Source organism: Phacochoerus africanus, chromosome 6, assembly GCF_016906955.1.
Source record: "Phacochoerus africanus isolate WHEZ1 chromosome 6, ROS_Pafr_v1, whole genome shotgun sequence".
Lineage (NCBI taxonomy): Eukaryota > Metazoa > Chordata > Mammalia > Artiodactyla > Suidae > Phacochoerus > Phacochoerus africanus.
The window spans coordinates 62,952,233-63,096,411 of NC_062549.1; the positions used below are offsets into that span (position 1 = coordinate 62,952,233).

The window sequence follows — 144,179 nt, forward strand, 5'->3', positions numbered from 1 at the left end:
TCCAAAAGAAAGTTAGCTACTTCAAATGGAATGAATACCAGCAAAACATAAATTGTCTATATCCAAGGTGTGTATTAGAAAGTTGCAAGAAGGAGTTTCCCTGTGCAGGTTAAGGATTCAACATAGTGTCTGTGAGAATGCAGTGTCCATCCCTGACCCTTGCTCAGTGGGTTAAGGATCCGATGTTGCTGCAAGCTGTGATGTAGACACAGCTGCAGCTCTAATTCAACCCCTAGCCTCAGGTGCAGGCATAAAAAAAAAAAAAAAGTAGCAAGAGGAGTTCCCTCTGTGGTGCAGTGGGTTACAAATCTGACTGCCAAGGAAGCGAACCCGACCTGTACAGTGGGTTAAAGGATCTGGTGTTGTTGCAGCTGGGGCGTAGTTTGTAGCTGCAGTTTGGATTCAATCCCTGGCCTGGGAACTTCCACATGCCTTGGGTGTGGCCATGAAAAAGAAAAAAAGGAAAAAAGTAGCAAGAAGTGGGTCTTTCCAACCTCTCCACAGTATCACCTGTCAATTTATAAGCTCTGGGGGACACAGAAAGCTGAGCGAATGGTTTCCCATGGTGAGAATATTTGGTTGTAAGCAAAGGAAAAAAAAAGTACCCTGGGTTTCTACAAGTGAGGAAAAGAGGAAGGGATGAAAAGAAGAGAAATAACATCACTGTGAAGTAAAAATTTGAAAAATATTTGATTTCTAGCCACTATCATTGCTTTATGGAAAACATAAAAACAAATATCCACTGTCTCCAATTTTGCAAGATTTTCCAGCTTCTGTGTTCTGAGGAAGAAGACGAAAGGCTTGGTAAGAAAAGTGCAAAAACTGAATTTGGAGGCGATCCTTAACCCACTGAGCCAGAACAGGGATGGAACCTACATCCTCACCAGACAACGTTAGGTCCTTAAACTGCTGGACCACAATGGGAACTCCTCAACTGATTTTTCTGTGGACAGAGTGTCAATAACTTCCCTTCATGATTAAGTCATTTTGAACTAAGTTCAAAATGCGGTTGCAACCTACACTGTACCTGTGGCAACACTGGATCCTTTCACCACTGTGCCTGGCTAGGGATCAAACCTGTGTCCTGGTGTTGCAGAGATGCCACCTATGTCATTGCACCACAGCAGAACTCTCCAAGATCCTTACCAAAAAGTTTGAACCCCAATTTAATCAAGCCATTAGATCCAACTTAGCAGCTTATAGGAAATATAAGGAATAGAAAATCTGGTTAAACAGCATCATGAAGAAGCCCAGTAGAGAAATCCAGAATGTGAAACCTTTTGCAGTATACCAACCCATCTTTTCAATAAGTCAGTGGTGTCGGGAAAACATAACCTGTGTGTGTTGATGGGAGAGAAACTTGAAGATTATAGGAGACTGATGATACTAAGCAAAAAATGCAACATGTGGACTTTATTTATTTATTTATTTATTTTTAGGACTGCACCTGTGGCATATAGAGGTTCCCAGGCTAGGAGCTGAATTGGAGCTGTAGCCTCAGGCCTACGCCAGAGCCACAGCAGCGCAGGATCTGAGCCCCACCTGCAACCTACACCACAGCTCACAGCAACACCGGATCCTTAACCCACTGAGTGAGGCCAGGGATACAACCGCGTCTTCATGGATACTAGTCGGGTTTACTAACCACTGAGCCACGACAGGAACTCCTTGTGGACTTTATTTGGATCCTGATGAAAACAAACCAAGTATATACAAACATTGGAGGCATGGTTGGGGGAAATCAAAATATTCAGTGATATTAAAGAATTACTTTGGAGTTTCCATCATGGCGCAGTGGTTACCGAATCTGACTAGGAACCATGAGGTTGTGGGTTCGATCCCTGGCCTTGTTCAGTGGGTTAAGGATCCAGGGTTGCTGTGAGCTGTGGTGTAGGTTGTAGATTCAGCTCGGATCCCGAGATGCTGTGGCTGTGGTGTAGGCCTGTGGCGATGGCTCCGATTCAACCCCTAGCCTGGGAACCTCCATATGCCACAGGAGCGGCCCAAGAAAAGGTAAAAAGACAAAAAAAAAGGAATTATTTTAAAATTTTCTTAGTATGATACTAGCATAATTGTTATGTGAAAAATACAATTTTTAGAAAGGTATGCTGGGAGTTCCCGTCATGGCACAGCAGAAACAAACTAGGAACGATGAGGTTGTGGGTTCGATCCCTGGCCTCGCTCAGTGGGTCAAGGATCCAGCATTGCCATGAGCTGTGGTGTAGGTGGCAGATGCAGCTCAGATGCTGTGTTGCTGTGGCTGTGGCATAGGCCAGCCACTGTATCTCTGATTTGGCTCCTAACCTGGGAAACTCTGTAAGCCATGGGTGCAGCTCTAAAAAGCAAAAAAAAAAAAAAAAAAAAAAGTATGCTGAACTATTTAGGGATAAAATAGTTTTAAAAATATTTCACCTTGTTTTGCTTTTCTTTTTTTTTCTTTTACGGACACATTTGTGGCATATGGAAATTCCCAGGCTAGGGGTCAAATCAGAGCTGCAGCTGTGGCTTATGCCACACCTACGGCCACATCAGATTGGAGCCACATCTATGACTTGCGATCCTTAACCCACTGAGCCAGAACAGGGATGGAACCTACATCCTCACCAGACAACGTTAGGTCCTTAAACTGCTGGACCACAATGGGAACTCCTCAACTGATTTTTCTGTGGACAGAGTGTCAATAACTTCCCTTCATGATTAAGTCATTTTGAACTAAGTTTTCTTAACAGTTATGTTTGTCTTTTTTTGTCTCTTTTTAGGGCTGCACCTGTGGCATATGGAGGTTCCCAGCCGAGGGGTCTAATCGGAGCTGTTGCCGCTGGCCTACGCCAGAGCCACAGCAAGCCAGATCCAAACCGTGTCTGTGACCTACACCACAGCTCATGGCAATGCTGGATCCTTAACCCACTGAGCGAGGCCAGGGATCGAACCCACAACCTCATGGTTCCTAGTTGGATTCGTTTCTGCTGCACCATGACAGGAACTCCATCTTAACAGTTACGATTGAAGGCTGGTGAGAGTTACCTGATGGAGAGAGGAAAACAGATGATTAAGGAGGGAGGGGGGAGAATTTCTAGTAACGTCCCCGAGAAGCAAGAAGAGCTGTGCTCTAGTCTGGGGCTGGTGACTCAGAGGGATCCAAGGACCATGCCAGCCTACTAGGTGTTTGTTACTAGAATTCCTGTTGCGGCTCAGTGGGTTATGAGCTCGACTAGTATCCATGAGGATGGGGGTTTGATCCCTGGCCTTGCTCAGTGGGTTAAGGATGTTGCTGTGAGCTGTGAGTTGTGGAGCAGGTTGCAGATATGGCTCAGATCTCATGTTGCTGTGGCTGTGATGGAGGCTGGCAGCGGCAGCTCCAATTCAACCCCTAGCCTGGGAACTTCCAAAAAAAGGTGTTACTGATGCTTAGCAAGATAAGTACAGAGATTGAGAGTACACATTTTGAAATGTTTATAACAATTTGACAGAGTAATTTAATGCCGATTGAAACTAATAACTGAAAAATTGGGGTTATAAAAAAACATGAGTTTTCTGTTACTTATAACAGAAAGCTTCATAATTGACATAATCTTCATTATTTTACCACCACTGATAGGGGGCTTTTTAGCCTGAGTCCTCGGATACACTTCAGAAGGTCTATGAACCCCTTGCAGTTAGTTGTATGCCCAGTGGAGCTGTGCAAAACACAAACATATTCATACGTATATCATATACATGACATCACATCTGACATTAGCTTTCATCAGATGCTTGTGGAGTCCATGACCCACAAAATGTTGAAGAACACTTGCCCCAGAGTTGCCTTAGAGGAGTCTACCCCACTCTGCTTATAGTTGCCTGTGTGGACACGTCCATTTCTAGATTTCTGAATTTTAAACTCCTCAAAGCCAGTTCCTAACTCCACATCTTTGTGGGGCCCCAGCACTGGTAGTCATTAAAGCCCAAACGTCTTTGGTGGTTCCCTCATGGCGCTGCCAAAAGGGAGCTTTTAGAATGAACACTGCAAGGAAACCGGGCTTCCCCCAAGGCAGACAGGCTCCCTCACACCCAGGGCAGGGAGGGGGCTCCGGGAGGGGGCAGCTTCCTAAAGCCTCAGGCACCAGGCACTGGCTTCTTTGCCCATCACTTGGTACGCAATCCTTTTTGTTTTAGCTGTTCACCGCATGATTAGCTGTTTAAACAAATTCCAGAAAGCACATCAATTATTACTAATGAATTCCAAATCAAATCATCCAGAACTACAAAGGGCCGCCAGATGTTTCAAGCAAGGAGAAAAGAAGGGGTGGGAGCTGGGAGGTGGGGTGGAGAGAGGGAAAATTCTTTCCCACCACTCTATTAACTTGGGTCTGAAAGCTATAATTTATCAGGCACCTGACACGGAGAGGCATCACACACGTTTAAAAATATTGGACAACACAAAGACTTGTAATATATATATTTTTGAAGATAATCCTTTAAATATATATATTTGAAAATATTTATATAAATATTTTAAATACTTTTTGGATAACACAAAGTTTTGTAAAATATATATATATACATATATTTGAAGATAATTGTTCAAATATACATATATATGTTTGAAGGTAATCCTAACATCGATGTTCATTGTGGCACTATATGCAATAGCCAAGACCTGGAAACAACCTAGATGTCCATCGACAGAGGAGTGGATCAAGAAGATGTGGGAGTTCCCACTGTGACTCAGTGGTTAACAAATCTGACTAGGAACCATGAGGTTGTGGATTTGATCCCCGGCCTTGCTCAGTGGGTTAAGGATCCAGCATTGCCATGAGCTGTGGTGTAGGTCGCAGATGCGGCTTGGATTTGGTGTTGCTGTGGCTCTGGCGAAGGCCGGCGGCTACAGCTCCGATTAGATCCCTAGTCTGAGAACGTCCATATGCCGTGGGTGCAGCCCTAGAAAATACAAAAAAAAAAAAAAAACTGGTACATACACACAATGGAATATTACTCAGCATTAAAAGGAAAGAAATAACGGCATTTGCAGCAACATGGATGGACCTAGAAATTATCATGCTAAGTGAAGTCAGTCAGACAATGAGACACCAACATCAAATGCTTTCACTGACATGGGGAATCTAAAAAAAGGACGCAATGAACATCTTTGCAAAATAGATCCCGACTCAACAGACTTTGAAAAACTTATAGTTTCAAATGAGACAGGCTAGGGTATGGGGGGATGCACTGAAGGTTTCAAATGGAAATGCTGTAAAGTTTGGTTGTGATGATTGCTATACATCTATAAGTGTAATAAAATTCATTAAGTAATTTAAAAAATAAAATAAGTTTGTAAAAGTTAAAAAAAAAAAAGAAAAAGTAAAGGCTTTGGGAATGGAGCCATCAGCCTCCCTCTAGCTATATAAGAAAGACAGTTAAGTGAAAATTTACCTAAGTGTTGCCATAATTTAATCTCTACTTATTCTGTATCTTGTCATTATAAAGCTGAATTTCCTTTTTTTTTTTTTTTTTTTTGCTATTTCTTGGGCCGCTCCCTCGGCATATGGAGGTTCCCAGGCTAGGGGTCTCATCGGAGCTGTGGCCGCCAGCCTACGCCAGAGCCACAGCAACGCAGGATCTGAGCCGCGTCTGCAACCTACACCACAGCTCACGGCAATGCCGGATCGTTAACCCACTGAGCAAGGGCAGGGACCGAACCCGAAACCTCATGGTTCCTAGTCGGATTCGTTAACCACTGCACCACGACGGGAACTCCATAAAGCTGAATTTCTAAGTCTTGTAACAAAAAGGGGCAAAAACCTTTCCCATAAAATATTGAAAGTTTACAGCACAATAATATTTCCAGTAGCTATTGACTTGTAATTTTGACACTCTAAATGTTTGCTATAGGAAAGTAAAAAATATATATATGTATATATATGTGTGTGTATATATGCTTAATGTTGAAATATTTTAAGTGTGAAGAATAAAAAAATGTTTAATAAAAAATAAATAAATAAAAATATTGGATACACAAGGGCTTGTAATATATATATAATATATATATTTGAAGAGAATTCTTCAAATAAATATTTATATTTACATAAATATTTAAAAATATTTTTGGATGACACAAGGTTTTGTAAAATATATATATATTTGAAGATAATTCTTTAAATATACATATATATATTTGAAGATAATCCTAACATTAATTTCATTGTGGAATATTACTTTATATTGATATCATATCCAGAAAAAACTTTTATATATATAATTTTATCCTTACAGTGTCTAAGTGAGGAAGCAAGAGCTCTGACTAGTGCTTATTTTTTCCAGATGAGTAAATTAAGGCCAAGTGAAATCCAGGTTTGGGGATTTTGTTTGGTAGTAGGACTATGATTAGAAACCGGCTGTTGTGAGATTATTGCTGCTCGCTTCCATTTCCAAACAACCAGTGAGCTAATAGACATACAATCTTTTCAAGGCATAATAAAGTCACTAGGGCCCATCTGAAAGGCACGCAGTGGGTTTTAAGGTATGTATCTGGATGAGAACTAACCTGGGCTAGGAGATACCTCTGCCGGAATGAGGCTCAGGTTCAAAGTCAGAAACTGCGATGGCCATGGGCAGTTGAAAATCCCCATGATGTGGCGGGGGGGAGCAGACAGGGAGCAGAGGATTTGAGGCACCAGAATGCATTCAGCAAAGACATGGGAAGGTTCTTTCATCACGTCTCCAGGGTCTGCTCATCAACAGTAAAGAGCCAAAGAACTGGTCCCTCTGTGAGCAGCTTTATTTCCCCTGGAAGCTGGTTAACAGGCTGACTTAAACCTTCTCACTAGAGTCTTTGGGTCTCAAACGAAACCCCTTCAAATGGCTGCAATCAGTGTTGTGCAAGATATGTACGATGTATGAGTTGGTTTATGGATTTGGGAGTGAGAAGAGAATCCTGCCTTGGAGGCCAGGAAGGGACGGGGGAAAAAACGGGGTTCAACATTTTCATCTCTTGGGTGAGGGAACTGGGACGCAGAGCAGATTAGTGGTTCTCCAAAGGCATACACTTTCTTCCTAGACCTAGAGGTGATGGTATGTTCATGAATTGTTTTCTTCTGTTTATTCTCATTTTTTATGTTCATTTAAAATTTTTCTGTATCTCCAGTGGGTTTTTGTTTTGTTTTGTTTTTAGGGCAGCACCCATGGCATAGGTAAGTTCTCAGGCTAGGAGTTGAATCAGAGCTGCAGCTGCCAGCCTACGCCACAGCCACAGTAGCACCAGATCTGAGCTGAGTCTACAACTTACACCACAGCTCACGGCAACACTGGATCCTTAACCCACTGAGTGAGGCCAGGGATGGAACCCGCATCCTCATGGATACTAGAATGGTTCCTTACTGCTGAGCCACAACAGGAGCTCCCACCAGTGGGTTTTACATATTGAAAACTTATGATCTCAAATGTTGGAATGAATAAGAATTCAGTTCCTGCTGTGGTGGGGTGGGTTAAGAACCCCACTGCAGAGGCTCAGGTCACTGTGGAGGTGCAGGTTTGATCCCAGCCTGGTACAGTGGGTTAAAGGATCCTGTTTAGGTTGCAGCTGCAGCTCGGATTCAGTCCCTGGCCCTGGAACTTCCATTTCCCATGACTGCAGCCATTAAAAAAAAAGAAAAAATTGTGTTGGTTTTTGTTTTTCCTATTACTAATTGTTTGAATAACCATATTTTCTTTAAAGGTAGATCTTTCTTCCTTCCTTTCTTTTGTTCCTTCTTTTCTTTCCTTTTCTTTTTTCCTTCCTTCCTTTCCTTCCTTCTCTCAAAAAAAAAAAAAAAAAGAAAAAGAAAAAGAAAAAGAAAAACACAAGACAAATATCTCGAAAAGGGCCCAAAGTTATAGCCTCATGGAGAGAAATGTCCCAGTGGTACTGTTGCTTTTGCTGTGTGAGGCCTGCTGGATAAGGCTGGGGTTTTGTTTGCAAATGCATCTCATGCTGCATTCCATCTCGACAATACATTTGATTTATAAACTCTAAAAAAAAAGACATACTTCAGAGAAAGATGTGGGCTTGGTCAGGGTGAAAGCAATGGAATAAACCACCTCTTGAAATCACTAACATTCCAAAATCATTTTCTAGAGGGACCGTCAAGCCAAGAAATACAAAAACCATTTTCTTGAATTTGCACTGTACGTATCAATGCAAAGAAAAGAAAAGCCCTGTTTACTGTCTCAAGGACATGTATGTCTGTTTTTTAACTCCAGGATCAACTTTCTATCTATACATTTCTTTCAGATATAAGGTGACTGTATGGTTAGAACAACATCTGCCTTTTTTCTCTCCTTCTCCCTCTCCTCCTCTTGAGTGGATTTTAACTTTTCCTCTAAAATGATGGAGTTCCACGTTGCAGACATGGCTGGTATCTGGCATTGCTGTGGCTCTGACGTAGGCCGGTGGCTACGGCTCTGATTCATCCCTTAGCCTGGGAACCTCCATATGCCAAGGGTATGGTCCTAAAAAGACAAAAAGACATAACAAAATAAAATTATAATAATAAACATGGACATTAAAATTTTTAAGTTTTTAAGATAAATATCATGTGATATCACTTATATGTGGAAACCCAAAAAAAAGGATAAAAATCAATTTATTCACAAAACAGAAATAGATGCACAGACATAGAAAACAAACTTATGATCAGCAAAGGGGAAAGTGGGCAGGGGGAGGGATAAATTAGATCCAGGGTGAACAGATACACCCTACTGTGTTTAAAATAGATAACCAACGAGGACCTACTGTATCGCACAGGAACTATACACAGTATTTTGTAATAGCCTATGAGGGAAAATAATAAAGAATGTGTACGTATGTAGCTGAATCACTGTACAGTACACCTGAAACTAACACAACATTGCAGATTGACTACACATTAATAAAAACTTTTAAGGTAAAAAAAATTAAGTTTTGAATGTGTAGGTCATTATTTTGAATTTTAAGAATTAAAAAAGAAGCGAATCAAAAGGCAGAGAAAACTGAATCTCTCCATCAAGTTCCCTTCTGACAAATACCATGACTCTAATCTCTATTGGGGCCAATCACCAAGTCCCATGCTTGAAGTAATCAAAATCTAATGTTTCCACAGAGCAATGGCTTTGAAGAACTGTGCCAACCCTTTTGAGAAACAAGAGTGCTGAGTCAAAGCATCAACCAGGTTTCCTGAATCATCCACCAGGTCTCCAAACCTTGTGTTGGAGGCCTTCTTCCCAATAGAGTAGTCACTCAACAAACATTGCCTGGGTGTCACCATGTGCCAGGGGCTAGATTTGAAAAATAAGAAGACATAGTCCCTGACTTATAGGAGATTGCAGTTCCAGAGAGGAGAAAGAAAAATGGACAACATAGATTAATGTTGTAACATGCCTTGAAAAGAAGAAATAATAATAACAACAGGTTACTTTTCTTGTTTGTTTGTTTTGCTTTTAAGGGCCATACCCACCGCATATGGAAATTCCCAGGCTCGGGGTTGAATGGAAGCTACAGCTGCTGGCCTACGCCACAGCCACAGCAATGCTGGATTATTAACCCACTGATCGAGGCCAGGGAATGAACCCGCATCCTCCTGGATACTAATCAGCTACATTTCCCCTGAGTCACAACGGGAACGCCCAATGACAGGTAACATCTATGAAACATTTGTTGAGGATGTGGCTTTGGGCTGACAAGGTACAGCCCAAGCTGCTGAGAGAGCATAGAAAAGGGACAGACATTAGGAAGATAGAGCTCTTTGTTACATATGAAAACAAATGTATGCCATCTGCCATCCCGCAAAAAAAGGAGTTCCCTGGTGGCTCAGTGGGTTAAGGATCTGGCGTTGTCACTTCTGTGGCAAGGGTTCAATCCTTGGCCCAGGAACTTCTGGATGCCCAGGGCACAGCCAAAAATTTTTTAAATTAAAAAAAATAAACTTTTAAAAAGAGTCCTATGTCATCACATGGTACAGGAGAAAAAGCCAAAGTCAGACTCATCTAAGGCCACTGTGCTTTCATTACCTCATTAAACATAAAATGATAGATATTTCTGAGCCCCACTCAGTTTAACTCGCCCTCAGGCCATCAAAGAAGTGAGGGTCTAGAAAAGACAAAAATGGTGGTTCAACATAACTGATGAGGGTTTAATGCCTCCCCTTTTTTTTCTTCCACAGCAAAATGTTCCAAATCAAAATGGCTCTGGCATCACAGTGGATGTTGAAACTGTGTCAACGAAAATCAGGGCTTTAGAAGCTATAGAACTGGATTCTAAATCCTGGCTAAGCTTCCTGAAGGACTGGCTGTGTGACCCTGGAGATATTTTCTTTTCTTTTCTCTTCTTTTCTTTTCTCTTCTCTTTTCTCTTCTCTTCTCTTCTCTTCTCTTCTCTTCTCTTCTCTTCTCTTCTCTTCTCTTCTCTTCTCTTCTTTTCTTTTCTAGGGCCACACCCAAGGCATATGGAGCTTCCCAGGCTAGGGGTCCAATTGGAGCTGTAGCCACCAGCCTACACCACAGCCACAGCAACGTGGGATCACGAGCCGTGCCTGCGACCTACACCACAGCTCACAGCAATGCCGGATCCTTAACCCACTGAGCAAGGCCAGGGATCCAACCTGCGACCTCATGGTCCCTAGTAGGATTCGTTAACCACTGAGCCACGACGGAAACTCCCTGGAGACGTTTTCTGAGTCTTGGTATACCCCTTAGTGAAGGTGAACTGGGAACCCCCATCTGGCAGGGCCGCCTGCCGTGGGGGTTAGAGGAGAGATGAGTACAGTCCATGATACTGAAAACTGGTAGCTATTATTGTCATTGTTCAGTCACTCTTTGGCCTCCAGACGACGGCCCAACACCCTGACATCTGGGACCCAGATTCAGATTCTTGAATTCACTCCAAGTGAGGGCGCACGCCTGCGTACGTGTGTCCTGGGCATGGACTGCAAGAAAAGGGAAAGAACCAACCTGTTAACCCCAGAATTTCTCAACTTGGCACTACGGCATTTTAGACTGGATGACCCGGTGCTGTGGGGGCTGACCTGCGCCTTGGAGGGTGGATAACAGAATATCCACTAGCCTCCAGTAGCATTGCCACCCCCCACCCCACGCCGCCCCCCAACACCACAGCAAGGACAACCAAAAATATTCCCAGACGTTGCCAAAACATCCCCTGGGAGCGGCAAAGTCATTCCGGGGTGGAGAACCCTGTTCTGCACATGGGTCTTTTACTGCTCTTATTGCCAACCAAATAAATCACAGAGACAAGGATGATACTTAGCCTGTGTGGCTGCTGCATTGACGGTTTCCAACATCTGATGCAAAACAAAAACCTGCTTCAAAGGACAGACCTTGTCAAGGTTATCTGCAGGCTTTCACTCACACTCTTAGCAGCGCAAGGTTCCGGGGTTTTGAGGCCAAATGCTGCTTCTGGAACAATCTCACTCTCCAGGCTTCCTGGTCCCCTCCACCCCCAACCCCGGGAACACCTCTCTTTCCTGCTCATGAAGCCTCGCCCTTCTCTGCGTTTGCGCATGAGGTTGTGGCGCTCTCATCTGGCTCCTTTTCTCATTTTTTCCCAGCCAGACACACTCTTGACCTCTCCCTTGTTCCTCAGGACGTCCCTGTTCTCACCCCCACCTCGAGAAAGAGCCTCCCACATCCTTCCTGCCTGATCACCCCTGTCTCTTCCTTACAGATCCTTTTCCAAACCCTTCTCCACAGGGACCAGCTTTCCTAATCCTCTGTCTAGCAATCTCTTCCCTCCAGCAACTTTCCCATGGATCCTATCTATCCAAGCCTTGATGAAACAGATTCTGAAAGCATCATTTGACAGCTTGCCTAGTGGAATGATCAGCAATTTCATTAAATGCCAGGATACTTGCTCTTTGCCATTTTTCCTGAGAGTCGTTTGCCCAGTAGCTATGAATTTCATTGTCATCTCTAATATTTATCTTCTTCGAATAGCCACTTGTTCTAGGTCTACTGATATTTCAAACATGAATGTCTATACATTAGATGGCTGGCTGCTTAAAAAGTCCATTTAATATCAGACATGAACCACAGACTCAAACTTGGGTCTTGGGGCACTTTGCTCTCAAACCAGTTCTTTGCCACTTTTGCTCTGTTTGCTTCAAATCATTTTTTTCCCCCAAACTCCTCTCTTTTTCCTGGCATTTAGTTCTCCAGTTTATGGAAGTTTCCTATAGACCTCAATGCTTGCTACAAACTTACAAGTAATTTTTTTTTTTTTGTCTTTTTAGGGCCACACCGGGGGCATATGGAGGTTCCCAGGCCAGGGGTCCAATCGGAGCTACAGCCAATGGCCTATGCCACAGCCACAGCAACGCGGGATCTGAGCCCCGTCTGTGGCTGACACCACAGCTCACGGCAATGCTGGATTCTTAACTCATTGAGCAAGGCCAGGGATCGAACCTGAGTCCTCATGGATACTAGTCAGTCCCATTAACCACTGAGCCATGAAGGGAACTCCCGACCTGTGAGTAATTTTTAATGAGGGGGGAAAAAACTTAAAAGAAAGGGATAGGGAGGAAATAAAGGATGTAAGTGGGTGGGAAAATGAAGGCTTTGGGGGAAGAGGGCATATCTTATGACTCACTCATATTAAAACACATTAATGATTTTAGGCTTATTAATGCATTTCATTGAGCCAATACCATCTTCAAAGACTACTTTGCATACTTTTGGGAAGATGTGTGGGTACATCCTGTGCTCATTGAAATGGAAGGTTTATTTTCTTTTCTGTTGTATCTCCATCAACCTGAGAAAACTTTGCAGAAACACTTTCTTTGAAATGCAAAAAATCCAAAACCAAGCTGGTAGTAATGCTGCTCCATGATGGAGCAGTGCTGTAAGGACATGGCCCCTCTTGCTGTGAACTGGCTGTCATCGTCTTGATAGGCTGGACTGAAATGGGTGACCTGGCAGGTGGGTGTGTCCTAGTCCCTAGCTGGTCGTGCATAGGTCATGCAACAGCTTGCTTGGTGGGAGAGGGAAAGGTTACTGGCTTTTCCTTTGATGAATTCTCCAGCATGTTCATAAGGTACGAGTTATAATAAGACACCCCGGGGGCTCCAATCCGGAAGGGTAAGTAGTGGGGGAAATTTGAAGCATTAGGATTGGGCATTTCTGAAAGTGGAACTTTCCATTCATTCGCCCACGCAGTTCATCACGCCCATGGGTACAGCCAGCCCGATTGGAATAAAACCGATTTCAGAATAATTGTTAGTTAATCCAATGCCCCATTTGACTGCCAACACAGAACCTAAGAAAGCTCAGTGAAATCTATGGTTTTCAACCATATAAAGCCTTCTTTGTCCAGGGGCCCCATCACATTTTCCACTATGTCCCATCTTCAAAGCATGTGTCACTTCAGCTCAGCTGTCCTTGTCTACAGTGTTAACTTCCAATTTCCTATCACCCATCTTTGGTTATTGTCCAGATTTTATCACCCTACTAACGCCCAAATACTCCAGTGGTGACTAAATGTTCTTTTCTTCATTATTATTTGTCCAGCTCGAGGAAACCAAATTGCACTGAGTCTGTCTGGCTTTGATGCCAGTTGGCTGGCTCCTTTCCAGGTGTTAATTATTGAAGAATTTGTCTTACTATTTGATAGTAATTACTCTGTGTGGGCTTCATGGAAAAAATCATCCGGAGATGGAATGTGACATTGGAAACAAGTCCAAATCCTGAATATTCTTCCCACCAGGCCAGGGTATGCTGAGCTTTTTAACCCTGGGAGAAATAATGCAGTGCTCTAAGACCTCTGTTCACCTAAAGAAAAATGGGAAAAGCAAAAAGAGGAAGATCAGGGAGAGTGGATGGATGTGGGGAACACAGGAAGGCAATGACTCTTGGAGCATCACAGAAGCCATAAATGGTCAATTTTTGAGTACTTGCTATTAGGAAGCATCTTGGTTAAAACCATGAAATTTGGGAATCAGAGCAATGTGGGCTTTTATTCTAAACCCCTAGGTCCCTAGTCTCCTTGTTTGTAAAATGAGGATAAAATTGGCTACAGCATATCTTTAGTATGAGGAACATTTCAGCTAATGTATGCACATTCTCATCACACACAGTAATCAATACCTGATGCCTGTTACCGTAATTATTGTAGTAGCTGCTGTTTGTGTAGCCCCTTACCTCTTCTCCTCCTCTTTATGAATAACTTTATAGCGAAGGAGTCTCACTGAAGTACTTAAAATGAGCTCCTTATTGAATTTTGAGCTATTAATACTCAGCTGAGCAAGTGTTCTTTTTTTCTTTTTTATATTTTTAATCAAATTTATTTATTTTTGTCTTTTTAGGGCCACACCCATGGCATATGGAGGTTCCCAGGCTAGGAGCTGAATCAGAGCTGTAGCCACTGGCCTACACATCACAGCCACGGCAGTGCCAGATCCGTGTCTGTGATCTACACCACAGCTCACAGCAATGCCAGATCCTTAACCCACTGAGTGAGGCCAGGGATCGAACCTGTGTCCTCATGGATGCTAGCCAGGTTCATTTCCACTGAGCCATGATGGCAACTCCCCAAATTTATTTTTTATTAGGGTATGGTTGATTTACAGTGTTGAGTCAATTTCTGCTATACAGCATAGTGACCTAGTCATACATATATATGCATTCTTTTTCTCATACTGTCTTCCATGGTCTATCCCAAGAGACTGAATATAGTCCCCTGTGCCGTACAGTAAGGTCTCATTGCTTATCCATTCTAATTATAACAGTTTGCATCTACCAACCCCAAACTCCCCATCCATCCCACTTCCTCCCCACCCCCTTGACAACCAGGAGTCTATTCTCTTTGCCTGTGAGTCTCTTTTTGTTTTGTAGATAGGTTCATTTATCAGCAAGTATTCTCTTTTTTTATTTTGTTTTTTGTTTGTTTGTTTTCGTCTTTTTGTCTTTTTAGGGCCGCACCTGCAGCACATGGAGGTTCCCAGGCCAGGGGTCGAATAGGAGCTGTAGCCGCCGGCCTACGCCACAGCTCATGGTAATGCCGGATCCTTGACCCCCTGATCGAGGCCAGGGATTGAACCCGCAACCTCGTGGTTCCTAGTCAGATTTGTTTCCACTGTGCCACGACGTGAACTCTTGTAAGCAAGTATTCTTAAAACAAATGTTTTGTTTACTGTGGTTTTTTTGGTTGGTTTTGCACTAGACTCAGGCTGAGTTTTAAGATGCTGGCTGGAAAAGAGGAAAGGGAGTGAACTGACCCTCAGAAAGTCACTGTGGAGTTCCCATCCTGGCTCAGGGGAAACAAATCTGACTAGTATCCATGAGGATGAAGTTTTGATCCCTGGCCTTGCTCATTGGGTTAAGGATCCATTGCTGCCAACAAGCTGCCATGTAGGTTGCAGGCATGACTGGGATCTGGTGTTGCTGGTATAGCATAGGCTGGCAACTGCAGCTTCGATTCAACCCCTAGCCTGGGAACTTCCATATGCCACATGTGCTGCCCTGGAAAAGAAAAGAAAAAGAAAGTCACTGTGGAGCCAGGAAAGCACACAGGAGTTAGGTGCCAGGGAAGGTGCCATGGGGCCCGAACACGAGCTAAGAGGATGGAGAAGTAGGAGGGATGCAGGGGCCTGAGAGATTACCCAGGCAGGGGTCTTCCAGGGGGAACACAGAGATGGAGAAACTCTGTTTTCCACCTGTGTGTATCTTCCTGTGTGTCCTTTACCAGTCACATAGAACACTTCATTTCTGACACTTCAATTCTGACACTTTGGCCACTAAATGTGTGGAAGATTTTCCCCACAACAACAAGCAAGTCTCCGAGACACCAGCCGGGTGTCCTATAATTTAACTCAGTTCTGACGCTATTCAGAGATAGCATCAGATTCCACAGGGTAAAGGCTTCATCCTACTAGACTGTTCCCCTGTCTCCCACCCCCGCCCACACAGGCACAAGCACACACACACATACACTTCGTTTTTATCTTTTTTGTCTTTTTGCCTTTTCTAGGGCCACTCTCGCAGCATATGGAGGTTCCCAGCTAGGGGTCGAATCAGAGCTGTAGCCGCAGGCCTACACTACAGCCACAGCAACACGGGATCCGAGCCATGTCTGCGACCTACACCACAGCTCACGGCAAAGCTGGATCCTTACAATGGGCAAGGCCAGGGATTGAACCCGCAACCTCATGGTTCCTAGTTGGATTCGTTAACCACTGAGCCATGACGGGAACTCCACACATATATACTTCAGATGCCAGTCACTAGCCCAGGTTGTCATCTGTGCTTCTGACCAACCAGCTGTAGATTGGAGGTTCCAACCTCTCCCTCCCTGGGTTTGATTGATTTGCTAGGGCAACTCACAGAACCTAGAAAAAGAGTTTACTTGTGTTTACAGGCATGTTACAAAAGGATATGATAGGAGTTCCTGTCGTGCCTCAGCAGAAACGAATATGACTAGCATCCATGAGGACGCAAGTTCGATCCCTGACCTCGCTCAGTGGGTTAAGGTTCCAGCATTGCCATGAGCTGCGGTGTAGGTCACAGATCCTGCATTGCTATGGCTGTGGTATAGGCCGGCAATTACAGCTCCGATTAGACCCCTAGCCTGGGAACCTCCTCATGCCACAGGTGTGGCCCTAAAAAGACCAAAAAAAAAAAAAAATGCCATGACAAAGGATACAGATGAACATCTGGATAGAAGACATGATAGGACGAGGTATATGGGAAGGAGCATGGAGCATCCATCCCCTGCATGGGTACCACTCTTCTGGCACCAAAACATGTTTACCTTCCCAGAAATTCTCTGAATCCCATACTTTGGGGATTTTCTAGAGACTTCATCATATAGGCATGAACAGTCATTAACTTCATTTTCAGTCCTTCTCCCTTCTCAAGAGAATGGGGAGCAGGGCTGAAAATTCCAAACTTCTAATCATGGCTGGGCCTTTTCAGTGACTAGCCCCATCCAGGAGCCCACCCAGAGTCACCTCATCAGAACAAAAGACACTTCTATCATCCAGGAGATGACAAGGCTTTCAGGAGTTCTATCCAGGAACTGGGAGCAGAGATTGATACACATTTTCCATTACTTCCACATACACATTACACTGGGATACACAGAGTCTTTCCAAGGGTATACAGCTCACAGATAGCTTTAAGAGAATTAAATTCAACCATCAACATCCACATATATCCTTTTTTTTTTTTTTCTTTTTACGGCCACACTTGCTGCTTATGGACGTGCCCAGACTAGGAGTTGAATTGGAGCTGCAACTGCAACCTGTGCCACAGTCATAGCAATGCTGGATCTGAGCCCCATCTGTGAATTACGCTGCAGCTTGCAGCCACGCCGGATCCTTAACCCACTGAATGAGGCCAGGGATCGAACCTGCATCCTTACAGGGACAACACTGGGTTCTTAACCTGCTGAGCCACAACGGGAACTCTGCATACATGCTTAATGTGTCTTTGGCCAGCAAGGTGCCTGTCGGCTAAAAATTGCTCATTTTCCACCTCTGCTTTTCTAATTGTCCTTCTTCCATTTTACAGATGAAGAGTATCATCCTTCTCTAATCTAGCTGTGCTGCATTGTCCTGAGTCGGACACACCTCTAGAATACCTAACAAAGGACCATTCGACAGATCGTAATGGTGATGGTTTGTAGAAAGTGAGTGATTCTTATGATCAAGGAATGTTGCCACTCAGATGGTTTCCAGATACTTTTGACAAAATTCAAAGATGATCTTTTTGAGTTGTAAGCTGATCATTAAAAATAATTTTTGATTACAGAATACTCTAATAGAGTCCAAAGCATTGAGGGATTTTGCTGTAACAAATATCTTCTGTTTTCATATACTTATTTATATGAACTTTTCCCCCGTGTGCATATAAAAAAAAGGAATAATATGTATACCAACCCAATCTCATTATAGGAGTAAGTGTATTTATGCACGGCTACACAAATGAATTTTTTAAAATCCCAGCTAACTCATTAAGTGATATATTTCAGGCGGCCTTAACTTACAGGCAACCCACTGTGGTTCTCCTTAGCCCTTTCCCACAGCTCAGATGAATTAATTAAAGGACAAGTCCTGTGTTTTCTGTGGAAAGATATTTTATGGTGACTTACTGAATAGTCAGAACTTGGTTAATTACAAACATGAATTAGTTTAATTTTTTAAATCCAATTGTTGCCTTTAAAAATACTCTGTCAAGGAGTTCCCGTTGTGGCTCAGTGGTAACAAATCTGACTAGTATCCATGAGGACATAGGTTCGATCCCTGGCCTTGCTCTGTGGGTTGAGGATCCAGTGTTTCTGTGAGCTGTGGTGTAGGTCACAGATGGGGCCAGTATTGTGGTTATGGCTGTGGACAGTAGCTACAGCTCTGATTTTTGACCCCCTAGTCTGGGAACTTCCATATGTCAAGGGTTCAGCCCCAAAAAAGCAAAAACCAAAAAACCAAAAAACTCTGTCAAGAGTTTCCTTATGATGCAGCAGGTTAAGGATCTGGCACTGTCACTGCAGTGGCTTGGGTGGCTGCCGTAGGGGGGGTTCGATCCCTGGTTCAGGAACATCCAAATGCCAAGGACGCAGCCAAAAATAAACAAGCAAAAACCACCCCAAACTCTGTCAAATCCCCTAGCCCACAGCTTTTAGGTCACTTTCAGCTTTTAAAAAGATGGATCCACTTTAATCTAAAGCTTTAAGCTTCATATCTAAATTGGCATTGATCTGTATTATTTCATTGGAAGTTTCTCTCTCCCATTAAATAGTTCAATAAGACAGACACCTGTCACTGTTCCCCCCACTCTCAGGTGAGACCATGGGTGCTCTGATGTGCAGGTTTTCAAAATATTTATGCCCTGACCCACCCAAAGAATGTTATAAACTTGGGGTAAGCCTCCTGCTTAAAAAAATTAACATCTAAATTTTTTTTTGTCAGTGATGCAATTTGATGCAATAGATACAATCTCTATTGTAATATAAATATTGGGACTTAAACTACTATCTTAAATATATTCATTGAACTATAAATACCATAATTCTTTATAACCACTGTCATCTATTAGTAAAACATGGAAAAACTCTCCTGCAAGTGTGAGAAAGTTTGCAATGTTCCTTTTCTTTCTTGAACTTGCATTTCTATCCCATTTATCCCATAGAATTTTATCATACGATATTGTTATGCTTGAAAGTTTTAAAAACACCCTGTCATAATGTTTCACAATAAAAATATGCATGTACAATTATGTGCCTAGGTTTCCTATGCTCTAAAACTCTTCAGTGTTAAAAATTTATTCTGGGGTAAGTTATCAAATATTATTAGGATTGATCAAATGACATATATGTATTAAAATGTTTAATCAATAATTTTATCAAACATGAAAAATACAATTCTATTGGAAATTTAAAAAAATTTTTTTCTCCTACTCTCCCACCCTTATGATACCCTCTCCACTGGTAACCACTGGTTTATCCCCTATATCTGTGACATTTTTTGACATTTACTACTTTGTTTTATTTTTTTTCTACATACGTGATATACGGTATTTGCATTTCTCTGTCTGACTTATTTCACTTAGCATAATGCCCTCCAAGTCTGTCCTTGTTGCTGCAAATGGCAAAATTTCATTCTTTTTTATGGCTGAGTAGTATTCCATTGTCTATATGTACCACATCTTCTTTATCCATTCATCTGTTGATGGACACTTAGGTTGCTTCCACATCTTAGCCATTGTAAGTAATGCTGCTGTGAACATTGGGGTGCATGTAACTTTTCAAATTAGTGTTTTTGTTTTCATCAAATATATACCTGGGCGTAGAATTGCTGGGTCGTATGGTAGCTCTATTTTTAGTTTTTTGAGAACCCTCCATAATGTTTTCCACAGTGGCTGTACCAATTTCCATTCCCACCAACAATGTATCAGAGTTCTCTTTACGCCACATCCCCACCAACCTTTGTTATTTGAGTTCCTGTTGATGGTAGCCATACTGACTGGTGTGAGGTGCTATTTCACTGAGGTTTTGATTTAAATTTCCCTGCTGATTAGCGATGTTGAGCATCTTTTCATGAGCCAGTTGGCCATCTGCGTTTCCTCTTTGGAAAAATGTAACATATACAATTTTATGGGAAATACTTTTTTTTGGGGGGGGGCTACACCTGCAGCATATGGAAGTTTCCAGTCTACCAATCCAATTGGAGCTGCAGCTGCTAGTCTACACCACAGCCACAGCAACACAGGATCACAGCCATGTCTGCAACCTACACCACAGCTCATGGCAGTGCTGGATCCCCAGCCCATTGAGTGAGGCCAGGAATAGAACCAGTGTCCTCATGGATATTAGATTTGTTTCCACTGAGCCATGACGGGAATGCCCCTAGAAATACATTTTATTTTATTTTTTTAATTACTCAATGAGTTTTATTACATTTATAGTCGTACAATTATCATCACAACCCGATGGAAATACATTTTAAAAAGCCCCCAACTTCTTTCCAGCATCATCCTGACCATGGATGACCTGCAGAGAACCCAGTAAGTTCCAGAAAGGAGCTTCTTTCTCTTTGAGAACGGGGCTGAGTGGTGATGGGCTTGGAAATACTGTGCCTCAGACTTTTCCTGGGGGCTTCCTACTTCTACTGGTCACTTCTTTTAATTTCTCTTTCCCATCTTTGTGAACTGGAGATAATACAATACATGCCTTAATTCCTGCTCTGGGTTGTGGAAAGTTTCACCTCTGATCATGCAGAAATACTTTGTATACATTACAAACAAAATACAATTGTTAATTACCATTATTAGCAAAGGAGGGACATACCCATCGCTGAAATGTTGGCCTCTGGGGCCTGCAATTTAAATTGCAGGGTTTCAGAGTTCCCGTCGTGTGTCAGTGGTTAATGAATCTGACTAGGAACCATGAGCTTTCAGGTTTGATCCCTGCCCTTGCTCAGTGGGTTAACGATCCGGCGTTGCTGTGAGCTGTGGTGTAGGTTGCAGACACGGCTTGGATTCCGAGTTGCTGTGGCTCTGGGGTAGGCCAGCAGCTACAGCTCCGATTCGACCCCTAGCCTGGGAACCTCCATATGCCACAAGAGCGGCCCAAGAAATGGCAAAAAGACAAAAAATAAATAAATAAATAAAAAGAAATAAATTGCAGAGTTTCTTTGGGGGGTGGGGTGGGGAATCGTTTGGCTGTGCCCATGGCACTTGGATGTTTCTGGGCCGAAGCAACCCAAGCCACAGCAGTGAAAATGCTAGATCCCTAAACTGCTGAGCCACCAGGGAACCTCTAAATTTCAGTTTTTTGTTTTTGTTTTAAAAAGTTTTTTTCTTTTTAGGGCCACACCTGGGGCATATGGAATTTCCCAGGCTAGGGATCAAATTGGAGCTGCAGCTGCCAGCCTACACCACAGCCGCAGCAATGCTGGATGGTTAACCCACTGAGCGAGGCCAGGAATCGAACCCGCATCCTCTTGGATATTAGTTGGGTTCTTAGCCCACTGAATCACAATGGGAACGCCTCTAAATTGCAGTTTTGATCATTATAACGCTCATTTAATCTTGACCTGTCTGATATCGATGTAGGCTTATCCATATCAAGATATTAAAATAAATGTATTTTTCTAAAGATCCTTGAAGTAGTCTTAAAAATAAAATTAAAAAGGATTCATGTAGGAGTTCCTGCCATGGCACAGCAGAAACAAATCTGACTAGGAACCATGAGTTCACAGGTTCGATCCCTGGCCTTGCTCAGTGGGTTAAGGATCTGGTGTTGCCATGAGCTGTGGTGTAGGTCACAGACTCGGCTTGGATCTGGTGTGGCTGTGGTGTAGGCCAGCAGGTGTAGCACCGATTAGACTCCTGGCCTGGGAACCTCCATATGCCACTGGTGTGGCCCTAAAAAGCCAAAAAAAAAAAAAAAGAGGGGGAAAAAAAGGATTCCTGTAAGCTGAAATGACTCAATATTCATGCTAGTGAGAAATTAGCCCTGGGTTGGCCCCCAGCGAGGGCCTAGGACTCAGCAAGGCCAACCACCCACTCGTCAACCAGGAATGAACCGTGAGTCACAGACTCACACCCTATATGCACACAGCCAAGAAGCTTCTGGTTTTAAGGACCTTTCATCCCAGGCTCTTGGATGAGAGGTGAAGGGGGAGATCTAAAGGGTAAAACAGACACAGGGACATAAGCAAGTGAGAAGAAAAAAGGGAAAGAAAAGTACAGAAATGCAGCATGTTTGAACTTTCGCATCTTGAGTCCATCAGTCAAATCCCCAGAGAACCTACAAAGTGCGCGGGGTGGGTCTGTGGTCCAGGGCGGGGGCCAGGCGAGGAGGTGGAGGTGGGGGGGGGGGCAGCTCTCCACTGACAGAGCCTCCTTCGCAGCCCCGCTTTGAAGTTGACCTGCACCATCCTTTCATCGGGTTCTCAATATTGCTGTGGCTATAATTGGGACTTGAAACAGGAACAAAGTGTTTTTACTATTGAGTAAATCCTCTGTTCGAAGAGCAGCTTCTCCCCAGGCAGAGGGTTCCTCTCTGCTCTTCTTGGCGGTACATTTTGCCTCCACGCCTCTCACGCACGCGCGCACGCACTCCCTGTTTGAGAAACCACCCCTCTGTAAAGCAAGTCGAGACCAGGACTGAGCATGGGGTCTAAACAATCACAATACATTTTCTGAAGTGTGTCTTCCTCTTTCCTCCCTCCCTTCCTTTCTTCCTTTCTTTTTAGAAAAAAAAAAAAAAAAGATTTTTCAGGAGTTCCCATCGTGGTGCAGTGGAAACGAATCTGTCTAGGAACCATAAGGTTGCAGGTTCGATCCCTGGTCTCGTTTAGTGGGTTAAGGATCCAGTGTTGTCGTGAGCTGTGGTGTAGGTCACAAACTCAGCTCGGATCTGGTGTTGCTGTAGCTGTGGTGTTGGCGGGTGGCTACAGCTCCCATTAGACCCCTAGCCTGGGAACCTCCATACGCTGTGGGTATGGCCCTAAAAAAGACAAAAAAAATAATTTTTTTCACTCTTTTGTTTTCTTTCCATATTAATACAATACTATTGCAAATGTAATGCTTCTTATAAACCATTGGGAAAAATACAAATAATGAAACAAACACACACAAAAAAATCAAGACAAAGCTACAGACTGCCTCATCCCCAAATAATCTCAATTAACATGCTGGTGGAAATTCTTCCAGACAATCCATCTACCTGTCCCTCACCCACTTGTGTGTGTGTTTGGATGTGTGTATTCACATATTAAGGAATACTCTACCAGAAATTTTTTTTTTTTCTTTTTAGGGCCACGTATGGGGCATATGGAAGTTCCCAGGCTAGGGGTCAAATAAAAGCTACAGCTGCCAGCCTGAGCTACAGCTGCTGGCCTAGGCCACAGCCACAACGACTTGGGATCCAAGCCAAGTCTACGACCTACACCACAGCTCATGGCAACACCAGATCACTGACCCACTGAGCAAGGCCAGGGATCAAACCTGCAACCTCATGGATATTAGTTGGATTCGTTTCCCCTGAGCCACGACAGGAATTCCCTAGAAATAAAGTTTCTTGAGGTTGATGACTCTCATTCCTCTCAGTATGACCATTTTTTTTTTCTCCCTTTAGCCACCCCAAAGCATATAGAATTCCTGGGCCAGGGATCAGATCTGAGCTTGCAGTTGTGACATATACTGCAGCCATGGCAACAATGGATCCTTTAGCCTATGGCACCAGGCCAGGGATTGAACCTTCGTCCTGGTGCTGCAGAAATTCCACTGATCTCGTTGCACCATATCAGGAACTCCATCAATTCGACCATTTTTGAACAGAAACTTCCACTTGTCTTCCTCACTAGTGGTACCTTTAGCTTTATCTGCTAGGAGCTAACTCTTGGACCACATAATATAACATGCCTTTCAGGTCAGAGTTCTCAGGAGGTCAGCACCAAAATTTTTGTTCATCAGGGTGGGTGATGTGGGGTTAAAACTTAGAGGGTCTGAGGAAGTGCTGAAATTAGAGCTTCCTGAGCAGCCTTGTCTGATCTCAACCACATGGTGCAATTGAAAAATGTGTAGGAAGGGGAGTTCCTGTTGCGGCGCAGTGGAAACAAACCCAACTAGGAACCATGAGGTTTCGGGTTCGATCCCAGGCCTTGCTCAGCAGGTTAAGCATCCAGTGTTGGTGTGAGCTGTGGCGTAGGTTGCAGACAGTGCTCGGATCTGGCGTTTCTGTGGCTCTGGTATAGGCTGGTGCCTACAGCTCCAATTAGACCCCTAGCCTGGGAACCTCTATATGCCTCCGGTGCGGCCCTAAAAAGACAAAAGGACAAAAAAAAAAAAGTGTGAAGGAAGGGAGTCCCCAGCTTGTCCATCATAAAACACCTCCTCCCCAGACCTCTCTGGTCCCTACACTTCCCAAGAACCCATCATTCTTTATGCCACAGGAATCCTGGGATGATTCTTAAATAGAAATGTGCCTGCTGGACTTAGTGTTGTAATTCAGTAGTAACAAATCCAACAAATATCCATGAGGATGTGGGTTTGATCCCTGGCCTTGCTCAGTGGGTTAAAGATCCAGCATTGCCGTGAGCTGTGCTGTAGGTTGCAGATGAGGCTCAGATCCTGTGTTGCTGTGGCTGTGGTGTAGGCCGGCAGCTGCAGCTCCGATTTGACCCCTAGCCTGGGAACCTCCGTATGCCGTGGGTAAGACCCTGAAAAGCTTAAAAAAAAAAAAAAGTGTCTGCTTATAGATCTGTTTAGATATTCCACCAAACCCTTATCAGACTTTTCATAACATCAGTTTCAGGGGAGAGGAAAGTCCTGACCAAGGTCTGGGTTGGGGTGGAGGAAATGAGGAAGATCAGAGAGTTAAGGGAAGGGAAAGTTAGGAAAGAATTCTGAGCCTAGGGACGTCCTCCAACATGATGGATGTTCCAATAGCAAGGATAGCTGCACATGCTCGTACACACACACACACACACACAAAGGAGGAAGGATAAAGATCCAGCATTATTAGAAGTTATCGGGATATGAATTGTGGCTCAGTGGGTTAAGAACCTAACTAGTATCCTTGAGGACATGGGTTCGATCCCTGGCCTCACTCAGTGGGCTAAGGATCCAGCACAGTGCGAGTTGCAGCACAGCTCCAAGATGCTCTGTTTCTGTGGCTGTGGTGGAGGCTGGAGGCTGCAGCTCTGATTCAGCTGCTAACCTGGGACCTTCCATATGCTGCAGGTGCAGCCTTAAAAAGACAAAACATAAAACAAAAGAACTGAGTGTCTGGGAACCTGAATTCTGGCTTGGATTTTGTATAAACTTGTCAGTCCTATGATTTCTATGACTTTAGATTTCTCACTGTAAAAGTATGTGGTTGGTTAAGAGAATCTTTCACTCTCTCAGCTTTAACATTTTGATATTTCTTCCATCGGCGCCACAATTTGGGGGACAGAAAGCCACTCTAGGGTCAGGAGAGGACCTGGTTGAAGCCACATAGGTCATGAGTACTATCACCCCACATTAACTGGGGAGAAGTAACCGTGGGAAGTTGGTGGTAGTAGAAGATTCTGTGTGCAAGATTCTGACCAAATCTTGGCATCAAAGACAACAAACAGGAGTTCCCTGGTGCCTCAGTGGGTTAAGGATCTGACATCATCACTGCAGCAGCTTGGGTCACTGCTGTGGCACGGGTTCGGTCCCCTGACCTAGGAATTTCCTCCTGCTGCAGACACAGTCCTCCCGCCAAAAGGCAACAAACAAACAAAACAAACATATTCCTTCTGGCTTTTGAAGACATCAAATAATGCAAATGAAAATCAGGATTCCAAGACTGTTTTCATGAAAGAATGATTCTAAAGCCTGCTTCCAAGTGTACCCAGGCTTTAGCTCAGAGATTATATGGCAAAAGCTGAAATAATTTAGTCCCAAACAAGCTGAAGGATTGAGACAAGCGGAAATGATGTGAAACGAACTACCAGGAGAAAATTAAAAGTTTCGAAGGATGACTGGACCTATTGCAGCTCATAATAGTCATCTGCAGGGTAGACGAAATAGTGTGTCCACAATTCATTGGTTGGATGATTTTAATGACTCTTGTAAGTTGATGAAGAGGCTTGACTTGCAATGTTTTAAGCAAGTTCAGAAATACTTCATTCATTTCCACTGGTCAGTGTGTGTGTCCCTGAGGTCAAAGATGGCATCCATCACTTTAACAAATTCCAACTAATCCACAGCAGTAGATGGAGGCCAATGGTTGGATGGAAGGGGCTCAAAGACTCTTTCATCCCATATCCCACTCGCATCTTCCATCTACTTTTGAGTTTGCCCCTGATGTGCTGGAATGCCCTCCTCTTCTGCAAGCCGAACTCTCTCTCATCATTCAAACTATTAAGAAAATTTACCTTCACCAAGAATACTGTTCTGTCCAAGACGAATGGGGGCTGATGGCCTCTGATTCTTCATGCTCATTAATCACTCCAACTTCTGCGCTGCCACATCATCACATAAATAACTCTACTATAAGATTTTGGAGTTCCCATTGTGACGCAAGGGAAATAAATCTGACTAGTATCCATGAGGATGCGGGTTCGATCCCTGGCCTCGCTCAGTGGGTTAAGGATCTGGCCTTGCTGTGAGCTGTGGTGTAGGTCGAAGACGTGGTTGAGATCCCCGTGTTGCTGTGGCTCTGGTGTAGGCCAGCAGCAGTAGCTCCAATTTGACCCCTAGCCTGGGAATATCCATATGCCACAGGTGCAACCAAAAAAAGCAAAAAGAAAAAAAAAAGAAAAGAAAGAAAAAGACTTCAAGTATTGTTATATCCATCTGCTCCTCTAAATATTATGTTTCTTTATAGCAGACACCATGACTTAATTATGTTTGCATTTCACCCATCACAGTGGCCAACACACAAATACTTCGAGAACAAGAACTGTTTCGATGGTGAGGGCAGTGGGTGGGGAGATTAACCACCTCGCAGGGACTTTTATTCCAATATAGTTTATAATGGTTAAAATACTACACATTCGGCAGTGAAAATATAGCAGAATATGATACGGTTTGAATATGAGTGATTCAAACAGAAAAATGCTGTGTAGGAATTATTTTGAACGATGCTGCTTAAGGAAAAGAGAACAAGCTGGTTGAAATAAAGAAGGGTGAGGAAGTAAGAAGATTCAGAAGAGAGATCCTGAGTGATTTTGGGGGGCTGCTTGCATCTCCACTCAGCTCAGGTTGCAAAGTGTGTGAACTTCTTTTTCCCAGGCATGCTCATTCTTACCTGTTTCCATCATATAAGATAATTTGCAGGCTGACAGGTTCGGTGAGAGGAGGTGCAGAAGAAAGAATGAGAACAGGAGTTCCCTCTGTGGCACAGTGGGTTAAGAATCTGACTGCAGCGGCTCAGGTCTGTGCAGAAGTGAGTTCAATCCCTGGCCTGGCACAGTACATTAAAGGATCTGGTGTTGCCACAGCTGTGGCACAGATCACAGCTGCAGCTTGGATTCAATCCCTGGCCTAGGAACTTCCATATACTGCAGGTGTGGCCATAAAATAATAAAAAAGAATGAGAATAAAAGAATGTCTGGAGGGATCTGAGCAAGTTGGGAGGAAAGAGAAGGGGAGTCACTACAGGTTTAATTGTGTCCCCCCAGTCCCACGCCATTCATGTGCTCAAGTCCTAATCCCCTGAATCTCAGCATGTCCCCTTATTTGGAAATAAGGTCACTGCAGATATAATTAGTTAAGATGAGGTCATAAGGTGGGCCTGGATCCAATGTGACTGTGTCCTCATAAAAAGCAGAAATTTGAACACAAAGGAGTTCTCGTCATGGTGCCGTGGAAACGAATCCAACTAGGAACCATGAGGTTGTGGGTTCGATCCCTGGCCTCACTCAGTGGGTTAAGAATCGGGCGTTACCGTGAGCTGTGATATAGGTCATAGACAAGGCTTGGATCCCGAGTTGTTGTGGCTGTGGTGTAGGCTGGCAGCTGTAGCTCTGATTCGACCCCTAGCCTGGGAACCTCCATATGCCTAGATGTGGCCCTAAAAAAAAAAAAAAAAAAAAAGGAAAGAAGAAATGTGCACACAGAGAGTGGCATACAGGAAGAACACCAGGTGACCGTGAAGACGACCCTCTACAAGCCAAGGAGGGAGGCCTGGAGCGGCTCTTTCCCTCGCAGCCCTCGGAAGGACCCCACCCACTGACGGTTTGACGTCTGACTTTTGGCTTCCAGAACTGGGAGACAATAAACACCCGTTGTTCAAGCCACCCAGTTTGTGGTACATTGCTACGGCCGCCCTGGCAAATTAATCTAGGAATGAAAGAGAACGTGTGGATACATGTCTAAGAATGGTTACTTAAGAGGAAGTGAACTGAACTGTGAACTCTGAAATGCAAGGGCAGGAGAAGGAAGGCTGGGAAAAGCCAGATCTGATGAAGAAACGAACATTGAATCCGTTCCCAGGGAAAGCCAGCAGATGGCGCTATTGAGCGAAACAGCCAGCATGGGCGGGACGAGAAACCTGGTGGGTCTTTTCCAATTTGTCAGAGGTTTGCAAGTGGAGTGGCCAGGACACAGTAATTGCTGATCATGCAGACTCCTGCCAAGGGGGTGGCCAGCAGCCTCTGTGATTCTTGGAAGGCTGTGACCAGGGACTTGTGGGAAATATTTCTGGGAGTTATAATCTAGATGGGTGTTCAGGGTGATATGTGGGCATGGAATTCAAAGCCTCTGCTACATCTGACTAAAATGCGGACTCTAGGAGGCTTTGTGACTGTAGCTGTGTCATCCTCTTTGTATAGCATCTTATACAAAGTTAGAAAGTTGTTACTGATTGTGCTAATAATTTTATCCTTTTGCGCTTACTAAATAAAGACATAAGAATTTTTTTAAATTACATTTTTAAGTCAATAGTATGTACATCTACTTGTGTTAACATCTGTTTAAAACTCTGAGGCATGTTCTTGTTTAATTCTTGGAGTATTAGTAACTAACATGTTAAATAAAAATTATCCATGAGGATGCGGGTCAGGGGTCTGGTATTGCTATGAGCTGTGGTGTAGGCTAGGATCCCACATTACTCTGGCTGTGGTGTAGGCAGGCAGCTGCAGCTCCAACTGGACCCCTAGCCTGGGAACTTCCATATGCCACAGCTGTGGCCCTGAAAAGACCAAAAAAAAAGAGTAATAACAGATAAGTTCTTACAAATCTTTTTCACGCAAGAGCCCTGTTGTCAAGATAGATCTGAAATCCAGTTTTTCTGACCCTGAATTCAATATTCTCTGTTATTAATTAAATGTTTGAGAATCTTAGAAACTATTGGAACTACAAATCAAAACTACAATGACATATCAATTCACACCTGTCAGAATGGCTATTATAAGAGTTCCTGTCGTGGCGCAGCAGAAATGAATCTGACTAGGAACCATGAGGTTGCAGGTTCAATCCCTTGCCTTGCTCAGTGGATTAAGAGCTGTGGTGTAGGTCGCAGATGCAGCTCAGATCCTGCGTTGCTGTGGCTGTGGCATGAGCTGGCAGCTGTAGCTCCGATTAGACTCCTAGCCTGGGAACCTCCATATGCTGTGGGTGTGGCCCTAAAAAGACAAAAAAAAAAAAAAAGAATGGCTATTATCAAAAAGACAAGCAATAGCGAGTGTAAGTGAGAATGAGGAGAAAAGGGATCAATTGTGGACTCTTGGTGGGAATATAAATTGGTTCATCCACCATGGAAAATAGTATAGAGATTTCTCAAGAAATTAAAAATACAACTACCATGTGATCCAGCAATTCCACTTCTGGGTATTTATCCAAAGAAAGGAAACACTAACTTGAAAAGATATCTGCACTCCCTCCCGTGTTTATAGCAGCACTATTTACAACAGCCAAGATGTGGAAGCCACCTAAGTGTCCATCAATGGATGAATGGATAAAGAAGATGTGGTACAGGGAGTCCCCGTCATGGTGCAGCAGAAACGAATCTGACCAGGAACCATGAGGTTTTGGGTTGAATCCCTGACCTCATTCAGTGGGTTTAGGATCTGGTGTTGCCATGAGCTGTGGTATAGGTCACAGATTCGGCTTGGATCCTGTGTGGCTGTGGCGTAGGCCAGCAGCTATAGCTCCGATTGGACCCCTAGCCTGGGAACCTCCATATGCTGAAGATGCGGCCCTAAAAAGCAAAAAAAAAAAAAAAAAAAGAAGTGGTACATATATACAATGGAATACTACTCAGTCATGAAAAAAGAAAAATCCTGCCATTTGTGGTGACAAGGATGGACCTTGAGAGCATTATGCTAAGTGAAATAAGTAAGACAAAAAAAGACAAATACTGTATAATCTCACTCACATGTAGAATCTTTAAACACACACATACACACAACTGAGCTCATTGCTAGAGATGATGGTTGCCAGGCTGGGAAGTGGGTGAAAATGGGTAAAGGTGGTCAAAAAGTACAAACTTCCAGTTAGAAATAAATAGGTAACATAAAGAAGGGGTGGGATGGACAACATGGTGACTATACTTAATACTATATTGTATACTTGAAAGTTGATAAAGGAGTAAATCTTAAAAATTCTCCTCTTGGGAGTTCCCGTCGTGGCTCAGTGGTTAACGAATCTGACTAGGATCCATGAGGTTGTGGGTTCAATCCCTGCCCTTGCTCAGTGGGTTAACGATCCGGTGTTGCCGTGAGCTGTGGTGTAGGTTGCAGACGCGGCTCGGATCCCGCGTTGCTGTGGCTCTGGCGTAGGCCGGTGGCTACAGCTCCGATTCAACCCCTAGCCTGGGAACCTCCATATGCCGCAGGAGCGGCCCAAGAAATAGCAACAACAACAACAACAACAACAATAACAACAACAAAAAAAATTCTCCTCTCAAGAAAAAAAATTTTTTAACTAAAAAAAATTTAAGGAGGAGTTCTCATTGTGGTTCAGTGGTTAACGAATCTGACCAGGAACCTTGAGGTTACGGGTTTGATCCCTGGCCTTGCTCAGTGGGTTAAGGATCTGGCATTGCCGTGAGCTGTGGTGTAGGTTGCAGACGTGGCTCGGATATAGCATTGCTGTGGCTCTGGTGAAGGCCGGTGGCTACAGCTCCGATTAGACCCCTAGCTTGGGAACCTCCATATGCCGAGGGAGCAGCCCAAGAAATGGCAAAAAAACAAAACAAAACAAAAAATTAAGTAACTGATAATAGAAAATGATACCACAGGCTTCAATGTCTTTGATTTTGGTTTGCCTATTAGTTTTTTATTTCATTTTTTGTTTGTTTTTGCAATACCTTGCAGCACGTGGAAGTCCTGGGGCCAGGTATCAAACCCATGTCACAGCAGTGACCCAAGCCATTGCAGTGACAGCATTGGATCCTGAACTTGCTGTGGCCACAGAAAACTCCTCTTTGATTTTTTAATGGTCTAACTATGTGCCATTGTCAAGATATTTATCATAAAAAGCCTATGAGGAGTTCCCGTCATGGCGCAGTGGTTAACGAATCCGACTAGGAACCATGAGGTTGCGGGTTCGATCCCTGGCCTTGCTCAGTGGGTTAACGATCTGGCGTTGCCGTGAGCTGTGGTGTAGGTTGCAGACGTGGCGCGGATCCCGCGTTGCTGTGGCTCTGGTGTAGGCCGGTGGCTACAGCTCCGATTGGACCCCTAGCCTGGGAACCTCCATATGCCTCGGGAGCGGCCCAAGAAATAGCAAAAAGACAAAAAAAAAAAAAAAGCCTATGAAATTTTAATATAAAATCCAGTTCTCTGAGTAGGAAAAAAAAAAGGTTGACTCTTGAAATTGCACAGAACTGATTTGGGCAAATTTTTTAACGCCATCAAACTTCCATTTTCTTAACTGTCAAAAATAAGTAGGAATACTTGCCTCATAAGCTTCCATAAAATAAGGTACTTTAAGTAGGTAATATACTTCATGGTACTAAATAGACCTTTAAAATGGTAGCTCCATTATTCTCTATCAATAAGAAAGCATCTGGAGGCTTAGCGTGTGAATAATGTGTTTTCTCAGAGTTTCTGTTTTGTCATAGCGGAAACAAAGCTGACTAGTATCCATGAAGATGCGGGTTCGATCCCTGGCCTCACTCAGTGGGTCAGGGATCCGGCGTTGTGGTGATCTGTGATGTAGGTCAAAGACGAGACTCGGATCCGAGTTGCTGTGGCTGTGGCTGTGGTGGCAGCTGCAGCTCCAATTCAACCCCTAGCCTGGGAACCTCCATATGTCACGGGTGTGGACCTAAAAAGCAAAAAAAGAAAAAAGAAAAAAAAGGAACATGTTTTCTCTTAAGCAAATGTCCAGGATCAAGGTCAAAGTCATAACAGGCAGTGTGGACTGCCTCACACCCACGCAGGGCCGCTGGACACGCCAGCAAGCACGCTGGTTCCCCGCTTGCCTCCTAGAGCTGAGCGGAGCGAGAACATTCCTCACCCTTGAAGGGGCACATTTCTCTGTGGCTTGTGGGGCTGGCACATCCCGGGCCGCATGCCCTTTGCTGATTTAGTGGGAGTTTTGCATGTAGGAAGAAAGAACAATCTGCTGTCAGGATCCCTGCTGTGGATCAAAGAAGTTATTTTTGCCATAAAAGGAGTAAATTACATGACTTCTTTAATGTCATCCAGATGATTTTCTCCTTTTCATTTTGTAAGCTTTGCTTATAATTCCACAGTATTTCCTAGCAGCTCGGGCTCAGCTTGGCACATGCCACGGCTTCAACCATCCTCAACAATGATTGCAGGGGCAGGAGTTTTCTGGCTGTGCCTTTTTAATATCGGAATTCCTTTTTTTTTTTTTTTTTTTGGCTTTTTAGGGCCATATGGAGGTTCCCAGGCTAGAGATTGAATCAGAGCTGTAGCTGCCGGCCTATGCCACAGCCACAGCAACGCCAGGTCCGAACCATGTCTGCAACCTACACCACAGCTCACGGTAACGCCCGATCCTTAACCCACTGAGTGAGGCCAGGGATCGAACCTGCATCCTAATGGATACAAGTCAGATTCATTTCTGCTGGGCCACAACGGGAACTCCCAGAATTCCATTTTCTATGAACCCCTTCCATGAGGATGAAGGCTCTGTAGTTTACAAAGTGTTTTAAGTATATTAGTTCTGAGACTTTAGAGCTGGTGTGTTGACTAGGGCTCAGCCAGGCATCTGTAAAAGCCCAGGTAGGAAATATTTTTGGCTTTGCAGGACCTACAGTTTCTCTTTTCGGCAACTACTCAACTCAGTCCTTGAGAGTGAGAAAAGCCACAGAGGAGTTCCCTTTGTGGCTTAGCGAGTCACGAACCCAGCTAGTATCCATGAGGATGCAGATTCCATACCTGGCCTCCCTCGGTGGGTTAAGGATTAGATGTTGCCGTGAGCTGTGGTGCAGGTCGCAGACTCAGCTCAGATCCTGAGTTGCTGTGGGTGTGGTGTAGGCCGGCAGCTGTAGCTCTGATTCAACCCCTAGCCTGGAAACTTTCATATGCCACCGGTGCAGCCCTAAAGCGAAAAAGAAAAAAGGAAGAAAGGAAGGATGAAGCCATAGACAACATGTTACCAAATGCGTACAGCTCTGTTCCAATAAAATTCTGCTCACAAACACTGAATTGTGAGAGTCAATTAATTTTCACGACACACAAAAAAACTCTAAAAAGCTTTTTCCTTTAGTTCACAAGCTGTACAAAAATAGGCATAATTTGTCTGTCTCTGAACTAGACAATTCAAGTCATTGAAACAGTTTTGAATCTGCCGAAGATCCTAGAGAGCTTTTTAAAATTTTTTTGGCCATGCCTTTGGCATGCAGAAGTTCCAAGGCCAGGGATCAAACCTGCACCACAGCAGTGACCTGAGCCACAGCAGTAACACCACCAGATCCTTAACTTGCTGTGCCACCAGGGAACTACTTATAGAACTTAAAAGCTCTTCATTTTATAGAGGGATTCTAGAGCTCAAAGAAATTAAATACTTTCCTCAAAGTCATATGATAGAGAGTTATGGGATGTAATTTCCATCTCCTGATTCTCTTTTTTTTTTTTTTTTTTGGTCTTTTTAGGGCCACACCTGTAGCACATTGAAGTTCCCAGGCTAGGGGTTGAATCAGATCTGCAGCTGCCGGCGTACAGATCTGATTCGTAAATGGTTCTTTACCATTGAGCCACAACGGGAACTCAAGAATTGTATTGCTTATAATTAAAACATGCCTTTTATGTTAAAGTCCAGAGCAAGTATAAGAATTATCTTTAATTACCCACTTGTTCTTACAGATGAGGAACTAAACTAGACATTACTTAATCCTTTCCTTCTTTATCTTCATTTAGCAGATCAGGAAACTGAGGCTTGAAGGGTTTGCAATAATTTATTCCATGTTATGTAGCTAGTCAATGATAGCGCCACAGTTTAAATTTACTTTTCTCTTTAAAACCTGAACCCTTCACTTTTCATGTCCCCTTTGTTGAATGCTTTTTGTTTGTTTGTTTGTTTGTTTGTTTCTTTGTCTTTCTGTCTTTTCTAGGGCCACACCCACGGCACATGGAGGTTCCCAGGCTAGGGGTCTAATCGGAGCTGTAGCCACCGGCCTACCCACAGCCACAGCAACTTGGGATCCTTAACCCACTGAGTGAGGCCCAGGATTGAACCTTCGTCCTCATGGATACTAGTCAGGTTCATTAACCTCTGAGCCATGACAGGAACTCCAGCAGCGTAAGCCTTTTTTTTTTCTTTTTTTTTTTTTAAATTGTCTTTTGCCATTTCTTGGGCCACTCTCTCGACATATGGCTAGGGGTCTAATCAGAGCTGTAGCCACCCACCTACGCCAGAGCCACAGCAACGCAGGATCTGAGCCCCGTCTGCAACCTACACCACAGCTCACGGCAACACTGGATCCTTAACCCACTGAGCAAGGCCAGGGATTGAACCCACATCCTCATGGGTCCTAGTCAGATTCGTTAACCACTGCACCACGACAGGAACTCCCAGTATAAGTCTTGATAATGGTGTCCTTAACGGCTTGCTCTAAGGTGGCGAGGGAGGAATTGCTCAAGGTCCGTGGAGCACACCAAAGTTTAACAAGCATCTTGAGAGGTTCCCACTCAAGTGGTGCAGTGGGTTAATGATATGGTTTGTCTCTGTGAAGGTGCCAGTTCAATCCCCAACCTGCGGGTTAGGGATCCAGCATTGCTTCAGCTGTGGCATAGGTCACAGCTCCAGCTTGGATTCGATCCCTAGCCCAGGAATTGCCATATGCTTCAGGTGTTGCTGAACAAGAAAAAAAAAAATGTAAGTTTTATAAATAACTAAATTCATGTAAGGAAAATACTCCAGAAAATAATAAAGAAACATATAATAAAGAAAATGATATATGACATGTTTTATCTCAGAAGAAACTTTAATTATACAAAAAGATACAGATTGACCACTGATTTAATAATTGTGAGACCTTCCCATCATGGCTCAGCGGTAACAAATCTGACTAGGAACCATGAGGTATCGGTTCGATCTCTGGCCTTGCTCAGTGGGTTAAGGATCCAGTGTTGCTGTGAGCTGTGGTATAGGTCACAAATGTGGCTCAGATCCCAAGTTGCTGTGGCTGCAGTGTAGACCAGCAGCTAGAGCTCTAATTCGACCCCTAGACTCGAACCTCCAAATGCTGTAGGTTCGGCCCTAAAAAAAAAAGAGAGCCCCCCCAAAAAGTTAAGTGATGAAAATGTTCATTCTTTCAATTTTTCCCTCCTTACCAAGATGCACATTTTCACATATTTTAACATCTCTGAAACTGAGAGCCATCCTTGCAATGAATCTTTGCTTATGTTTCCCCCAGATTCACGGGTTGAAAGCTAAGGCCCAAGGTCATGGTATTAGGAAGCAGGACCTGTGGGAGGGGCTTAGGTTATGAGCCCTTGTGAAGATCAGTGCTCTCATGAAGGAAACCCCACAAGGATCCTAGACTTTTTGCCACATGAGGTTAGAGCTACAAGACACTGCCATTAAACCAGAAAGCAGGCCCTCACCATACGCTGATCTGCCAGCAACTCGATCATGTAATCCTGAACGTGTGAGGGATAAATTTCTGTTGTTTATAAGCCACCCAGGTGATGTATTTTGTTATAACAGCCCAAACAGACTAAGACAATACTGCAGTCCATGTATAAGCAGGCACCATACTTTAACTGACAGTGTTTTGTCTTATGTAGTCTCTCTTAGTATTACATAAAATAATGGTGAATCTTAATTAAAGGTGTCTGTTTCCAACAAAATACAATGTCATCAATATCCATGCAGGATTCCGCCTCTTACAAATGTCCAAAAACCTGCCTAAGAATCAATGATTCTATTTGAATTTTCTTTCTTTCTTTTTTCTTTTTTTTTTTTGGTATTTTTTTGTCTTTTTAGGGCACCCGCAGCATATGGAGGTTCCCAGGCTAGGGGTCTAATCGGAGCAAAAGCTGCTGGCCTATGCCACAGCCATACAACGCTAGATCAGAGCCACGTCTGCAACCTACACCACAGCTCACAGCAATGCCGGATCCTTAACCCACTGAGCAAGGCCAGGGATCGAACTGATACCTCATGGTTCCTAGTCCATGATTCGTTTCCTCTGCGCCATGACCGGGAACTCCTATTTGAATTTTCTGTATAGAGTCTAAACAAAAGAAACAAAGAACCAAATGACATATGGACAAAGCTAACTAAACAGAAACAGAGTCGAAGATACAGAGAACAAACAGGTGGTTGCCAGAGGGGAGGGGGCTTCGGGGAAGAGATGAATAGGGGAGGGAGATAAGGAAGTGCAAACTTTCAGTTACTGAATAAATGAGTCATGGGGATGAAATGTGCAGTGTGGGGAATATAGTCAATCGTTAGGTAACGTCTTTGTATGGTGACAGATGGCAACTACTTATGACGGTGAAGATGTGGAAATGTGTAGAAATACCAGATTATTATGTTATAGATCAAGAGTTTAGTGTTGTAGAGCAATTATACTCCAAAAACAAAGACGCTCATAGAAAAAGAGATCAGGGGAGTTCCCATTGCCCCTCAGCGAGGTAAGGACCTGACGTTTTCTCTGTGAGGATGCAGTTTCAATCCCTGGCCTCACTCAGTGGATTAAGGATCTGGTGTTGCCACAAACTGCAGCATAGGACACAGTTGCAGCTCTGATCTGGTGTTGCTGTGGCTGTAGGGTAGGTGTGCAGCTGCAGCTCCAATTTGACCCCTAGACAGGGAACTTCCATAGCCACGGGTACCACCATTAAAAAAAAAGAAAGAAAGAAGGAAAAAAAAAGAGAAAGAGATAAGCAATGAGATTTTGCTGTATAGACCAGGGAACTATATCTGAACACTTGTGATGGAACATGATGGAACACGATGAAGGATAATATGAAAAAAAGAATATATATATGATGATATGATGGCCAGGTCACTTTGCTATACAGCAGAAATTGGTAGAAGATTATAAATCAAATATAATAAAATTTTTTTAAAAAAAGAATTGGCATTTCCCATTTGGCTCAGCATTTAATGAACTCGACTATTATCCATGAAGACACAGGTTTGATCTCTGACCTTGCTCAGTGGGTTAAGGATCTGGGCGTCACTGTGGCTGTGGTGTAGGCCAGCAGCTACAGCTCTGATTCCACCCCTAGCTTGGGAACCTTCACATGCCATGAGTGTGGTCCTAAAAAGAGAGGGGGGGGGGAAAGAATTGAATCAAGACAAAAAAAAGAAAAGAAAAAGAGATCAGACTTGTGGCTATCAGAGGCAGGGATGGGGGGAGAGGAAAATGGATGAAGGCAGTCAAAAAATATAAACTTCCAGTTATACAATAATAAGTGCTAGGGTTGCAATCTACAACCTGATAGAGATAATTCACACTGTTGTACATTACATATGAAAGTTGCTAAGAGAGGAGTTCCCGTCGTGGCGCAGTGGTTAACGAATCCGACTAGGAACCATGAGGTTGCGGGTTCGGTCCCTGCCCTTGCTCAGTGGGTTAACGATCCGGCGTTGCTGTGAGCTGTGGTGTAGATTGCAGACGCGGCTCGGATCCTGCGTTGCTGTGGCTCTGGCGTAGGCCGGTGGCTGCAGCTCCAATTCAACCCCTAGCCTGGGAATCTCCATGTGCCCCGGGAGCGGCCCAAAGAAATAGCAAAAAAAAAAAAAAAAGACCAAAAAAAAAAAAAGAAAGTTGCTAAGAGAATGAATCTTCAGAGTCCTTATCACAAGGAAAAGAAATTTTTTTTTCTATTTTTTATTGTTGGCTGCACCCTGGCATTGAGAAGTTCTCCGGCCAGGGCTCAAACCCGTGCCACAGCAGTGACCCACGATGCTGTAGTGACAACAGCAGATCTTTAGCCCACTGCACCACAAGGGAACTCCCTTATCTATCTAATGTTACATCTATAGGAGATGATGGATATTCATGAAACTTCTTGTGACAATCAGTTCATGATGTATGTAAGTCAAATCATTACGCTGTACACCTTAAACTCATACAGTGTTCATTACATCTCAATAAAACCAGGAGGAAGAAAAAAAAGGAATCAACTCTTCTATTTGTCAACCTCAAGAGATTGCCTCGATAGCCCTCAAGCACCTTGGATGCCGTTAACAACTCCCTATCCATCTCACTTGCAGCCAGACCTTTTTGGAAATTATTTATAGTCTCATTTCCACATCCACTAGTTACGGTATTTAGTAGAGCACTTCATCTTCCTTGTTCTTACTTTCCATTGCCCTCTCACCACCACCACCAAGCTTTAAGTAATGGGAGGAACTCTGCAATGTTTTTGGAAAGAATAATTTTAGTTCCAGCCTGGTTTTGTCACTAATTAGCTGCATGTCTCATCTGTCATCTGCCGAATGAGGATGCCAACATTTTCCTCACAGTTATGCAAGGTCAAATGAGATCATATATGTGGACGTCCTTTAAAATGATTGCTTTCTGGAACCTGGTGAACAGAAAAGGCCTCTTTTCCTCCTTTTTAATTTTACCAATCTTGGGCAGCTTCCAAAAACAACACATCAGAAGAAAGGGTATTTTCTAAGGTGCATTGGATTACTTCCTATATTCTCCATACCACCACTAGGATGATTTCTGTTCTCCAAAGAGCTACATGGAAAACAAAGTGACTGATTGTTACATTTGACTGCATCCGGTTTCCAGTAAGAATGTGAACTCCCTTGCTTTAAATGTCAGTGTCCCCTTGACTTTGCCTTCTGGGGAGAACTGCTTACTTTGCAAGAGCCTGTTAGAGAAAAGTTATCTTGATGTTTTCAAGACAGTGCAAGCTTTAACTTGAAATTGTAAGTTTCTTTCAACATCACTTACCACAGACAAGCTCCTTTTTATGTTGGGTGATAAGGAGCAATCATGTATATCTGGCCTCAGTATCCACAGGTCCCACATTGGACCAGCAACCAGTGGTTGCTTGAATCCACGGATGCCTGGGGCAGGGTTGGGGACTGTACCATGTCTTTTTATATAAGGCTCTTGAACACCTGTGGATTCTTATATATGTGGAGGAGAAGAGAGGAAAAGGGGGTCCTCCCCAGTATTGAGGGGGTTTTTCCTTAACTTTGTGCTTTCAGCTACTTTGTCCGTCTTTAAAACTGAGTTTGTCTTTTACTTGGCTTTAGGGTTAAATTATAAAGTGGGAGTGGGGTGGGCATGAAGACACTACCTAAAATGTATTTAGTGTCCACCTTGTGCTCAATTTACACACATTCTCCTCATCTCTATAGACAACTCACAGCATTCCGAAAAAAATTCAGTCTTGTATATTTGAAATAAGAACCCCGAAGCCATTTTTCTAAGATCATAGAATCAGAACTGGACCCAAACCCCCTGAGCACAGACCCCCAACTTTTTGATTTGAGGTTTTAGTTTTGTCTGGGTAGAGAAAAAAACGAGCAAATATTTGGCATCATATCTTTAATTCTCTTTAACTGGAGGTTGTCTTCTTCTACTTTTTGTATCCGAAGATGATCTTGTCGGTGGTTCATTTTCCTTTACATCTTCCTGGAACAAGTCCAGATTCTTATGACCTTACAAAACAAGTCTGTCGCTAAAGGCATTCCATAAAGCAGACAGCCTTAGGGAATGTGGGGATAAATTACTTGAATGACTTAATACAAAGCAGCTAATAAAACCTACAACACAGGTAAAGGCAGAGGGTATAATTTGCTGACAAAGTTATTTAGTACCAACTACAGAGAACTGAAAATATAAAAAATAAAATAAAATATATGTTATTTAATTAAATTGCAAAAAGTAAGAGAGATTCACCTAAAGAAGAAAACAAAAATATTCCCAAACCTGAGATTTACAAGTATAAATAATCACAAAGAGAGGATTTCTTTTTGATTTTAGAGTACGTTTTCCTTAGATGGTGAAAAAAGATTGCATCGTGTCTGCATTTGTCAAACTCCATTTGTGTTTACATTTCATAAGATAACAATTCTTATAATGTATTCAATCTTTTTCATTTCACTTTGTTGCTTATTATTTCTGTTTGATTATTTTATTGTTTTACTACTTTCACAGCAAAGTTTTTTTTTTTTTGTTACTTTTCTCTCTAAAGAGTAAAGGGAATTCCTCTTTGAGAAGTCTTTATATGAGAAAGGAAAAGACTAGCTCTGAAATTAATTATATTGCTCAAATTCACAGATGCAGATAACTTTACATTCCCAGTTTCTCACAAAAGCCATTAACAGTTTAAATTATTATTATTATTTTTTTTTTTTTTGGTCTTTTGTCTTTTTAGGGCAACACCTGAGACATATGGAGTTTCCCAGGCTAGGGGTCTAATTGGAGCTACAGTTGCCAGCCTACACCACAGTCACAGCCACACCAGATCCTAGCTGCGTTTGCGACCTACACCACAGCTGAGGGCAATGCCAGATCCTCAACCCACTGAGTGATGCCAGGGATCCAACCTGCAACCTCATGGTTCCTAGTCGGATTTGTTTCCGCTGCACCACAACGGGGAACTCCAATAGCTTAAATTATTTAAGAACATAAGATGAAACTTTCAGAATAATTTTTTTTTTTAGGGCCACACCCATGGCACATGGAGGTTCCCAGGCTAGGAGTCTAATCGAGCTGCAGCTGCCGGCCTACACCACAGCCACAGCAATGCCAGATCCCAGCCGCTCTGTGACCTACACCACAGCTCACTGCAGCGCAGGATCCTCAACCCACTGAGCGCGGCCAGCGATCAAACCCACAACCTCATGGTTCCTAGTCGGATTCATTTCCACTGCGCCATGAGGGGAATGCCCAGAATAATTTTTGATTAACAAAAAGAGTGCAGGAAATATATTTGGAGAGAAAAGTGAAAGAGAGTGTCTGGAAAATTGAGCAGGCACTTGATTAAAGCCGAAGTTATTTCTAAAATATCATCAAACAGATATTTTAAAATTCAAACCCACAGAATTTCTTTGGGGAAATCTGCTTTAACAGAAAGCATTTATTTTTATTTCTACAATCTACTATTTTGTCTTTTTGGGGCCGCAACCCTCGGCATACAGAGGTTCCCAGGCTAGGGGTCAAATGGGAGCTGTAGCTGCCGGCCTCCGCCACAGCCACAGTAACACCAGATCCGAGCCATGGCTGCAACTTACACCACAGCTTACACAGTGACGGATCCCTGACCCACTGAGGGAGGTCAAGGGATCGAACCCGAGTCCTCATGGATACTAGTCGGGTTCTTTAACCGCTGAGCCACGAAGGGAACTCCAAAAACTTTTATATTCAATTCCCGCTTCAGTGATGCAAAGGGGCATTTTCCTGGGGCAGGAAAATCCCTTTATAAAGTGCTGCAGAAAAAAAAAAAAAGGATGCTCCCTTGGTCTTATCTCTCCATTTTGCGGCCCAGGAGGACCAGTGTCCCAAGAAAAGCAAAGCGTGGGCTTCCTGGGCGAAGTCAGGGTGACCCGCGCAAGGTGCGGCTGGGCCCGGCTTGTGCAAATGGGCTCCGGGACCTGGAGTCAAAATGCCCACTGGCTAACATGTCCGGGGACGTCGGGAAGCAGGATTTGGAACCAGGAGATGTGGCCACCCTGGGGAGGCTGTTGCGGAGCCCGGCCGCTCACGGGGCAGCTGGGATTCCAGAGCACCTGCTTTCCCTCGGCCTCCGAGCGGTTCCCGCGGCCGGAGGAGGGGACGCCGCCACAAGGGGGCCAGTGGCCCCGGCGTCGATCGCGGGCGCCTGGGGCGGAGGCGCCCTCCCCATCCCGGCCGGGCACTGGCGGCACCCGTTCGGCTCCGGACGGGCGCGCCGCCAGGGCTGGGGAGGGGCGGTGGGGAGGGCGGGGGCCGGCGCGGGGCAGGGCCAGGCCGGGCCGCTCCGGGGCGGGCGCTCGGCAAGGAGCACAGCACTTGCCCCGAAGGTGTGCGAAGCGCCGGCCATGAGGACTCTGTGGATGGCGCTGTGCGCGCTGGCGCGGCTCTGGCCCGGGGCTCTGGGCGGCTGTGCTGACGCGGGGCGCTGCTGCCCCGGCCGGGACCCCGCCTGCTTCGCCAGCGGCTGGAGGCTGGACAGGGTCTATGGGACCTGTTTCTGCGACCAAGCCTGCCGCCTCACCGGAGACTGCTGCTTCGACTACGCCAGGGCGTGCCCAGGTGGGTGGCGAGGGGCGGAGGGTGGGGAGCCGGCCGTTCTCCAGCCTGGAGCCAAAGGGCAGAGGGTCCCACACCAGACTGAAGCCCAGAGCCAAGCGTCCGCGGCCCCTCTATCCCGGCCCACCCCAGGCCCTTCCAACGAGGGCCACCTTACTCCCTCCATCCTTGGGCCCTCCTGTCCCCTCTAGGTGCACCCAAGGCCCTCATCCTGGGTCCTCAACCCCCCTTCATCCAGGGATCTCCCAGTCTTCTCCATCTAGATATGGCTCCAAAGCACCCCTTCCCACCAGAGCCTGGGAGGAAGAGATGGAGCCCGGCGTTCTGGAAGGGCACTGTCTACTTCTGCTGGATGAAACCCTCCGCTTGGGCGCTCCCACTTGGTAGGGCCACCTCTCATCACCTGCCCAGAGAGAAAGCACTGACAGGTGCCAGGGGCACACCCCCGGGCCAGATGCCACCTCATTCAGCCTGTTAACCCTCAAAGATCCTAGAGCTCTAGTGTCGTCGTCGTAGGCACGAGGAGGGGGCATGGATGTGCCCGGCTGGAGTCCACGTCTTTGCAAGGAGGGTTCTCACATGAGGGTCGAATATGATAGAGTTCCCGCCCCCCCCTCCCCCGAGGGAGGGCGCGCGGGAAGGCGCCGGAGTTGAGGGGGGGGTCATAATGGGTAATGGGGGCCTGAGGTAAGGTGACACGCAGCCGTGCGGGCACGCACAGCATCTTGCTCACAGGCAGATGCGCGGGGATATTTGAGGGTTAACAGGATGATCGTAAGCATTGATGAGGGGGCATATGGCAACGCCTGGGGGTGGCCCTGTCACCGGTCAGTGGCTTTCTCTTTGGGCCTTGTGGCTGCGGGATGGTAAAGCAGGAAAGGTAGGGAGAAAAGACTACCACAGCACATTTTCGGGATAGAAATGAAGGGAGAAAAAAAGAAAATGAAGAAGAGGATGTAGGGTGAAGTAAGGAGGTAGCTGGGGGAATTTCGGTCCTCCGCCCGCAATTACTTTAGTCACAGGTTGTTGATCCGCATGATCTAGACCGTTAAGTGAGATCACTTAGCAGGGGCTGCAGTAGCATGGGGTAAGGGGGGGTAGGGGGGGGTACGAAGGAAAGCGGGCGGGGGGGTGGGACAGGGGAAGGGGGCAAGAGGGAGGGCAAGTGAAGTACTGGGTAGTGCAGGACCGTTCCTTTCATTCCTTCCATCTTTCCTTTCCTTTCCTCTTCTTCTCTCTATCTCTCCTTCCTTCCTTCCTTCCTTCATCCCCCTCCCTCCCCCTCCTTTCTTCTTCTGTCCTTTCTTTCTTTCTTCTTTCTTTCTTCTTTCTTTCTTTCTTTCTTTCTTTCTTTCTTTCTTTCTTTCTTCTTTCTTTCTTTCTTTTTTTGCTTTTTTGGGCCAAACCCAACCGCATATGGAAGTTCCCAGGTGAGGGGTGCAGCTGCCAACCTACACCACAGCCACAGCAATGCAAGATCCAAGCTGCATCCACGACCTACACCATGGCAACGCCAGATCCCCAACCCACTGAATGAGGCCAGGGATCAAACCTGCATCCTCATGGATACTAGTCAGATTTGTTTCTGCTGAGCCACAACAGGAACTCCTGGGGTCAGTCTTTTTCATCTTTAAATTTCCCAGGGTATCACAGCCCTTGGGTCACACTCCATAAATGCTGATTTCTTTAAATTAAAAGGTAAAGGAAGAAATGGTGAGAATAGTCCTAAAGAACAAGGCCAGCCTTGGAAATAAAAGTAGTCCTGCTCCCTAATCATCACATCACCTCAAAGTTACCCATACATTAGGGTTTGACCTCAAGGATCCCCATGTTGTAGGATCCTCAGCATCCTCCTGGAAGAGTGACCTGCAGGGTTGTGTCGTTACCGGGGAAACCAGATGGCTGCTAGAAAGAGCAGCACCGATTAGGCCTCTTTTCTGCCCAGAGAGGTCACCAGCCCCAGGCAGGACAGTCACCCAAGCCTGCTGCTGAAAGAACAGAGTTGAAATACATTAAGATGCTTTAATCATGATTGAAAGCTAATGATTAACCTGTGAATATTGATCTTTTGGATAAGCTCCTTTCCCTCTTCTGCTCCAAGGCCAGAGTGCTTCACTACTAAAGTAAGGTGAAGAGTCAGTGGCTTAGGAAATGCAGCCCTCTTGGGCCAGATGTCCTCCACCTCCTCCTTGCAGCATCCGCCCCCCTCCAAACTGCCTGCCTCAGTTACCTGGATCACTCAAGCATAACCTTTCCACTGTGGCAGCCTCTCCCACTAACCTTTTCTCTGGAGGGATCTGCTACATTTTAAAAGCAAATACAGGAGTTCCCGCTGTGGCTCAGCAGTAACAAAACCCGACTAGTATACATGAAGGATCCCTGGCCCCATCAGTGGGTTAAGGATCCAGCATCACCATGAGCTGTGGTGTAGGTTGCAGACACGGCTCAGATCTGAATTTGCCGTGGCTGTGTGTAGCCAACAGCGGCAGCTCCCATTTGATCCCTGGCCTGGGAAATTCCATATGCCGCACCCTAAAAAAAAAAAGTAAATACAGAATCCCTGCCATTCAGATAATGGGTCCTGGTCTGTGGTAAGCACAGTGACACAAAAATGATAAAGACACAATCCCTGGCCTGTGGAAGTTCATAGTCAGGGAAATACACACACAAAACCCATTTGCAACATGCTCAGTGCCAGAGAGGGAAAACTCAGAAGACTAGAGGAATTCACAGAAGACTTCCCAAAGGAAGTAATAGGCAGGACTAATCTTGCCTTGAGAGGGGAGTTCCTGTGTGGCTGTGGTGTGGTTAACGAATCCAACTGGGAACCATGAGGTTGTGGGTTTGATCCCTGGCCTTGCTCAGGGGGTTAAGGATCTGGCATTGCTGTGAGTTGTGGTGTAGGTCGAAGATGTGGCTTGGGTCCCAAGTTGCTGTGGCTGTGGTGTAGGCCAACGGCTACAGCTCCGATTAGACCCTAGCCTGGGAACCTCCATATGCTGCGGGTGCAGCCCTAGAAGAGACAAAAAAAAAAAAGAAGCCTCGAGAAGGAGAGGGGAATTCTAGGAGGAAAGCATCCCAGGGCTGTTGAGCATTACTGTGTGTCAGGTTCCGTGCCAGCGCTGGGCTAGGCTCCATGTCTTACCTGGTGAACAGGGAAGACAGTGACACAGCTAGACAGGTGAGTGTCAGGAGGAGGAAAACTGGCTTTTTTGTGAGCCCTGTCAGTGCTCTGAGGGTTTGCAGAATCCTCCCAGTCTCTATTTAGTCAAAAATAAATCCCTTATTTTCAGTCCAAGAAGTAGATACATTAAACAGGGAGTTCCTGGTGGCTCAGCGGGTTAAGGATCCAGCATTGTCATTGCCGTGGCTCTGGTTACTTGGGGCGTGGGTTCTATCCCTGGCCTGGGCACTGCTGCCTGCCACAGGAGTGACCCCCCCAAAAAACAAAGACACAGAAAACAAAGAGCCTAGCATTTCAGAATGGGGATTTATTAGGGAAATGGTAGCAGAAGAGAGAAGACCTTACCATCTCCAAGAGAAGCCGGAAAGAAATCCAGGAACTTTGTATCTAGGAAGGGCCGTGAGCAGTGGACAAAGTAACCCCAAGCCAGAAAAGGAAATGGTGTCTGATAGGATTGTTAAAGGAACATGTTCAGAAGCCTTAAATGCCCTTCCACAGGGACTTAACAGAGGCCCTCGCAGGGCCTCGGCAGAAGTAGGCTGAGGATGGGAAGGGCTCTTTGCTGGTGGATTCTCTGCGCCTGGAGTTTGGGGGGAGGCAGCAAGAAAAGAGAGACAATTGGAAGCCGGCCACTTGGCGAGCCTGAGCCTGCTTGTGCCTCAGAGCTCAGGGCCAGAGGTGGAGACATGGCCAAGCTGAGATGCAATTCCTCAGCCCTGGACAACTGTGCTGACTGGGAGGTTGGGGGGAAGGTGAGGTGGGCCTGCATTATTGTTTTCCAGCTGCAAGAGCTGGGGCTCTCAGAGGGTTCTCCCATCACCGAGGTAACATGGGCAGGCAGCAGAGTGAGATCTGAACCCATGGCTGCCTGATTTCGGGCTGCCATCAGCCCCAACTGTTTGTGCCAATTCATAGATTTCTTCCTGGATAAATCAAGGTACCACAGCACAGAGCCCCCTGTTACTCTTTGTACCTAGAACCATTCTGCCTCCTAGCATCTCGATTCCTTCTGACCCCATGTAATGTTCCCTGTTGATGCTGCTGCAAGACTTTTTGACTGAAATTACATTAAATGTGAATGAAAAACATAACTGTTGGAGTTCCTGTGGTGGCTCAGAGGTAACAAACCTGACTAGTATCCATAAGGATGGGGGTTCGATCCCTGGCCTCACTCAGAGGGTTGAGGATCCAGTGTTGCTGTGAGCTGTGGTGTAGGTTGCAAACGTGGCTCAGATCTGGCGTGGCTGTGGCTGTGGCGTAGGCTGGCAGCTGCAGTTCTGATTTGACCTCTAGGCTGAGAATTTCCATATGGTTCGGGTGCGGCCTAAAAAGATAAAAAAAAAACAGAAAAATGTAACCACGTCAGTGGAGCTAAGCAAGCCTTTCATCTAACCCTTCTGATTTTTCATCTTGATAAATGCATTATTTTGGGTGTGGCTAAGAGATGAAGTACTGGAATTTTTCTTTTCTAAATAGAAAGTAGAAAGTTATTTTTTTTTTTAACTTGGTAAAAATTAAAATAAGATGAATCTAAAGAATTATGGAGTTCCCTTCATGGTTCAGTGGTTAACGAACCCAACTAGAATCCACAAGGTTGTGGGTTCGATCCCTGGCCTCACTCAGTGGGCTAAGGATCCAGAATTGTCATGAGCTCTGGTGTGGGTCGCAGACTTGGCTTGGATCCCACATTGCTGGGCTATGTCTGTGGCCAGCAGCTGTAGCTCTGATTTGACCCCTAGCCTGGGACCTGCCTGCTGCAGATGCAGCCCTAAAAAGCCAAAAAAAAAAAAAAGAGAGAGAGAGGAGAATTACTAAACTACCCCCCCAAAATCAGTTCTGAAATTAATCATCTCAGAAGATCTCAATATGATTATGACATGGGTTTCGATACCAGTGATGCATCTTCACAACCATCCAAGCTCCTAAAAGATGAAAGAAAAATTTTCCATTGGCTGAGCCTGATCAAGGATGGGGAGAGACTGAGGATCGGGCTGATCCAAGTTAACCTGATCTGAAAGAACTTCCTGGAAAAGGCTTGCCTATCTGGCTCATAACACCCAGTCTAACTCATCAGCTGTGTTCTTGGAGTCTGCATTCTAAGACTATAGAAGCAGGAGTTCCTGTTGTGGCTCAGTAGTACAAACCTGATGAGGGTGTGGGTTCAATCCCCGGCCTCTCTCAGTGAGTTAAGGATCTGGTGTTGCCATGGCTATGGTGTAGGTTGGTGGCTATAGCTCTGATGGGAGCCCAAGCCTGGGAACCTCCATATGCTGCAGGTGCAGCCCAAATGGAGCAGAACAAAATTGAGTAGCCAGGCTGGGTCAGTCTCTTCTTGATTGTGGGGAATCTAGGAAACCAACTGCTCAAAATCTGCTGACAGCCTATCTGGAGAAAGAAGGGGCACCATGCTGGAAAATATGGGCTCCAACCCCCGCTCCCCACCAAAAGGATGTCACAGTCTATGATGATTTAGAAAGTTGAGGCTTCAGTGGAGCCACAGTGGCCCGAGAGACAGTGTGTGGCTTCCCCTGCCTTTGTCTCTGCAGAAATAATGATCAGGGCCTGGCGCCAGTATTTGACATGATTTGGCCGCAGCGCTGGGTGTGCGGGTCCCAGAGGGTAAGGTCATCCGCGTTTACCAGCATTTTCTCAGTGTTAGGCTTTCCTCTCACAGGCAACTCTCAGCTCTAAACTGACTCAGGTCTCACAACCCACCAAGATAAGTCTTCGTCATATTCTCATTTATGGACCAAACTAACCAGAGCACAGAAAAGTTAAGCAATCTGTCCAAAGTCACACAGCTAGTAGGTGATTGAAGCAAGATTTGAACCAGGAACTTGAGGTCCAGAGTCCACAGGTTTCAACATTATGTTTTTTTACCGCCTCAGAGAAATAAGGCTTTATGAGAGGCTGTGGACTCTTGCAGGGAGAGTTCCAGATAAATACTGGTAGAGTGAGCACACCTTCTTTCTCCACCCCTCAAGGGCATAAAAAATGCATCTCATTCCTCTTTGCAATTCTCTAAGAGCTAATGCAGTGCTGCTTGTAAGCCTTTGCCAAAAAAAGTGACCAGTAGCTCTACCTGGGAGATGTTACCTGTGGCTTCAGAGGACATCTAGGGCATAGTCACACACCCTTTTCATTTTTATTTTTTGTCTTTTTAGGGCCACATCCATGGCATATGGAGGTCCCCAGGCTAAGGGTGGAATTGGAGCTGCAGATGACAGCCTACACCACAGCCACAGCAACGCCAGATCTGAACAAAGCCAGATCCTTAACCTACTGAGCGAGGCCAGGGATCAAACCCATGTCCTCATGGATACTAGTCAGGTTTTTTACCACTGAACCACCATGGGAATTCCTTGTTTGACTTTTAGATAAGTTGTGATGAGATTCCTTGGAAAGGGATATATATACACGAGGAGAGGGAGAAAGGCAGAGGACATACATTTAAAATTGTGTCAACCTGAAGTGTGTGTGTGTGTGTGTGTGTGTGTGTGTTGTGTGTGTGTGTGTGTGTGTGTAAAGGGACTTTTATTTTTCCTCCACAGATTTTCGAGAAAGAGAAGCTATGCATAAATGGTACTTCTGTGGATGAAGTGCAAAAGAATATTTCCTTAGGACGATTAGGACTAGAACTGATTAGAATTTAACTGTGTGAGGGAAGAAAGTACTTGATTGTGGGTGGCCTTCAACTTTGAGATGGCAAGGAGCCAGGCAGGCAGGGCCAGATTACAAAGAGGAAGGCTTGAGTGTCTGTAATTAACCGAGAAGAGACCCTACATGAAGATAAACAAGACCTTACATTAAGAAGAAATATTCCAGGAGTTCCCACTGCAGCAAGCAGGTTAAGGATCCAGCCTTGTCTCTAAGACAGTGTGAATTCCATCCCCAGCCTGGCGCCAGGGGTTAAGGATCCAGTGTTGCCACTACTGTGGCTTGGATTTGATCCCTGGCCCAGGAACGCCCATATGCTGTGGGTACAGCCAGAAAAAAACAAAAGAAGAAGAAGAAATAATCTAGACTATATGAAACAAAGGAGTCTGGCTTTCAGCTCAGTTTGTTGCCATTTGTGTGTGTGTGTGTGTGTGTGTGTGCGCATTTGGCATCATCAAAAAAATTGGAATAATTTTTTTTGTCTTTTCTAGGGCCACTTCCCATGGCATATGGAGGTTCCCAGGCTAGGGGTTGAGTCGGAGCCATAGCCACCGGCCTACACCAGAGCCACAGCAACACAGGATCCGAGCCGCGTCTGCAACCTATACAACAGCTCACGGCAACACCCGATCCAACCCATTGAGCAAGGCCAGGGATCGAACCCGCAACCTCATGGTTCCTAGTCGGATTCGTTAGCCACTGAGCCACAACGGGAACTCTGAGAAAATTCTTTTTTAGTTACCCTTTGGTACCTAAAGCCTGAGAACAGTGTTGGTTGCCACAACTGGCCAGGCTGTGACTGGGCCTGGGGAAAGTCCAGTGTAATTCGGGGAGGGGAGGCATTCCTAGAAACCTGGGTCCCAAAGCTAGAGGGGAGGAGGTCCACTGAAGTGGTCAGTCCATGAGTGGCACAGATAAGGTAAACACAGATTTTTTTTTTTCACCATAGTCTGAAATTCTCAAGTGAGGGAAATTAACTCAATAAAAAGAAATACCACTTCATGCCACAGACAATAAAATTAAAGGAGCTTGTTACTTTTAAGAGGTGGTGCTAGCAGGAGATATAAGTGGACTAAGAAGGACTTGGTGGCCTGTGGATCTGCCTGACCTTAAGCCACAGAAAGCAAGACTCCTTCAGTGGATGCCCTCTGGGGCCACCATTGCCAGAAGAGCCCAGACAGCTCTGGCCCCTGTTGGGAATCTCTTATCCATCTGGCTCTGGGAGTTTCTGACTCTGCTCCTGTCCATCTACCAGCTTTCCTTCCCAGCCTGCAGTCTTTGTCAGCGTGTTGGCTTTTTACTTAAGATGGGAGCAAAGCAGAGTCTATTTACATGTAGAAGTGAAATTAGGAAGGAGGAGGAACTTGCCCAATGCCATTTCATTCATTCATTCATTCAACAGACATTTATTGAACATCTGCCATGCACCAAGTGCCAGGCATGAAATAAAAAACTCAACAATAGGGAGTTCCCACTGTGGCTCAGTGATAATAAACACAACTAGCAGCCATAAGGATACGGGTTTGTCCCTGGCCTCACGCAATGGGTTAAGGAACCCGTGCTTCTGTGAGCTGTGGTGTAAGCCAGCAGGTGCAGCTCTGATTTGACCCCTAGCCTGGGAACTTCCATATGCTGCAGTGCAGCCCCAAAAAGCAAAACAAAACAACCCCCCCCCAAATTCAACAATAAACAAAAAAAGTAAATATGTAATTTGAATTGCAGAGATGCTATAAGGGAAGGAACACTGAGTTCTGAGAGGAAATAATTTCGTGGGGTATTTTATGTGTGTGTGTGACTAGTTAAATAACTGGGCAGGAAAGGACGCCCTGAAAACCAAATAATTTAGCTGAGTCCTCAAGGTTGAGTGGAACCCAGCCAGGCCTCGTGTGGGAGGTGCATTCCTGGCAGTGAGAACACACTTCGTCCCCAAATGTGAAAAAGGTTAACGTGTTGGGGAAGGTGAAGAGGGCAGTGTGGCCGGAGCTTGGGGGGGGCAAGGCTGGGGGCAGTTGGGGCGGGGGCGGGGGCGGAGGCGAGGCCACAGTCAGGGAACCCAGGGCTTGGCGAGCCAGGCAGGGAGTCGGATTCTCTTCCAAATTCAATGGCAAGTCTTGAAAGGAGTTTTTAAAGCCATTAAAAAAAAAAAAGTATTAGTGGGACATCTTCTAAGGTAATTGCACTTGGATACGACTGGATGATACCCTTGTGAGGACAGGTGAAAATGTGTCTCACTCTTGCTGGGTGCTCATTCGTTACTGAACAACATACCTTGCTTTTCTGCCCTTGGCCATCCTTCTCATGGCCTTGGTAGGGACATCTGATAAGTAGAAATTTCCTGAGGGAGGGGCGCTGGCCGGTGCATCTGAAAGGGCTTGGTGATTCCCAGCGCTCCAGATCTAGCCATTGCCTCACTGCCCAATGAGCCAGGAGCCAGGGGCACCCACTGGACAGAAAGTAAAAGCTTAGGCGCCGCCTCCCACCTCTGTTCTCTTCTAAGTCTGCTTCTCTGCCTCTGTCCCCCATTCTCTTATTCTGCTTCCTGGGACCACCTCCCAAATGAATTGCTTGCATTCAGATCCATGTCTCAGGGTCTGCTTCTGGGGAACTCAACTTGAATGTCCCAATGTTCAACACAGAGGAGAAAAAGAGGAAGTTCCTGTTGTAGCTCAGCAGGTTAAGAACCCGACTAGGGAGTTCCCGTCGTGGTGCAGCAGAAATGAATCCGACTAGGAAGAATGAGGTTGCAGTTAGATCCCTGGCCTTGCTCAGTGGGTTAAGGACCCAGTGTTACTGTGGCTGTGGCGTAGGCTGGCAGCTGTAGCACCAATTTGACCCCTAGCCTTTGAACCTCCATATGCCACAGGTGTGACCTGGGAAAAGAAAGGACGGAAGAAAGAAAGAAAGAGAGGAAGGATGGAAGAGGGAGGAAGGGAAGGAGGAAGGAAAAAGGAAAAGAAGAAAGAAAAGAGCTTGCTGACCTTCCAGGCACCCATTAAATCGGGGCTTCTTTTGCCTAAAAGGGGTGGGCTGATGTCACCAAATCCAAACTATTAAGACCCAGGGACAATCTTGGAGTCTGGAGATTATTCTGCACCAGGTAACAGTCTGTTGGGCCCCAGTGACAACTAGTGAAATGTGAAGGATGAGATTAGAAGGAAGAATATTTTGCTGTGCAGTATACAGGTAAGCTTTTGGGGCGGGGGGGGGGGCGCACCCAGGGCATATGGAGGTTCCCAGGCTAGGGGTCAAATTCTACCTGCAGCTGCCAGCCTACGACACAGCCACAGCAATGCCAGATGATTAATCCACTGAACGAGGCCAGGGATCGAACCTGAATCCTCAGGACAGGTTGGGTTCTTAACCTGCTGAGCCACAACAGGAACTCCGTGAATTAGGTAAGCTTTAGTGAGTGGGTAGAGGACAAGGTACCAGTGGAATAGTTCAAAAGGAAATTTGTGTCATACAGCTGAGATGCATGGCCGATAATAAATCTGTCGCAAGTTTCCGTACTTCTCCCAAACTCTGTGGCCAAAGATCACTTGCCATCTATGACAAACTGCGATCCAGATAAGCAGAAGTTCACAAGTTAATCAAGAATAGAATATTTTGTGCAGAATAGGAAAAAATATCCCAGACTCATCTTCCAACTCAAAATATTTTGGGGAGCATCTTTCGACTGGTGAAACTCTGTGTGAACTCTTTTCAGTTTGTCTGACAATGAAGACCCCACTATGATCTTGTTCAGGGCCCCAGAACTTTCTGATTCTCTTTCTGAGGCTGTCAAAGCCATAGACTGCAAAGACAGGACATAGCATTTTGCCAAGGACAAACCTTAACCCATGGGAACAACTGATTTAATGATTCCCTGATTTGAGGACTTTACCTATGGATCAAACCCAACAAAAGAAATAAACATTGGACGTGAGACACAAATGTTGCCAAAAGACTGGGAAACCAAACTCATCCCCTTATGTCATCTTTTACCATATAGATAGGGTGTAACCCAAAGCCCTATTACTAAGTTTTGAGTTAAAGCCATTGTATTTCATAGTGATGTCCAAATGTTAATCTTTGAGGAGTTCCCATCGTGGCGCAATGGTTAACGAATCCGACTAGGAACCATGAGGTTGTGGGTTCCATCCCTGGCCTTGCTCAGTGGGTTAAGGATCCGGCGTTGCCGTGAGCTGTGGTGTGGGTTGCAGACACGGCTCGGATCCCACGTTGCTGTGGCTCTGGCGTAGGCCGGTGGCTACAGCTCCGATTGGACCCCTAGCCTGGGAATCTCCATATGCCGCGGGAGCGGCCCTAGAAAAGGCAAAAAGACAAAAAATAAATTAAAAAAATAAAACAAATGTTAATCTTTGAAACAAGTGTATCATTTTAGGTGTTTTATTAAGTATAGTTCAAGTGCAACATACTGGGATTGCACTAGCTATCCATGGAGGGATAAATGGATTTGTGGGGGAAGAGAGTTATTAAAAAAATTAAGAACAGAAGGTATCTCAACCAGCTCCTAACATGGGCAGTCTCTTTACATGCCTCTGGTTCTATGGGCCAATTCATCATGGGACTGCGAAAATAAAAAGGGAAGGTCAGCAAGAGATGACGAGCAGGAAGTGGCCTGTTATTGATTTTCCAAAGGATGTGGGCATGGTAGTTATTAGAAATGAAATCTCATGTGTCTCATTCTGCTTCCTTAGATACTTGACGTGTTTAAAGTTTTTAGATAACTAATAAAAGCATGTTTTAAAACAGTTGGAAAATATTGAATTATGGACTAAGATTTATGTTTTATGTGACTCTTTTCATTCCAGGCGTAGGTACCTGCTGCCAAATGATATGGCTTCCAAACACCATGAACCCTAAACTGGAGCATGCTGAGAGGCAACATGAGTTTTCAAACTGTCCAAAGTCCAATCAGTTTTCAAAAAAGTTCCTGTGTTTCCTTGGTGAAGACTCTGTAAACCTGAAAGAATGAGGGTGATACGGAAAAGCAGGTCACATTTTGTGGGAAAGAGTTTTGACATCTAGTTCAGGGTACATCTTCTGTCTTTTTTTTTTTTTCCTTTTTTTTCTTTTTAGGGCCACACCTGCAGCATATGGAAGTTCCCAGGCTAGGTGTCCAATTGGAGCTGCAGCTCCTGGCTTACACCACAGCCACAGCGATGTGGGATCCTTAACTGACTGAATGAGGCCATTGATAGAACCACATCCTCATGGGTACTAGTCGTATTCCTAACCCACTGAGCCACAGTGGGAACTCTTCCCTGTTCTTTTCTTATACCCAATTGCAACTCCTCAAGTAATTCAATTTAAAAATTCATTACAGTCCTTTTAAAAGACTCACTCAGACTTTAAACGGGAAAGTTAAATGTGTGACCACGTTGATTTTAAAGTCATGACCAGAGAATTAACTTGAGAACCAAATTCTTGCCCTGACTCTGGCCCTTCATGCCTGACCATGAGTATTCTTAACATCTGTGGGCACTGGTTTCTGGTTTCTAAACTTCACCTCTTATAGTTGTTGAGTCTGAGCCATGGAGGATGAGCATAGAGCACCCAGGAGACGACCGCTGAAGAGGGGTTCCCTTGGTGTAGCCCTAAGCTATGTCTTACAGAGACACATTTCCTGATAAGAACTGACCCAGTAAGTGATGGAATTTTTGGTGGGAGATATATATTTTCTCTTTTAGACTTTTTTCCCCCTCTGTTTTCCACAATGAATACATATTCCCGTCATGACAAAAATGTTCTGGGCAGGCGTTCCCATTGTGGTCTAGCTGTAAAGACCCAGCTATTATCCATGAGGATGCAGATCCCATCCCTGGTCTTACTCAGAAAGTTAAGGATGCTGCATTGCCAGGAGCTGTGGTGTAGGTTACAGACTCGGCTGGAATCCCCGAGTTGCTGTGTGGCTGTGGCTGTGGCTGTGGTATAGGCTGGCAGCTACAGCTCCTACTGGACCCCTAACCCAGGAACTTCCATATGCTACAGGTGCGGCCCTAAAAATATTTATCATTATTATTTTTATTTTATTTTATTTTATTTTTTGCTTTTCAGGGCCGCATCAGTGACATATGGAGGTTCCCAGGCTAGGGGTCCAATTGGAGCAATGGCTGCCAGCCTCTGCCACGGCCACAGCAACGACAGATCGGAGCCACATCTGTGACCTACACCACAGCTCACGGGCAATGCCGGATCCTTATCCCACTGAGCGAGGCCAGGGATCGAACCCACAACCTCATGGTTCCTAGTCGGTTTCTGCTGCACAGCCATAAAAATTAAAAAACAAAAAAGTTCTGGGCAGAGGAGGATAAATTTAGGATCAAAGGAAAATAAGAGCAAAGATCCGATCTCAGCCCAGGGAGTAGGAGGAAGCAAACCCTAAAGCCATCAGTCTCTTTCCTTCGGGTGTGTCCTGGCTCACATCCACTTTCAGGACCCTGGAACATCCGCTTGCTTCTAAGAGATAACCATCAGGGCTGGTGGCGTCAGTGTCAACTTTGTGTGTTTCTCCCCATCCGGGGCCGGGTCCAAGCACAGTTACTCAGGATGAACTTCACCTTGTGCGTTGGTGGGAGCAGCCTGGCAGGCGCTAGGTTTGCTCAGGTGTGCGCCCGGTGGTGCTGTTTTGCAGCTCGCCCGTGCATCGTTGGGGAGTGGAGCCCCTGGAGCGGATGTGCGGACCAGTGCAAGCCGACGGCGCGGGTGCGGAGGCGCGCGGTGCGCCAGGAGCCCCAGAACGGCGGTGCGCCCTGCCCGGCCTTGGAGGAGAGAGCCGGCTGCCTGGAGTATGCGACAGCCCAGGGCCAGGACTGCGGGCACGCCTTTGGTATGGCGTTTCCTTGATTGCTGCCCCGGGGGCCCTTGGGGTGACTTACCATCCCCTCTACCCATATAAGGCCAGGTGCTGAGCAGGAAAAGTTCCACGCGGAGTGGAATGGGCTAGTCTGCTCAGAGGAGGTGGGAAGCTGAGAAAATCCTTGATAAAGGAATTATTTGGCAGCTGCATAAAGTCTCCCAATACCCCCTCCCACTCCTTTTGTTATAAAACCAGAAGAAGGGGTGTTCCCGCTGTGGCGCAAGGGCATTGGCGTCTTGGGAGCGCTGGTACACAGGCTCGATCCTGGCTTAGCACAGTAGGTTAAGGATCCGGTGTTGCCGCAGCTGTGGCTTGGATCTGATCCCTGTCCAGGGAACTCCGTATGTGGCCGTGTGGCCAAAAAATAAAACCCAATTGAGGCCCCTTCCCGCGGTGCCTGCGCTCAGTGGAAAGGATGAGCACTGTGGTTTTCAGTAAACTCAGCAAGCGGACCACAAAGGTCTTTAGGCAGGATGAGGCTATTTCACACGGGATGTGTCCAGAAGACTGTTTTTGTTTGTTTGTTTGTTTGTTTGCTTTTTCGGGCTGTACTCAAGGCATATGGATTTTCCCAGCAACGCAGGATCCCAGCCGCGGCTGCGACCAATACCACAGCTCAAGGCAATGCCAGATCCTTAACCCACTGAGCAAGGCCAGGGATTGAACCTGCAACCTCATGGTTCCTAGTTGGATTCGTTTCTGCTGTACCACATTGGTAACTCCCTTTACCACCATTCCTGTTTTAATCACCATCGCTCTCATACATGTGAAAACAGTAGAAAACTTAGAAATTCCTAAAGGATGATAAAATGACTTTTTTTTGGGGGGGGGGGGCGGTGCCTGAGACATATGGAAGTTCCCAGGACAGGGCTTGAATGCCCTGCGGCAGCAATGACCCAAGCTGCTGCAGTGTCAACTCAGGATCCTTTACCTGACAGGCCACAAGAGCTTGAACTCCATGGAGCCATAGGAAACTCACCAAGAAATAAGCGAAAAAGCCACAACCTGCGTGTTGACCACAATGGAATCCCACAGAGTAAAACACTGACTGCCCAGGGTAGCAAAGATCATATATTTTTCATGGGAACCTGGAAAATTCCACGTCAGCATGACCCTCGCCAAGCCATTTTATTCCTTTTCTCATTCCACCCACAGATATTGGGCGTCTACTTGATGCTGGACACTGGGCAGGGTGCCAGAGTGACAGTGGGGGAAAACGTTGACGTGGAACCGGCTGTCCAGTAGATTGCGGTCTAGTGGGAGGGGGAGATGATAAGTAGATCATCTTGGAAAGTGGGTCCCAGAAAATCACAGCTGCATTTGGGTGCAGCAGGTGCTGAACAAGGGAGAGGCGTGCAGAGCTGTGTGTGTTCTAAACAGAGTCCCCTTGACCTTGGCGGAGGCTGGGAGCGGCAGAGACGGGTAGGACAGGACTTCCCTAGGATGTGGAGGTGAGGCTTTCCAGGCAGAGAAACCAGCATGGTGAGCCAGGTTGGGGAGGGGGGCGTTGAGGGATTTGGGGGCTAATCTAGGAAAAAGCACATGACCAGGACAGGCAGTAATACACTTCTACCTTGTAGGGTGGTACTTGGACAGGGTTGCATGAGAGGATGTCCAGAGGCTGGGATGTGGCCACCACCACCACCCAGACAGGGAAGAGAGGAATCTACCAGGGGCCGTGTGTCTAGGTGATGTCAGCTCAGCAGCATGGCCTGGAACCTGTGGGTCAGAGAGCTGTGAAGGGCAGGTGCCACGTGGCTTGGGGTGTTGTAAGCCCAAGGCTTTACCTTATCAACGGAGGCCAGATGCTGGGTGTCATTTCACAGGGTGTGCAAAGCAGGAGGGGCCCAAATGGCTAAAAATCCACATATGTGGCTATTTTTTAAAACAATTGGGGAGTTCCCGTTGTGGCTCAGCAGGACCTGACCTAGTGTCTATGAAGATACAAGTTTGACCCCTGGCCTCGCTCAGTGGGTTAAGGATCTTGGGGTTGCCAAAGCTGCAGCTCCTATTTGACCCTAGCCCAAGAACTTCCATGTGCCGCAGGCAACGGTCCTACAAAGAAAACCAAATGTGAAAACAATTGGAGGTATAAAATTTTGAATTTGGTGCCAGCAGGTTTGGGAGCTAAGAGGTCTCAGCCAGCTGTGAGGAAATAAAAACTCAGGAGACATCTTTAGCTTCTTTATGTAACTCATGGAGCCACAAGGCCCATTTGCTAAGTGGAAGGAAGGTCAGTGTGTGGGAAGCAGAGAAGGGGGCCTCTGGGCTGACACCCACCTTGACGCAGGGCCTGGGAAGTCCCTGTCAGGATTCTGGTCTTTAAGAGCCACTGGGGTGTTTTCTTCAGGAGCCAGTGTGATCAGATAAGTGATTTTTTTTTTCTTGTCTTTTTGTCATTTCTTGGGCTGCTCTTGCGGCATATGGAGGTTCTTCCCAGGCTAGGGGTCTAATCGGAGCTGTAGCCACCAGTCTACACCAGAGCCACAGCAACAACGCAGGATCCCAGCTGCATCTGCAACCTACACCACAGCTCATGGCAATGCCGGATCCTTAACCCACTGAGCGAGGCCAGAGATCAAACCCACAATCTCATCGTTCCTAATCGAATTCGCTAACCAAAGAGCCACGACGGGAACTCCCAGATCTGTGATTTGAAACGACCTGTGACCTCTCCGGTAGTGGAGGTAGTGGAATGGGCAGTAGTGGGGGCTGAGGCAGAGGATTTAAGCTCCTGGGGAAATAGTTCAGGGCTCACAGAAAAGGTCATAGAACAAGATCACGTTCAGCTCCGGCACTCTGCAGAAACACTACACAAAGGCTCAGAGAGGAAGCTTCTGTGGGACATTATTGATTTAGGGGATGACACTCAAGGTCTAGAGCAGACCTGTCAGAAAAAGCAAGTGTGTGACTCAGGGCTCCGCTGCTACAATCTACTCCTTCAGCACATCCCACTCTGCAGGGCCTCACCTGCTTGCCAGACCCCTTTGAAGCCCTGGGACGATGGAGGTCACAGGAAAGGGGACAGGAGGGCCAGTGAAGAGGATGCAGTAGAATATGATGGATCAAGGACACCAGAGAGCATTAGCCCCACACCTGCCACCACCCCACCCCCCACAGTCTCTTCTCTGCCTGGAGATGTCCCCTCCTCTGTCCCTGACAGGGAAGGCTCACAGCCCTGCTTTCCTCTAAATGTCCTTGAGCTCCCCAGGTACCCCTCTCACCTGCCCTCCCATCAGACTCCACTAAGGATATTCTGTGGGTCCCCAGAAGGTGTTAGCAACTTTGCTAGGAGACCAACAAGAGAGATCTGATGTAGGTTATTTCCCCACTTTATTTGATTAAATAACCCTTTTTATCCAGGGGGCATCACTAATCATTTTTCTGTGGCTATACTTAGTTTTGTTTTTTTTTCTGGGTTTTTTGTTTGTTTGTTTGTTTTTTTCTGCCCGTGCCCTCAGCATTTGGAAGTTCCAGGGCAAAGGACCTATGCCACAGCAGCAACCTGAGCCATAGCAGTGACAATGCTGGATCATTAACCCACTGAGCCACCAGGGAACTCCCATGCATACACTTTGGAGAGAGATGGACGACTAGGGGTAAACAAAAGAAAGGAATGACAGTGATGTGAAAATGCATATCTTTCCACTTATTTATATTTTCTTTTCTTTTCTTTTTTTTCTTTTTTCTTAGTTCCCAGGCTAGGAGGGGTCCAATCGGAGCTGTAGCTACAAGCCATCACCATAGCCACAGCAACGCCAGATCCTTAACCCACTGAGCAAGGCCAGGGATTGAACCTGCATCCTTATGGACACCACTCAGGTTTGCAACGTGCTGAGCCACAACAGGAACTCCTATTAATATTATATTTCAAAATTGAAGTGACAGAGTCTAGTAACTAAGTAGAAATACAAAGGCTATGCAAGGCCAGGGAATGAAACATGTTTAATGAAGCACTCTTTTTTTCTTTTATGGCTGCACTCGAGATATATAGAAGTTCCCAGGCCAGGGACTGGTTCTGAGCCTTAGCTGTGACCAGGCACAGCTGTAGCAACACCAGATCCTTTAACCGGGGCCAGGATCTCTGCACCTCCGCAGCAACCTGAGCCACTGTAGTTGGATTCTTTTTAAATTTTTTTTTTAATATTTATTTATTTATCTATTGCTTTTTTAGGGCCGCACTCGTGGCATATGTAGATTCCCAGGCTAGGGGCCCAATCGGAACTGTAGCTGCCAGCCTAAGCCAGAGCCACTGCAATGCAAGATTCGAGCCGCATCTGCGAACTACACCGCAGCTCAAGGCAACACCAGATCCTTAACCCACTGAGTGACGCCAGGGATTGAACCAGCATCATTATGGTTCCGATGCACCACAATGGGAACTCCTTGCAGGAGGATTCTTAACCCAATCCAATGCACCATCGTGGGAACTCCCTGAGGCACTCTTTTTTTTTTTTCCTGTCTTTTCTAGGGCTTCTCCCGTGGCATACGGAGGTTCCCAGGCTCCACCGGCCTATGCCACAGCCACAGCAACACAGGATCCAAGCCTCTTCTGCGACCTACACCACAGCTCACGGCAATGCCACGTCCTTAATCCACTGAGAAAGGCCAGGGATTGAACCCACAACCTCATGGCTCCTAGTGGGATTCGTTAACCACTGCGCCACAACAGGAACTCCCCTGAAGCACTCTTAGTAATGATCAAGTAGCCATTGCATTCTTCCTGTTTCGTTACTGTATATCACAGCCATATTTATCATCATAAGAACAATCCAAAACCCCATATCATGTCTTTGTTGCCCGTACTGACAATGGTTTATATGCACTTTTCTCCAGAGAAGAGATCACTGTGCAGTATTGTGAACTGCATGCTTCCAGACTGATGGTGTTGGTCCCATTTTCATCCCATCCTCTTCTATACACAATATCTTCAGACCAGTGGTTCTAAGCCTGCTTTCGAGGCCCCCTGTCGTGTCAGAGGGCTTTATGAAATTCTCAAAGCAAATTTAATTTACTTTCATGTTCAAAGTAAGTATGTGCGGTGCCACGCTTTCAGAAGTGGAAGTTGTTGTAAAAATGAACAATGGTGGGTTAAAGGTAGATGCCAGAAAAGTTGGCAAATAGCCCATTAACAAAGAATCTATTACATTGAATATTGTTGCCAGGAGTCTTTGTCCTGGGGCTCCAGTTACGTGCCTCCATACATAAGCAGAAGTGGGACTGGAGGCAAAAATAATCTAAATTACTAACTGCTCTAGAGTAATGAAAAATTAAATTTGTGGGGGATGTTAAAAAATGGTGCTGGTTCAGAGGCCTCCAGGCTATCTGGCTTCCAGCTTATTTACTTTAGATTCAAGCCAAAGGGAAGGGCGCCCCCTCAATAGAAGATGCCATCAAACCCCGCTGGAGCTGGAGGGGCCAGGACAAGCAGGAGACCAGGTGTAGGGTTACAGGCTTGCTTCTGTGATGGGTCATAACCACAGAGGCTTGACACTGAGCATGGGTAGTCGGTCTTAAAAAACGGAAGCTACTGTCTGTATTGGAGCCCCTGCTAGGTCATTCACTATTTTTTTTTTTTCTTTTTTAGGGCCACACCTGCGGCATATGGAAGTTCCCAGGTGGAACTGGAGCTGCCAGCGTATGCCACAGCCACAGCCACACCAGATCCCAGCTGCATCTGGGACCTACACCTCAGCTCACAGCCACGCCAGATCCTTAACCCACTGAGTGAGGCCAGGAATCAAACCCACGTCCTCATGGATACTAGTCGGGTTCTTAACTTGCTAAGCCAAAATGGAAACTCTTTTTTTTTTCTTTTTCCTCCAGTCATTCACCATTTATTTTCCCTTCATTCAGACCTCATCAGGACACTTCTTTACAAAGCATTGGTGATGATCTTTAACCTATGATGTCAAAGCACTTTGTAAATTGAGCAGGGTGCCACCCTGCTTGGGCTTTAATCTGTGCCCACTGGGAGCCCTCCCCCACCTCTGGGACCACCCCTCCCCGCATAGCCTGGGGGGACTCAGAGTGTAAGGGCTAGATTTTCCAACAGAAAGGGAAAGTAAAGCCAAATTTTATTTATTTATTTATTTATCGGGCCACACCTGCCGCATATGGAGGTTCCCAGGCTAGGGTCAAATCAGAGCTGCATCTGCTGGCCTACGCCACAGCCACAGCCACGCAGGATCCAAGCCTCATCTGCAATCTCCAGGGCTTCTCATAGCAATGCCAGATGCTTAACCCACTGAGAGAGGCCAGGGATTGAACCTACATCCTCATGGATACTAGTCTGCTTCTTATCCCACTGAGCCACAATGGAAATTCCTAAAGCTGAATTTAGTAATTTATGGGTCACATGCTATAATATTGAAATTTTAAATAGTATGAAGTTCCCTGGTTGCCTAGCAATTAAGGACCTGGCATTGTCATTGCTGTGGCTCAGGTTACTGCCATGGCGTGGGTTCGATCCCTGGCCCAGGAATTTCTGTATGCCACAGGAATGGCCAAAAAAAAAAAAAAGTGAAATTTTCTGTGTATTATAATAGAGGCAGCCTGTCTGGCACTGCCACATTTAAATAGGAGCCTTGAACACATTCTTAACCTCTCTGGGCCACAATTTCCTCATCTCTGAAATGGGGAAATAATAGGTTCTCTCTCAGAAGCTGGTTGCAAGAATTAAATGAATTAACACATGAAAAATGCTTAGTGCCATGCCTGGAAACTTAGAAATATATCTCTGTTAACTTTATTTGTATTATCTTAGAACTTTTTCTTAGGATTTTTTTTTTGGGGGGGTGGGGAGGGGGGTGGGGGGATCTTTTTATGGCTGTGCCCATGGCATATGGAGGTTCCCAGGCTAGGGTTGAATTGGAGCTGTGGTCGCTGGCCTACACCACAGCCACAGCAACTTGGAATCCAAACCGTGTCTGTGACCTACACCACAGCTCATGGCAACGCCGGATCCTTTAACCCACTGAGGGAGGCCAGGGATTGAATCCAGGTTCTCATGGATACTAGTCAGATTCGTTTCTGCTGAGCCACGATGGGAACTCCTTTCTTAGGAATTTATGTCAGAAACTGTAGTAATGCACTTGGTCCTCCACTTCCTAGCCAACCCACCCCCTAGCTCTACATTAAGTGCACTGTCTTTGAACTTTTGTAATAAGATAGGTAGCACAAATTAGAAGCTCAGATAAATGTTTTGAACTAAAGAAACACATCCTGAAAATGTTACAGTTTGACTGGTGTCTTGCTTCATGGGTTTAGCAATACGTGCATTCTTCCCTCAGTGAATAAACCCATAAATGCATTAGAAGAACAGAAACAAAAACAATACCCGAGACCAAGAAAACCCTTTCAATGTTTTGTGTTCCTGGTAATTAGGTCTAAGAGAAACAGAGAAGGATCCTAACATACATGCATTCACTTGTCCTTTTTGATTCCAAGCGTGGATTTGGGAAGTTTAAAAGCTACAATTATCACATTTAGAAAGAATACCATGTCCTCTTTGGAAAACAAACATGTTAGTCTAGCAAGAAAGAGCCCCTTGGCTGGTACTCTAGCGGTTACGCTAGATGTGGCTAACATTCAGACAGCACTAGAGGTGCCCGGCCACATGGGACAAGAACCGTGCTCGCAACTCTCAGGACCAAGTGGTTACCAGAGGCTGGGGCACTCATATTCCTATGTAATACATCACTGACGCCGCATTTCAGAAAATCTAAAGAAGAATTAGGGCTGCCATCTTGTGGCGAGAAGGAGCTCAGCACCGTGAAGAGGCAGGCTTGAAGCCTCTGTTTTGCTGCTGGTACCCTCCCGCCAATTTGCTCTGGTTGAGGCTGACCATAGACCCACCGCAGCTGGTACCTCCTCTTCCTGGGACGGTCCAGTTTCTGGAACAAAAGGTAGGAAGGAGGGTTGAGCCATCTTAGCTGCGAGGCTTAGTAAAAGAACAGAAAACCCTAGAGAAGCAGGACTTTTGGGTGGCAGTTTCACGACTTCATTCATTCATTCTTCGCACCCATATTTACTGAGCGTGTAAATGTGTGAGGGCTACTGTGATGCAAGAGGCAAAACCCTATCTTCCTTGAACTGACAGCAGGGTGAAATCCAGAGGTTATCTCCACGTGCAACCCAGAGCAAGAGATGTCCTCAGACTTAGAGATGAAATAGGAAGGAGACAAACAAAATACAAGAGCAGAGGTGAGAGGAAAGAATTCCTGGCTGTTTTCTTTCCTCCCACCAGAGGTGGGTAAGTTGCGGGGGGAGGGGAAGGGAGCGGAGAAAACCTTTAGGACTTTCCCTTCCCGAGGTTGGCCAGGGCTGTTTGGTCACATCCTGGGCTATGTGGTTGCTGGCAAAGCTTCCTCGCTGTGATTATCAGAAGACCTGGGAGGGTTCACCCTTTTCTCTTTGCTGCTTCTGTTTTTGTTTTTTTTTTTTTTCCTTTTTCATTCCCTCTCTCTGGTTGTCTTCCCCCTCCCCTTCAACCCCCTTTCTCTCTCTTTTGTCTTCTTCCTCTTGCCTTTCTTCCTTCTCTCTCTTGTTTTACTTTATTTTCCCCGTCTTTCTCTTTTTGTCTCTGTTTCTCCTCTTTTCATAAAAAAAAAAAAAAAAAAAAAAAAGTCCAGAGCTCCCCTTGTGGCTCAGCAGGTTGCGAACTTGATGTCTCTTTGAGGATGTGGGTTCAATCACTGGCTTCGCTCAGTGGGTTAAGCATCTGGTGTTGCCACAAGCTGGGGCGTAGTTCACGGATGCGGCTCGGATCTGGTGTTGCTGTGGCTGTGGTGTAGGCTGGCATCTGTCACTCTGCTTGGACCTCCAGGCAGGGAATTTCCATATGACGAGGGTGCGGCCTTAAAAAGAGAAAAGCGGGGGTGGGGGGAGAAAAAAAAATCCTTTCCCTTTTGCTGTTAAGTCACTTTTTCCCTCGGTTCCTCTCTCCCCACCTATCTTTCTATTATTCCCTCTGGGCTGTGCTTCCTGGCCCCTTCCTTCCTTTACACGCAGAGTTCCCACTGCAGAGGAGTGTGAATATCAATAGCCTGCCAATGCCCTCCCCACCCAACTGCCCTGCTCAAAGCTTTACAGAATTGGGTTCTCAGGATTCTGACTTAACCTCCTTTGATGCCTCGATGGTGTCCCACAGACCTCTGGACTTGGGGATGGAGGGCCTTAAACCAGTTTGCATTTGGGAAACGTTGCCTGGGTGCTTCTAGCTGCATGTGTTCAACGCCGTTCTTCTTCTTCCAGTCCCTGCCTTTATAACCACCTCTGCGTTCAACAAGGAGCGAACCAGACGAGCGGCCTCCCCACGGTGGTCTGCAGACACAGAGGATGCCGGGTAATGTGGTGCTTTTTGTACTTAGGTCTTTCCAGACAAATGGTTAAGTCCGCCCACACAGGTTACTTAGCAAGATGGGTTTTCTTCGTTATTTGTTCATGAACTTCAGGTAAAACATGACTTGTGGAGTTCCCGTCATGGCTCAGTGGTTAACGAATCCGACTACGAACCATGAAGTTGTGGGTTCAATCCCTGGCCTTGCTCAGTGGGTTAAGGATCCGGCATTGCTGTGAGCTGTGGTGTAGGTCACAGACGTGGCTCCGATCCCAAATTGCTGTGGCTGTGGTGTAGGCCGTTGACTACAGCTCCTATTAGATCCCTAGCCTGGGAACCTCCATATGCAGTGGATGTGGCCTTAGAAAAGGCAAAAAGACAAAAACAAAACAAAACATGACTTGTTATCACAGAGCTGGGAAAGTACTAGTCCCTTGCCTGTTCCTATGGGGCTTAAGAAATTTCTTTGTCTCTGAGGTCTAAGCTCTAAGAAGAAACTTATAATGAGATGACAATGAGATGATATTATTTTGTCAGTCCCTTTAATCACATGCTCAACTCATGGTCTTGATGGGACCGTGGACTCCAGCATCACCTCTGTTTGGTGAATTGAAAGTGGCCCCCAACTGAGTTCTGAGGATTTCGATCAAGACTTAATGGCTCAGACTGGGAGGAACCTCCATGCTCCATAGAAATTCACTCTTCTGCTATCAGATACCAGATGGCTTCCTGTTCAAATCCCCACACGGCACCTCCTGCACCTCGGTTTTATCTTCTTGAAAATGAGAATAATAATTCCTACCACATGGAATTGTTGCAAGAATTTAATGAGAAAATAGTCTTTTTTTTTTTTTTTGGTCTTTTTAGGGCTGCACCCACAGCATTTGGAAATTCCCAGGCTAGGGGTCGAATGGGAGCTACAGCTGCTGGCCACAGCCACAGCCACAGCAATGTGGGATCCAAGCCACACCTGCAACCTACACCACAGCTCATAGCAATGCTGGATCCTTAACCCACTGAGCAAGGCCAGGGATTGAATCCGTGTCCTCAAGGATACTATTCAGATTCATTACTGCTAAGCCGTGACGGGAATTCCAAGAAAATATTCTTTAAAAAATGTCTGGGTTAAGCTGTCTGAAGTTGACTGAAGCCACATCCCAGAATTTCCTACCTTAATGCCTTAAGGTACCTAATAAGTGATACCTGCCATCCTTAAAGATCTTACTTAATAAGTGATACAAGTCGTCATTAAAGATTTTCTTTGGAACAGACTCTCCAAATACTTTCCATCTAACCTATTACAACTCATAGCTCTATGGATAACTAGCCCATTTTAGCATAGTTAGAACCAAAAATGCCACCTTCAGGGGTTTGACTATGTTTCATTGCTCTGAAGAATTATATAAATCTAAACTATTCGCCGGGAGTTCCTTTTGTGGCTCAGCTGGTTACGAACCTGACTAGTATCCATGAGGACTCAGGTTTGATCCCTGGCCTTGCTCAGTGGGTTAAGGATCCAATGTTGCTGCAAGCTTCAGTGTAGATTGTAGAAGTGGTTCAGATCTGGCATTGCTGTGACTGTGGCATAGGTTGGCAGCTGCAGCTCCAATTTGACCCCTAGCCTGGGAACGTCCATATGCTGGGGGTGTGGCCTTAAAGAGACAAAAAAAAAAAATCATCAATGTCTGGCTGTGCCCCCAGGGGCTTGAGTCTGGTCACATAATAGAGTGTTTAGTTTTCACAGTTCAGTGTAAGGTGACACTAGCCTGTTACAGGAAAACTTCTCATTTTCCCATGTCCTTCTACCTGTAATGCCCAGTATAACTCTGATGCTTGACTTCAAGGCAAAACTCATCTCCTGACCCCAGATCACACAGGTGAGCTCGGTGGGGGGTATAGGAGAGGCCCTGGGAATGTTCGTGGGGCAGAAAAACACAGGTGCTCACCTGGGTGCCAAGGACTAGTTCTCCTGGGGCTCATATGTCCTCTGGGTCAAGGAAGTTTTGGTTCAATTTCTATAATTCATCACTGAGGGCAATTTTCCTATTTAAATATGCTTCCCCACCCAACCCCCGCTCTGGCTGCAGCATGTCGCACTCGATGTGGGATCTCAGTTCCCAGACTGGAGTTGAACTGGGCCTCTGGGGTGAAAGTGCCAAATCCCAACCTCTATACAGACCACCAGGGAACTCCCTGATATGTGCTTTTAGATATTCATCGGTGGTCAGACTGGACAAGCTACAAGACAAATTTCTGCCAATTCATGCTGACCAGAAAATTTAATCATGGATTGGAAAACAGCAAAAAGAGAGTTGCCGTTGTGATTCAGCAGTCATGAGCCCGAGCAGTATCCATGAGGATGCGAGTTCAATCCCTGGCCTCGCTACGTGAGTTAAGGATGTGGCGTTGGTGTGAGCTGTGGTGCAGGTCGCAGACTCAGCTTGGATCCTGCATTGCTGTAGCTGTGGTGTAGGCTGGCAGCTGCACTCCGATTTGACCCCTAGCCTGAGAATCCTGCACGCTGCGGGTGCAGCCCTAAAAAGACAAAAAAAGAAAGGTAGAAGGAAAGAAGGAAGGAAAGAATGAGTCAGACATCAGAGTTCCGTGAATGAGAAATTTGACAAAGGCATTTTGTGACCTGCGAAGACACACTGCCCTACCTTGTCCAGGTTGTGAAATGCCCTTGGGGATCCCAGGCTTCCTCAGACTGGCTACAGCATTGAGCCCCGTCTAATCAGAGCATGTGAAACTGCTCCTGTTTTTGCTCTAGATACTGTATGGAGTTCAAGACAGAGTCCTTGACGCATCACTGCGCCCTGGAAAACCGCCCCCTGACACGGTGGATGCAGTACCTCCGAGAGGGCTACACGGTGTGTGTGGGCTGTCAGCCTCCAGCCATGAACGCTGTGAGCCTCCGTTGCTCTGGAGACGGCCTGGACTCTGACGGGTAAGGGAGGGAAACTGGCTGGAGGATTTTTTTTCTCTCTCTCTCACTCTCTTTTTTTGTCTTTATAGGGCTGCACCTGCAGCATGTGGAAGTTTCCAGGCTAGGGGTGTACTGGAGCTGCAGCTGCCAGCCTACACCACAGCCACAGCAATGCCAGATCCAAACCGTATCTGCAACCTACGTTGCAGTTTGTGACAACACCATATACTTAACCCACTGATCGAGGCCAGGGATCAAACCTGTGTCCTCTCGGGCACTATATCGGGTTCTTAACCCGCTGAGCCCCAATGGGAACTCCCTGGAAGGTTTCTCTTGGTCTCATTCAAGGAGATCCGGCCCCTCCCTGTCTGAACGGTGGACAGTACATAGCAGAACAAGCCTTGCCCCCAGAGACCCAAAAGGTGAGGAGAGCCTTCCACCTGGCAGGTCCAAACCCAGAGTCCAGTTCACACTTTGGGACTCTGTCCCAGAGAGGAGTGGCTGAATTTGGATATTGGGGTTCAGACCAAGCCCCCAAGCAACCACCAAAGACTGGCACAAAAGCAGCCATAGACACTGTGTGAACAGTCGAGCTTGTCTTTGTTGTAATAGTATTGTAATGGACACTCAAATTTGAATTTCTGTAATTTTCATTTATCGCAAAATATTTTTCTTTTGATTTACTTTCAGCTCTTTACCTATAGTTTTTTGTTTGTTTTTATGGCCGTACCCACAGCATATGGAAGGTCCCAGGTCAGGGACTGAATCTGAGCTGCACCTTCGGCAATAGCATGCTGGATCCTTTAACCCACTGCACCAGGGTGGGGATTGAACCCACGCCTCTGCAGCAACTAGAGCTGCTGCAGTCAGATTTTTAACCCACTGCACCAGAGTGGGTTAACTTAATTCTTTAAAAACATAAAAATCATTCTTTTTATTGCTGTTATTTTTTTATTGAGGTATAGTTGATTTACAATATTATATTAATTTCAGGTGTACTCTATCGTTATTAGAAAATATTAGCTATATTCCCTGTGCTGTATAATATATCCTTGTAGCTTATTTTATTTTAATTATTATTATTATTATTATTTTTTGCCTTTTTAGGGCCATACCCAGGACATATGTAAGTTCCCAGGCTGGGGGTCGAATGGGAGCTGCAACTACAGGCTTATGCCACTGCCACAGCAATGCCAGATCCAAGCCGCGTGTGTGACCTACCCCACAGCTCACAGCAATGCTGGATCCTTAACCCACTCAGCGAGGCCAGGGATCGAACCTTCGTCCTCATGGATACTCATTGGGTTCATTACGGCTGAGCCACAACGGGAACTCCCATAGCTTATTTATTTTATATGTGTAGTTGGTACCTCTTAGTCCCCGACCCTTATCTTGCCTCCCTGGCCCCCACTGTCCCTCTCCCCACTGATAACCACTAGTCTGTTCTCTATTTCTGTATGTCTGTTTCTTTTTTGTTATAATCACTTGCTTGTTTTACTTATTTTTTTTTTTTTTGGTTCCACATGTAAGTGATAATATACACAGTATTTGTCTTTCTCTGTCTGACTTATTTCACTAAACATAATACCCTCCAGGTCTATCCATGTTGCTGCAAATGACAGAATTTCATTTTTTTTTTAATGGCTGAGTATTCCATGGTGTGTGTATGTATGTATGTGTATATATGTATATATACCACATCTTCTTTATTCATCTGTTGATAGAAACTTAGGTTGCTTTCATATCTTGGCCATTGTAAATAATGCTTCTATGAGCACTGAGGTGCATGTATTGTTTTGAATTACTGTTTCCATTTTCTTTGGCTATCTACCCAGGAGTGGAATTGCCCAGTCATATGTAAAGGGTTTTGTTTGTTTTTTTGTTTGTTTGTTTTTGCTTTTTAGGGCCACACCTTCTGCATATGGGAAGTTCCCAGGCTAGGGGTCGAACCAGAGCTGCAGCCACCAGCCTATGCCACAGCCACAACAAGAACGGATTCGAGCCCATGTCTGCGACCTACCCCACAGCTCACAGCAACGCTGGATCTTTAATCCACTGAGAGAGGCCAGGGATCAAACCCACACCCTCATGGATACTAGTGGGGTTTGTTAACCACTTAGCCACGAAGGGAACTCCCAAAATTATTCTTAACTCACAGACTGCACAAAGGAGTGGGCTGGAACTGGCCCGTGGGTCACAGTTTGCTGAACCCTTGCCAAGATGACTCATACCACAGCAAAAATTCAGAACCACTGCTTCATGGAATGATCATAAAATCATGACTTGAGATGGTAGCGGTGGGCCCAGCTTTGCAGGATCATAAACTCTTCTGATGTTCTGAGCACCCAGTTTTCCGTGTGGGGGACGGGGTAGGTTTCTCTCACACAACACCAAGCAATTCATAGGCCCCTGGCCGGGGATCCAACGATTCAACTCAGTTATGACACTGTCCACCTAGAGACAGCATCAGAGCTCTTACAGGTAAGAGGTCAGGCCTACAAATGCCAATCTCGAGCCAAGGCTGTTTTCCTGTGCTTCCGACCAACTGGCTATAAGCTGGAGGTTGCCAGGACCTCCTCCTCAGGTTGGATTAATTTGCAAGCGCAGCTCACAGAACTCAGAGACACACTTACTTCCTAGATCACCAGTTTATGGTAAGCGGATCGAACGCAGGAAGAGCCAGAGCGAAGAGAAGCAGAGGGCAAGGCGTGTGGGATGGGCGGCCTTCTCCCCACATCTCCACGTGCTCACCAACCTAGAAGCTCTCTGAACCCTGTCCCTGGGGCTTTTATGGAGATCTCATTATATCGGCATCATTGGCTAAATCATTGGCCACTGGCCACTGAGTCAACCTCTAGCCCTTCTCCCCTCCCTGGAGGTTGGGGGTGGGGTGGGGCTGAAAGTTCCTACCCTCTAATCACCTGGTTAGTTCTCCTGATAACCAGCTCCCAACTTTAGGTGCTTCCAAAAGAATCACCTCATTCACATAACAAAACCACCTTCATCACTCTCAACATTTAGGAAATTCCAAGGGCTTTGGGAGCTGTGAGCCAGGACCTTCGGACAGAGACCCACCATACATGAGAAATATATTTTGGTCATTGGAATGGCAAAAATATATTTCTTTCTTTCTTTTTTTTTCTTTTTTTTTTGGCTTTTTGCCTTTTCTAGTGCCGCTCCCACAGCATATGGAGGTTCTCAGGCTGGGGATCGAATTGGAGCTGCATCCAACGGTCTACGCCAGAGCCACGGCAATGCAGGATCTGAGCCCTGTCTGCAACCTACACCACAGCTCATGGCAATGCCAGATCCTTAACCCACTGACCAAGGCCAGGGATTGAACCTGCAACCTCATGGTTCCTAGTCAGATTTGTTAACCACTGCGCCATGACAGGAACTCCAAAAATATATTTCTTGAAAGTCATAGTTTCACATGAAGCTACAGAAATCTGTAGGTTGTCCCAAAGAATTGACTCTTGAAAATATTTTACCACCTTAAAAACCCATCCCAGGGAGTTCTCCAGTGGCTCAGCAGGTTAAGGATCCAGCATTGTCACCCCTGTGGCTGTGGTTACTGCTGTGGCATGAATTCAGTCCCTGGCCTGGGGAACTTCTGAATGCCCGAGCATGGCCAAACAAACCAGCCAACCAACCCACTGCAGTCTTGTACTTATCTATTATCTGTCAGTTAAATCAGATAACACTACTCATCTCTAAAACCAGGTTAGACTTCATAATGGACAATGGATTGTGGTTTTAAGAATGTCGGATGGGGAGTTCCTGTCGTGGCACAGTGGTTAACGAATCTGACTAGGATCCATGAGGTTGTGGGTTCAATCCCTGGCCTCGCTCAGTGGGTTAAGAATCCGGCCTTACCATGAGCTGTGGTGTAGGTTGCAGATGTGGCTTAGATCTGGGGATGCTGTGACTGTGGTGCAGGCCAGCAGCTGTAGCTCTGATTAGACCCCTGGCCTGGGAACCTCCATATGCCCCGGGTGTGGCCCTAGAAAAAGACCAAAAAAAAAGAGAATGTCAGATGGGACTGATAAAATGCAGATTAGAAAGAAAACTATGGGCCTTTCCAGTTAATCATTAGTCCCATCGTATATTTTAATATTTAATAACTTGAATTTATGTTTATTAGTCGCTTGTGCCTCTGTATCGAGTACATCATACGAACAGTAAATGGGTAAAGAATTCTAATGAAATAGAAACCTAATATTTAGACCTAATACTTTCCCGAATACCTCATCCATATTTTGACTGTAAATGAATATTATAATTTAATTTGTACTCATAAAGCACCTTCGATCCTGGCTGAGGTTCCAGTGACTTTAAAAATAATCATTTTAATAATCTGGCTCTCATTTCTTTTCACTGCTCCCATTTTTCACCATAGAATCCAAGAGTTGGACAGGAATACAGAAGATCATTTGGTTCAGGCTCCTTTATTTTTTACGTCAATATTATTTATTTATTCATTTATTTGTATTAAAGTATAGTTGATTTACAATGTTGTGCCTGAGGTCTTACTGTACAGCACAGGGAACTATAGCCAGCCTCTTGGGATAGACCAGGATGGAAGATAGCACAAGAAAAAAAATGTGTGGAATTCCCATCGTGGCTCAGTGGAAGTGAATCTGACTTGTATCCATGAGGACGCCTTGCTCAGTGGGTTGAGGATCCGGCATTGCTGTGGCTGTTGTGGAGGCCAGCGGCTACAATTCTGATTTGACCCCTAGCTTGGGAACCTCCATATGCCGCTAGTGCAGCCCTAAAAAGCAAAAAAGAAAAAAAAGAATATGTGTGTGCGTGTGTATATATATATGTGTGTGTGTGTGTGTTTATGTGACTGGGTTACTATGCTGTACAGACTCCTCTAATTTAAAAATACACAGGAGGAGTTCCCGTCGTGGCGCAGTGGTTAACGAATCCGACTAGGAACCATGAGGTTTCGGGTTTGGTCCCTGCCCTTGCTTAGTGGGTTAACGATCCGGCGTTGCCGTGAGCTGTAGTGTAGGTTGCAGACGCGGCTCGGATCTCGAGTTGCTGTGGGTCTGGCGTAGGCCGGCGGCTACAGCTCCGATTCGACCCCTAGCCTGGGAACCTCCATATGCCACAGAAGCGGCCCAAAGAAATAGCAAAAAAATAAAAATAAAAATACACAGGAGTTTTCATTGTGGCTCAGGGGGTTAAGAACCCCACACTGTGTCTGTGCAGTGTCCACGAGGATGCGGGTTTGATCCAGACCTCGCTCAGTGGGTTAAGGATCCAGTATTGCCACAAGCTGCAGTGTAAGTTGTAGATGTGGCTTGGATCTGGCATGGCTGTGGCTGTGGCGGAGGCCGGCATCTGCAGCTCTGATTCGACCCCTGGCCTGGGAACTTCCATATGCCACGGGTGCAGCCTTAAAATAAATGATAATTTAAATATACACAAAACAGGAAGCTTTTTTTTTTTTTTAACACTTCGTATACTTAGAGCAAGTGAGAGACACAAACACAGTAACATGAAACTACAATCTCAACAGGGTGTAGTCAAACAGGGACTAATTAGTAGCTTGTTTTGATAGAACCTAAAGAAGGGACATTTAGTTTGTGATCTTTTTTTCTTTTTTTTTTTAATTTAAAATTGTAATGCTTTTTTTGTTGTTGTTGTTGTTGTTGTTGTTGTTGTCTTTTTAGGGCTATACCTGAGGCATATGGAAGTTCTCGAGCTAGGGGTCGAATCAGAGCTATAGCTGCTGGCCTACACCACAGCCACAGCAGTGTAGGAGCTGAGCTTCGTCTTCAACCTACACCATGTGGTAGCCTGCCGCAACTCTAGATCCCTAACCCACTGAGCAGAGCCAGGGACTGAATCCATATCCTCACGCATACTAGTCAGGTTTGTTACCACTGAGCCACAACAGAACTCCTCAATTTGTAATGCACTTTAAAACTCCAGGTGTGATGATTCTTTTAAAAGCGACAATATGGAGTTCCCATCGTGGCACAGTGGTTAACGAATCCGACTAGGAACCATGAGGTTGCGGGTTCTGATCCCTGGCCTTGCTCAGTGGGTTAAGGATCCAGTTTGCCGTGAGCTGTGGTGTGCGTCACAGACGTGGCTCGGATTCTGCGTTGCTGTGGCTCTGGCGTAGGCCAGCAGCTGTAGCTCAGATTAAATCCCTAGCCTGGGAACCTCCATATGCCGAGGGAACAGCCCTAAAAAAGGCAAAAAAAAAACCCCAACAATAACAGGAGTTCCCGTCATGGCGCATCGGAAACGAACCCGACTAGGAACCATGAGGTTGAGGGTTCTATCCCTGGCCTTGCTTAGCGGGTTAAGGATCCAGTGTTGCCATGAGCTGTGGTGTAGTTCTCAGATGTGGCTTGGATCTGGCATTGCTGTGGCTGTGATGTAGGCCAGCAGCTACATCTCCCATTCAACTCCTGGCCTGGGAACCTCCATGTGCCGCTGGTGTGGCCCTAAAAAGACAAAAAAAGAAAAGAGAGAGAGAGAGGGAAAGAGAGAGAAAAGAAAGAAAGAGAGAGAGAGAGAAAGAAAGAAAGAAAAGAAAGAAAGAAAGAAAGAAAGACAGACAGACAGACAGACAGACAGACAGACAGACAACAAGAACACCAAATCTTGATTTAGGACTCTAAATTAGAATGATCTTTGGTTTGCTTTAGCATAACTCACATCTTCAAAATCTCGTTTCAGAAACCAGACTCTCCACTGGCAGGCAATTGGCAACCCTCGGTGTCAGGGAACTTGGAAAAAAGTGCGGCGAGTGGAACAGTGCTCCTGTCCAGCTGTTCACAGCTTTATTTTTATATAGATTATAAGTATTTCAAAATGTGTTTGTAAACATGCTAAAGAGTAGCAAGTCATGTCCAACACTGCATAATCCTTTCAAAACTCTGGCCAAATTCCCTGAATATATGTCATTGCCACACTCTGAAGTAGAGAAAGGACACTTAGAGGCCAGTTCTCAAGAAACCTCGTGCCTTCCTTTCTATTTTTACTAAGTTGAGGACCCACACCAAAAGTCTTCTCTGGTTTTATGTCCTTGGATTTGTCACCTAGTCTTCTCATTCGACAGGTGGCCCAGACACAGAGTACATCTGTCTGAGCTAAAATTACTACATTTTAGTGGTCTATGTGCTGGTAAATTGTTACTTTAAGGGTGTCCACACTTTGCATCTCGCATACTTTCTTTCTATTCCATAATCTCCTCAAAATTTCTTGCTTTAAAAAACGTCTACAGATATAGGTACATTCGTCTTCATTCGTTTCCCATTTATTATTCCCTAAATTCTGAAATAATAACTTCGAGCAAATTGTCGCAAGTAGTTTTCAACAGGATAAGCTGTCTGAGCTTTAGTAAGAATTTTGTGATGCGAAACCAACAGCTCTGCTAAAAATGTTTTTTACGAAATAGAAGAAATTTTCTTTGGTCCATTGAAAAGAATCAATCCAATGTTCATTGTAGGTCAGTACAAGTTCCTTTCTTTTTTTTTTTTCCTTTTTTCGGCTGCCCCTGAAACATGTGGAAATTTCCGGGCCAGGGATCAAATCCAAGCCAGAGCTTTGACCTATGCCACAGTTGCAGCAACGCTGGATCCTTAACCCACTGTGCCACAGCGGGAACTCCACAAGTTCCTTTAAATGTTATAATTTCCATGAAGTGAAATTTTGGCACCAGTGAATGAAATCGCTTAATTATCAGCATTCTACTATCATAAGTGTCTAAAATTGTTTCCAAGGCGTAAAGCCTGAAGTTGACTAAAATAATCTTGGGGTCCAACCCCAAGTTTAATTGAAGTAAGTGTACTACGTTTTATTTCCCATAGCACACGTTTTCTTTTGTTTGGAGTAGAAGGCAGAGGTGTAGATTATCTAAAGCGTAGATTTTTTATGAGTGTTAGGATTCCTGCCGACGACCCACCACATACACACACAGAGAAGTATTAGTCTCTTTACTTTATAATTGGAATATCAATGAATGAGAAACAAGTGCCTTATTGAAGGATCTGGGCTGACAGTTGGAGCCAAATCTTAGCTTCTCATCCAGGATTTAGCTTCAACACAGGGCCTGACGATGCCAAAGATTCTGCTGTAAAAGTGAAGCCCCTTTCAGTTCTGAGACAAATTTTAAATTCAGGATATTTTTCTGGAGAACTGAGTCTTGAGATTTAAACTACAAGCGAACCTTAGAGATATTTGGGTTTGGTTCCAAACCACCGCAACAAAGCAAGTCACGAGAAAGTTTTGGTTTCCCGGTGCATATAAAAGTTATGTTTATACTATTCTGAAGTCTATTAAGTGTGCAATAGCATTATGTCTAAACAAATGTACATACTTTGTTTTATTTTATTTTTTCTTTTTAGGGCGGCACCTGTGGCATATGGAAGCTCCCAGGCTAGGGGTCTAATCGGAGCTGTAGCCTCTGGCCTACACCAGAGCCACAGCAACACGAGATCTGAGCCTCGTCTTCGACCTACACCACAGCTCATGGCAACACCTGATTCTTAACCCATTGAGCGAGGCCAGGGATCGAACCTGTATCCTCATGGATACTAGTCAAGTTCTTAACCTGCTGAGGCGCAATGGTAACTCCCCATACCTTAATTTTAAAACACTTTATTGTTGAAAAATGCTGAACATCCTCTGAGCCTTTAATGAGTAGTAACATCAGAGATCACTGCTCCCAGATCACCTTAACAAGTATAATAATAATAATGAAAAAGTTTGAAATATTGTGAGAATTACCAACATGTGACACAGAGATACAAAATGAGCAAATGCTTCAAAACTTCCATTTGTACAAAATGCAATATCTGCAAAGCACAATAAAATGAGGTATGCCTATATATGAAACTCTCTTGGTTTCACTTGTATAAAATATTATTTACCAGCACATGTATTTCTTGGTACTTATAAGTATATAATGACAATAGTGAAGCTTAATAGGGATGAGAAAGTCCCCAATATTTAACACTGAGTGTAGCAATATTTCTGACTATGTATTTATTTAACTGTCAGAATTGTTTTGTGATAAATTCTTCAGAAATTAATAATTAAAAATTGTGTCTCAACAGGGCTGGGAACTTCAACTGTAAGTTCAGTATTAACATTTCAAGACCATTTCTAACATGTAAAACTTTTGGGCCTCCCCGGGTAATTTTCAATGTTACTTAAAATTTTATACCAGTAAATAAACTTTCTGTCCACATTTTTTAAAGTTCTTTTTTTTTTTTTCTTTGCTTTTTAAGGTGCATCCACGGCATATGGAGGTTCCCAGGCTAGGGGTCCAATCGGAGCTACAGCTGCCAGCCTACACCACAGCCACAGCCACAAAGGACCCAAGCCGTGTCTGCTACCTACACCACAGCTTATGGCAATGCCGGATCCTTAACCCACTGAACGAGGCCAGGGGTCGAACCTGCGTCCTCAAGGATGCTAGTCAGATTTGTTCACCACTGAGCCATGACGGGAACTCCTAAAAGTTCTTTGACTGGAAGATATCCAGATTTTCCGGACTGGCCAGAGAATAAACAAAATGTCATCAAAACCAAAACCAAATGCTTTAGAAGTGACAATCATAGGTATAATGACTAACAGCAATAAAACTCTGATGTATTATGGTTATGGTTTCAATATGTGTTAGAACATTTAGCATATTTGAGCTATATAAAATCAGTTTTTCAAAGTACATATGTAGCTTTTAGTCTTTGGCCATTAATTACTTTCATATTGAAGCATATTTTTGTTATTTCTATTCTTGTGGAGAATTTCATTGGCTAGAAGGCATAACTATGAAATACTGGTCTTAAGCAGCTTGTTATTTATTCTAGCAAAACCCCAGGAAATGGTACAGAACTGAAACATGTCATCCAAGTGATTAATGAAGGACTCCAAGTTTTTATTTCCAAAGATAAAGATCAAAGTATTTAAGACTGCTTTGGTATTTTTTTTAATGGGTACCTTAGATTCCAGGTCCTTTCCACGGACACTCTGCAATGATTTACAGACCTTCACATTATTTAATAGGTTGTTTTTCAAAAGTGCATGAGGAAAGTAATTTGAGCAAAAATAAATATACTTACTCAGGAAAGAAGGGGGAAGGAATTAGAGATGGTGATCATTTATAAAAGTGGAAGAAAAAAAAGGAGAGAAGGGAAAAGTGAAAAAAGGAACAAGGTGAATTATAACCTCTCTTTGAGGGTCCTTCTTGGGATGTTTTTACTTGAGACTGTTGTCTTTTAGCATACATAGCAATAGCAATAATTTAAATTGCTTAATTCCAGCCTGGCATAAAAATTTAATTAGCCATCTTTTCCAGGTATGCAAGAAAATTATGTAAGATAAAACTGGTTCTGGAGTTCCTGCGGTGGCTCAGTAGTTAACGGATCCGACTAGGAACCATGAGGTTGCGGGTTTGATCCCTGGGCTTGCTCAGTGGGTTAAGGATCTGGTGTTGCCGTGAGCTGTGGTGTAGATCACAGATGCAGCTTGGATCCAGCATTGCTGTGGCTGTGGTGTAGGCCGGTGGCTACAGCTCCAATTAGACCCCTAGCCTGGGAACCTCCATATGCCTCAGGTGCAGCCCTAGAAAAGACAAAAAAGACCAAAAAAAGAGACAAAACTGGTTCTTCCCCCTAAGAATAGTCAGTTTCCATGGCTCAGTGGATTAAAGATCCAGTGTTATCACTGCTATGGCTGGGGTTGCTGCTGTGGCAGGGCCTACACCACAGCCACAGCAACGCCAGATCCAAGGCACATCTTCAACCTATACTGCAGCTTTTGGCAACGCTGGCTCCTTAACCCACTGAGTGAGGCCAGGGATCAAACCAGCATCCTCACAAGACAATATCGGGTTCTTAACCCCCTGCATCTCAACGAGAACTCCCACATTGGTCTTTAGAAACCTCAAAATGTTAATTTAGTTTAATAAAAGTGGTTCTAACCTTGGAAAACGCCAAACCTGCAAGAAAAAAAAAAGAATTCAAGTTCCATATTTGGAATTAATTGCCTACTATAACAAAGCCCATTTTTTTTTTCATTTGTTTTTTGCTTTTGGGGGTTTTTTGGCAGCATCTGTGGCATACAGAAACTCCCAGACCGTGGAGTTCCTGTTGTGGCTCAGCAGTAACAAACCCAACTAGTATCCATGAGGATAAGAGTTCCATCCCTGGCTCTGCTGGTTGAAGGATCCAGCATTGCTGTGAGCTGTAGTGTAGATCAAAGATATGGCTTGGATCTGGTGTTGCTGTGGCTTTGGTGCAGGCTGGCAGCTGCAGCTCCAATTCAACCCCTAGCCTGGGAACTTCCACATGCCTCATGCGCGGCCCTAAAAACCATTAAAAAAAAAAATTTCCCAGGCCTGGAACAAACCCACACCACAGCAGTGACAATGCCGAATCCTTAAATGCTAGGCCACGAGGGAACTCCCCAATATATTTGAAGAAAACAAAATCTAGAACTCAAGCCAAGGGTCAGCAAACTGTGGCCTGTAGGCTAAATCTTCCTGCTGTCTTGCTTCTGTAAAATAGTTTCATTGGAACACAGCCATGCTCACGCAACTACGTGATTATATCTATGGCTAATTTCAAGCAGAGTTCACAGAGACCCCTATGGCCCACAAGGGCTAAAATATTTTATCTGGACCTTTAAAGTTTGCTGACCCTGGCTTTTTTTTTTTTTCTTCTTTGCCATGCCCATGGCATGCAGGAGTTTCTGGGCCTGAGATTGAAACCACACCGCAGCAGTAACTAGAGCCACAGCAGTGATTATACCAGATGCTGCTCACCCTGGTTAGACTATTGACATTTAATGTAATTATTGATGTAGCTGGATTCTGGAGGGCCCACTTTTTTTTTTTTTTTCCTGTTTGTCCCTTGGTTTGGGCTTTTTTGGGGGTTTTTTTGGGGTTTTTTTTTTTGCTTCCTACACTTCCCCCTTCCCTTTTGCTTTGTTTTGAATTATTTGAATAATTTTTGACTATTTCATTTTAATGTATGTATAGGTTATATAAGAGCATTTTTAAATGGTTGCTCTAGGGTTACAATATCATATCTAACATTTCACAGTTCATTTAAGAGTTAGTATTATTCCTAATATTAGACTTCCTGTCAATTGTTGAAATCTTACAGCCATAAACAACTCAGAGAATGAATTTGAAAACTGACAATGGGCAGAGCTTACATGACATCCCATGCTGTAATTTTTGCAGTAACCAGTTTAGGATGCTGAACTAAAACCCCAAAGCAATCCACCCAGAGGGGCCTGGACTTGGTCATGACTGCCAACAGGTTTTGTTTTTTTCTGTGTTTTTAGGGCCATACCCAAGGCATATGGAGGCTCCCAGGCTAGGGGGCCAATAGGAGCTATAGCTGCTGGCCTCTGCCAGAGCCACAGCAACACAGGATCCAAGCTGCCTTTGCGATCTATACCACAGCTCATGGCAATTCCGGATCCTTCATCCACTGGGTGAGGCCAGGGATCGAACCTACATCCTCATGGATGCTAGTCGGGTCAATTAACCACAGAACCATGACTGGAACTCCCTATTATCTCTATTTTTTTGTTCCCACTTTCAACTCAGGACCAATCAGAGAAAGCCAAGTATGCTGCCCAGAGCAGTCACATAAGATACCTGGTACTAGCTGGCCAGCCTCCAGCTTCCTCAACCAACAACATCCAGTCAGAATGCATCTGAAGCCTTTGTTTTTCACTGCAGCTTTCCCCCTACAAAAGTTGGCTTGGTTCTCTGCCAAACACAAGTGATGGTGGCTGACTCCCTTGCTATAGCAAGCTCTGAATAAACAGCCTGTTTGTTTTCACTTTTGAGTGGTCATTTATTTCCACAAATCCTCAATAGCATTAACAGATAATTGTGATATATTACTATATAGAAATGAAAATGAACAAGTACAGCTACATACAACTAAGTATGTTGAGTGAAGGAAAAAATGGCAGACTACAGAGTATTTCACTTAATTTCCTTAAATCAAAACCAAGATACTCTCCCAGCCTGGGTACTTGTTCAACACTGAGCCAGGCCACTTACAACTCTGTCTCGGCTTCCGCCTCTTTCACTTAGAAAGACTACAGGTCACTGGGCATAGAGGCCTAGGGTCCTCCTGATCTTTCCCGAGACTGTGTCCAGTCCTGGGCATGTGCACGGGCTCAGGATTCCCTGGCTTACTTACTCCAGAGCCCTTCAAAGCCCTTCCCTTCCACATACCTTCCTCCCTAGGCTTTTAGTCTGTCTGTTGTTTGCGGCCCACTATTCCCCTGCCCCCAGCAGAGGTAGATAAGCTTTTCAAAGCCCCTGAGAGTTCAGAGGGGGCAAAATAAAGGCAAAGCTCAGGGAACCGCCAACCAGGACAAAACACACACCAAACTTCTGAGCACAAGGTCTATATTGCCCCCTCTGGCAGCATCAAGCTGCACCAAGAACAAAGGTCACTGTCCCCTCAGGCAGGCTACATAAAAACATCAAAATCCTCTTACCAAAATTTAGTAGGTTTTCTTCATTAAGCAGTCCTCAGTTTTTATTAATTTGTTTTAAAATGTTGATTTTATCATAGCTTTTGCTAGCTTCACAGTCACTTTAGAAGGCGGCTCTTTGGAGTTCCCTTCTCTGCCTCTTCAGTGACATCACTCTCCATCTAACATTTTAAATGATGACATTTTAGAAATGGAGGGCGGATTAGTGGTTGCCAGGGGCTGGAAGAATGAGGCAGGAGACAAGCAGAAGGGGTCCTCACGGTGCTGAGGTTTCCTGTCTGTGTGGGTACAGGCACCTACACAAGAGCTAAGTTTGGAATTAAATACACACATTGCACATATACGGCACAAGACTCAGGAAAGCTGAATAAAATTGGTATAATTACATCAGTATCAATATTATGAAGGTTTCATAAAATAACACTGGAGGAAGCCATAACAAATGTACAAAGGACCTATTATCTCTCAAGTGCATATGAACCTATATCTCAACAAAGCATTCCATTAAAAAATTCAAAAGATCCAGGAGTTCCGTTGTGGTGCAGTGGAAACAATCTGACTAGAAACCATGAGGTTGTGGGTTTGAGCCCTGGCCTCACTCAGTGGGTTAACGATCCAGCATCGCTGTGAGCTGTGGTGTAGGTGGCAGACGTGGCTCAGATATGGCATTGCTGTGGCTGTGGTGTAGGCCAGCAGCTGTAGCACCGATTGGACCCCTAGCCTGGGAACCTCCATATGCCACGGGTGCAGCCCTTAAAAACAAAAGAAAACAAACAAAAAAAAAACTATGCTTACAGACACAGCTCTTTTAGTAAGTAAAATAAAATTCTAAATAAGAGCACCATACTATAGTATAATTGATAGTAATCTTTTTTAGTGGCACATAAAATAATTGAGAATCTTAGAGTTAATATCAATTTAAGATTTGGTGGCTTGTGGTATGTTTAGAATAAGGTTGACTATTTTGGCTCAGGCCATCAGCTTTGGCACTGGCCATCAAAATGCATACAATAAACACAGTGACAGTAACTAGTGGTATAACAGGACAGAACGAGTAAGGATGCATTATCCATATTTCTGTTCATTGTAAGTATAGGACAACAGGAACAATGAGAAAGTAATGTATGAAACTTTAATATGAGCACACCAACTCAAAATGCCAAATAATTCTAGTTTCTGACTAAATCTTCTAAAGAATGTGTTGGTGAAAACTCAAAAATCATCTAATAGAGCATGTAGGACCTTGTTTATTTAGTATTTACCATAGACATCAAAATGATCATGGCTAAAACCAATTTACACATTTACAGAATATCATTTAGGTCCAATATTTACCTATTAAATGAAAATACCAGAGAAACAGATATTTATGGCACCAGGTTTTAAGAAGCTTTATTTAAAACCATCTTTGTTGAAGTTTTAACACTAGAACAAAAGTCAGATGTACCTAAACGAGACATAAGCTGTTAGTAATAGTATAAACTTTGTCTACGGGTATTATTTTTTTCAAGTTTTTTCCTTTATATGAAACTACTAAAAGAAAATTTTAAGTATAACTCACAGATTACTTTGTACATTTATCATTCTATCAACAAATGTCCTAATAATTAATATATAAGGCCATATAGCAAATCATTACACCTTAAGTCAAAGGCCTATTATTATTCACTGATTTAGAAACTTCATTTTTATGTGTGTTGCAGAGTTGAAGTCAGCCTACAGATACAGAATAAGTTAACAGTAATTTATTTTTCTAACAGGTTTTCATTTTTTTTTTTATTCAAACAGCTTTTGGGGGTAGGAGTACTGAAATCAGTAGGATTCAATAAATTTATTTCTTATCAAAGTGAAAAGATTCTCACAGAATACAATGATGGCATATAGGCTCACTCTTACAGCACAGATCCTCATACTAAATGACTGTGCCACAGAAAAATACTGTAATGCTTTAAAAAAATATTTAAGCTACATTAATGACCGCCGGGTTTCAAACAAAATGCAGTGATCAAAATGCTTAATTGCACTTCATCAAGCTCTGCAAACACATTCAGTCTTCACTGTCTGAGCAGATAAGCTTCAGCTTCTTCATAGTCCGCCATCTGTCTTTCAACATGACACTTGTTCGGTTGTTGAATTTATAATGTGACAGTATTTTAGACCAATTTCCCTCTCCGTATTTCCTCACACCAGATCGCAGGTTCTTGTCTTCTTCCCAAAGCCATGCCTTTTGATGAAAAGTAAAACAGTTATTCACAGAAACAATTTTTTTTAAATTGAGATATAATAAAAAAAATTAAAAAATAAAATTGAGGTATAAATGACGTCAGTTTCAGGTGTACCATACAATAATCCAATATTCATATATTCTGTGATATGATCACAGTAGTTCCAGTTAACATCCACCAAAAGCAGACAGAAAGTAGAATAGCTATTCACAGAAACAATTCTTCAAAAAACATATCTACTAGAAATACAACTTTTTCATCAAAATAATGTTACAGTTTAAGAGTAGAAGAAACTCTGTAAAACTATCTTAGATTTCTATAAGATCCTTTTTTTTTTGTCTTTTTATGGCCTCACTGCAACATATAGAGGCTCCCAGGGTAGGGGTCGGATTGGAGCTGCAGCTGCCGGCCTATGCCATAGCCACAGCCACGCCAGATCTGAGCCGAGTCTGTGACCTACACCACAGCTCATGGCAATTCTGGATCCTTAACCCACTGAGTGAGGCCAGGGTTCAAACCCAAGTCCTCATGGATGCTGGTTGAGTTCATTAACAGCTGAGCCACGACGGGAACTCCCGCACTGTCTTTTAAGAATCTTTTCTTCAGGAGTTCCCGTCGTGGCGCAGTGGTTAACGAATCTGACTAGGAACCGTGATGTTGCGGGTTCGGTCCCTGCCCTTGCTCAGTGGGTTAACGATCCGGCGTTGCCGTGAGCTGTGGTGTAGGTTGCAGACGCGGCTCGGATCCCGCGTTGCTGTGGCTCTGGCGTAGGCCGGTGGCTACAGCTCCGATTCGACCCCTAGCCTGGGAACCTCCATATGCCGCGGGAGCGGCCCAAGAAACAGCAACAACAACAACAACAAAAGACAAAAAAAAAAAAAAGAATCTTTTCTTCAATTATTAATAGAAGGGTACTTATGAATCCTAAATAGAACTTATGAATATTTAATTCTTCCCTCATGATTCAGTGAAAACCCTGTTCTGCCTATGTGGGGCAAAGGACACACACATAAAACTCAAATCTTCTCTACAACTAATTTCTAAAAACACAACACAAACTAATTAAAAAAAACCACTGCTTTATTTTTGGAGACAATGATTGAAAAATTTTAAAAAGCAAATTCAGTATTATGAACAGAAAAAGGTGACTGACACTTGGCATCTGCTATATATATATAGGTGACCACTTAATTCTTCCTTCTGCCAACATGCTGAGGAGCAATGTGGTCATCGGAGTGATTACTTACTGTGTCTGACCCACAATTATTTCCCCAGCTGACTCACATTTTCTCTAAAAATCCATTCATCATTAGTCACAAAAAGGTAAATATTACATGATTTTACTTACATGAAATATCTATAGAGTAGTGAAACCCCCAAAAACAGAAAGTAGAATGGTGGTTGCCAGGGGACGGGAGGTGGGGATGTGGGGGCTTGTCTAATGAGTATTTGCACTTCAGTTTTGCAAGATGAAAAAAAAAAATTCCAGGGAGTTCCTATTGTGGCTCAGCGGAAAAGAATCCAACTAGTATCCATGAAGATGCGGGTTTGATGACTGGCCTCACTCAGTGGGTTAAGGATCGGCGTTGCTGTGGCTGTGGGTAGGTCAGCAGCTACAGCTCTGATTCGACTCCTAGCCTGGAAACATCCATATCCCACGGGTGCAGGTTAAGGATCTGGTGTTGCCATGAACTGTGGTTTACGTTGCAGGCCTGGCTCAGATCTGGCATTGCTGTGGCTGTGGTGTAGGCCTGCACCTGCAGCTCCAATTGGACCCCTAGCCTGGGAACTTCCATATGCTGCAGGTTTGGCCCTAAAGAGGAAATAAAAAAATCAAAAATAACCACCCCCCCAACTTTTTAAAATGTGAAAACCATCATTAGCTTCTGGGCTCTACTAATAGCCTGGGACTGTATTTTGGCAGTAGCTTACCAGAGCCATGCTATATGTGATACACTGGAAGATACTACTTGAACTTTTGTTCTACCCAGGAACTTAAATAATACTCAATCAGAGAACGTTGTTTCTTGAGAGAAATGGGCTTTTGTTTTAGATCTCATGTGTTCTCTATTAAAGTAGTATTTCTCAGATAAAAAGAAGCAAACAGTACTATTTAAATGAGATTTACATAAATCAAAGACAACTTTTTAAAACTGAATGTGTGAAAATTTCTTATACGACAAAAACTCCTATTGACAGATTAAAAAAATTTTTTTTTAATTTTATTTATTTATTTATTTTGCTTTTTAGGGCCACTCCGATGGCATATGGAGGTTCCCGGGCTAGGGGTTGAATCAGAGCTGTAGCTGCCAGCATACACAGCTACAGCAACGCCGGCCGGATCTTTAACCCACCGAGCGAGGCCAGGGATCGGACGTGTGTCCTCATGGATGCTAGTCAGATTCGTAAACCACTGAGCCACTATGGAAACTCCTGAATTTGACAATTTTAGGTACCTCAGCTAAGTGGAATGGTACAGTATTTGTTCCTTTATGTTTGACTTATTTTTCTTAGTGAGATGTCCTCATTTACATTGTAGAATGTCAGAATTTTCTTCCTTTTTAAAGGCTGAATAATACCTGATTATATGTATAGCACAGCAACGCCGGATCCTTAACTCACTGAGGGAGGCCAGTCATCAAACCTGTATCTTCATGGATACTAGTTGGATTCTTTTCCACTGAGCCACAACAGGAACTCCCTGGAACTTTTTTTTTTCTCATGGATACTAGTCAGGTTTGTTAGCACTGAGCCACAACTCACTAAAAACTTGTTTAAAAAAAAAAAAAAGTTCCTGTTGTGGCTCAGCAAAAATGAATCTGACCAGTATTCATGAGGAAGCAGGTTTGATCCCTGGCCTCACTCAGTGGATTAAGGATCTGGCATTGCTGTGAGCTGTGGCATAGATCACAGGCGTCACTTGGATCTGATGTTGCTGTGGCTGTGGCGAAGGCTGGCAGCTACACCTCCAAATTGACCCTGAGCCTGGGAACCTCCACATGCCTCGGGTGCAGCCCTAAAAAACAAAACAAAACAAAACAAAACAAAAAAAAAGAAAAGAGAAAAAAGAAGGAAAGCACCCTATGGAGTGCACTTTTCCAAAGTAAGGAGGACGTCCTGAGGTGCACCCTTAAATCCCTGGTCTGCAACAGCAGGAGCTTCCCTTAACAGGCATTAGCTCCAAAATTAAAGGTGATGAAGTTAGATAAAGAATCACACAGACAAGTAATATTTGCAGGAATCAAACTAAAGTAGGAGCTGCTTGCTATCTTCACTGAGAGAGAAGGTATGGTCAAAATAAGCTTGAGTCCCTAGTAGCCTAGGACTTGACCCTAGCCTAACACTTCAACAATGAACCATTTGCAAACAACTGACCCAAAAACGGTATCTTAAACAAAAGAGTATAGGATAGATTACCTTCCATTTCCAGCCATGACCGAATAAGGACTAGCTTACTCACCTGCTGTAAGCAACTAGAAAACCAGATAAAATAGTGAACAATGGTTTCAGAAACTGGACAGATGGCCCAGGACTATAATCACTGAGAGGGGAAACAAAAGGAGTACTGACCCATCTTAGCTTTATGAATAGAAAAAGTCTTTACCAAATGGTGTCTTCTCCCATTTTTTAAAGCACAGAAAAATCTTATTTAAATTGAATTTCTGTTAAGAAGATACAAATATAAAAGCTTATATGGAGTTCCCTTTGTGGTGCAGTGGTTAACGAATCCGACTAGGAACCATGAGGTTGCGGGTTCGCTCCCTGGCCTTGCTCAGTGGGTTAAGGATCCGGCATTGCCGTGAGCTGTGGTATAGGTTGAAGACTCGGCTTGGATCCCGCGTTACTGTGGCTGTGGTGTAGGCCGGCGGCTGCAGCTCCAAATTAGACCCCTAGCCTGAGAACCTCCATATACCTCGGGAGCGGCCCTAGAAAAAGCAAAAAGACCAAAAAAAAAAAAAAAAGGCTTATATGGATTTATATTTCACCTTACATCTGATGAAGTGACTTCAGGATGACAGTAATACAATAATTCTACATAAACATCATTATTAACACCCAACTTAAGAATATCTGATGTTTTTCCCTAGAACTATGAAGAGGCAGACCAGTCAACTAATCTACAATGACAAAATCAAAGATGGCAAATCTTTATCCTCAAGATTTTTTACAGTTGAACAGAAATAATGTAAAATAACTATAATTATTCAAGTTATGACTTTAATACTCATTTTTAAAGTACTATTTAATTATTTAAATACCTGTTTTTTCCTAGATCGATGTTTTTCAGGAGTTACAGGCTGATTGTTTAAAACACGTAATCTCTTGTTTTCAGTGGGTCTTCTACTGTTCTCTTTTTTCTTTCTTCCACCTAAAACAGAAATACTATCATCAAAAATTGTCTCACATTAAAAGAAAAAGAGGGGAATTCCCTTATGGTGCAGCAGGTTAAAGATCCGGCATTGTCACTGCAGCAGGCCAGGTCACTGCTGTGGTGAGGGTTTAATCCCTGGCCCAGGAACTTCCACATGCTAAGGGTGTGGCCAAAAAAAAAAAAAAGGAATTTTATATATATATATAATAATTCCACAGTACATGGAGATTCCTAGGCTAGGGGTCAAATTGGAGCTGTAGCTGCTGGCCTACACCACAGCCACAGCAAGGCCAGGGATTGAACCTGCATCCTCACTGATGCTAGTAAGATTCGTTTCCGCTGAGCCACAATGGGAACTCATATATACATATTTTTTAAACTTACTTATGTACTTATTTTTTTTAGGGCCGCATCCATGACATATAGAAGTTCCCAGGCTATGGGCTGAATCAGAGCTACAGCTGTTGGCCTATGCCACAGCAACAGCCACAAAGGATCCAAGCCAGAGTCTGCAACCTACACCATAGCTAACAGCAACACCTGATCCTTAACCCACTGAACAAGGCCAGGGATCGAACCTGCATGGATACTACTTGGGTTTCTTTCTGCTGAGCCACAAAGGGAACTCCAGGAGGTTTGTTTTTTTTTTTTTTTAATTTTATTTATTTATTTATTTTGGTCTTTTTTTGCCATTCTTGGGCCGCTCCCGTGGCATATGGAGGTTCCCAGGCTAAAGGTCTAATCGGAGCTATAGCTGCCAGCCTAAGCGAGAGCCACAGCAATGTGGGATCCGAGCCTCGTCTGCGACCTACACCACAGCTCATGGCAATGCCAGATCCTTAACCCACTGAGCAAGGGCAGGGATTGAACCCGCAACCTCATGGTTCCTAGTCGGATTCGTTAACCACTGCGCCACGACGGGAACTCCAGGAGTTTTTTTTTTTTTTAAAGACTCTTCTCTGCTTCACTTTTTTCCTTTGAATTTGGAAGCAGCACGGTAAACTGCAAAAATCCATCTTTGAAAATCAGGAGGGTGCGCTTCCTTTTCAACCTGGGCCTGGGGAAATGGTTCCAGTAAGGGAGGCGAGAAGGGCTGATCCGTCATCAGTGAGATGGTAACCAGAACCTACAGCATCAACATTCACAAGTTTATCTATGGAGAGGGTTGCAAGAAGGGTACCCCCCTGGCACTCGAGACATCTGGAAATATGCCCCGAAGGAGATGGGAAGGAACTCTTTATGTGCACTGACAGCAGGCTCCACAGAGCTGTTTAGGCCAAAGGAATAAGGAATGTCCCATATCGTATCTGTGCAGTTGTTCCCAGAAGATGGAATGAGGATGAAGATTCACAAAAGAAGCTTGGAGTTCCCGTCGTGGCGCAGTGGTTAACAAATCCGACTAGGAACCATGAGGTTGCGGGTTCGGTCCCTGCCCTTGCTCAGTGGGTTAATGATCCGGCGTTGCCGTGACCTGTGGTGTAGGTTGCAGACATAGCTTGGATCCCGCATTGCTGTGGCTGTGGTGTAGGCTGGCAGCTACAGCTCCGATTCAACCCCTAGCCTGGGAACCTCCACATGCCGCGGGAACAGCCCAAGAAATAGCAAAAAGACCAAAAAAAAAAAAAAGAAGCTTTTTATGCTGGTTATCTATCTACCTATCACCACTTTCAAAAAACTATAGTTACTGTGGATGGGAACTGCTGATTGTCAAGTTATAGTACTATGGGGGAAAGAAAAAAAAGAAAATCAGAGGGGGTGTGGTTTTGTGGTGTTCCCCCCCCCCCCCCCCCCCCGCTTTTTAGGGCTGCACCCACGGCATATGGAGGTTCTCAGGCTAGGGGTCGAATTGGAGCTATAGCTGCTGGCCTACACCACAGCCATAGCAACGCAGGATTTGAGCAGCGTCTGCAATCGACACCACAGCTCATAGCAACATCAGATCCTTAACCCACTGAGCAAGGCCAGGGATTGAACCTGCAACCTCATGGTTCCTAGTCTGATTTGTTTCCGCTATACCATGACAGGAACTCCGGAGGGGGAATGTTTTGAATCTTGATTCTTTTACACTTTTAACAAGCCACCTCACCTCCCAGAGCCTGCCTTTTCATCATCTGTTACAAAAGGGAGTAATATTTACCTTACAGGATTGTTGTAATTTCTTAAGATAATGTTTAAGGAATTTTTACACAGTGTTAAAAAAACACTATTCTTTTTCCCTTTTTCTTATTTACAGTTTAGTAAGACAAGAAATAAATGAATATATGACTAAAAAGAAATAGAATGGTAATTATTGAAAAAAAAACTGTTTATACAGCTGACCCTTGAGTAACGTGGGTTTGAACTATTTAAGTCTAATTATACGTGGGTTTTTAAAAATAAATATAGTGCCTGTATTTTCATTTTACAGATTCCCCAGTATGGAGAAGTCTGGGTTTGATCAGAGATGACAATATGTGGAATCAAAAGAACTAGGGTTTGAGTTCTAATTCTAGCCCAACTATTTCAGCTTCCTGCTCTCAGGTGAATCACTCATCAATTCCTTTGTTTTTGAGGCAGAGACAGCAGTATGCATGGACTACACAGGAGCCGGTGCCCTAATCCCCATGTCCTTTAAGTGTCAACTGTACAGAAAATCTAAAAGAATCTACAAATAGAATTTTAAAGGGTTTAGGAAGATGGTTGGATATAAGATAAAGAAAACTCAACAAGAGTTCTTGCTGTGGCACAGTGGGTTAAGGATCTGGTGTTGCCGCAGCTGTGGTGAAGGTTGAGGCTGCGGCTCATATTTGATCCTTGGCCTGGGAAATTCCATATGCTGTAGGTACGGCCAAACCCAAAAAGACAAACGCAAAACTCGAAACTCACCAGTATTGCTGTACATTAGCAACAGTTAAAATATTAAAATAATTAGAATATTCAAAAGATAATATTTCTAACAGTAACAAAACATATAACATTCTTAGGGATAAATCTAGCAAAAGCAGTTAAGATCTGTATATAATAGGAGTTCCCATTGTGGCGCAACAGAAACGAATCAGACTAGGAACCAGGAGGTTGCAGGTTCAATCCCTGGCCTTACTCAGTGGGTTAAGGATCCAGCATTGCCGTGAGCTGTGGTGTAGGTTGCAGACATGGCTCAGATCCCGTGTTGCTGTGGCTGTGGCTGTGGCTGGCAGCAACAGCTCTGATTAGACAGACCCCTAGCTTGGGAACCTCCATATGCTGTGGGAGCAGCCCTAACAGGACAAAAGACAAAAGACAAAAAAAAAAAAGAAAGAAAATGAAAGAAATCCTACAAAGTATATTCTCAGGCCAGAACAGAATTAAATTGGAAATCATTAATAGAAAGATATCTAGACTATCCTTCCACTTCCTTTTTGGAAATTAAACATAGAGCTTTTTTTTTCAGCTACATTTGTGGCATATGGAAGTTCCCAGGCCAGGGATCAAATCCAAAGTGTAGCTGCAACCTATGCTGAAGCTATGGTCAAGCCAGATCCTTAACCCACTTTGCTGAGCCAGGGATTGAATCTGCATTGTCGCAGAGACCATACCAGATCCTAAATCTGCTGTACCACATAGGGAACTCCAACAAAGAGCTTCTTAATAGCCCACAGATCAAAGAAAAGTCTCAAGGGAAATGAAAGTGTATTTTGAACCATATGAAAATACAACATATAAAAATTGGTCAGATGTAACTAAAGCAATAACTAAAGGCAAACTTACAGCATTAAATGCACGTATTAGAAATATCTGGGCATCTATGAGCAAAAATAACCTACTTACAAGGGGGGAAAAAATTTAGGGTGATGTCAGATTCTCCAGAGCAGCACTCATAAAATCAGAAAATGAAGCAAAGCCTGTAAAGTTGTGAGGAAGAGTATTTCCAAATAATAAGCACAGCCAAACAAGAAATAAATCAAAATGAAGAGTTAAGGAACAGGGAAATCCTGATCAAAGGGTTAGAGATGAGAAATAGTCAATTTAAATACAGATTAAACTACTATGAAAATTATGGTTAGAAAACAGAATGCTACAAATCTTGATCATAATAAAATGTAACCAAGAATAACTGGGGATTGGTGGGAGGTTTTTTTTTCTTTTTTTCCCCTAATCTCATCCTTTACAACTGAAATCAATCAACAGTCTAAAGTTTAAACTTAAAATTATAGAGGCAACCTGACCCCAACATATCAAAGCATTTCACATTATTTATTCTTCATTTTGGAGAAACCAGAGTTTATTGATATATTTCTTATGAAATAGCATTTATCTGAAGTTCATTGAATCCTTCAGTTTCACCTTTAGAAAATTAAAAGTAAATATATTTTAAAGCACCTATGTTACCTCATCACATTTTTATAAATTTTTATTCGCTTTGATTCTACCCTTCCAATGAGGCAGTCTGTCTATCTCAGCATTAAGGACACGGGCTCTGAAGTCAGAAATGTCTGATTTCAAATTCTGGTTCTGTTCATGATCTGTGTGGCCAAGGGCTTTTTACTTAATCTGTCTTGGCCTCCTCTGTAAAATGGGAGTGATTTAAATTAAAAAAAAAAAAAAAATCACTGATCCAGATTGCTTTGAGGATTGAGTTTACAGATAAAAGTCTTTTAATTCAATTTTTCTGTTTTGTTTTTTTTTGTCTTTTGAGGGCCGCACCCACAGCATATGGACGTTCCCAGGCTAGCGGTCTAATTGGAGCTGTTGCTGCCAGCCTACACCACAGCCACAGCCGCGTCTGCGACCTACACCACAGCTCATGGCAACGCCTGAGCCTTAACCCACTGAGTGAGGCCAGGGATTGAACCCACAACCTCATGGTTCCTAGTCAGATTTGTTTCCGTTGCGCCTCAATGGGAACTCCAAGGGTATTTTTTTTTGTCTTTTGTAATTCAAATATTAATCATCATTTCACTGAATGCTGGTGAGATTTTTCTGCATAGAAAGAACCTAGGTGATTTTTTTCTTTCAAGTTTTCTTAACTACCTGTTTTTTTTTTTAAAGTACATGACAATTCCACAAATCTGAGAAAAAAAAATTAAAGATATTTTTATTTGCTTTATTGCAGGCCTACTATGTACCCACCATCGAGCAGGTACACCTACTATTTCTAGATTGACCAGTAGGTATTTGTATTTAGATCAACACAATTTAAAAATCCTTGCATTAGAACTGGTATGGGTTCTATAAACATTTTTTGAACGAGTATACATCAAGAAGGCACTTAATGATCAAATTATAATTGAAAATAATTATGGGAGTTCCCATTGTGGTGCAGTGGTTAATGAATCCGACTAGGAACCATGAGGTTGCGGGTTCGGTCCCTGGCCTTGCTCAGTGGGTTAACGATTCGGCGTTGCCATGAGCTGTGGTGTAGGTTGCAGACGCAGCTCGGATCCCGAGTTGCTGTGGCTCTAGCGTAGGCCGGTGGCTACAGCTCCGATTCGACCTCTAGCCTGGGAACCTCATATGCTGCGGGAGCAGCCCAAGAAATAGCAAAAAGACAAAAAAAAAGAAAAAGAAAAAAGAAAATAATTATGGACTGGTACGCGCCCATGTGGTGCAGCAGGTTAAGGATCCCGAGTTGTTCTGCTGTGGTTTGGGTCGCTGCTGTGGTGCAGGTTCAATCCCTAGCTTAGGAACTTCCACAGGTCATGGGCATGGTCAAAAGCCCAAAACAATAAACAATAAGTGAACAAAATAAACCAAACAATGGTTATCGTTGCTTTTCTTTTTAATCCAGCAATGTCTTTTATAAGGATAATACTTTTTTCTTTCTTTTTTTGTCTTTTTGCCATTTCTTGGGCCGCTCTCTCGGCAGGCATATGGAGGTTCCCAGGCTAGGGGTCCAATCGGAGCTGTAGCCGCCAGCCTAAGCCAGAGCCACAGCAATGCGGGATCCAAGCTGCCTCTGCAACCTACACCACAGCTCAAGGCAACGCCAGATCCTTAACCCACTGAGCAAGGCCAGGGATCAAACCCGCAACCTCATGGATTGGTTAACCACTGCGCCACGACAGGAACTCCCAGGATAATAAATTCTAAATTCAATGAGAAGGGTAGCTAGATTCTATATAGCCAATCCTCATTATATTCATGGATTCTGGTTTTGAAAATTCACCTACCTGCTTAAGGTTGTAAATCAAAAATCAATACTTGCAATGTTTTTGTGGTTACTAGTGGACATGCACAGAATGGCAAGATATTTGAGTCACCTGATGTGCATGTTCCCAGTTGAGATTAAACAAGCTGAAGCTCTGACTTCTTGTTTGAGCTCCCATGCTAGAGATAACTGTTCTTTTTACAGTCTCTTTAGTGCCGTATTTTTATGCTTTTTTGGGGGGTAATTTTGCTGTTTAAAATGGCCCCCATGTATTGTGAGAGTGCTATCTAGTGTTCCTAAATGCAAGAAGGCTGTGCAGGTGTTTCCTTCAGAGAAAATGCATATTAAAGCTTCATTCAGGCATGAGTTACAATATGGTTGGCTGTGGGTTCAATATTAAGGAATCAACAATATATATTAAATAAGGTGTTTTTAAACAGAAACAACATTCAGTATTCATTAATTAAATGTTCATGTTAAAAAGTTAACATTAATTAAATGCTATAGAACATTACCATATATATCAATACTCAATAAAGTACCACTTCTCATTAACTCTCTGAAGGCAAGATATTTAATCTCTTTGTGCTCCAGTTTTCTTTTTGTTTTTGGTCTCTCTTATTTTTTAGGGCTCCACTCGCAACATATGGAGGTTCCCAGGCTAGGGTTTGAATTGGAGCTGCAGCTGCCAGCCTATGCGTGCTTCAGTTTTCTAAGGTGTGTTTGTGTGTTGTAGTGTAAGGTCAGGGTTGGATTGCTTTCAAGGACACATCAATTCTCTACTCCTAAAACTAAATACTATACTTACTTTGAAGAGTTTCCACTCTTTCCTCTTTCTTATCAAAATCTTGTTGCTGGTTTCCACATTTTGGCTTAGATAGGAAGAGATTTTTGTGAGACCTAAATGAAACACAAAAGCTTGTGATTTGTTCTGCAAAGACCAGAAAAGCTATGGGAAAAGGTAGGTGACTGGTCTCAACCTCTGTCTAAGATCTGCTTCTACCTTGGCCTATTTCCTTTGGTGCTCTCCTTGCTTAGTGCCCCATCTTAATCTTTGGCCTCTTAAGATTTTTGTTTTCAGACTTCCCTCTCTCTCATTACTTAGTTTCTACTCAGAAACCAAGATTCTTTGGGCCTTCCAATTAGAGAAATTCCAAAATTTCTTTTTTCTTTTCTTTTTTTGTCTTTTTAGGGCCACACCCGCAGCACCTGGAAGTTCCCAAGCTAGGGGTCCAATTGGAGCTGTAGCTGCTGGCCTACACCGCAGCCACAGCAACACCAGACCTGAGCCGTATCTGCGACCTATATACCACAGCTCTCGGCAACGCCGGATCCTTAACCCACTGAGGGAGGCCAGGGATTGAACCTTTGTCCTCACGGATGCTAGTCGGGTTCGTTAACCACTGGGCCATAATGAGAACTTCCCCCAAATTTCTTTATATGTGACAGCAGATATCACTTGATTATCTTGACAGATCCCAAAATGGGCTTTTCTGAAAGGTTAAGACTTTGGAAATACAGGATGTGGCAGAATTTCTGGACAAACCTGCAAAGTCTGTGTTATTCCAGTTTTATAAAGGAGTAAACTAAAATGAAAAAAGTTCACCTAAATTTATGCAGCTTATTTTATCACCATCTACAATCTGTACTTTCCCCCCTTTAAGTGCTCTCTGCAACCTGCTACTGTCTTCCTTCCCGCCCTCCCCAAACTCCTAGTATGCTGCTCTCTGGAATGCCACGCTCAACTTCTTCGCTTTGTCTTAAGTCTAGCTCTCTCCTGGGGATATTTCTCTCTCTCCTTTGTGGCCTCCTCCCAAAGGTGGGTCTCTATACTTTCCATTTCCTAATGGATGCTGCTTTCAGGATCCTGCTTTCACAGAAGCCTTTGCAGATTCATGTCACTGAGGTGAATCACCATCTACCATTCTCCAGAATCATTCACTATCCTTCCAAGCACTTCCCATCGCACACAGATCTCTCTCTACCCCCAAGTGCTGCCATTACCATGAATTTTTTCAGGGTCTTCATGGGTGACACATAACATCCTGGCCTCTCAGCTCCTCATTTCCAGTGACTTCCTCCCCACCGAGTCAGCCACCCCCTCCCATGGTTCCATTTGGCATCCCAACTGCTCTATCCTCTGAAATCATTCATGCAGACTTTCTGCTCTCTGAACATGTTACATTGTCTGCCACAGCTTTCCCAGTAGATTAAACAGTTCCTCAAGTAATTTCATGAAATTCGAATTTGAGGGCATTCATCAGAAATGCAACTTATGTCCCCTTCCTGCCCCAAGATCATATCCTTGTTTCTGACAGAGTAAGAGTTTACTAATTATCTGCTTTAAGTTCAAGTACTCCCTCCATGGATTTTCTTTGTAGAAACAAAGTGAAACAACCAAGGATCCCAGAGGCAGGTCTCCCAAGTTTCAAGATACATCAGGGTCTTAAATATCTGTTGAAGTAAATAGAACCCTGAGATACTCCTCAAATCATATCATTTATGTGGCAGTTATTATAACCTTAGGTTTGCATGAATTGCTTCATAGATTTTTTTAAAAAAGAGAAGAAAAATGTCAATTTACTTCACCTCAATAAGGATACTGTATCCCCTGAGGATTCAGTTACCGCAGACTGTTTCTCACTAACACTTTAAAAGAAGAAAACATTTGTAAGAATGTAAACAAAAAAACTTTTCATAAGGATAGTACTTTCCACATAGTCAAGTCATATTTCAATTTATAAAAAGTATCTTTGGAAAGAAACCTGGTAAAATTAGGACCTTTGTAGTCCATTACAATAAAGCTAATTTCTGCCCAGATGTCTCCATGTCTTCCCCAGACATAAGTTCAGCAGGGTTGATGCTGTACTGAGCATTCACATATCACTCTTTCAAAAACTCTCCCATGGATCTTTTTGTATTTCTCTTTTTTTAGGGCTCCAATCGGAGCTGTAGCTGCCAGCCTACGTCAGAGCCATAGCAATGCTGGATCCGAGCCATGTCTGTGACCTACACCACAGCTCACGGCAATGACGGATCCTCAACCCACTGAGGGAGGCCAGGGATTGAACCTGTGTCCTCATGGATGCCAGTCAGATTCCTTAATCCGCTGAGCCACGATGGGAACTCCTCCCATGGATCTTTAGTTCTATGAATTCAAGCTTAATTTCTTGTCCTCCCCAGCAATCTCCAATGGAGATTTTTATAAAATCCCTCCCTTTTGCTATAGTTAAAATTAACTCCAACAAATACAGCATAACCATTTACAGCTCCATGCCTTCAATGGAACTGTTCCTCTCCCTGAAATGGTATTTCCTCTTCCATTCACCTCAACCATCCTTCAAGGCCCAGCTCAACACTCCTTTTCTGGACACTGTTCATCAACTCCTTCAGCATTTAAGTCTGTAAACTTTAACAATAAATTCTGTTTCTATTTCAAGTCTATAGTTCTTATTGCCTCAAACAGTTTATAAGCTTTACCAGAACAAAGTCTTTTATTTGCTTGATTCTTGATCTTTATTTTGTCTCTAATTTTGGTTTTGGTCCCTGTGTCTACAACACAAGTTCTAATGCATGCCTGGTAATCAACTATAACCCAGGGATACACAACTTAAAAAGAACCTCCAAAGAATTCTTAATCTATTTAAGAGACACATATAAACAGATATATTACCATCAAAGGTAAGTCCTTCTACAGAGGTATGACTCGGTGCTGTGGGAGCACAGAAGTGACAACTCTGATCAGAGCTCAGAAAGACTTCTTACAGGTGATCTTTGAGCTAGACCTTGAATGGCATATAAGAGCTTACAAGAGCTTACCTTGAAGAGAATAGAAAGAAAGAAAATCAAAATAGAAGCAAGAGTCAAGGCATGAAAGAGCGTGTAATATTTGAAGATTGGGGAGCAGCAGTTTTGCTAGAAGATGCCATGTATGTGGGGAGGAAGGAGGGAGGGGTTAATGCTAGGGACAATGTATGTATGGAAAAAAAAAAAAACAAAAAACCAGAAAGGGGCTACCTAAGGCTTTGTAAGCCATGCAATAAAATCTAATTCCTCAAGTAGGAAACCGAAAGCCAGCAGAAGTTATTAAGCTGGGAAGTGAGTTAAACAGATTTACTTTCCTGGAAAGCTACCTCTGGAAGTCACCCCAAGGAGGAGTTTGTGTAGTAGGAGCAAAGGGATCATCTAGGATATAAATGATAAGAACAGATTTAAAGAGGCATTTCTGAGATGGAATTCATAGCGCCTAGAGAGATAACTGGATGTGTGAGGTAAAAGAGGAGAGCCACGGTACAGAGAGACAGATGAGAACATCGAGAGTTGCTTTACACACACTGATTAAGCTGTTGATGTGCAGGAGGGTATTTGAAATAAGTGGGTAGTACTATATTAGGAGAGCACCTAGGAAATGTGTTTGTTATCTGTAAGAATCATGTTAAGTTTTAATTTTATTTTACTTTAAAGCAGTAATACAGTGAGCAGGAAGGCTGGGCCACAGAATGTACTGGGTCTTAGTATTACTCAACTTTGATTTCCTAAACAAAAGGAAATAACTGAGCCAATAAAAATGAAGTCCTGGAGTTCCCGTTGTGGCGCAGTGGTTAATGAATCCGACTAGGAACCATGAGGTTGCGGGTTCCATCCCTGGCCTTGCTCTGTGGGTTAAGAATCCGGCGTTGTCGTGAGCTGTGGTGTGGGTCACAGACGCGACTCAGATCCCACGTTGCTGTGGCTCTGGAGTAGGCTAGCGGCTACAGCTCCAGTTAGACCCTAGCCTGGGAACCTCCATATGCTGCGGGAGCGGCCCTAGAAAAGGCAAAAAGACCAAAAAAAAAAAAAAAAAAGTCCCTACTGCTCAAAATGGGTCTTAAAAAAAAAAATAAGTCAATGACGGAGTTCCCGTTGTGGCTCAGCAGTTAATGATCCTGACTGGCATCCCTGAGGACGCGGGTTTGATCCCTGGCCTCACTCAGTGAGTTGGGGATCCAGCATTGCTGTGGCTCTGGTGTAGGCCAGTGACTGTAGCTCTGAGTGGACCCCTGGCCTGGGAACCTCCATATGCCCTGGGTGTGGCCCTAAAAAGAGAGAAAGACAAAAAAAAGTCAATGAGAAATTAGACTGCAGTAGAGCCCTTGGGAAGATGAAGCAGTAAGGAGCAGATCATGCTTTGAAAAGGAGGGACAAGAAGAAACTGTAAGAAGACCGAGCTTAGTCCTGAGGCATGATCAATGCCACGTTCACCTGACTCCGACTCCAATCCCACCTGTAAATAAGATGGGGATTTGTAGCACTTAAGTCATGGTCCCCACAAAAAGAGGAGTATCATAGGCATTGCCAAATACACACATCCAGAGACCACAAAGATTTTGCTATTTGGCCATGGTATAAGGGTGGATGAAGAGAGGAATGGATCACAGGTTCAACAGAAAAGATCTTTACAATAGCAGAATTTATCCTCTTCATTAGGGTTGGTTTCTAAAGCCAAAGCAAAAGGTGCAAGCCAATTCTGTAAAAATTACCCTTGAAAATCCCTAAAGAAATAATTTTAGAGCCTGAACTCTTTTGTCTCTCAATACGTAGGACTGACACAGCCTCTTTCCCTCCAGCACTGCAGCAAATTACTGTTTCCGCATTAAGAACCAGATGAAACAGTTAGCTTACCTTATTTTTTTATTACCTTACAATTTATTTATTACAATTTATTTATTACCTTACAATATTTTAAAATACTAGAGGACAGTAAAATAAACAGTCACATGAGGGCATATAGGACTTGACACCTAAGGGACAGAAATGATTCAGGCTTCCAACCTCAACACTGTTCTAGAGCACATGTTCCCTGAGAATGGTAAACGATTATTACTCATATTATTTAAACAGTACTATTTTCTCTCTACTTTTGCTTAGCATATATGATAATTTGCATAAGCCATGAAGTAACTCTACAGTTCTCCCAAATATCCAAATGTTAATCATCAGTAAGACATATACCTACTACGCGGTAATCATTTTTATTAATAATGGCTCACTAGCATCACTTTACATAGATATTACACTCATAAGACATAAAATATATTAATGAACTTACAAACCTTTGTCCAATATCCAAATTAGCTTCCGTTTCCAATTCAGTATCATTACTATTAGTTTTATCTTGAGAAGTTGTTCTTGCTCTTTTACTTTCGACTACTTTTGTTGCTGCCTTAAAAAAAGGGGGTCAGGGTAAAAGAGGAAGGAATGCATTAAGCCATTTAAAACAAATAACATTAGGGAGTTCCCATTGTGGCGCAGCAGAAACAAATCCAACCAGCATCCATGAAGATGTGGGTTCAATCCCTTGCCTCACTTAGTGGGTCAGGGATCTGGCTGTGGTCCATGAGCTGTGGTGCAGGTTGAAGACGTGGCTCGGATCCTGCATTGCTGTGGCTGGTAGCTGTAGCTGATTCTACCCCTAGCCTGGGAACTTCCATATGCTGTGGGTGCAACCCTAAAAAGACAAAACAAACAAACAAACAAACAAACAAAAACCCAACAACCCCAAATAACATTAAATTAAGCCTTTGAGTACTTTGACAGTCATAACCAAAGTATTTCTTACAGGCCAATAAAGAGCAGTTTATTGTTATTTCCCCACTAACTGTGACACCACCATCAGCCAGTGGCTTGGCTTATAAGCAATATAGAGAAGGCCTTTCCTTGTAAATATATTTGATACACACAATGCTCTCTAGATAATTTTAAGATAAAAGGCTACTTTAAAAAAATTCCAGAGTTCCCGTCGTGGCGCAGTGGTTAATGAATCCGACTAGGAACCATGAGGTTGCGGGTTCGGTCCCTGCCCTTGCTCAGTGGGTTAATGATCCAGCGTTGCCGTGAGCTGTGGTGTAGGTCGCAGACGCGGCTCGGATCCCGCGTTGCTGTGGCTCTGGCATAGGCCAGTGGCTACAGCTCCGATTCAACTCCTAGCCTGGGAACCTCCATATGCCTCGGGAGTGGCCCAAGAAATAACAACAACAACAACAACAAAAGACAAAAAAAAAAAAAAATTCTAGGTATTTTAAAATAAAACTACCTCAAAGGTAAACAACGTTACACTATAACATATGAAGTTGAAAATTTTTGAAGCTAAGACAGGATACAGCATCATTAAAAAAAATTTTTTTACAACCCTTTAGTCCAATTTTACTTTCCCCAAAAATATGCTAAAAATTTCTTTTAAAATTAATTAAAACTATTCCTTTTCAGGAGTTCCAGTCATGGCTCAGTGGTTAAGGAATCCGCCTAGGAAGCATGAGGTTGCAGGTTCAATCCCTTGCCTCACTCAGCGGGTTAAGGATCTGGCGTTGCCGTGAGCTGTGTTGTAGGTCGCAGACTCGGCTTGGATCTGGTGCTGGGGCTCTGGTGTAGGATGGTGGCCACAACTCCCATTAGACCCCAAGTCTGGAACCTCCATATCCGGCAGGTACGGCCTTAGAGAAAGGCAAAAGGAAGAAAAAAAAAAAAAAGTTTGGAGTTCCCATGGTGGCGCAGTGGTTAACGAATCTGACTAGGAACCATGAGGTTGCAGGTTCAATCCCTGGCCTTGCTCACTGGGTTAACGATCCGGTGTTGCTCCAATTTGACCCCTAGCCTGGGAACCTCCATATGCTGCAGGAGCGGCCCAAGAAATGGCAAAAATACCAAAAAAAAAAAAAAAAATTTCCTTTTCACTAATTTCTTAATTTGTTTACTAAGTTTTCCCCTCAACTTTTTACTTTGAAAAATTTCCCAACTCATCCTTTGAAAAGTTGTAAAAATACTACAAAGATCACCAATAAACCCTTTAGATTTACTAATTACAACACCACATTTTCTATAAAATCACTATATAAAATTCTGATTACCTTTTAAGGATTTATATTTCAGGTATTCTCTTTTATTATAACAATTTTACCTAAGCCTATGTTTAGAGTCTCTCTGAAATATGCATACCTTCATTAGAAAGGTGGATGATTTTTCATTTAGCACACAATTCACATAACTCTTAATTTTCTCCATCATGTGGTTGTAGCTGAAGTGTTGAAAAAAGGGATGAAATGTATCTTTCTGAGAGATTATTATAAGTAATTTTCTTTTAAAAGGCTAAAGAAAACAGAAGAAACATTAACAGATCAGAAATATGATACTAGAAGCAGTCCTATTTAATTGGAAAAAAAAAACTCTATAAACAAAAATGCAAGAGATTTTTAAAAAAATTCTCCCATCTTAAATGCCCACCAATATATTTTTGGCTTTAAAAAATATTTTATATTTCACACATATAAAAAAGGATTAAAAAAACATATGAAGCTAAATAGCCATTACCAAGTTTAAGAGATAAAACATTACTATACAACTAAAGTCTTATATATTACCATAATCTGAGGGCATCCCTCTCCCACCCTGCCCCTCCTCTTCTCAAGGTAATCATTATCCTGAATTTAGAACTCAGCACACCCACGCGTTCCTTTATATTTGCACAATGTATGCTTCCCTAAACAACAGAAAGTATTGTCTAGCATGGTTTTAACTTCATACAAATGGTGTTATGCTGTGTGTAGTCCTTTGAAACTTTCTATATATTTTGCTCAGCTCTATGCTGATGACTTTATCCCCGTTGATTTGATATTTGTAGAATTACTAGTTACTTTCACTGTTGTATAGTATTCCATTCCATTGATCAAAAATACCACTTATTCATCTTTCCTTCCAGCCTGTTGAAAGCATTTAGGCTATTTTCTATTACCACAATGCTATTAAACATTTTTCTACACTTTTTTTTTGTGCACAGTACAAGTTTTTCTTAGACAATAGTTCCTTCAATGCTGGTTGCACAATAAAGCTATAAAGCTTTAAAATCCTAATTCTCAAGCACAATCTATCTATCTTAGAACAAATGTCACAGTAGGGCCTGGGTTATTATTTTTTTTTCCAGTTTTTATTATTTTCATAAAGCTTCCTTGTTTTAAAAGCATGCAGTGAAAGTACAAACAGTTACCCTAGAGTATTTATCTAGAATTGAAATTGCTGGAATGCATGCTTATCAATTTTGTTAAAATGCACTCCAAAGATTAAACACCAATTTACACTAAGAGGAAGGAATGGCAATCTTATCATTTCTCCACATTTTGCGCCAACTGTTGGTATTCTAGGACATTTTAATCATTGCCAATCTGAGGTACAGGAAGTGCTATTTCAGGATATTACTTGGTATTGTCCAATCATGAATACTACTACTGAGGTTAACACTTTCTCTTATGCTTACTGGCCATAAAGTTTCCTCTTCTGTGAAGTACACACACAGTGGAGTTTTCTGTAGTCGCACAGCGCTAAGGCAAAAAGTAAGAGTAGGGTACCCAGTAAACACATTAGACTTTCAGCTGAAATCTCTGGGGTTACACCTTAGGAACAGGGGTAAAGCAGAGAAAGAATGAGCCTTTACTAAGGCTCAGTCCCCCAATAGATTGATTTCCCCACCCACCCATATCAGCATGCGCAGAGGCAGTGAACATCATTAACCACTAAAGAAACAAATGAAAACCCAATGTGGTAGCACTACGTATGTCAGAAAGACTAAAGTGAAAACCACAGATACTGACTGTGAAGCAACTGGAACTCCCCCACACTACTGGAGGAACTGACAGAACTACTTTGGAAAACCATCTGGCAGTATCTACCGTAACTGAGTACGGGCATATCCTGCAACCCATCAATTCTATTCCTAAACATACATGCAATAGAAACACATATATTATAAGTCTCCCTGACAAATATAAACTTGCTATATGATTTCATTATATAAAGTTCAGAAATAAGTAAAGCTCATCCTGGATGTTTCAGGTCAGGATAGTAGTTACCCTTGAGAAGGTGGAATGATCTGATTAGAGGGTCCTGGTGATTCTTGATCTAGAAGCTCATCCATGTGAGCGTGTTCCATTTGTGAAAATACATCTACTTATACACTTATGATACACATAGTCTACTAAAGGTATGCTACTGTTCAATAAAAAGTTCATTAAAACCTGGAGTTCTCATTGTGGAGCAGAGGAAATAAATCCGACTAGGAACGACGAGGGTTTGATCCCTGGCCTCGCTCAGTGGGTTAGGGATTCAGCATCGCTGTGAGCTGTGGTGTATGTTGCAGACAAGGCGTGGATCGGCGCTGCTGTGGCTGTGGCAGAGGCCAGCAGCTGTAGCTCCGATTTGACCCTAGCCTGGGAACCTCCATATGCCACAGGTGTAGACCTAAAAAGTTCACTAAAAACTATCTTTATTTCTATAAATAAGCATAATTTGCTCTGCTAACACTGTTTTTAATACTTCAAAATTAACTTCTATTGACCTTAATATTGCACATACACTCAAAAACTAATGGTCACATAAGAAATCGCTAGAAAAATAACCAAGTTATAATGTATTCTTCTATTCCTGCACTGCTCAATATGACAGCCGCCAGTCACATATGGCGACTTTGCCCTTGAAATATATGAGCCCTGAATTTAGACTTAAGTAAAATACACTTTAGATTTCAGACTTATTAGTACAGTTGTATCCTGGCATCTCTGAGGGACTGGTTCCAGGACTCCCCTTGGATATTAAAATCCAAGGATGCTCAAGTCCCTTATATAAAATGGCACAGCATTTGCATATAACCTGTGCACATCCTCCTGTATACTTTAAATCATCTCTAGATTACTTTTAATACCTAATACAATGAATATGCTATGTAAATAGTTGCTGGTGAGTGGCAAATTCAAATTCTGCTTTTTGAAATTTTCTAGAATTTTTTCCCCAAAAATATTTTCAATCTGCAGTTGACTGAATCCCCAGATATGGAACCCAGGATACAGAGGGCTGATTGTACAAAAAATGGAGTGCAAAATATCTCACCAACACATCTGTATACTGATTGTTAAAAAGAGTAATGTTTTTGGATAAATTGTGTTAAATAAAATGTTAATTAAAATTAATTTTACTTATTTTTACTTTTTTAATGTGTCTACTAAAAAATTTAAAATCACATATCATGACTGGCATTATATTTCTATTGGACATCACCGTTCTACACTGTTTAAAAGAGAAAGCATTTTTTTCTCCCCCAATATACTTTCAATTTTCCTTATTCCATAAAAACAGCTCTACGATTCTGAATCTATTTTTTTTAATTACCATATATAAGGAGTTACTGCTGTGGTGCAGCAGAAACCCAAATCTGACTAGGAACCATGAGGTTGTGGGTTCAATCCCTGGCCTTGCTCAGTGAGTTAAGGATCCGGCGTTGTTGTGCGCTGTGGTGTAAGTCACAGATGCAGCTCGGATCTGGTGTTGCTGTGTCTGATGTAGGCCAGAGGCTACAGCTCCAATTTGACCCCTAGCCTGGGAACATCCATATGCCCTGGGTGTGACCCTAAAAAAAAAAAGGAAAAACGGAGTTCCCGTTGTGGTGCAATAGAAATGAATCCAACTAGAAACTATGAAGTTGTGAGTTTGATCCCTGGCCTTGCTCAGTGGGTTAAGGATCTGGCGTTGCCGTGAGCTGTGGTGTAGGTGGCAGACATGGCTCAGATCTTGCGTTGCTGCATAGGCCAGCAGAAACAGCTCCAATTAGTCTCCTATCCTAGGAACCTCCATATGTCTCAGGTGCGGCCCTAAAAAAAGGACAAAAAAAGACCAAAAAAAATTACCATATGAGAATCTGGGTCACCAAATATTCTTTCAAAGACTTCTTCTGCTTCCTTAAAATTTCCATTTTCCATGCAAACGGCTATAGCCTAAAAGATATAATGACAAACGCATACCTTAGATTGCTTTTAAGAATACATAATTGTTGTTTAGTAGTGAAATAACTCATCTATGTCTAAACTACTTTATTTAAAATATTCTTGGAGTTCCCATCGTGGCGCAGTGGTTAACGAATCCAACTAGGAACCATGGGGTTGTGGGTTCGATCCCTGGCCTCGCTCAGGGGGTTGAGGATCTGGCGTTGCCATGAGCTGTGGTGTAGGTTGCAGATGCGGTTCGGATCCCGAATTGCTGTGGCTCTGGCGTAGGCCAGTGATTACAGTTCCGATTCAGCCCCTAGCTTGGGAACCTCCATATGTTGCGGGAGCAGCCCAATAAATGGCAAAAAGACAAAAAAAAAAAAAAAAATTCTTATGGGAGTTCCCACTGTGGCACAACAGAATAGAAGGTGTCTCTGCAACACCAGGACAAAGGTTCAATCCCTGGCCTGGCATAGTGGGTTAAGGATACAGCATTGCTGCATCTGTGGCATGGGTCGCATTGAAGCTGGCTCAGAGTCAATCCCTGGGATGGAGACTCCACAGGCCACAGGGTAGTCAAAAAAGAAAAAAGAGAAAAATTCTTCTGTAGTTTAATACTTTTGATTTGATAAATGATAATAAAGACAAAATAACTGTCATTTGAAAAGCCTGAAAATTTCTCATCAGCCCCTTGTATATTTACTAATAAATATCCAGCATGTTATCTCTTTGTAATTCAGGCCAAATTAAAAACAAAAATTAATAAACAAATTAGGAGCTATATAATGTATACTGAAGACCTACCTAAATATTAATTTTGAGTAAAAGGGAAAGGAGAAAGTAGGTGGATGGTGTTTTTATTTTTTTGTTTTATTTTATTTTTTTTTTGTCTTTTCTAGGGCTGCACCCGCAGCATATGGAGGTTCCCAGGCTAGGGGTCTAATCGGAGCTGTTGCCACCAGCCTACACCACAGCCACAGCAATGCCAGATCCAAGCTACATCTTCGACAAACACCACAGCTCGTGGCAACGCCGGATCATTACCCCACTGAGCAAGGCCAGGGATCGAACCTGAAACCTCATGGTTCCTAGTCGGATTCTTAACCAATGAGCCACAACAGGAACTCCTGGTGTTTGTGATGAGTAGGATATATAAAATTTGCTACTTAGGACCCCAGGAAAATCTCTATATAAAACTCAGGAATGCTTTCAAATAAACATTTTATAAATTGACCTTTTTGATACCACATGCAGTAAAATATAGGACTACCATTAACACTAGGGTAGGCTTGTAAACTTGGGTAAGCTATTTAAACTCTTGGTGGAGTTCCTGTCAGTGGTTAACAAATCCGACTAGGAACCATGAGGTTTCAGATTCGATCCCGCCCTTGCTTGGTGGTTAGGGATCCAGTGTTGCTGTGAGCTGTGGTGTGAGTGGCAGACATGTCTCGATCTGGCGTTGCTGTGGCTGTGGTATAGGCCAGCGGCCTGGGAACCTCCCTATGCCACTGGTGGGGCCCTAGAAAGACAAAAAAAAAAAAGAAAAAAAAGAAAAGAAAGAAAGAAAAGAAAAGAAACTCTTGGTGCCTCAGTTTCTTAGTTGTGAGAATTAAAGAGTTGTATATGAAAATGTTTAGAACAGTATCTGGCAAATAGTAAGCAATATATTTTTACAAGTTAGCGATGTTATTTTACGGTAACTCGCTCAACTTTATAGTAGTATTTAACAAAGGCCTACTTTCCCCAGAGCTCCAAAAGATTGGGATAACATGACAAATTTCTGCCTGTAGTTGAAATTCTTAAAAGAAGTGGCCATTTTTCTGCCCATTCTCTTCAGGTCTTAATTCTACTTGACATTCATACTACCGATAATTAATTCTTGAGAAGGTGGGACACCATCTGGATTTTCTCCTACCCAATGATTATTTTTTTAATCTAAATTTAGGAGTTCCCTGGTGGCCTGGTGGTTGAGGGTCTGCTGTTGTTACTGCTGTGGCTTGGTTCAATCCCTGGCCTGGGAACTTTTGTATGCCACAGGTGCAGGCAAAAAAAATAAATCAATAAAAATCTGGAAGTTTTTTAAATATAAAAATACTGAGTATTTGCTTTTCCTATATGTAAAACGTATTTTCCTTCCTAGTGTATCTTGAATGACTCCTTTGGTTTCTCTTTAATAGGCTACTCCTAAAATTCTCTCTACAAAGTTACAATTTTACATTCTCTTAATCACAAAAATCCACTTGTTTATTATCATTTGATAATCTTTAAATGACAGAGCACAAATCACTGGTTGTTTAGTGATCTTTAAATAGATTTGGCATAGTTTCCAAAGTGGGGGCAGTATGCACTTAGGTGGCAAACATGAAGTCCCAGCTCTTAGAGCTCACGTAAAGTCTATAAACCAGTTCCCGTGGTAGATCAACAGTAACGAACCCGACTAGTATCCATGTGGACACAGGTTGATCCCTAACCTTGCTCAGTTAAGGATCCAGAGTTGCCATGAGCTGTGATGTAGGTTGCAGATGCGGCTTGGATCAGGCATTGTTGTAGCTGTGGCATAGGTTGGTAGCTGCAGCTCCCATTCCACTTCGAGCCTGGGAACTTCCACATGCCTTAGGTGCAGCCCTAAAAGAAACTACAAACCAAAGGTCCGATTTCTAAAGAGAATGATTATAATTTTACTATAGGTGTACTGTCCAATTTCTACCAAATGGCTATTAGTTTCTTTAAATGTTACAGTTTTAATTTCTAGCAAAATAACAAACACAATGTAATGCTCATACCTGAATTTTAATTAAATTTTGTATTTCTTCATGAAGCTTGTCATGTTCCTTTTCAATTGAAGCCCAAATCATCAGAGCTGATTCCAAGGGTGTAATTCTTTCATCACTTTCAAACTGTGCATCTTTTAAAACCAAAACCAAAACAAGTAACTTAGAAAGCTACAGAAAATTTATTATTTTTTTTATAAATTCATTTTAAATATTGACCGGGTATATACTACGTGTCAGGCACTGCTCTTATATATACCAGTTTAGGAAAGATTTTTCAGGTTAATTTCTTCATTCAAATCAGCTTTAAAAAAAAAAAAAAGGAGTTCCCACTGTGTTGCAACACGATTGGCAGTGTCTCTGGAGTGCTGGGATACAGGTTTAATCCCCAGCTCCATACAGTGAGATTAAGGACCCAATATTGCCACAGCTACGGTGTAGGTCACAACTGCAGCATGGAATTGATCCCTGGACTGGGAACACCATATGTTGCCAGGCAGCCAAAAAGAAAAAAAAAGAAAAAGAAAAGCTAGGTGAGTTCACAAAACATTTGAAGCTTTGCTCTACAGATCTTGACTGCTTTTGCTAGATTTATCCCTAAGAACTCCAACATACATGGATTCTTGATCACTGACCCTGACTTATCATATCTCAGATGTACCTAAGAACTTCAAGATTAAACCACAGGGTCATACAAAACATAGGGTTATTTTTCCACCCTTTCTTTCAGATAAAAGGTTGTTGGAGAGAGAAATGCCATTTATGAAGCCCAGCCAAGCACTTTCAGAATATTTTGCGGCACTTAATTTACAAGACAACTGTTAACCATGTTAACTTTTAGTCTGCATGGTCAGGCATTCTCTTCTTTGTGTCTGTTTCAGCCTGCTTTCTCCTTCAGCCACCAGCCCAGCCCGACTATCTACCGTCTCCATTTATTCTGCCTCTAGTCCTATCCACTTATTGTCATGGCACAAACTCCAGAGCTAACCTCAATGCCAGAACAAAATGTGCCACGTAAGCCAGAGCTAGATTAGTATGAGGGCCCTGATGGTGGTACTAATATGGTGGGATTTTATGTAACACTACATGTTTTATAAGTAAACATTTTTGTGTAATTATTAGAGACCTTTGGGAAAGCATTTTGTAAACTATAAAAACCAATATAAATATGTCATTACTTGCATCAAAAGGTCATTTATATGACCATGCTGTATTAGCCACTATTCATAAACTAAACCAGGCTTAGCCATTACAATTTAAAATTAACTATGAGAGGAGGTCCTGTTGTGGTGCAGAGGAAACGAATCGGACTAGGAACCATGAGGTCGTGGGTTCGATCCCTGACCTTGCTCAGTGGGTTAAGGATCTGGCACTGCTATGGCTGTGGCGTAGGCAGACGGCTACAGCTCTGAATAGACTCCTTGCCTGGGGACCTCCATATGCCACGGTGTGGCCCTAAAAGGACAAAAGACAAAATAAAGTAAAATTAAATTAACTATGAGAGGAGTTCCCGTCATGGCTAAGCAGAAATGAATCTGACTAGCATCCATGAGGACACAGGTTCAATCCCTGGCCTCACTCAGTGGGTTGAGGATCTGATGTCACTGTGGCTGTGGTGTAGGCTGGCAGCTGCAGCTCCAATTTGACCCCTAGCCTGGGAACTTCCACATGCCATGGGTACAGCCCTAAAGAAAGACAAAAGACAAAAATAAAATAAAATAAACTATAAGAACAAGGGAGAGAGCTATTTTTAGCTATAAATCATATTCCCTTATTAAATAAGTGCTAAGGGAGTTCTCATGTGATTCAGCGGGTTGAGGATCTACTTGGGTCACTGCTATGGCATGTGTTTGATTCCTGGCTTGGGAATTTCCACATGCCTCAGGTGCAGCCGAAAAAACAAGGAAAAAAAGAATCAATCCTCTCTGTTACGGTCCAATTTAAAATAAGTGCTAAAACCAAGCTCAAATAAGAGGTTTCAAATACAGTTGCCAGGAAAAAAAGGGTATGTATGATTAGTAATAAAGGTCACCACAAAGTTACCATATAGATTTAACAATATCTTTTTTTTTTTTGTCTTTTGTCTTTTTAGGGCTCCATATGCTGCACCTGCGGCATATGGAGATTCCCAGGCTAGGTGTTGAATCAGAGCTGTAGCCGCCGGCCTATACCACAGCCACAGCAACACCAGATCCAAGCCACATCTGTGACCTACACCACAGCTCATGGCAATGCTGGCTCCTTAACCCACTGAGCAAGGCCAGGGATCGAACCCACAACCTCATGGTTCCTAGTCAGATTCATTTCCGCTGTACCACGATGGTAACTCCAAATTTAACAATATCTTTAAGACAAAGTCCATGGAACATGGTTCCCCAACAGTAGCATCAGAATCACCTGGGAACTTATTAGAAATATAATTCCAGGGCCCCTCACTTACCCTACTGAATCAGAAATTCGTGACAAGGAAGGGCCCTCAGTATCCTGTTTCTAAGTTCTCTAATAACTCTGAGGCAAGCTAAAATTTGAGGCTCATCACTCTAGGAAAATAGGTATATTTCTTTTACTAAGCTTTAGATATGCCTGTGTGTAGATATACATGCCAAATACACGTGGGCAAATTCTCAAAAACAAAGGTTAGTTCCCATCTGTTTCTTCTCATTGTCTTACCTTTAGACATAGACAGAAATACATTCAATATAAGATATAAACACATATTTACCAAGGGTTTTTTCCTGCTGCAATTCTTGTTAAAAATTGACAGATGTATACAGTTTTCAGTTGATAAGCTGTTAGACTGGGTAGTCCATGAATAAGAGCTGAAAGTGAAAAAAGTGAATTTTATTAAAACATCAAGACACCGGGAGTTCCCATCATGGCGCAATGGTTAACGAATCCAACTAGGAACCATGAAGTTGCGGGTTCAACCCCTAGCCTTGATCAGTGGGTTAAGGATCCGGCATTGCCGTGAGCTATGGTGTAGGTCGCAGACACAACACGGCTTGGATCCCGTGTTGCTGTGGCTCTGGCATAGGCTGGTGGCTACAGCTCTGATTCGACCCCTAGCCTGGGAACCTCCATATGCCACGGGAGTGGCCCTAGAAAAGGCAAAAAGACAAAAAACAACAAAAAAACCCCCCAAAAAAACAAATATCAAGACTCCAAACCTGACCCAGCAGTGCCTCTGTGTGGTTTGAGTAACAGGACAAACATCACCCAAAGATAATCAAAACTTTGGAGCTGTATGCTTTATTGACAATTTCAAGAAATCTGAAGAAAAAATTTTAATAATAAACACTTTTCTTTCAAAATAAAACTGATGTTTCACATGCAGAATAAGAAGTATTTAAAATTATGTCCTCTCACAGGTAGCATTCCATATGAACAAAAAGGGAGATTTAGATCCAAACTGTGCCAAATCATTAGCTGGAAACTTAATGTATACCTTAAAATGCCTAAAACTATAGGAAATATTATTGACGTCAGGGTTTCAGTTAAGTGAGTCTGTTCAGTTTATAAAGCTTGATTTTAAAAACATATATTGGAGTTCCCGTCCTGGTGCAGTGGTTAACGAAATCTGACTAGGAACCATGAGGTTGTCAGTTCGATCCCTGGACTCGCTCAGTGGGTTAACCATCCGGCATTGCCATGACCTGTGGTGGAGGTCACAGACATGGCTCAGATCCTATGTTGCTGTGACTGTGGTGTAGGCCAGTGGCTACAGCTCTGATTAGACCCCTAGCCTGGGAACCTCCATATGCAGCAGGAACGGCCCTAGAAAAGTCAAAAAGACACACAAAAAAAAATTATTAACTTTCTCAATATCTGAATGCACACCCAGATGTTAAGCAAGGTAGTGAGTACATACAGTGGTAGTAAACCATAATCCTGGTCTCCGGCGAGTTTACTATGTAGCAATAGAAGACAAATGATTGACCAGTTAAGAGTTAAAACATGGAGAAAACTAAAAACAGTAAGTACAAAATGCTATGGAAGCAAATAACAGAGAAATCTTACAGTGTGTTTTAGTAGCTGGTTAGAGGGGGGAGATACCAGGAAAGGCTTCTCTTGAGGAAATAATGTTTAAAGTCGGACTTGAAGGTACCACCGTTAAATTATCTTTCAACCAGGGTTTGGTTGGTATACATAAAAAGATTAAATTAGGGAGTTCCCATCATGGCACAGTGGAAACCAATCAGACTAGGAACCATGAGGTTGTGGGTTTGATCCCTGGCCTTGCTCGGTGGGTTAAGGATCTGGTGCTGCTGTGAGCTGTGGTGTAGGTTGCAGACATGGACTAAGGTTAAGGATCTCGTGTCGCTCTGGCTCTGGGGTTGCTGTGGCTGTGGTGTAGGCTGGCAGCTACAGCTTAGATTAGATCTCTAGCCTAGGAACCTTCATATGCCACAGGTGCAGCCCTCAAAAGACAAAAGACACATAAATTAATTAAAATAGATTAAATTAACTAGCAAACCAAAAAGTAGTTCTGCAGCTGCTAAGCAGATGACACGAATGAACACATTTATTTTTATTTATTTCCTCAATTCTAGTATGTCATAATCTCATGCTGTATCAGAGATTATCTGGACCAAATATAGTCATAATATAATTAAATAGGATTCAAAAAGAGCACAAAATAGAATTAAAATTTAAACACAATTTATTCAGTATTTATTGAACATGTACTTCTGTTCAATATTTATTGAACATGACTGAATAAGATAGCCAGTCCCTGCCCCTCAGGAAGGTTTTAGTCTGAAAAAGGTACAAATTAAACAGAAAGTTATGCCAGTGACTAATTTAAAGTGTCATATAGGGTAAGTTTGGTACAGAAGCAAAGCAAAACAGAGACCTAATCTATTCTAGGGAAGAAAGTCAGATCCCTTCTGTCCTCACTTCCTTTCATATTCTATTAAGTCTACCATGCAATAACTACAGATACCCCACACCGTTAAGCCAAAACAAAACAAAAGGCATGAAAAACTACCCTGGTTAAACTCAGCTTCCTGCTTTTGCCAAACCTATAACTAAACACTGCTGACAGAATACACTCACACATCTAATGACCTGCAACAATCCAAACTTATTTAAGCACTTATTGTAACAGCATGCACCACTCTCAGCTCTTAACAGTGGTTTTCAACTAGGGGTGATTTTTGGCACCCTTGGGGACAAACTGTCCCCTAGGAGACGTTTGGCAATGTCTGGAGACATTTTTGTCATGAGTGGTGTTAATGACACCCAATGGTTGAGGTCAAGGATCCTACAATGCACAGGAGCACCTCACTCCCTCCCCCCTCAAGCATACACAGAACAAAGAATTATGTGGTACAAAATGTCAAAAGGTTTGAGTTTGAGATACTGTGCTTTGTTGCTTTATACATATTAGTTCAGCTGCTTCTCTCAACAGCCTTCTGAGGTGGATACTATTATTACTACCATTTTACAGATGAGAAAATTGTGGTACCAAGGAAACTGTGGTGGTACCAAGTACTTGGTTCAAGTCCTACTGCTACAAACCAGCAGAGCCAGGAATCAAACTTAGACAATTTACTACGGAGCCTCATGCTCTAGGTTGTATATTTTCATAATCTTGAAAAGTGTAGTAAATGAGGAGTTTCCATTGTGGCGCAGCAGAAACAAATCTGACTCGGAACCATGAGGTTGCGGGTTCGATCCCTGGCCTCACTCAATGGGTTAAGGATCAGGTGTTGCTGTGAGCTGTGGTATAGGTCATAGACAAAGCTTGGATCCCGAGTTGTTGTGGCTGTGGTTGTAGGCTGGCAGCTGCAGCTCCGATTCGACCCCTAGCCTGGGAACTCCATATGCCACAGGTGCAGCCCTGAAAAAAAAAAGCAAAAAGTGTAGTAAATGAAATTCTATAAAAGAGATAATGGAGTCCTTTTCAGTCAAAAATGTAAATCAGAGACAATAGTGTGTTCATGATTTACGTACTTGTCACTGATATAGCAGTACAACTTGAAAAACTGTCTACTCTTTCTTGGATTTCAGTGTCCTTTATCTTAAAATAATGGAGGTGGCCTAGATTATTCCTTGGGTCTTGGGCTAGAACCTTGAAAGAGATCTTCATTTTATTTTTTAAGTAAACTTTAAGAATGGTTTTAAATTTATAGAATGTAGTAACAATACATTATTAACTAAGTCTGTGCTTTATTCAGATTTCCTTAGTTTTTACATAAGGTGCTTTTCCAGCTGCAGGATCCCAACCAGGACACCACATAACATTTAGTCCTCATGTTTTCTCAGGCATCTCTTGCCTGTACTAGTTTCTCAGATCTTCCTTGGTTTTGATGACCTTGAAATTTTGGGGGTACCTCTCTACTGAGATTTGTCTGATACTTTTTTCTTTTTTTTTTTTGCCTTTTCTAGGGCTGCTCCCGTGGCATATGGAGGTTCCCAGGCTAGGGGTCTAATCAGAGCCATAGCCACCGGCCTATGCCAGAGCCACAGCAACTCGGGATTCAAGCCACGTCTGCAACCCACACCACAGCTCACAGCAACGCCAGATTCTTAACCCCACTGAGCGAGGCCAGGGATCGAACCGGCGTCCTCATGAATACTAGTCAGGTTCCTTACTGCTGAGTCACGACAGGAACTCCTGGAACAACCCTTTTAACTTATCCATACTTTTAGGTTGCTCAACTCTATAAACTGAGATTACCTGCCTAACTGAAAGTATAACTGTGAAGATAAACTCTGTCAATACCGTTTTTTAAGTATTTAACTTCCTATTAAATACTATCCTGGGGGGTGTACTCAGCTGCAATAAGTTGAGTTCAGACTCAGATAAATAACAGAGCATCTTCCGATTATCATTCAAAAAGTCAGCCAGCCTTCCTACAGGTCAATGTCTTTGTCCATCATTTACAGGCTGTCTTGTCCAGGCGGTGAACTTAATCGTCAATTACTTTTATTCAGAAGCCTACCTTGGGCAAGCAAGCCAAATGAGGTTTAAAAAGCTTACAAAGTATTAGAGAACATTGGAATTCCGGTAGTGGCTAAGTGGTAGCGAACCCGACTAGGATCCATAAGAACGCGGGTTCGACCCCTAGCCTCGCTCAGTGGGCTAAGGATTGACGGTTTGGATACCTTGTTGCTGTGGCGTAGGCGAGCTGCAGCTCTGACTGGACCCCTATCCTGGAAAGTTCCATATGCTGTGGGTGCGGCCTTTAAAAACAAACAAATAAATAAAGTAATAGAAAACACTGATGCCAAGGTCACAGTGACTTGCTAAATAAATGCCATTACAGGAGTACCTCAGTCGAGGAAAGCAACACAAGCGCCAATGGAAACAAAAGGAATAGGACACTGAGTTAAGTTAAAATTTTGTACATTTTAACTCAGTGCTCTATCTACTCTAAATGGGTCTTGATCTTACTTTACCGACGAGAAAAACAACACTGAGAAACTGTTAAGAGGCGGATGCGGGATTCGAGCCAACGTTTGTATCCAAACCAGGGGCCTCCCGCTGCGGCGCCTTAGCAGCCCAATCGCCCGCCCTCCCGGGGCACAGCATTGCAAACCAGGCCTCGGCTCGGGTGCGCCCGGCACTCACCCTCGGCGCTGTCGCGGGTCCGGTGGAAGTCGCCGGAGCGGCCGTCACGGAACGCCCTGCAAAGGGAGAGGCAGAGGAAATCCAGCATCCAGCCAGCAGCAACAGCCTCAGCCTCAGCCACTAGGCCCGCGTCCTCCTCTTCCGGGGGAGCCCCCAACTGCACCTGGCACTCGAGCAGTTCCTGGCACTCAAACTGCTCCTGATCCTCTCTCGCCGTTTCTGCCATCTCCTCCTCCAGGAGCTCTGCATCCTCGCCATCCGCACGACCCCGCGGGCTCGGAGCCGCTGAGGGGGCGTCCTCCGCCATGTTAAACAGCTCGCGCCGTTCAGACCTTTCTGGCGCCGACCGGCGATTGGCTCGCTCTGGAGGGCGAAGGGCGGGACCGCGGAGGATCACTTCCGCCCGCGAAAACCCACCAATCACACCGCGGGGAAGGACCAGCGACTTGAGTCTGGCTTCTGATTGGCCTAGAGCTGCTCTCACAGCTGGACCTTGAATTCGCCGCAGCTCAGGGGCGCCTCTTTGTTGGTAAACTAGACAAGTTCAAATTGGGTGTGGCGAGAGGTTTGGAAGCGGTGGGGCAGTTTTGTCCTCATGGTACGATGCTGCATTGACTAGAACACGGCTGGTTAAAATGGAAAAAGGTTTTATGCACAGTGTGCTTCAAAAAGAGGCGATTAAAACTTGTCACGATTATTTAAGCGTGACACTTTCTATCCTCGTATTCACTTAGCAGCTACTGTGTGATTATGAACCCAAATTGTTCCAACAGAGTTAGATCTGTGCTTCGCCAACCTGAACTGGCATCAGAATCATTCCTCACAGATTGCGGGGCTCCTCCCCCGGAGTTTCTGTTCCATAGGTCTGAATATTCGAAGGTGGTACTGAGACTGATAGTCTGGGGACCAAATTTTGAGAATTAGAGTATTTTGGAGTTCCCATCGTGGCGCAGCGGATACGAATCCGACTAGGAACCGTGAGGTTGCGGGTTTGATCCCTGGCCTCGCTCAGTGGGTTAAGGATCCCGCGTTGCCTTGAGCTGCAGTGTAGGTCACAGACGCGGCTGGGATCCCGAGTTGCTGTGGCTGTGGCGTAGGCCGGTGGCTACAGCTCCGATTAAACCCCTAGACTGGGAACCTCCATATGCCTCGGGTGGCGCCCTAAAAAGACAGAAAAGGCAAAAAAAAAAAAAGAGTGTTTTATTATGGAAATGACTTCAGTCAGGTCCCTAAACAGACTATAGAATTCAGCGGATACAAGAAGTGAACACTTATTTTGAATTTTGAAACTTAACCTTTGAGCGCAAGAAAGGATTGGGGGAGGGATCTGGCTATGTTCTATTTATCTATAGAGTCACAGTTACATCAGTGTAATCACTTTATGAAAATTCATTGAACGTGATATATGCACTTTTCAGTGTGTGCCTTCTAATTGAAAAAAGTTTACTTTAAAAACCTTTCTGGGAGTTCCCGTCATAGCTCAGTGGTTAATAAACCAGAGTAGTATCCATGAGGATGCGGATTCCATCCGTGGTCTTGCTCAGTGAGTTAAAGATCTGGAGTTGCCGTAAACCGTGGTGTAGGTTGCAGAAATGACTTGGATCCGGTGTTGCTTTGGCTGTGGCGTAGGCAGACAGGCTGTAGCTCTGATTCAAGCCCTAGCCTGGGAACCTGCATATGCCGCAGCTTTGGCCCTAAAAAGACAAAAGACAAACAAAACAACAACAACAACAACAAAAAAACAGCAAAAAACCTTTCTGTTTATATAGCACGTGCAACATCATCAAAGCCTTTATGTTTTAATTTTACACATTTATTATTATTATCATTATTTTCCTTTAGGGCCGAACTTGCACAAATGGAGGTTCCCAGGCTAGGGGTCTAATCGGAGCTGTTGCTGCCGGCCTACACCACAGCCACAGCAACGCCAGATCGGAGCCTCCTCTGTGACCTGCACCACAGCTCACCACAACACGGGATCCTTAACCCACTAAGTGAAGCCAGGGATCATACCCGCAACCTTATGATTCCTAGTCAGATTTGTTCCGCTGCACCAGGATGGGAACTCTTACACATTTATTATTGCTTTAAAGCTATAGTTTAAATGTTGAATCATTAAAACACTATATTATGTCTTTTAAGAATGCCTAGGTTGGGGAGTTCCCATTGTGACTCAGAGGAAACAAATCCCACTAATATCCATGATAATGCGTGTTCCATCCCCTGGCCTCCATCAATGGGTTGGAGATCTGGCATTGCTGTGAGCTGTGGTTTAGGTCACAGACTTGGCTCAGATTCCAAGTTGCAGTGGCTGTGGTGTAGGCCGGGCAGCTGTAGCTCTGATTCAACCCCTAGCCTAGCCTGGAAACTTCTGTATGCTGCTGGTTGGGCCCTAAAAAACAAAAAACAAACAAAAAAAGAATGCCTAGATTGGAATATCCATCCACTACGGTTTACCCACTAGCTGTGTGACCTTGGGTGAATCATGCCTTCATGTTCTCTTCCGTATACTGTGTATGGTAATAACACCATAGAAGGAATTGTTCCTTCAGCTTCTAATGGTCCTATGGCAATAAATCCTGTTTACAAACAATACAGAGGAATAGGTCTAAGGGATTAAGGGTTGAAGTTCATTGTGAATTTAGCAAACAAACCCCAGGTTTCCAAACGAACTTTTTTGTCATGCAGGTCTCTCAGATGGGGCCTTCTTTCTTTCCTCCAATCCTCCTTTGCTTCTTCCCAGCAGGGAGTTAATGGTTATTCTTAAATATGTCAACCAATTTATTCAGAGCCACAAACTAAACCTAGGGAATTTTCCTGTGGAATCATTTACTGAAAGATTCAGGGAAATAAAACATTTTTATCAATCAAGTAATAATATATAATGAAGTGGAATGAAAAGTGTATATTTGTGGTTAGGATTAACCATAATTGTCAACAAAATTTTAGTTTGGGGCTACTTCCAGCTATATACTGTATTCTCTGGCCTCTTTCCTTACTGGTAGTTCACTGAAGAAAAGTCAAGAAGCACTGTCCTACTAGAGTGGATAAAAACGTTATTTTAAGGAGTTCTCTTGTTGATGCAGTGGATTAAGGATACAGTATTGTCATTGCAGCAGCTCAGGTCACTTCTGTGTCGCAGGTGTGATCTCTGGCCTGGGAACTACCATCTATTGTGTTTGAGGTCAAAATAATAATAATAATAATAATAATAATAATAATAATTTTAAAGTCCTATCCCAACAGACAGTCAATAATACAGTCTTATTGGATTATGGGCCAGAAAACAGCTGGAGGAGGAGGAAGTCTCTCATTAAAGAAAAAATAATAATTTTTTTAAACCTGCCCATCAGGATGGATGGTAGATTTATACCTCTGAAATAATAGCTTTTTTTGTTTGTCTTTTCTAGGGCCACACCCACGGCATATGGAGGTTCCTTAACCCACTGAGCGAGGCCAGGGATCAAACCCTCAACCTCATGGTTCCTAGTTGGATTCAACCCCTGAAATAATAGTTTAACATTGCTATGAAAAGAAAACTCAACAGTGATTAAATATAAAATAGCTACAATAAAACTTATAATTAATTCATAAAGTCCCAATAACACTTTAGCCATATATATTTTAATGGTACAGTAGATAAATCGAACACATGGCATTTCAGTAAAACTTACATGTAACTAATAAACATTCTGAGATGGGGGATTTTTTTTTGGCAGAAAATTTTATAATATATCATTCCCTTAATAACCACTTTAAAAGATATGGAGTCTAATAGTTCAAGGCGAAGGAAGGAGTGTGTAGAGAGAGAATTTTGAGTTTGCTGACTTTAAAGTCATCCCATGAGTAAAGTTAGGAAATTGTATTTCTTGCAAACTTGAGTTTGTAGACTGAGATCCATAATAACTACGGTTATCTTTAATTAAAGGGATGTTATGAGGGGAGAGGTTTTATTTGATTTGTGATGATCCTTACAGTACAACATGAAAACCAAGACTGAAATTTTGGGGATCCAATATGAGTTCACATCACATGTGCTTTCTAATTGTCAGAAAGTATTGCCGCTTACTGATTTCTTGCCTCTAGAATCATTGATGTATTGGCTGGATGACCACCAGACAGAAATACAGTAGAAAGATTCTGCTATGGACTGTATTGGGTGGGGGTTGGGGTGGGGGTGGGCCTTCCCTGGGTGGTTCCTCCCTCCAAAAATTTATGTGTTGAAGCCCTGATCTCAATGTGACTGTACTTGGAGATAGAGCCTATTGGGAGGTCATTAATCCAATAAGATTAGTATACTTAATAAGAAGACACACCATGGAGTTCCCGTCGTGGCTCAGTGGTTAACGAATCCGACTAGGAACCATGAGGTTTTGGGTTTGGTCCCTGCCCTTGCTCAGTGGGTTAAGGATCTGGTGTTGCCGTGAGCTGTGGTGTAGGTTGCAGACGTGGCTCATATCCTGAGTTGCTGTGGCTGTGGTGTAGGCTAGCAGCTACAGCTCTGATTGGACCCCTAGGCTGGGAACCTCCATATGCCACAGGAGTGGCCCTAGAAATGGCAAAAAGACAAAAAAAAAAAAAAAGACACACCAGACAGCTTGCTTTGTATCCTCTCTCCCTCTCCAGCCATGTAAGGACACAGTGAGAAGGTGGCCGTCTGCAAGCCAGGAAGAGAGCCTTCACCCAGAACAAAATCAGCCAATGTGTTGATCTTGACTTCTCAACCTCCAGAAATGTAAGAAAATTAATTTAAGGTACCAGTCTATGATATTTTATATGGCAGCCCAAGTTAACTAATATCATTCCCATAAAGCGTAGATGACATTCCCCTGCTGTTGCAATTCCCAAGGTTATTTTTGCCTTGGACTGCATTCTAAAGAACACTTGGAAACCCATGTTTCTTCAATTCTTATGTTTGCCATGTTGAATGTTTATCACTAATATAACCCAGAGGTCTCATTATAAATAATGTAAATTTTTCTGAATTTATAACATCTTATGATTATCCAAATTACATATACTTTTGAAATATGCTTTTTGTGTGTGTGTGTGTGTGTGTTCTTGTTGTGGCTTAGTGGTAATGAACCTGACTAGTATCCATGAGGATGTAGGTTTGATCCCTGGCCCCACTCAGTGGGTTAAGAATCCCACCTTGCTGTGACTGTGGTGTAGGCCGGCAGCTGCAGCTTTGATTTGACCCCTAGCCTGGGAACTTCCATATGCCACGGGTGTGGCTCTAAAAAGCCAAAAAAAAAAGCCAAAAAAAAGAAGCACTTTCTTATGAAGACTTTTTCCCTTTGCAGAATCAATGAATTAATAAGGACTGAAGGAAGGTTTAGAACTAAAATGGAGTTCTTATTGTAGCTCAGCAGGTTAAGGACTGAATGTTGTCTCTGTGAGGATGTGGGTTCAATCCTTGGACTCGCTCAATGGGTTAAGAATCTGGCATTGCCATGGCTGTGGCGTATGCTGGCAGCTGCAGCTCTGATTCATCCTTTAGCCTTGGGAACTTCCATATGCTGCAGGTGCAGCTGTTAAAAAAAAAAAAGAAAGAAAGAAAGAAAAGAAAAAAGAAAAAGAAAAAAGAAAACTAAAGTGAAGTAGGTTTAAGGAGGGAAACATTATTTTAGACAACTCTTTGGAGCTTTAAAAATATTTAGAAAATCTCTGTAGCCCCTTAAGATATTTCATTTTTTTCTTTCTTTCTTTTTGTTGGCTGTGGCACATGGAGTTCCCAGACCCTGGATCAGATCTGAGCCAGAGTTTCAATCTAAGCTGCAGCTGTGGCAACACTGGATCCTTAACCCGCTGTGCTGGGATAGGATGATTAAACCTGCCACCCAGTGCTCCCAAAATGCACCTGATCCCATTGCACCACAGCGGGAACTCCCCTTGAGATATTTCAGATGGTATTTCCTGCATTGCAGGCTTACTATGTGACTGTCAGGCTATAGGCATTGGCATGATGCTGGCTCACTCTATAAGAAAATGCATTTAGGAGTTCCCATCGTGGCGCAGTGGTTAACGAATCTGACTAGGAACCATGAGGTTGGGGGTTCGGTCCCTGCCCTTGCTCAGTGGGTTAAGGATCTGGTGTTGCCGTGAGCTGTGGTGTGGGTTGCAGACGCGGCTCGGATCCCGCGTTGCTGTGGCTCTGGCGTAGGCCGGCGGCTACAGCTCCGATTCAACCCCTAGCCTGGGAACCTCCATATGCCGCGGGAGCGGCCCAAGAAATAGCAACAACAACAACAACAATAACAACAACAACAACAAAAAAGACAAAAAAAAGAAAAAAAGAAAATGCATTTAGTTAAATGCTGGAGTCTAGGACTGACTATCCACGATCATTTTATTTTTTTGCTTTATGTAAAAAAATAAGGAGTTCCTTGTTGGCTTAGCAGGTTAAGGATCTAGTGTTGTCACTGCTGTGGCTCTGGTTGCTGCTGTGGTGTAGGTTGGATCCCTGGGCCAGGAACTTCCCCATGCCATGTGCACAGCCATAAATAAATTGATTAAATAAAACATTTTTGAAAATAAAAAATATTTTAAAAGACTTCTAGTGTATGCCTTTAACAAGTCACTGATTAGTCAATATTTTTAATAAAATGCATCTGCCAGGAGTTCCTGTTGTGGCTCAGTGGGTTATGAACCCAACTAGTATCCATGAGGACTTGGATTCGATACCTGGCCTCACTCAGTTAAGGATCTGGCCTCTCTGAGAGCTTTGGTGTAGGTTGCAGATGTGGCTCAGATCCCAAGCTGCTGTGGCTGTATCGTGGGCCGGCAACCACAGCTCCAGTTCGACCTCTAGCCTGGGAATTTCCACATGCCACAGGTGTGACCCTAAAAAAAAAGAATAAATAAATAAACAAATATATCTTCAGGAGTTCCCTTGTAGCACAACAGGTTAAGGATCCAGCGTTCTCACTGTAGTGGCTTGGGTCACTGCTGTGGTGCAAGTCTGATCCCTAGCCCAGGAACTTCCACATGCCATGGTCATAGTGTGCCCCCCTGCCCCCGCCCCCAGCAAAAAAACTTCAGCTTAAGATATTCAATATGACAAGGTGCCATATTTTGGGGTAGTGTGTCTGAACCTCTTCATACCAAGCTGAGAGAGATGCCGTCAGGGTCAAATGGGATAATGGACATGGAAGTGCTCCCCAAGCCCTTGATAACCATTTCCCAAAGCGGAGCTAGAGAAGTTCATAGTTGACACAATTCATGATTTAAAATCAGCTGGGATTGTGGTGGTAGTTATATGATTGTATAAAAACTCCTATAGAGTGGCATATCTAAAATGGTTGGATTTTACTGCTTGTAAGTTACTCTCAATAAACTTGATTTTTTTTTGTTTGTTTTTTACAGCCGCAGCTATGGGATATGGAAGTTCTTGGGTTAGTGGTTGAATTGGAGCTGCAACTGCAGCTGCAGGCCTGCCACAGCCATGGCAACACCAGATCTGAGCCACATCTGGGAACTATGCCCCAGCCTCCAGCAATGCCAGATCCTTAACCCACAGAGTGAGGCCAGAGATCGAACCTACATCCTCACAGAGACAACTTCGGGCCTTTAACCTGCTGAGCCACAACAAGAACTCCTAAACCTGATTTTAAAAAACACAATTTGGGGAGTTCCTTTTGTGGCTCAGTAGTTAGTGAGCCCAACTAGTATCCATGAGGATGCGGGTTCGATCCCAGCCTCACCTTGGGTTAAGGATCCAGCATTGCCATGAGCTGTGGTTTAGATCGAAGACTTGGCTTGGATCTGGCGTTGCTGTGGCTATGGTGTAAGCTAGTAGCTACAGCCCCGATTAGACCCCTAGCCTGGAAACTTCCATGTGTCGCAGGTGAAGCCCTAAAAGCAAAAAATAAATAGGTAATAAAAATTAAAAAATAAAAACACAATTTGGGAAATAACTGGTTTTAAAAAAGCATCAGTTTTCTTTTCTGTGGACTTAGAGCTATATACAAATCTATACACTAACGTGATTATGAATTTCTTTTTTTTTTTGTCTTTTTTTGTTGTTGTTGCTATTTCTTGGGCCGCTCCCGCGGCATATGGAGGTTCCCAGGCTAGGGGTTGAATCGGAGCTGTAGCCTACGCCAGAGCCACAGCAACGCGGGATCCGAGCCGCGTCTGCAACCGACACCACAGCTCACGGCAACACCAGATCCTTAACCCACTGAGCAAGGGCAGGGACCGAACCCAAAACCTCATGGTTCCTAGTCGGATTTGTTAACCACTGCGCCACGACGGGAACTCCATGATTATGAATTTCTAAGTGAAACATAGCATGCAACATATGCTATAATTGATCGTTATGCTCTTTTTTCACACGATGTCCTGCATAATTATTGTGCCAGAAAACATACTTTGGTGCTGTAAACTACCATACAAATATATACAGATGCCAGCTATTAAGATGGAGGAGTTCTCGTCGTGGCGCAGCAGAAATGAATTTGACTAGGAACCATGAGGTTTCAGGTTTGATCCCTGACCCCACTCAGTGGGTTAAGGATCCAGTGTTGCCGTGAGCTGTGGTGTAGGTTACAGACATGGCTTAGATCTGGCCTTGCTGTGGCTGTGGCATAGGCCGGTGGCTACAGCTCTGTTCGACTCCTAGACTGGGAACCTCCATATGCTGCAGGTGAGGCCCTAAAAAGACCAAAAAAAAAAAAAAAAGATTATTCCATGATCTCTAAGGGTTGTAGAAAATTCAGTATCACTTGACCCAGTTGACCACACCCTCCTCCTGGATGCATTTTCTTTATTTGATTTAAAGTATACTATCTCTTTTCTAATTTTCCTCACACCTCCCTAGCTACTTCTCAGTATCCCCTTTGGCCATTCCACCTCTTGCTAAACTCTAAATGTTGGGATATGTTCATCCTCAGCCTTTAAACCTCTTCTAGATTCTCATTATAATTCCCTAGCTGAATTTGTCTCCTCCCATTGTTTTAATTCCTCAAGATCCTGTTGTGAGACCCAAACATAAATCTCTCTCCCTAACATTTCTGCTGAGCTACCTACATCACTGCTTGGATTATTATGCATCTAAACTTGACAAGTCCAGGAGTGGCTCAGCATTAACGAACCCCAGCTTTGGTGTAGGTTGAAGACATGTCTTAGATCTGGTGTTGCTGTGGCTGTGGCATAGGCCCACAAATGCAGCTCTGACTTGACCCCTAGGCTGGGAACTTCCGTATGCATGCAGCCCTAACAAGCAAAACAAACAAACAAAAAACCCCAAAGCAAAAAACTTGGCAAGTCCCAATATAATTCCTACCCTGCCAAACTAGACCCGCTCTTCTCTTAGTAAATGGCACCTCCATCAACTTAGGCAATTAATTGGGTCAATGATTCATCTCTGATTTCTTTATCCATGTCATGCATCACATCTAGTCCTTCAATAGCATTGGTTAGCTCTACCTTCAGAATGGATCCAATTTTGACTACTAACCATCATCTTCATTGCTGCTCTCAGCCAGGTGACCCTCATCTCATTTAGACCACAGCTGATCTCCTTCTGCACCTGCAGCATGTAGAAGTTCCTGGGCTAGGGATCAAATCCACACCATGGCACCAACCTTGGCTACTGCAGTGACAATGCCAGATACTTAACCTGCTGTACCACAAGGGAATGCCCAAATCTCTTTGCTCTTATTGAAGCAGGAGATAGATGGGTCCAAGGCTGAGCAACTGTAATCTGTTTCCTGTGAACAGACAACTTTAAGATAAAAGCTGCATCTTGGAGTTCCCATCGAAGCTCAGTGGAAACAAATCCAACTAGTATCCATGAGGATGCAGGTTCGATCCCTGGCCTTGCTCAGTGGGTTAGGGATCTGGCCTTGTTGTGAGCTGTGGAGTAGGTCACAGATGTGGCTTAGGTCCCTCATTGATCTGGCTGTGGTGTAGGCCGGCAGCTGCAGCTCTGATTCGACCCCTAACCCAAGAACTTCCATGTGCCACAGGTGTGGCCCTGGAAAACAAAAAAGAAAAGAAAAGAAAAAAAAGATTTGCTGTGTCTCTTCATAAAAGAACACAATTCTGTTTCTGTCTTTGTTGTTGAAACTCATCCTTTGTCCCCTGGTGACCAATAGAAACTCAGAGACAGAGCTTTGGGTGAAGGAGAAAAAGAGCTTTTATTGCTTTGCAAGGTGAAGGGCGGTCACAGCAGCTTAATACCTTAAAGACTGCCCACCTCCAGAAGAGTGGTTTTATAGTTTGGGAGTGAAAAATAGGGCTACAGATAAATATGGGGTTAGATGCAAGCCTTCCTTGTTTTTCCAAGCTGGTGATCCCTCTTTCTGTAAAGAAGAATGCTTCATTAACATCTTCCATTTGCCAGAGGATTTAATTCTGCGGAAGAACTCAAAGATATTGTCATGTATATTCCTTGAGGATGAACCAGGACCGGGCCCCAAGGCTCTAAAGTCTCTGGACTGCTCCTCCCTGGCCTCTGCATCCCCTCCCTTCTCTGATTAGCAACTGTTTGAACTTGCCCTTTGGAACTCAGGGAAGGCCATGGAGCCTAACCTTGGTCCCTGAAAGGAAGAAATGGGGGCCACAGAAAGGCTTTCATGCCCAGGAGCCCCACAGGGCCCTGCTTGATTTCATCATTGCCTCCTTTCTCTTCAGAAGGTCAGACCAAGTCCCTTCAGCCAGATACTAATGATGAAAATGATGGTGATCATATCAACGACACATCAATGTCAAGAACTTTCCTATGTGCATTATATGCATTATCTCATTTAATCTTCACAGCAAATGTCTTAGGGAGATACGATTATGCTCCTACGGCAAAGTAGAGGTTGCACCTGAGACAGAGAGAGGGGTGTTATCTCACCCAAGACTGGTGAGTTAGCCATGTAACCGAGCATGCCCATCTGAGGCCTTCCCAGAGGGGACCCCCACCTGCCTTTTTATCTATAGAAAAACTTTAGTCAAAGAATCAATCTAATCAGAGAAGCGAGGGGAAAAAAAATACAGGGAAAAAGGAAACAGTCAAGCAAGACAATAATAATAGTTTAGCCACTCAACAAAGTCAAAAACCTTTGGTTCGTTCTTCCTCAAGGACCAGAGATAATATTCTGAGCCATGTCCTTGGAGCTGTTGTGCAGATGCTGAAGCTCTGTTTGCTGCCCACAAGCATGTAGACCTTGGACTAGTTCAAACCACAAGGTTGATGACACTGACTCCCAATTATCTCACCTCCTATCAGTCAGAAAAATGTCCATGAGCTATCAGGCCCTGCTCCTTGACACTATGAGACTCCTCATTACCCTATCTATGGGGGCTGGGGGGGGGCACAGTCCTTGAGGAACTAGCCTGTGTTCCCCTCTTAGCCTGGCAATTAAAGCTACTTTTTCTTTTTCTTCCTCCAACTCTTGTGTCCAAGTTGCTATTTGCATAGGTGTGCGGGGGCAGCGGATATTTCGGCAAGAGCAAGTTAGGGACCCAGGAGATGCAAAGCAGGCACTCCGACTCTATGCTCTTCCCTCTTCACCCTAGAAGCCCTCCCCAGGGGAGCAGACACCAGCCAGAGTTCAGTTTCCTTGTCAGGGTTCCTGGAGTGACAGGACATCCCCCACCCCCACTTCCCTTTCTCTCTGCTAAAGAATTAAAGCTCCAAGCTCCCAGGCATACCAACATTTGCGTAGCCAGCTCATGACAGCAGCACTGCCAGGTCTTCCCATTTAATGACAGGGTATCACAGCACATTCCATTATTCTTCCTGACAATAATAATATTATTTCAAATGGAAAAGAATAATATTTTGCCTTGTTTAAAAGGTTAACTGAGGAGTTTCAGTCTTGGCTCAGCAGTAACAAATCCGACCAGGAACCTTGAGGATGCAGGTTCGATCTCTGGCCTCGCTCAGTGGGTTAAGGTTCTGGCATTGCTGTGAGCTGTGGTGTAGGTCACAGATGCAGCTTGGATCCTGCTTGCTGTGGCTGTGGCATAGGCTGGCAGCTGCAGCAGCTCTGATTGGTCCCCTAGCCTGGGAACTTCCATATGCTGCACCTGCGGCCCTAAAAAGTGTGTGTGGGGGGGAATTACTTTTCTGGGGAAGGTCAAAACTGCAGTTAAGTCAGGTATTAAGTCTAGATTTTGTACATCGGTTTTAGCTCAAGTGGCATCCTTTGGGGCTTTCTCTTTAACAGAGATAAATACGGTCAAAAGCTAAGATGTGATAAGACTGTGTGGCAGGTATGTGTTTGTTATATTATTCTCTATACTTTTTTTTTTTGGCTGTAGCCATGGTATGTTGGAAGTTCCTGGACCAGGGATTGAACCTGAGTCACAGCAGCAACCCAGGCCGCTACAGTGACAACACCAGATCCTTAACCAGATCTGGCCTTAATTCTAAATAATAGATTTGACCAGCATTACCTTTCTGAATGAACCAGTCTCTTGAGGAAACAGACTAAATTGGCTACTTTTAGGTCAGCCCTGGTGTTCCATTTACTCTTCCCAGTAGAGGCTGCTATGTAATGAAATCTTTGCTTACACAATTGCGTACATAGTGTATAATTCCCCCCATACAAAAATTTTGTGAAATTTTTTATTGCTAGCTCACTTGCAAGCCCAGTGTGTGAAAGAGCCTAAACACAAGGTGGAATGGAGGCCAGAGACCCAAGAAACTGGTTTGAAGGCCACTGCACAAATATAAATAATACTTATGAATGTGGCATACTGTGGTTGCTCTTATGGCTTCAGCAATTTCTCCTGATTTCAAGGTGAAGATTCTTCTCTCTGTTCTCCACAGAGCACCCATGTGGTATCTGTTGGGACTAAGTCCCTAAGAATCAGGAAACTGAGGAGCCCGGGACCGCTGAGTCAGAGGGTAGTGTCTCCTCCAGAACCTGTCTTCATGGCCTCTCTCTTGAGGAGGACAGATCGGGACTTCTTTCTGTGGCAGCTAGGCTTTAAAAGAGCAAAAGCAGGAGTTCCCATCGTGGCTCAGTGGTAACGAACCTGACTCATATCCATGAGGACACGAGTTCAATCCTTGGCCTTGCTCAGTGGGCTAAGGAGCTGGCGTTGCTGTGAGCTGTGGTGTAGGTCACAGATTTGGCTCGGATCTGTTGTTTCTGTGGCTGTGGCTGTGGCTGTGGCGTAGGCCGGCAGCTGCAACTCCAACTTGACCCCTAGCCTGGGAACCTCCATAAGCTGCAGGTGCTAAAAAGACACAAAAAATATATAAATAAATAAAAGAGCAAAAGTAGACACTTTCCGGCCCCTGAAAGCCCAAGCCCAGAATAGCACAGTGCCACGGCTTCCATACCCTTTTGGTCAAAGTCAGCCATAAGGCCATCCCAGATTCAATGGTGGACAAATGGGCTTCACCTCTTGATTAGAGGAGGAACATCCGTTAGAGGAAGTGTTGAAGGCTATCCTTGTGACCTATGTACATACCAGAGTTTTGGACTGAATGTGGAAAGATGAGATGCTGGAGTCAAAGGTTTCATCCAGGCTAGTAGTTATCCAAGCAGATTTCTATCTAATAGTCAAAATGACTCAAGATAAGAGTTCAACTAGGAGTTCCCATCATGGCTCAGTGAGTTACAAATGCAACTAGTATCTATGAGGATGTAAATTCAATCCCTGGCCCCACTCAGTGGATTAAGAATCTGATGTGGCCATGAGCTGTGGTGTAGGTCACAGAGGTGGCTCGGATCCCACCTTGCTGTGGCTGTGGTGTAGGCTGGCTTCTGCAGCTCCAACTGGACCCCTAGCCTGGGAACATCCATATGCAGCAGGTTGTGACCCTAAAAAGACAAAAAAATAATTTCAAAAAAAAAAAGAGAAAGAGAGAGAGGTCAGCTAAACATGGGCAAAATACAGTGGTTTCTTTAATCAAGTAGCAAATCAAGTAGAAGGAGACCACATAAGGACTGTGGTTGAGAGTAGGTAGAACATTCTGCATGTGGCATTTTCCTGATACCTGGCCGTGAGCTGTCAAACGGGATCCTCCGCAACCTCTGCAGCTGAGGGGAAATGTTTAGCTCTTACACAGGAAGCGCCATAGGGGTCCATGTGTCTTTCCCAAAGGTCTTTTGTCTGGACCAAACTAATGTTGAATTTATCCTCCCACTGAGACGATGAGATCATAAAATCCCCCTTCTATTATCACACCTTGGGCAGAACCCAGAAAGCAGATGGCCGGACTATATGGAGGCTCTAATTAGAGAGAAAAAGCTTCAGGACCACCAAAATAGATGGAGCCATCTTCCCTTGGTAGTAACTGAGCTGTTGTGGGCATTTTGCTGAGGTTTTTGGAAGAAAATAAAAGCTTATTTTTGTCTGAGTGTGCTATACTAGATCCAGGTGAAATTCTGCAGCTCCTAATGCTTTTCAAAATTATTTTGTAAAAATAAAATCCATTCCACATGGAGGTCTTTTTGTTTTTATTTTTAAAGGCTTTGAACAACTTATGCTAATTCTCCTGTGGAAGAACTAAAAGTGATAAACTTTTTCCATTTTATGCATTTAATATTCCGTGGTTCCTACAGACTCTCTCTTCAGCCCCAAGGGCTAGTGTTATGATCACAGAAATGATGATAATAATAATAGCAACTGATATTTAAGAGATGTTTACCTTTCTTTCTTTCTTTTTTAAACATATGGGAGTATAGTTGACTTACAGTGTTTTTACCTTGTCTTAAGGGATATTCACATTTATTATTTATTTTTATCTTATTTTGTCTCACTGGTGCATCTGAGTTTCCAATGGCTCATGAAACTTCTAGATAGGCTGTAAGCATCAGAAACTGAAAAAATCTGGAGTTCCTGTGGTGGCTCAGTGGAAATGAACCTGACTGGTATCCATAAGAATTCGGGTTCGATCCCAATGGGTTAAGGATCCAGCGTTGCTCTGAGCCGTGGTATGGGTTGAAGATGCAGCTTAGAACCCAAGTTGCTGTGGCTGTGGTGTAGGCTGGCAGCTGTAGCTCTAATTCAACTACCAGCCTGGGAACTTCTGTATGCCGCAGGCGCAGCCCTAAAAAGCAAAAAAAAAAAAAAAAAAAAAAGGGAAACTGTGAAACAAAATGGCACCACTCTTGCATCCATTTCCTTTTAATTATTCCGGCATTTTATTATTTCCTTCTCCAGTTTGAAAGTTCTCCATTTTTTGACATCATATTTGGAAGCCAAAATTTAATTAGAACCCATGAATGCTAATTTTGTTCTTCCTCTAATGAGAGTCATTACTTTAGCAGTTCCTGTATGTGTCCCCATTAACACACAAAATGAAAACGAGTGGTGTTATCAGTTTAATTAGGCTTAGCATTTAAACTGTGTGTTCAAAGATTATTAAGGTTTGTTCAGAGCTAAGGAGCACAGAGCTCATCAGTGGTTAGCTTACAGGGACTGATAGGCCTGGGTACCGCTGTGGGCTGTGGCTGTACAGACCCCCAGCTGTTCCCAGATCAGGGAATGTCTGAGTCACAAGACCTAGACCCAGGGCAGATCGGGGTTGTGTGGGGTCTGAAGCTAGTGCTCCTTCAGGGACTTGGAAGGGCACCTTGGAGTGAGGTTCTCTGAAGCTAATGCTGTTCAGTTTCATAGAAGGTTGATCCTTCAGGGGCTGGAAGAGCTATAAGGACTGGTCTCTGCTGAGCAAAGAGGTGATTGGGAAGAAAGACTAGACAGGACAGAGGGGAGCCATCATCCAGGAAGATTAATACTTTGTGGTTTGGGGTTTTTTGGCCAACACCCATGACATGTGGAAATTCCCTGGCCAGTGATCAAACCCTTGCCAAATCAGTGACCCTAGCCATAGCAATGAGAATGCAAGTCCTTAACTCACTGAGCCACCAGGGAACTCCATATTGTCTCAAATATTCTTTCTTTTTTTCTTTCTTAGAGCCACACCCCTAGCATATGGAAGTTCCCAGGTTAGGAGTCTAATCGGAGCTTCAGCTGCTGGTCTACACCAAAGCCACAGCAACAAAGATCCAAGCCACTCTGTGACCTACACCACAGCTCACAGCAATACCCAATCCCCAACCCACTGAACAAGGCCAGGGATCAAACCTGCTTCTTCGTGGATACTAGTCGGGTTCATTACTGCTGAGCCACAACAGGAACTCCTTGTCTTAAATTTAATGGGGAAAGAAATTACAAATTCTAGACAAGGCAGAGTAAAAACTGACAAAGCAGCATTCAGCCTGGTTGTCTTTTCTTAGCCTGAACCAAGCAGAGAAATTTTAGAAGTCTCTCCACAGCAAAGGCCTTGTGGAATAGGCCTTTTGCTATTCTTCCTTACCCCATGACTAGCTCATTTAGCTTTTTTGTTTGTTTGTTTGTTTAGGGCCGCACCCACAGCATAAGGAAGTTCCCAGGTTGGGGGTTGAATTAGAGTTACAGCTGCCCATAGCCACACCAACTCGGGATCCGAGCCTCAACAGTGACCTGCTTTGCAGCTCACAGCAACGCTGGATCCTTTAACCCACTGAGCCGGATCCTTTAACCCACTGAGCAAGGATAGAACCTGCATCCTCATGGATACTAGTTGGATTCTTAACCCTCTGAGCCACAATAGGAACTCAGAGCTCGTTTAGCTTTTAAGTCATGAGGGAGGGGTAAGACCATGCTTTAAGCCCTCCCACTGCCCCCTTCTCTTTTTAAAGTGCTTCAGGTCCTCACTTAGTAGGCTTTTAAAAACATTATGGTAGACTTCAGTAGACTTAAAAAAAAAAAAAACCAGTATGGAGGCATTATCATTTATACAAAATAAGATGCACTTATTTTAAGGCACAGTTCCATGGATTTTTGATAAATGTGTATGCCTATGTGACCAGTAATTGACCTTTTCTTTCAACATTTTAACTATTTCACTTCATTTTCTTCTTGCACGCGTTGTCTGTGTTGAGAAGTCCACCTTAATTTTTATACTCATTCTCTATAGGTAAAGTGAGATTGTATTTATTAGTTTGTTTTGTTTTGCCTGCCCCGAGGCATATGGAGTTCCTGGGCCAGAGATCAGATCCAAGCCACGGTTGTGACCTACACTGCAGCTGCGGTAACACCAGATCCTTTAACCCCTTGTGTCAGGCCGGGGATCGAACCTGTGTCCTGGCACTTCAGAGATGCAGCTGGCCCGATTTGCTGCAGTGCGAACTCTGGTGAGGTGTTTTTCATTCTAAGAGATGTTGCTTGCTTACTAATGGCCAACACCTTTACTAATATAAGAGTGTTAGACTCATGTATAAATTCTTTAATGCTCACACAACTCTATGGGGCAGGGTCTGTGATTAAATTTATAGAAAAGGTAGGAGTTCCTGTTGTGGCTCAGCAGTGATGAACCTGACTAGTATCCTCGAGGATGTGGGTTCAGTCCTTGGCCTTGCTCAGTGGGTTAAGGATCCAGCAGTGCCATGAGCTGCAGTGTAGGTCAAAGACAAGGCTCGGATCCTACATTGCTGTGGTTGTAGTGTAGGCTGGCATCTGAAGCTCTGATTCAACCCCTAGCTTGGGAACTTCCATATGCTGCAGAGGCAGCCCTAAAAAGCAAAAAAAAAAAAAAAAAAAAAAAAGTGGAGAACAAGGAACAGAGAGGTTATGCAATTTGCCCAAAGTCACACAGCTATTAATGACCAGATTTAGGACTTGGCCTAGGCACTCTGGATGCAGTGCCTGTGCTCTAAATTAATACACTCCTGTATCTGTTGCTTACTGATGAGCTCTGGGGAACCAGACCAGATAAATGGAAGACTTTTCTAGGGTACATAGAATTGATGATAACAAGCAAACTTTCTGTTGAGTCATTGCTATTGTTCTTAGAAATCCCAGATGTTTAGAAGAGACTTAAAAATCACCCAAGCCAACCCTTCCATTTTTACAGACAAAGGACCTGAGACCCAGAAAATCAAACCCCTCAGTCAAATGTGGTAAGAACAAATTTTCTTTTTGAAAATGACTCTTGAGCCTCAGTGAAAATGAGTTTTAATTTCTCTTAAAGATTCAGAGTTAACTAAATGGCATTTCTTCATATTCAGAACTATAAAACATTGAATAGGTAAAAGAGAAAATTGTGGAAGCTCTTCCATTTCCCTAAAATTGAAGAAGTGTTTGCCTAAAATAAAGGTGATTAGCCTCTTATAAGTGGTCACCTATTGTTCCAATTTCCACTCACTCTTCCCTTAGGAATGACATCCTGGAGGACCCCTGTGGCTCAGCATGTTAAGGACCTGGCATTGTCACTGCTGTCGCTTGGGTCACTGCTGTGGCAGGATTTTCTTGGGGTGGGGGGGCCTGGCCCACATCATATGGAAGGTCCAGGGCTAGGGGTTAAATCAGAGCTGTAGCCGCCGGCCTACACCACAGCCACAGCAATACCAGATCTAAGCTGCATCTGCAACCTACACCACAGCTCTCGGCAATGGTGGATCCTTGATCCACTGAGCAAGGCCGGGGTCGAACCTGCATCCTCATGGATTCTATACTGGGTTCTTAACCCGCTGAACCACAGTGGAAACTCCTGTGGCGTGGGTTTGATTCCTGGCCCAGTAACTTCTACATGCCTTGGGCACAGCCAAAAATAAATGAATAAATAAATAAATAAATAAATAAATAAATAAATAAATAAATAAAAGAATATATGACAAACCCTTAGGAATGACATCCTGATTTTTCTCAGGGGAATGTGGCCCTCCCATTCCCTCTCTCCAGGTCCATGCTTGGGTAGGGATGATCTTCCTTATCCTGGCAGACCCAGGTCCCGGGCCAGTCAGAGCTTTGCATTCCCTTGGCTGGTGATTGGTTCAGTGTTGGGCACAGTGTACAAGCAACAAGACTCACTTCTGGGGATATTAAGGAGGCATGCCTTCTCATTCAAGTTTCTTGGAGCCAACATAGAGAAAGCAGAGGAGACAAAAGCATATCACTTGAGCCACCGGATCTGAAACTGACAGCACTGATGGCTTGAACCCATCCTAAACCCAGATTGGGCCTTGAACCCATGGTTTTTCACTCACCTGGTATCTGGACTTAGTGAAGTTCGGGTTCTTTGTGCCTCGGTGCAGAAGGAATTCAGTGAGAGACCAAGTGATAGGCAAAAAATAGATTTATTAAGATAAGATGCTGGGAGTTCCTGTCGTGGCGCAGTGGTTAACGAATCCGACTAGGAACCATGAGGTTGCGGGTTCGATCCCTGCTCTTGCTCAGTGGGTTAAGGATCCAGCGTTGCCGTGAGCTGTGGTGTAGGTTGCAGACGCGGCTCGGATCCCGTGTTGCTGTGGCCCTGGTGTAGGCCAGCGGCTTCAGCTCTGATTAGACCCCTGGCCTGGGAACTTCCATATGCCGCAGCAGCAGCCCAAGAAATGGCAAAAAGACAAAAAAAAAAAAAAAAAAGATAAGATGCTTATGAGAAATGCAAGCAGGCAGGTGAGGAGGTTCTGCCCCAGGGATCAGGTGGGCTGCAGTTTTATCATCCAAGGGGAGCGGGAGTAGGAAAAGACCACCTCTTCCTCTTTCTTCAAGTAGTCCCTAAGAGAGTATTTGACCCTGTAAGGTCAAACTAGGTCTGTCCTGGTGCTTATTCAAATCAGCAGAAGGGTGGTCCTTAAACTCCTGCCCTTGGTCTGAGCCTGAATGCAGACCCCACTCCATCCTCCACCCAATGACTTGAGGCATGTCTCACACCTCCACTAGTCAGACAAGACTGCCTCATTGTTCTGATGGTCCTCTTGAGCAATTAGTAACTTACAGTGGTCTCCCAGAGGTCTCTAAGTTTCCCTCTCTAGGTTTTCTTACTGGGACTTCTACAGCTACTGGTATAACTATCCTGCTCCATCCCTATCAGATCCAGCCCTATCTAAAGCCAGAAATGTCTGCATTTTTGAATACTTGAGTCCATCTGACTATAGTCATACAGAGTGTTTATCAAGCACTTCGTTGTTTTCTCCTTTTTTTTTTTTTTTTTTTTCTTTTTAGGACTGCACCTGTGGCATATGGAAGTTCACAGGTCAAATCAGAGAGCTATAGCTGCCAGGCTACACCACAGCCACAGCAATGCCAGATCCCAGCTGTGTCTGCGACCTACACCACAGCTCCAGATCCTCAACGCACTGAGCGAGGCCAGGGATCGAACCTGCATCCTCATGGATACTAGTTGGGTTTGGAACCCACTAAGCCCCAACGGGAACTCCCTCCAGGGCTTCTTAAGTGTCAACAATGCTGTAAGAACTATAGGTGAGTTTCTCATTTAGTTCTCACAACAGCTTTATTAAACAATTACAATTATTCCTTTCATAATATAGATGAGAAAACTACGGCTTGGAAGGGTTAAATTAGTTGCCTAAGGTACAGAGGTGACAAATGGTGGACAGGAATTTGAACTCAGGCCGTCTAACTCCTGGACTTGAATTTTTAACCGTTTACATTTTCATCAGAGTCTAAAAGACAGCTCTGACTCAAAAAAGATGAAAAACCACTACCATCCACTTTTAATGGAGAGGAGATAATTGTCCCAGATCTTTTCTCTGATTCTAACCACAATTCCATGTTGTGTTGGTTTTTCTTTTATATTTTGCAAACATGACAGCTAACTTCATTTTAACTCTTTGTATCCTGGTTCATCTGAATGAAGAGAGTGCTTTAATCTTGCTAAAATGATCTTTTCCCTCACAAATTAATTAATTTTAATTAGAAGGCTGCACTCATGTCACACAAACATTCCCAGGCCAGGGATTGCATCTAAGCTGCAGCTGCAATCCAGCGATCCAGATGGATCCTTAACTCCCTGTGCAGGGGATCGAACCCAGACCTCTGCAATGACTGGAGCCACAGGAGTCACAGCCCGATTTTTTCCATTGATGATTAAACTTTTAGTATTTTGGGCTTTGGAATTGCTTAGCCTCTTTAAAAATCTTGCAGCCTAAAAGCTAACATGGACAGTTCCTCAGAGCTAAAGGAATTCCCTCTGCTGCCTGCCCCTTATTTCCTGGTTTGCTGCTTCCATCTCTAATGGTGGAGTGGTCCTTCTGATGGCGGCTCATTTATAAAATGGTTACAGTTATGAAGTCTCCGAAATGGGCTTCTGTTCTCTCAGAGAGGAAATGGCTCTTTGGAGAATCATGGCTGATTACTTGTTCAGCAAGAGCACAATTTTCCATTTGCACAAAGAATTTTTAGGCTGCTTATGCCATCTCTTTCAGTGCCTCAATATCTAGGAACTTCCCGGTGCAATTTCAAGTAAGTTAAAGAGAAAATCCAAGGCCCCCACAAATGTTCACAGGAGGTGCTTTTGGAGGCATGTCTGGAAGGGGAGAGTTCGGGGCTGGTGGAGAGTGGGATGGAGGTAGGGGTAGGATTTCCTACAGCCAATTCAGAGTCAGCTCTGCATGGCACAGAATCCATCGCCTTCCCTTCCCGTGCTTATCTTGCCTTCTTACCTTGTAAATAGTTCCTCTGAGCCTTATTCTCCATCCTTGAGACAGTGATGAGTAGCACAGTGGGCCATGATCAGGATTAAAGAAAAAGTAGGGAAGATGAGCCCAGATGCCACACCCCGCCTCCATTCTGTGCATTTCTATTTAGATTCCCTTTTACTCCCTTGCAGGACAGCTGTGGCCTTCCCCACTTTACTGAAATGTTGTTTGTTTTTTGTTTTGTTTGTTTGTTTGTTTTTTGCTTTTTAGGGTCACACCTGTATCATATGGAAATTCCCAGCTAGGGGTCAAATCAGAACTGCAACCAAGGGCCACAGCCACAGCCACAGCCACAGCCACCCGGGATCTGAGCTGCATCTTCGACCTACAACACAACTCATGGCAATGCCAGATTCTTAACCCACTGAGCGAGGCCAGGGATCGAACCTGTGTCCTCATGGATCCTAGTCAGGCTCATTGTCACTGAGCCACAATGAGTACTCCTTTTTTGGGGGGAGGGTCACACTTCAGGGCCTAGGGAGCTCCAAGGCCAGGGATCAGATCCAAGCCACAGTCACAACTTAAACTGCAACTTCGGCAACTCCAGATCCTTAACCCACTGTGCTTCCATGCTCCCAAGATGCTGCTGATCCTGTTGTACCACCCCTGAAAAGTTTTCTTTTACAGTTTTTTTTTTGGAAAAAAAGTTATAAGCACATGAAAAAAACCCCGAAATACTACAAAAAATTTACAGCAAAATGTACTGGGTCTCCTCCCCAGTTCCAGGTGAGCGCTCAATCCCCTAGCTTCTTTCCCAGAGGCAGTGATGGTTACCATTTTCTTTGAACTTGTCTTGGAAGGACTGGTCTCCCTCAATTTGTTTCTTCTTCTTTTTTTCTTTTTAGGGCCACATCTGCGGCATATGGAAGTTCCCAGGCTAGGAGTCTAATTGGAGCTACAGCTGCTGGCCTACACCACAGCCACAGGATCTGAGTCTCGTCTTCGACCTACACCACAACTCACGGCAATGCCGGATCCTTAACCCACTGAACAAGGCCAGGGGTCGAACCTGCAACCTCATGGCTCCTAGTCAGATTGGTTTCCACTGCGCCATGAGGGGAACTCCCTTTTTCTTTTTCTTTTTTTTAACAACTTCATGGAACTCCATTCTCTATACTAGGATTAGTGTGACTACCTGGGTATTAATGGTTCAGGGGAGAAATGACTTTCTACTCTCCTAGATTTGCTAGCTGGGTCTATGAAGTAAACTGATAACAAGTAGATTAACAGGAGAAAATGTATACACCTTTATTAACTTTTTAATATTGTTGTGGTTCATGCATATGGGTTGGAAAAAGAATTTTCCAGCATAGTGAGGTAAAGAGAAGGAAGAGCTTATTGAGATGAAAGACACTGCTGGCTCATTGGGACAACTTCCTGATGATCAGGGAGAGCAAGCATGTGGTCAAGAATGTTTTTATAGCCCAGGGAAAGAAGAGGTCTTAAGATACACCTGCTGACCTGCTGATTGGTTGGGGAAAGAGGGGTCTTACGATATACTTGCTGGTTAGTTGGGGGTGTGTAATGCCCCTACAGGGGTGGGTTGAGGAGTGGGCCACATACCTTTCCTATTATGGGGTAGGAAGGAATAGGTTGCTCAAGGTGGGGGAGAGAACATTACAATGAGATGGGTGGGGATAACAAGAGTCTGGTAATTTTAGTCTTGTCCAGAGGCTTTGAGTTCTTTTTCCTTGAAGGGGCCTTGAAGTTCCACAAATATTATGTGCACAGGAGGATCACATAAAAAAAAGAGAACATGAATATCCACAAAAGCTGTCAGATTTGAGAGTTTCTTATATCACCTTAATAGGGGAAGAGGAGGAGAGATGTAGGCCTCTTAGGGGATCGTAAATGATTCATAGGTTAAATGAATGGTCCTAAGAAGGAGATTGTGCCATTTGTGACAAAGTTTATCTGGGTGTGGTGTTGACTTCTAGTCTCCTCCCCTGTGATAAGAGTCTGTCTTTCTTGGGGTGGGAGGGGTGAGTGGGGAGGGGGTACTTATGACAATTGAGTTCCTTTTGAAGGATATGTCTTCAGGCAGATAAGGGGGGTTCAGAGGAAGCCTTTCCCTGCCTTTGCTATTCTCGAAAGTTTGAGAGTTTCTTCTATTCTGATAGAAGAAAAATGACATCTTTTTTTTTTTTTTTTGGTCTTTTTAGGGCCACTCCCAGGGCACATGGAAGTTCCTAGGCTAGGGGTCCAATTGGAGCTACAGCTGCAGGCCTATGCCACAGCCACAGCAACCTCGGATCTGAGCCATGTCTCCTACCTACACCACAGCTCAAGGCAACGCTAGATCCTTAATCCACTGAGCGAGGCCAGGGATCGAACCCACGTCCTCATGGATACTAGTGCGGTTTGTTTCCTCTGCGCCACAACGGGTTCACTCTTAATTAACCTGAAATGTAATCTTTTTGAGTAAGATAAAGTAGAGGAAGAATAATAATTTCCCTTTATCCTTTTGGATTTTTAGCGAGATGCACCCCAACCCACTCCATAATAAAGACAGATTAACAAGAGAAAACAATTAAAATTTATTTTTTGTGCTTTTTGGCCATGTCCGCAGCATGTGGAAGTTCCCAGGCCAAGGATCTAACCAGCGCCATAGCAGTGACTAGAGCCATTGCAGTGACAATGCTGGATCTTTAACCCACTGCACCACAAGAAAGCTCCAGAAATGAAAGTTTAATGACATGTATACTCCCTGTTTACATGGGAGATACCAGGAAAATTAAGCAGAATTCCCCAAAGTGGCCCAAGCCACCACCTTAAAACACTCTCTTCAGCTAAAGAGAGAAGAAACATGATGAGGGATGGGGAGGCCAGGTATGGGAGGTGATCTAGACTGAGGTTGTGATTTTTTTCAGTCTGTAAGAGCTTCTCATGATAGAGAGACGTCCTGCTGTTCCTGGTACAGGGTGGGAGATACTTTTGCCAAAGGAGATTTCCCTCATAGACATAGATGTTCTTAGTCAATTTTCAGAGCTTCTCCTGTGTTTGCTGCTTCTTAAAAATAATCAGCTCAAAATAATCTTTATGCTAAAGAGGCATATTTTGGAGTGCATAATTGGCTACCCTTCAGTAGTTAACGTAACTGATGGTTGATGGGATGTCAAGAGGAAAACATTCCCTCCTTGCTGAAAATCTTCTTGAAATATGTTAACTCCCTTGGTTAAGGATTTTGGTTAAGCTTCTTCATACAGAATGTTAAAAATAAGAGGCCCAAAATGGTGTTGCTTCTGCTAAACCCCATGTCACCAAATGGAGACTTAATTACACTTTTAGTTCTCCCAGAAATGGAATTTAAACCAGTCAATCAGGAATTACCTGATCAGTACTAGTTAGGTCATTGGCCTAGTAGACCCTTGCTGTCCCAGAAAGGGAAATAACTTGGCAATCAGCAACTCCTTTTTTTTTTTTTTTTTGGCTTATTAGGGCCCTACCTGCTGCATATGGAAGTTCCCAGGCTAGGGGTTAAATCGGAGTTACAACTGCTGGCCTACACCACAGCCATAGCAGCTAATGGCAACTCCAGATCCTTGACCACTGAGAGGGGCCAGGGATCAAACCTTTCTGCTGTGCCACAGTGGGAACTTCAAAACTGTAACAATTTTTAACATGCCATTTATTTATTTATTTATTTATTTATTTATTTATTTATTTAGGGCTGCACCCATGGCTTATAGAGGTTCCCAGACTAGGGGTCGAATCACAGCTACAGCTGCCAGCCTACACCACAGCCACAGCAACACCAGATGCAAGCCACATCTGTGACTTACACCACAGCCACAGCAGCTCACAGCAATGCCAGATCCTTAACCCACTGAGCGAGGCCAGGGATCGAATCTGCAACCTCATGGTTCCTAGTCGGATTCGTTTCTACTGCACCATGACAGGAACTCCCTAACATGCTTTTTAATCTTTTATCTTTTTAAAATTTTTTTTGCCATGGGATGGCGGTGGCTTAATGCGGGATTTCAGTTCCCAGAACAAGGACTGAACTCAGGCCAAAGCAGTGAAAGCACTGAGTCCTAACCACTAGGCCACTGGAAAATCCTGTCTTTTTTCATTTAACAAGAGGAAGTTTATTTGTTTATTTACTTATTTATTCATTTATTTATTTATTTATTTTGGGGTTATACTCATAGCATGTGAAAGTTCCTGGGCCAGGGACAGATCCCCTGCTGCAGTTGCAACATATGCCGCAGCTGCGGCAATCCTGGATCCTTAACCTGCTGCGCCACTTGTGAACTTCCAAGAGGAACATTATTTAAACTTTACCAGGAGTTCCCATTGTGGCTCAGAGGAAACAAACTTGACTAGCATCCATGAGGACACGGGTTCAATCCCTGGCCTTGCTCAGTGGGTTAAGGATCCAGTGTTGCCGAGAGCTGTAGGTCGAAGACACGGCTCGGATACGGTGTTGCTTGGCCGTGGTGTAGGCCAGCAGCTGCAGCTGCAACTCCAATTCAACCCCTGGCCTGGGAATTTCCATATGCTGTGGGTGTGGCCCTAAGGAAAAAAAAAAAAAAAAGCATAAACTTTACCAAAGAAAGCAATTCAAGGTGTAAAAGAGATTCATTGTCATCATTCTGAAGGGAAACAGAAAAGGCTACCCCAAAACATGCCACTTTGGTGCATGGATTATTTTGAGCTGAAGGCAGTCAAGACCCACCAAACTCAGGAAGACTTATGTCTCCACTAACTGTCTAAAAGAATTTAGGTGGGGGCCTGGCCCAGAAAGAGAATTGTTACCAGATTACAACTTTTTTTTTTTTGTCTTTTGTCCTTTTAGGGCCGCACCCGTGGCATATGGAGGTTCCCAGGCTAGGGGTCAAATTGGAGCTGTTGCTGCCAGCCACCAGAGCTACAGCAATGCTGGATCCGAGCTGTGTCTTCAACTTACACCACAGCTCATGGCAACGCTGGATCCTTAACCCACTGAGCAAGGCCAGGGATTGAACCTGCAACCTCATGGTTCCTAGTTGGATTGTTTCCGCTGTGCCAGAATGGGAACTCTCAGATTACAACTTTTTATCGGACAGACTTATCTACATGGCAGAACAAACGTCTAATAACCAAACTTCTCCTCTTCTGTCCTATGAATTGCCATTCTCCCATTTGAAGCCCCAGGCCCCATCCCACTCCTTAGTCAGGGTGACTTATAAGCCTCAATTGCCTGACTACCTTTGAGGTCACATATTTTTATGGAGCTCCCATGTGTACAAAATTCAATATTTTTTCTCCTGTTAATCTGTCCCATGTCAATTTAGTTATTAGACCAGCCAAAGAAGGGTAGAAGAAAAAAATTTCCACCCCAGCAGTTGTGAATCTTACTTCTTATTGGTCATTACTCTATATGAATCGTTCTCAACCATCTGGCATTTTTCTTTCTTTCTTTTTTGAAGAGCTAATTGGCTTTATTAATTGATTCATGACTTGGGCAGCATCTAGCAAGCAGAAGGGCATTTAAAGGAGTTGTACAAAATGGTAGGTATTTATAGGCAGAGGCTATAAACAAACAAAAACGATTGTTTCAAGCCAGCTCATCTTCTTTTGTAGGGAAGGGAATGGCAGGGGTTTTATTGTGCTGGAATCAGGAAATTCCAGACATTGGTTTAAAATTCCACTCCTGGGAGAGCCTGAAACTGCAGTTGGGTTGGGTGTGCCGTCTAGGTGGGCTTACCACAAGTGACTCCATTTTGTGTCTGTTTGTTTCTTTTTAATAACTCTCCCCTTTGGATCAAACTCTCAGTCTGAGAGAGCTGATAAAAAGTTAAGGCATCAGCGTCACCCTCAGCTAGGGCTCTGAAGTCCTCGAAACTTTGCTGGTCTTTGGTGTGGTGTCCATTGGTCATGGCATTTTTGCTTAATCTTTGTGACAGTCACTGGT

The 144,179-nt window shown here is 43.8% G+C and overlaps 2 protein-coding genes across 2 annotated transcripts; one reads left to right on the plus strand and one right to left on the minus strand.

The window, feature by feature from the left end:
- Positions 1 to 42,260: 42,260 nt before the first annotated feature.
- Positions 42,261 to 76,695, plus strand: SBSPON (somatomedin B and thrombospondin type 1 domain containing). The gene is made up of 5 exons (XM_047783757.1): positions 42,261 to 42,550; positions 56,026 to 56,220; positions 65,506 to 65,596; positions 68,361 to 68,537; positions 75,222 to 76,695. The coding sequence occupies exons 1-5, from the start codon at positions 42,337 to 42,339 to the stop codon at positions 75,337 to 75,339; spliced, it is 795 nt and encodes a 264-aa protein (XP_047639713.1). The 5' UTR covers positions 42,261 to 42,336; the 3' UTR covers positions 75,340 to 76,695.
- Positions 76,696 to 82,868: 6,173 nt separating this feature from the next.
- Positions 82,869 to 117,205, minus strand: TERF1 (telomeric repeat binding factor 1). Its single transcript, XM_047783759.1, is given in 10 exon segments — positions 82,869 to 84,240; positions 88,501 to 88,610; positions 95,528 to 95,619; positions 97,309 to 97,368; positions 100,812 to 100,921; positions 102,691 to 102,840; positions 106,422 to 106,508; positions 109,283 to 109,404; positions 111,985 to 112,089; positions 116,847 to 117,205. Coding segments are annotated over 10 exon segments (1,320 nt in total). The 5' UTR covers positions 117,154 to 117,205; the 3' UTR covers positions 82,869 to 84,063.
- Positions 117,206 to 144,179: the final 26,974 nt, after the last annotated feature.

Excerpts from the sequence above, each read along its gene's own strand:
- SBSPON (XM_047783757.1), top strand. The coding sequence starts at position 42,337 with ATGAGGACTCTGTGGATGGCGCTGTGCGCGCTGGCGCGGCTCTGGCCC. Across the intron at positions 42,551-56,025 it reads CTACGCCAGGGCGTGCCCAG|CTCGCCCGTGCATCGTTGGG; the intron begins GTGGGTGGCGAG and ends GCTGTTTTGCAG. Across the intron at positions 68,538-75,221 it reads GACGGCCTGGACTCTGACGG|AAACCAGACTCTCCACTGGC; the intron begins GTAAGGGAGGGA and ends ATCTCGTTTCAG.